General features: G+C 34.5%; 21 protein-coding genes, 2 long non-coding RNA genes and 2 pseudogenes across 39 annotated transcripts; 9 read left to right on the top strand and 16 right to left on the bottom strand.

Moving 5' to 3' along the window:
* Positions 1-1,863: 1,863 nt before the first annotated feature.
* On the bottom strand, positions 1,864-5,347 carry LOC105138782 (bifunctional nitrilase/nitrile hydratase NIT4A-like; annotated as a pseudogene).
* Positions 5,348-5,982: 635 nt separating this feature from the next.
* LOC105110858 (uncharacterized) lies at positions 5,983-6,435 on the bottom strand. Its single transcript, XM_011006039.1, has one exon. The coding sequence runs from the start codon at positions 6,433-6,435 to the stop codon at positions 5,983-5,985; it is 453 nt and encodes a 150-aa protein (XP_011004341.1).
* Positions 6,436-8,123: 1,688 nt separating this feature from the next.
* LOC105110849 (uncharacterized) lies at positions 8,124-8,582 on the bottom strand. The gene has a single exon (XM_011006028.1). It carries the CDS (start codon positions 8,580-8,582, stop codon positions 8,124-8,126), a length of 459 nt encoding a protein of 152 aa, XP_011004330.1.
* A 1,178-nt stretch (positions 8,583-9,760) lies between these two features.
* Positions 9,761-13,337, top strand: LOC105138770 (NAC domain-containing protein 89-like). Of its 3 annotated transcripts, none has more exons than XM_011044984.1 (5): positions 9,761-10,089; positions 10,662-10,915; positions 11,976-12,260; positions 12,363-12,734; positions 12,804-13,337. In XM_011044984.1, exons 1-5 carry the CDS (start codon positions 9,894-9,896, stop codon positions 13,128-13,130), a joined length of 1,434 nt encoding a protein of 477 aa, XP_011043286.1. In that variant the 5' UTR covers positions 9,761-9,893; the 3' UTR covers positions 13,131-13,337. The 3 variants fall into 3 exon arrangements, with proteins under 3 accessions (XP_011043286.1, XP_011043277.1, XP_011043268.1); XM_011044975.1 differs by having other exon boundaries at positions 12,363-12,803; positions 12,867-13,337; XM_011044966.1 differs by having other exon boundaries at positions 9,763-10,089; positions 12,363-13,337.
* An 8,380-nt stretch (positions 13,338-21,717) lies between these two features.
* On the top strand, positions 21,718-22,575 carry LOC105138764 (uncharacterized). Its single transcript, XR_844845.1, has 2 exons — positions 21,718-21,924; positions 22,031-22,575. It is a non-coding gene; the product is annotated as an uncharacterized LOC105138764 (long non-coding RNA).
* Positions 22,576-29,879: 7,304 nt separating this feature from the next.
* On the top strand, positions 29,880-31,195 carry LOC105138757 (probable CCR4-associated factor 1 homolog 11). The gene has a single exon (XM_011044946.1). It carries the CDS (start codon positions 30,244-30,246, stop codon positions 31,075-31,077), a length of 834 nt encoding a protein of 277 aa, XP_011043248.1. The 5' UTR covers positions 29,880-30,243; the 3' UTR covers positions 31,078-31,195.
* Positions 31,196-32,584: 1,389 nt separating this feature from the next.
* On the top strand, positions 32,585-33,250 carry LOC105110838 (transcription repressor OFP13-like). Its single transcript, XM_011006018.1, has one exon. The coding sequence runs from the start codon at positions 32,585-32,587 to the stop codon at positions 33,248-33,250; it is 666 nt and encodes a 221-aa protein (XP_011004320.1).
* A 2,087-nt stretch (positions 33,251-35,337) lies between these two features.
* LOC105138750 (transcription repressor OFP6-like) lies at positions 35,338-36,323 on the bottom strand. The gene has a single exon (XM_011044933.1). It carries the CDS (start codon positions 36,187-36,189, stop codon positions 35,608-35,610), a length of 582 nt encoding a protein of 193 aa, XP_011043235.1. The 5' UTR covers positions 36,190-36,323; the 3' UTR covers positions 35,338-35,607.
* Positions 36,324-39,685: 3,362 nt separating this feature from the next.
* On the top strand, positions 39,686-40,997 carry LOC105138723 (FAM210B-like protein). Its single transcript, XM_011044898.1, has 4 exons — positions 39,686-39,739; positions 39,793-40,064; positions 40,322-40,513; positions 40,608-40,997. The coding sequence occupies exons 2-4, from the start codon at positions 39,801-39,803 to the stop codon at positions 40,764-40,766; spliced, it is 615 nt and encodes a 204-aa protein (XP_011043200.1). The 5' UTR covers positions 39,686-39,739; positions 39,793-39,800; the 3' UTR covers positions 40,767-40,997.
* A 494-nt stretch (positions 40,998-41,491) lies between these two features.
* On the bottom strand, positions 41,492-47,876 carry LOC105138732 (transcription factor E2FB-like). The gene is made up of 14 exons (XM_011044910.1): positions 47,429-47,876; positions 45,265-45,457; positions 44,982-45,038; positions 44,752-44,837; positions 44,585-44,673; positions 44,386-44,443; positions 43,376-43,428; positions 43,237-43,287; positions 43,088-43,136; positions 42,909-42,974; positions 42,745-42,821; positions 42,385-42,610; positions 41,996-42,062; positions 41,492-41,893 (listed from the first exon to the last, which is right to left on the bottom strand). Exons 1-14 carry the CDS (start codon positions 47,645-47,647, stop codon positions 41,763-41,765), a joined length of 1,422 nt encoding a protein of 473 aa, XP_011043212.1. The 5' UTR covers positions 47,648-47,876; the 3' UTR covers positions 41,492-41,762.
* Positions 47,877-49,307: 1,431 nt separating this feature from the next.
* Positions 49,308-55,096, bottom strand: LOC105138739 (pentatricopeptide repeat-containing protein At5g62370-like). Its single transcript, XM_011044922.1, is given in 4 exon segments — positions 49,308-49,762; positions 50,221-50,284; positions 50,655-51,162; positions 51,253-55,096. A coding segment is annotated over 1 exon segment (2,664 nt). The 5' UTR covers positions 54,853-55,096; the 3' UTR covers positions 49,308-49,762; positions 50,221-50,284; positions 50,655-51,162; positions 51,253-52,188.
* Positions 55,097-55,570: 474 nt separating this feature from the next.
* Positions 55,571-60,013, bottom strand: LOC105138718 (uncharacterized). The gene is made up of 2 exons (XR_844840.1): positions 59,809-60,013; positions 55,571-56,072 (listed from the first exon to the last, which is right to left on the bottom strand). It is a non-coding gene; the product is annotated as an uncharacterized LOC105138718 (long non-coding RNA).
* A 1,996-nt stretch (positions 60,014-62,009) lies between these two features.
* On the bottom strand, positions 62,010-63,938 carry LOC105138708 (aspartic proteinase nepenthesin-2-like). The gene has a single exon (XM_011044880.1). The coding sequence runs from the start codon at positions 63,521-63,523 to the stop codon at positions 62,126-62,128; it is 1,398 nt and encodes a 465-aa protein (XP_011043182.1). The 5' UTR covers positions 63,524-63,938; the 3' UTR covers positions 62,010-62,125.
* A 1,678-nt stretch (positions 63,939-65,616) lies between these two features.
* Positions 65,617-69,935, bottom strand: LOC105138689 (nuclear speckle splicing regulatory protein 1-like). 3 transcript variants are annotated; one of them, XM_011044871.1, is made up of 5 exons: positions 69,601-69,935; positions 69,392-69,514; positions 68,990-69,208; positions 66,125-66,597; positions 65,617-66,043 (listed from the first exon to the last, which is right to left on the bottom strand). In XM_011044871.1, the coding sequence occupies exons 1-4, from the start codon at positions 69,751-69,753 to the stop codon at positions 66,145-66,147; spliced, it is 948 nt and encodes a 315-aa protein (XP_011043173.1). In that variant the 5' UTR covers positions 69,754-69,935; the 3' UTR covers positions 65,617-66,043; positions 66,125-66,144. The 3 variants fall into 3 exon arrangements, with proteins under 3 accessions (XP_011043173.1, XP_011043165.1, XP_011043156.1); XM_011044863.1 differs by having other exon boundaries at positions 65,618-66,052; XM_011044854.1 differs by having other exon boundaries at positions 65,637-66,597.
* A 2,410-nt stretch (positions 69,936-72,345) lies between these two features.
* LOC105138683 (N-carbamoylputrescine amidase) lies at positions 72,346-77,575 on the top strand. The gene is given in 9 exon segments (XM_011044840.1): positions 72,346-72,628; positions 72,730-72,778; positions 73,345-73,401; positions 73,403-73,495; positions 73,753-73,829; positions 73,831-73,847; positions 73,943-73,986; positions 73,989-75,760; positions 76,260-77,575. Coding segments are annotated over 8 exon segments (498 nt in total). The 5' UTR covers positions 72,346-72,602; the 3' UTR covers positions 74,124-75,760; positions 76,260-77,575.
* LOC105110829 (FANTASTIC four-like protein (DUF3049)) lies at positions 76,485-77,297 on the bottom strand. The gene has a single exon (XM_011006006.1). It carries the CDS (start codon positions 77,295-77,297, stop codon positions 76,485-76,487), a length of 813 nt encoding a protein of 270 aa, XP_011004308.1.
* Positions 77,576-80,766: 3,191 nt separating the features above from the next.
* Positions 80,767-85,761, bottom strand: LOC105138673 (rho GTPase-activating protein 5-like). The gene is made up of 5 exons (XM_011044828.1): positions 85,117-85,761; positions 83,202-83,322; positions 82,919-83,038; positions 81,889-82,119; positions 80,767-81,577 (listed from the first exon to the last, which is right to left on the bottom strand). Exons 1-5 carry the CDS (start codon positions 85,692-85,694, stop codon positions 80,996-80,998), a joined length of 1,632 nt encoding a protein of 543 aa, XP_011043130.1. The 5' UTR covers positions 85,695-85,761; the 3' UTR covers positions 80,767-80,995.
* A 3,272-nt stretch (positions 85,762-89,033) lies between these two features.
* LOC105138663 (copper ion binding protein) lies at positions 89,034-92,120 on the bottom strand. Its single transcript, XM_011044819.1, has 4 exons — positions 92,010-92,120; positions 91,777-91,909; positions 89,744-89,782; positions 89,034-89,475 (listed from the first exon to the last, which is right to left on the bottom strand). Exons 2-4 carry the CDS (start codon positions 91,885-91,887, stop codon positions 89,251-89,253), a joined length of 375 nt encoding a protein of 124 aa, XP_011043121.1. The 5' UTR covers positions 91,888-91,909; positions 92,010-92,120; the 3' UTR covers positions 89,034-89,250.
* A 1,078-nt stretch (positions 92,121-93,198) lies between these two features.
* LOC105110823 (superoxide dismutase [Cu-Zn], chloroplastic-like) lies at positions 93,199-95,327 on the bottom strand (annotated as a pseudogene).
* A 1,771-nt stretch (positions 95,328-97,098) lies between these two features.
* Positions 97,099-104,120, top strand: LOC105138654 (sec23/sec24 transport family protein). The gene is made up of 14 exons (XM_011044809.1): positions 97,099-97,575; positions 97,656-97,721; positions 98,427-98,480; positions 98,592-98,764; positions 99,040-99,226; positions 99,319-99,464; positions 99,539-99,693; positions 99,966-100,047; positions 100,131-100,246; positions 101,262-101,360; positions 101,538-101,661; positions 102,119-102,396; positions 103,012-103,226; positions 103,328-104,120. The coding sequence occupies exons 1-14, from the start codon at positions 97,248-97,250 to the stop codon at positions 103,537-103,539; spliced, it is 2,235 nt and encodes a 744-aa protein (XP_011043111.1). The 5' UTR covers positions 97,099-97,247; the 3' UTR covers positions 103,540-104,120.
* Positions 104,121-107,822: 3,702 nt separating this feature from the next.
* Positions 107,823-112,872, top strand: LOC105138617 (heterogeneous nuclear ribonucleoprotein Q-like). 7 transcript variants are annotated; one of them, XM_011044799.1, is made up of 11 exons: positions 107,914-108,018; positions 108,714-108,724; positions 108,898-108,913; positions 109,449-109,868; positions 109,951-110,067; positions 110,175-110,315; positions 110,447-110,617; positions 110,754-110,961; positions 111,054-111,229; positions 111,835-111,923; positions 112,558-112,872. In XM_011044799.1, the coding sequence occupies exons 4-11, from the start codon at positions 109,458-109,460 to the stop codon at positions 112,709-112,711; spliced, it is 1,467 nt and encodes a 488-aa protein (XP_011043101.1). In that variant the 5' UTR covers positions 107,914-108,018; positions 108,714-108,724; positions 108,898-108,913; positions 109,449-109,457; the 3' UTR covers positions 112,712-112,872. The 7 variants fall into 7 exon arrangements, with proteins under 7 accessions (XP_011043079.1, XP_011043062.1, XP_011043087.1 ...); XM_011044777.1 differs by lacking the exon at positions 108,714-108,724 and having other exon boundaries at positions 107,823-108,019; XM_011044760.1 differs by lacking the exon at positions 108,714-108,724 and having other exon boundaries at positions 107,823-108,019; positions 109,424-109,868.
* A 117-nt stretch (positions 112,873-112,989) lies between these two features.
* NF-YB11 (nuclear factor Y, subunit B11) lies at positions 112,990-115,261 on the bottom strand. Its single transcript, XM_011044742.1, has 3 exons — positions 115,037-115,261; positions 114,632-114,750; positions 112,990-113,400 (listed from the first exon to the last, which is right to left on the bottom strand). The coding sequence occupies exons 1-3, from the start codon at positions 115,213-115,215 to the stop codon at positions 113,261-113,263; spliced, it is 438 nt and encodes a 145-aa protein (XP_011043044.1). The 5' UTR covers positions 115,216-115,261; the 3' UTR covers positions 112,990-113,260.
* Positions 115,262-116,232: 971 nt separating this feature from the next.
* LOC105138601 (probable calcium-binding protein CML48) lies at positions 116,233-118,715 on the top strand. Its single transcript, XM_011044730.1, has 5 exons — positions 116,233-116,856; positions 117,327-117,373; positions 118,152-118,327; positions 118,419-118,437; positions 118,538-118,715. The coding sequence occupies exons 1-5, from the start codon at positions 116,478-116,480 to the stop codon at positions 118,646-118,648; spliced, it is 732 nt and encodes a 243-aa protein (XP_011043032.1). The 5' UTR covers positions 116,233-116,477; the 3' UTR covers positions 118,649-118,715.
* Positions 118,716-121,593: 2,878 nt separating this feature from the next.
* On the bottom strand, positions 121,594-126,608 carry LOC105138575 (glucan endo-1,3-beta-glucosidase 14). Of its 5 annotated transcripts, none has more exons than XR_844807.1 (4): positions 126,343-126,608; positions 124,623-125,656; positions 124,382-124,525; positions 121,594-121,990 (listed from the first exon to the last, which is right to left on the bottom strand). XR_844807.1 is itself a non-coding variant. In XM_011044710.1 (3 exons), exons 1-3 carry the CDS (start codon positions 126,395-126,397, stop codon positions 124,469-124,471), a joined length of 1,146 nt encoding a protein of 381 aa, XP_011043012.1. In that variant the 5' UTR covers positions 126,398-126,607; the 3' UTR covers positions 124,208-124,468. The 5 variants fall into 5 exon arrangements, 2 of the variants coding, with proteins under 2 accessions (XP_011043012.1, XP_011043024.1); XR_844810.1 differs by lacking the exon at positions 121,594-121,990 and adding an exon at positions 123,076-123,293; XR_844812.1 differs by lacking the exon at positions 121,594-121,990 and adding an exon at positions 123,076-123,286.
* Positions 126,609-135,244: 8,636 nt separating this feature from the next.
* LOC105138558 (ferredoxin, root R-B1) lies at positions 135,245-137,654 on the bottom strand. Of its 3 annotated transcripts, none has more exons than XM_011044687.1 (2): positions 137,451-137,654; positions 135,245-135,894 (listed from the first exon to the last, which is right to left on the bottom strand). In XM_011044687.1, exon 2 carries the CDS (start codon positions 135,887-135,889, stop codon positions 135,437-135,439), a length of 453 nt encoding a protein of 150 aa, XP_011042989.1. In that variant the 5' UTR covers positions 135,890-135,894; positions 137,451-137,654; the 3' UTR covers positions 135,245-135,436. The 3 variants fall into 3 exon arrangements, with proteins under 3 accessions (XP_011042989.1, XP_011042982.1, XP_011042997.1); XM_011044680.1 differs by having other exon boundaries at positions 135,245-135,889; positions 137,451-137,651; XM_011044695.1 differs by lacking the exon at positions 137,451-137,654 and adding an exon at positions 136,821-137,417 and having other exon boundaries at positions 135,245-135,889.
* Positions 137,655-138,616: the final 962 nt, after the last annotated feature.

Below are 138,616 nucleotides of genomic sequence, written 5' to 3'. Positions count from 1 at the left end.
TCAGTCCATGAAAATAGAACAAACAGAAGTCTGCTTTGAACAATTTTTTTTTTTTTTTATCTATGAAGTCTGATGGAGAATTCAAGGGAAGAGAAGTTGACATAGCAGATATATTCAGGAAGAGAAATGCGTTGGTATTTCCTTATCTGCCACTATAATTTTCTATTAAAATGCAGCCATGTGAGATGCTTAGATACCTTAAAAGTCATTTGCCTTTTTGGTTGAATAATGACATCTACCCGAACGTCATACTAACATGATGGAGACAGCCAAACTTTGAGTATAATTATTATTGATCTTCATGATGTTTGAGATGAAGTCAGTTTCAGGGACCATAAATACTTGTAACATGTTTGGTAAATTTTCTGACACCGTCAAGTCACTGTTCTGGCTCCCCTCCATCATAGTTACCACCACATGCAAATTAACTCTTTCAAGCTAGGTCCTTGTATTGATGCAGGAAATATGGTCTCTAGGCAGCATAGAAGATGAGGCTGGAAAAAATTTCCAATCTCTTGCCATATACCATTCACTCGGTTACATGGAGATTAATTTCCAAATCCCCTGTCCACATGCATTTCATGGATTGAACAAAGCTTGACTAAATAAGAAAGAAAAACCAGGAAGGGTATTCCAAGTTTCATGATGCTCCATACATCTTCCATGGATTCTCTCCATCACCCTTCCATGACTTGAATCCTTGAGATGAACCACAAGATGAATGTGTGGGGTTAGAACAACAAAAGGGCATTGCCTAAACCTCATCTCTCAGAATTTCCCCATCCCCACAACCCAGAAAACTATTCCTCCATTTAAGAAAACTCGTACTCCTTATTTATTTTTCTATATATTTCCATCACGACCAAAGTTTCAACTTGATCTTCTTGTCTATGGTTAAATGATGGCTGAACCCGGTGTCAAGAGGACTGACAATTCTGACCAATTTGCTCAAGCTTATACCTTCTTTGCTTGGTGAGATGGTGGCTGCGAGGCGCTACCATCCTCATCGTCAGGAAAGTTCTACTCCCTTACAGGTTCTGTTTGCTGCATTGTTTTGTTAGGATTTACACAAGGACTTGAACCAAGTCCTCGAAGAGGGATCAAGGAGAAGTAGACACTAAAGGGAAGAAAAGTTTATTGAAACTGTAAAATTGTTTCTTTGTTTTTGTACTTGATGTCTGATTTCTCCTACTTATCAATTCACATGTGCATGTATTCAAGTGACAAAGTATTGTCCAATTATCAAACCAATAAATACGGTCATCAATAGGCAACATCATGAAACTTATCAACTCGGCTGTGCCTGATTCATGAAACATTGGATCTTCTTTAGTTTTACGCTCTTGTCAGATCCAGAAAACTAAATAGATCACCGAATCATTTTTAAGATAAAAGGTTCAATATTTTTATTAAACCGCTATTGTTTTATTTTTTAATCATTTAAAAATTCTTGATATAAATTTATATAACTGGATTTGAAATTGGTCTCGTAAAACTCAACTGAATAAACTAGGTGATATGGATCAAGATATAATATGTTGTCTGATATAACTAAGAACTAAATCCAAGTTAGACATCAAGTCTCGGATTTAATTTCTAGAAACAACTATGTCCTTATCTTTTTTTTTTTAATGAATATAATCTTTCCTTTGTTTCCAAGTAAAAAAAAAAAAAAGAAGAGTTAATTTATTTTTCTATCATTTTCTTTCCTTTTATTTCCAATCCATTTAAATATGGGTGTATCACAAATCAATATTTGAAAAGTTATAATTTTAGAAGGATGAACAACGGGTCCCAATGAACAATAAGATGGAATTCATACCGAAGTAGAATTATTGAAGAGAATAACTCTCCTGCAATCAACCAGCCAGATTAGAGTAATTTTAAAGATTCAAGAACTACAAATTAAAAATGCTTAGCTTCTTACCAATGATGTCTTAAAAAATCTAAGTATTATAAAAACAAGGTTTGTCAAAAAAGATCTAATAATCTCTTGGGCTAGGCTAATATCAGACCCAATATGCCTAAACTTAAAGTATTGCTAAGCCTAATCATAACTAAATTTGTCTCGTATATCTCCACTCAACGCATATCTTCACTAGGTTAATTTGGTTTTATTTTTATATTTGTACTTTGCATTTTTTTTTTCATTTGTCAATCCTTTATTTTTAACTTTGTCTTTGATTAGCTTCCAGAGTAGAAGAAGAGACAAACATATTTGGTTGGAGAAGAAGACAGAGACATGAGCAATTTTGAAGCAAATTTCTATAATTTTAAAATAAAAAAAAGGACATGGAACATGTCCCTTTTTATTTCCATTCTCCCCATCTCTTCTGTCTCTGTCTCTAGAGAATATCCAAAAGATCTCTGTCAGAAATTTAGGGGACATAAATCTGATGACTGAGGAAAGAACTAATTAAAATTTCAAGGACCTTTGGAACAACAATAACAATCTGAACACAAGTGCTCGACCATAAGAATTTTAAATTAATTGGAGAGCAGCATTAAAGGGAAGAATTTATAGACATTATATGACTCTAAGCTCCAGCACTCTAACAGCCATAAGTCCATAATATACTTTTACAGTAGAGATTGTCGAATATGGAACAGGACACATAAAACTGACCTTAATGATCCTATTGGTTTATTAGCGAGGCCACTTCATCTTCTTCATTCTGCAAGGTAAGCTTTATAGCTTGCGAGTGAGAACATAGCCACCCATGAGAACCTTCATTTTTTGCAGATACTGATGTAAACAGAACTGCATTTGTTGGATGGTCCCTCACAGTCAAGCTGAGAACTTCAGGTCTTGAGTAATGTCCAACCACAACTAAGTCAAATTTTGCCTGAGCTATTTCTCCAAGATCTGGCCATGAATTTGATAGTTGTCAATATCAGAGTTCTTCTGCCAAAATGAAAGCACAACTACAGCAATCCAGTTTCCCGACATCATATGCTCTGATCATGTGACAGCAATGTAGTTTTAGAAAATAAGAAAATAGGGATAACATTAATCATAACTGGCCAAAGGACATTTATATAGTTTACTACACAACCGGTATGGACACATGTAGAACTGGAGAGAAGTCTCTGACACATCAGATCATACTTTTTACGAGTGGGTTGAGGTTTGAGCATTATGAATCTTACAGTTGAAATTTGCATGATTTTCTTTCGGGATGTATTTTTTCTTGACATTTTTTTTTTAGATTAACGTGGGTGTCCGGGCCAGCTTGCGCGCACCACGACTAATCCCACGGGCCCTGAAGTTAACGACCATGTAAGCCTCCAATGGCCATCATATGAGCAACCAAGGACTCGAATCTGAGACCACAGAGGGAGCAAACCCCTTGATCCCAAGTCGTTACCACTTGGCTACCATCTAGATAGTTTTTTTTTTTTTACTGCATCTTTCATCCCAAACACGCATGCACTTTCATCTTTTAGATTTAAGAAATTGCAAGTTTTAACATCAGTACCAACCTTTCTACAGTACAATAAACAAAATTTGTGATGGAAGATTGTGGGAATACAAGATGATTATTGCTAATGTCTTCCTGGTGTCACCTTTTGGTGATCAGAAACCTATTGTAGTAATTGCTTAGACTTGATTTCTTGAAGTCTTGAATTATATATGATTTGTCAATTCTCCTTGGAAAACAACAGAAACTACTCTCTTTGGCAAGCATGATACAGTATAAAGTTTACACAGCACATAGAAGCATAAAAGCTTAAGAAGAAACTGACAGTGAAAATACCTAGATCTGAAGAGATCAGTGCCTCCCCATCACAATTTGGTCCAGCCAAAACAGTTCCTGATGGTGATATAATGACAATGCCTCAAGCACAGACAACAGAATCAGGTGTGAGGTCTTCTTCCACGCCTGTAAAGACATACTCTGGGGGAGATGGGTAATCTTTCCTCCGGCAAAACTGGTTGGCAGATAGTACCAAACATCCTCCCTCAACAGCAACGTGGGTCATCGTTGCTTGCCAGGTATCCCTGGAATCAGCTGCTGGTGCACAATATATTTCAACACCTAAAGGAAAAGGTATAAGATGAGGTCAAAATAGAGAATCGAAGAAGCAATCCGATTCAATCAAACAATAATTTGAAATATATCACATTGACACTAGTGATACACCAGTCAAGCAATGCAAGTACGTAATGCATCAAACCAGAAATATCTTTCAATGACCTTCAATCATTGCATGGGGATTTCATATCCCTTAATAGTTCATGTCTGAACAGAATGAGGACGTGGAGAGACTCCACTGCAATATCCAAGTTGACATTTATGATTCTAGAGTCTGAGCACAACTCTGAATTAGCTCCTTTAATTGAGCTGATCTAGCAAAGTGCGTGTTGAGAAAAACTCATAGCTCAAATAAAAGTTGGAACAGAACACAACTCAATGACACAGGAACACACGCAAACAAACACCCATTCCCTAATGTCAAGCTAAATTGTCATTCCAAGCAGTATAAGGAACATAAACAAGTGTTGCCGTTATGATGGCTATTTCAAGACTGTTATGGTGATTTCGGAAATACAATTTTGCCAAAATAACTCACCTTCACAAAACATTGCTGTCCTTGGGAGTGGCATTCTATTTTCCCAACAAATAGCAGCACCAATTTTCCCAACCGGAGTCTCAAAAACCGGAATCATTGATCCATCTCCAAATCCCCACACTATACGCTCCACCGCCGTTGGCATAACTTTTCGATGCTTCCTCAAGCCATTCAATCAACAACAACAAAGAGCACAAAAAGAAAAAGTCTTAGGCGCAGTCTTTCTTATCAGGAACACCAATGGCTGAAGCATGATACTTCCTGAAATCCTCTCTGCCTTTAGCTGTACGACTACCAATAGCAGCAACAAAACTTGATCCTCTAGGATAACCACCAATAAATGCTTCAGGAAACACAACCAATTAAGAACCAAAACCGGCTGCCTCAGCCAGCAATCTCTCAGCCTTATCTTTACACACAAGAATCAGAAACTAGAACACGATTACAAACAAAAGAAAGTTTCCTTTTCTTCTGGGGCATAAAGAATTCAAGTACCTAGAGTGGCAGGAGTATAATAGAAGACAGTGGTGGCTTAAACAACAGTGGCACGGCCAGTCGGTGCTGAAGAGTCGGAATCCACGTCTACCTCTGCAAAAAGTGGGCTTTCTGATGGTGGGACAGTAGGGACAAGAGCCATGTTTATGGTCTGAGCGGAGAGTGTTTGGTCTGTTGCCGTACTTGCTGTCTGAGAATTGTCTACTCAAGCCTCACAATGTCTCTGCCTTTCTTTTGGGTTTTTTTCTTGATTCTTCTTTATTATACACGCAGATCGGATAGACTGATACTAGTTGAATAAAAAAGTTACAACTAAAAAAAATAAATCAATGTTTTATTATTTTTTAAAAATAAAAATCAAATTAGTTTTAAATCATGTAATGAAATGACCAATCCTGTCAAAAATTTAATCCAAGGTAAATTGTAGATCAATAAGTAATTAAATTAATTCATCAACCGGGTTTGATTTTTAAACAAATTTATATGTGGTTTATTGGTTCTTTACAAATTTTTATTTGGAAAGTTTTGTAATCACAAAAAGTTTTGTCAAATTTTCTTTGATGCGACGAATTGCAATTTTTTTAAGTTGTATTATGGTGATGTATTTATTAGATTTATTTATTTCGTAATAAAAATCCCTCCTGGCAGTGCTTATTTTTGTTGTTAATGTACTTGATCACGTATTAATAGTAATAATAACAAAAGATAAGACGGCAGTTTATTTCAAATAACTTTGCAGTTCTTAATGGTAAAATTAATGAAATTTAAATAATTTTATTAATTTATCCCATTTAAACCTACCAAAATACTAGTAAAGAACCCCATCTACGAAACAGGGTCTCATAATTATGAAATAAGATTTAAAATACTTTGTTTTGGAAATCAACTCCATAATAATTACGAGTTGCATGGTTACCGTTTTGGCTCCCATCTATGAAACAGAGTTTCAATGACGTAGGGTTCATCCTCCGGCCACCCGGGGGCTTTCATCCATAAATAAATCCCATCATCTCTTACTATCCAAAGGGCTTCCTCGTTCACCGCCCAGGCGGACAGATCAAGGCCACCATGCTTCCCGGCATTCGAGAACGACCAGAACACATCCAAAGAAGCATGGGATTTCTTGTCCTTGGACATATTGCACCAGAATAATGTGGTCCTGAAGAAGTTTACCCTGAAACTAAACTTGAATTCATCCCTGGGCTTGATATATTGGGGGCCAAGATCGTCATCCCCTGACTTGCAGTGCGCAAACAACACCTTCTTGTGGCTCAGTCGATTGGCAATACGTACAGTCCAGGCAGTAGAGGGAGTTATGGCTATTGCCAGGAGAAGGAAAATTGCTTTGACGTGGAGGGAACCCATTATCTTGGCATATCACAACTTTCCCTTTTCTTTCTTTAATTTATCCCCTTCAGCATGGTGAAGAGAGCTAGAGAAACCATTGATCTCTTCTTGAGCAAATTACTACAAACAAATGCATGCATGTATATAATTACAGGCACTGTTATGCGTTAACACTGCCATTTCGGTTTTGCTTCATTAATGGCCAATTAATTCTCTTTCTGTTTTTTTTTTTGGCAATGCTTAATATTGTTTTCTTTTCTTTACTGGCAATAAGTTTCTAGATAATATCAGGTTTTTTTTTTTTATCTCAACATGATTAATGTATTAATTAAATCTTATTTATTCCACAAATTTGTAATTTTTTCTAATTATTATCATGTGGCTTTCTTGAAATATAGCATGATAGTATAACAATATTAAAAAAAATCATAATAATATTTAAAAGTGATATATTATTTATTAAGTTGAAAAATATCGTACAACTTAAAATATTATAAATAGTTATATATTTAAAAGAAGTGTTGGAATCAGTGTTAATTAAAAAAAAAAACATTGCCGTGAAAATATAATTATTTCTATTTTTTTTAGATGTTTTATCATCTATTTTTTTATCATATAATAATAAGTATATTATATTTATATTTTTATTGTTGAAATTGCTTATTACTTGTATAAAAAAAATTATTTGTGATTTTATAATTTTACTATCCAAATTTATATTATATTTTTTATATTAGAAAAAATATTTTTAACAACATCGTCACAGTGATTTTTCATATACTTGAATTGAATGTATGAATTAAGAGGATTTGATTTTGACCACGAATTGATTTAGACTATTTAATTATGTTTGGATTCATGAATATGAATGTGTCGATTCATCTAATCCAGAGGGCCCAATAAGAATTCTACAATTATGATGACTCATTAATTATGTGAGCCAAGTTATTTAGAAACTCCCTCCTGTATATAATTATTTTTCCAATTACTGTTATATAACATATTTTTATATAAAATTCTTAAAAATAATTATTTGTGGTAGTTATTATTTTTCATGGAAGTCTAATTATTTAAATTTAATACTTAAAGATCTAGTAATCAATTTCTATATATAAAAAGATTAAGTATAGTTTGTTTTTAAATTATTTTAATTAAAGTTTTGTGGTGTTTAGAACGTAATCAGTGATATATTATTATTTATTCTATCTTTGATATTGCACGGCCTGAAATCTTTAAAATTAAAGGAAAAATTGGAATTTTATTTTATTTTATAAGGGATATTATTAACTTTATTTATTCTTTACAAAATAAAATTAAAATATTATAATTTTTTTTGTTTGATTGCTTTCTTGTTAACCGTTTTGTTGAGCTGATTTTTTTTTTCATGCATTTTTGTGATGGTTATTTCTCATAGGTTTTTGGAATCCGTTATTCAGAATTGATAAAATTATCATTACAATTAAAAAAATTGAGGTGGAAAATTAATATTGTTAATTAATATGAATAGTTAACCACCTCAACTTTTTTAATTCCATCTTCCCGGTGTTGGGAAACAAATCCAATGCTCGGTTGATATTGGTTTGGCAAATTCAAATTCAATTTTATAGTTTTTCTTTACTAAATCCTTGAGTTATTGGCTAAATTAACACATATTAATTATTCTTGAGTTGAAAAACTTTTATTCTGAAGAACATGTGCATGCATGGTTACCTCTTTGATTGCCATCTAAGATACAGAATTTCATCAATGTAGTCGTTTTTAAATGCATCCCCCCCGGGATCTCTTATCTTTAAATAAATCCCATCATCTCTTATTACCCAGACGGCTTTCTCGTTCACAGTCCAGGTGGACAGATGATCAATGCCGCCATGCTTCTTGGCATCCCCACTCGGCCAGAACACGTCGAAGGAAGCTTGAGATTTTCTGTCCTTCGACATGTAGCACCAGAATAATGTGGTCCTGAACAAGTTTACCCCGAAACTAAACTTGAATTCATCCCTGTGCTTGATATACCGGGGGCCAAGATCGTCGTCCCCAGACCTGCAGTGCGCAAACAACACCTTCTTGTGGCTCAGTCGATTTAGAATACGTACAGTCCAGGCAGTAGAGGGAGTTATGGCTATTGCCAGGAGAAGGAAAATTGCTTTGATGTGGAGGGAACCCATTGCCTTAGCACATTAAACCTTTTTCTTTCCTTTTTCTTTAATTTGGGAACTACAGAAATTAAGTACTGCTGATTCCTCCTTGAACGAATTAATACAAAGAAATGGATGCATGCATGCATATATATATATATGATCACAAGCATTAATGTTATGCGTTAATATTGTCATTTCGGTTGATTAATAGCCAATTAATTCTCTCTGTTTTTTTTTTTTTTTTTTTGGGGGGGGGGATATTTAATGTTTCTTTTCTTTTATTTATTGGCAACAAGTTTCTACGATCTCAACATGAGTGGTTTATTAATTGCATTTTATTCAGTCCAATAAAATTATATTTTATTGAAATCATTATTATGTGGCCAAGGATGGTTCTTTTCTTCAATTTTTTTTTGTCGATGTACATACTTTAATTGAATACATGATTCGATTGCCAAAATTTTGTATTTAATTTAATTCTCAATGATTTAAGAGCATTTGACCACGAATGCATTTAGAATATTAATAAAGTATGTTTGGATTGATGAACACGTACGTACGAAAAGGTGTTCGAATCATGTAATCTGGAGGGAAGAGTCAGGATTCTACAATATATATATATCATGATCACTCGTTAATGTGAGCCAAGTTATTTAAAATCTAATTTTAATTATTATATAAATTTATTTCAATATATTCTTTATTGTAAAAATATATTTTAAATTACTTTTGTTATAACAATACAATTTTTTAGCATCATATATATATCAACAAGTTTATTTTATTTGTTCGAGACGCTAACATGTGAATAATTATAATTAACATAGTAAATGAAGTGATAATTAATATTTTCACACGTACTAATTTATTTTAAAGAAAAATAAATAAATTAACTTTTGAACACTTAAAACCGTATCTCGTTTTTTTTCATAAGAGACATGCAACCGAGTAAAAAACTAAAACTTTTATATGTTGAGTTGCCTCAGCTTCTGCAAACCGAGTCAGAGAAACATAGGCGTGCCACGTGACAAATACGGTCCGTACAAAAGCCTCAACAAGCCTTCCACACTGGTCTGGCCAGAGACGAGATTCCTCTGCTGGACACGCAAAAAGCCCAGAGAAAGCAAAGCAAGGCACCATATTCATGGTTAATACCAATCAACAAGTCAAAAAAGCAAAGCAAAGAATCCCCAGATTCTGCAGCTAAGCTGTTCTATATTTCCCATCTCTCTTTCTCAAACCATAATTAAGACAACATATAGGTACAGGAGTACGTAATACTACTTTGTTATTGTTATTAATTTCTCAGAGAGTTGTGTACGTACGTTGACGAGGAGGATGGCTTCAGGGGAGGTGTCTCGAGAGACGCAGATGTCCATTGAAGCTACGTCTATGTTTCCTGGCTTTAGGTTTTCACCAACAGATGTAGAGTTGATTTCTTATTATCTGAAACTGAAGATTGAGGGAGCTGAGAAATGTGTTGAAGTTATTTCTGAGATTGAAATTTGTAAACACGAGCCTTGGGATTTGCCAGGTTTTTCACTTTACGACTATTCTTAGCTTTAAAAAAAATAAAAATAAAGGCTAGTTCTTTCTGTATTCCTGTATTAGATTAAAAAAAAATCCCAAAATGAAATCCTTTCTTTTAATTTAAATCAAAATGAAGTTTCAATTGAACAGTTTAATCTATTTTACTTTATCCAACCCATAACTTGACCAGATTATGGACGAGTTGTGTTTAATTTATATTTTATAACTCCTTGATCATTATTTTTATTTTAAAAGTATTTGAAAATCAAAATTAAGTTTTGATTGATGCATTAGGAAAATTTATAAATATTTTTATACGTCGTTCCAAGATTTGAAGTCATTTCTTATGGTGTTTTAAGTTGAGTTGCGTTGAATGAAAGGATTTTATTTTACTTTTTTGGTATTTTGCACAAGATACATGAACTGCATCTGTCTGTGTTCGTACTGTGTAATCGTATCCTTCGTCAAACAGCAAGCATGATAAATCATGTAAAGATCGATAAAATAGTAAAGTAACCAATATTATTATTATTATTATCATTTAGGCGCTGGTTAATTCTGATTATTTTAAACCAGCGAAATCTGTCATCCAATCGGAGAATGAGTGGTTCTTCTTTTCGGCTCGTGGAAGAAAATACCCGAATGGGTCACAGAGTAAGAGGGCAACTGAACTTGGTTACTGGAAAGCAACTGGCAAGGAACGTAACGTGAAGTCAGGTTCTGATGTGATTGGTACCAAGAGGACTCTTGTGTTCCACGTAGGTCGTGCGCCGAAAGGGGAAAGAACAGAGTGGATTATGCATGAATATTGTATGCAAGGACAATCCCAGGTGATGATTTGTGCTGACATTTTTCTGAGTTGTTCTGCAAGCTTTTATTGAAATTGAGGTTTAAATTAGAGAAAAATGTTGGCATAGATGACTCTTATAATATGAAATCATGCCTTCAACTGCTAGTTGTGAAATGTTTGATTAGCTTCCCCATTATTAACCAAATGTTGATGCAGTGCCTCTGTGTGCGGATCATGCGAAGCCACACATCTTTCTCTCCATATAGAAGATAACTTTTCTGATAGTAATAGGTATATTTTCTGATTGATCTGAAGTAAGATTTGGTTGCTAGTGGAGAATTTAATTAAGGTGCTGGCATACCTCTCAGGATTTCTTAGGAGTGATTATGTCATAATCATTGTCATTAAACATGTTTCAGATGAAAGGATTAGTGTCATACATGACCATTCCTCAATTATAGAGCCCTCCTGAATTAGGTTTTGCGAACAAATGTTTTCGAGCTGCTAAACATCATCATTAGTCTCACAATTTTAGAAGATCAATAGTTTCCTTGAGGGAATGTTAGCTGGTGCTCCACTGATTTATTGTCAGTAGTTCAGTATGGGTTATGTGTGAGTTTGTCAATTATGGCCCTTTACATCGAAGGGCCTTTTCATATTCTAGTTTGGATGTTCGAACTCACCTGAAAGGCAGCCAGACATGAAATTGATTGTTAGGTGTTTTGCTGGATCATCTATGAGAGCAGAAATTTGAATTTCTTGTTTGAGCTCAGGATGGCATTTGTTTATTATTGTTGTTGTTGTTGTTGTTCTTATTATTATTATTATTATAATACATATGATTACGATGGTATCTAATAAGAGACATAAATATTTCTGTCATTTGCATTTGCTGGGATAAATATTGGGGACTGTAATATTTCTTTGTTCTTGATTGATTTCCAGTTGAAAAATCAGCTGTAGGCTTTCAAACTGTTGTTTGGTTTGAGTGATTACATGCTGCAGATGTAATTTGATGAGAATATTCTTCATTCGGTGGACAAGCATCTGTTTATTGTAAGATGATAAGGTTTATATTTGAATTTACTCGCATATTGCAGGATTCTTTAGTCGTTTGCCGCCTGCGGAAGAATGCCGAGTTCCGTCCCAATGACACTTCAAACAGGGGTGATGTAAATGAAAGGCATTTGTCAACCACGCATAATAGTAGTAATGCCGTTTCTGATGGTGGTATTGATCAGGGGGGGGTACCTGCAAGTGAGAATGCTGCTGAATGCTCGAAGAGCTGTGAATCTTACTCTATTGAGCAGCTTTCTTCAGCGTCCGAATCTGAACTGAAATTATCAAATGATGTTGCCTTGGCAGGGTCTTCCAGCCACCAGAAGGTCTGATTATTTATTTATTCCTTTTCAATCCCGTGGTACGTAATTTGATTTCTCTGCGACAATTAGTAATTTTTTTTTATTCATGCTGTTCTTGAATTCCAGGATTCTGACAACGAAGAGGATTTTTATGCTGACATAATGAAGGATGATATTATTAAACTCGATGAAACTCCATTTTGTGCCCCTTCTGGGCTTCGTTCACTGGTTGCGAGCAAGTCTGAGGCTGAAACAAGACCTAAACAGCCGGTCGAAATGTTTATGTCTGAGGCACTTCCTTTACGCTCAATTCTTTCGCAAGGAACATCAAATCAGCCAGTCCAAATATTTATGTCGGAGGCACTTCCTTTACGCCCAGTTCCTTCGCAAGGAACTGAAAATCAGCCAGTCGAGATGTTTATGTCGGAGGCACTTCCCTTATCCTCAATTTCTTCGCAAGGAACTGAAAATCAGCCGGTTGAGATGTTTATGTCGGAGGCACTTCGCTTATCCTCAATTTCTTCGCAAGGAACTGAAAATCAGCCAGTCGAGATGTTTATGTCGGAGGCAATTCCTTTACACTCAATCCTAGGAACAGAAAATCAGCCAGCCGAGATATTTATGTCGGAGGCACTTCCTTCACCCTCAATTTATTCGCAAGGAACAGCAAACCGAAGAATCAAGCTGAGGAGGCAAATGCCTGGTATGTCTCAAGCAGAGATGCATGTTAATAATGTAGCTGAGGAAAGTAAGTTGCCATGCTCAAAGGAGCCTCCAAACCGTGTGCTTAGTTTACTCTCTGCAAAGACGGGCAAGCTTCGACATATTTCTATAGTTTTTATTATCCTGACTTTCCTGCTTTTGTTGGTGAACTTGTTGGGAGGTTTCAAGTAAGTCAAAAGAATCATACATGCCACCATGTACAGAACCTAGCTCCTGGCATTAAATGTACAAATGTCAGATTGGCAGGATGTTTATATGTAATTAAACATAGCAAATGATTAGGGGAGAACTTAGCCATCAAAACGAGATATGTAATTAATTCTTAGTTACATAATAATAAAGAAGCACGTCTGGATTTGATTATGGCATGGAATAAAATATTCTCTAGCTCCTAGGTTTCGTATAAGTTGAACTCTCATACTTGAAAACCAAAAATTCTGTCTCTTGCTTTTTGTTGATTATTAAACATGTTTATTTTTCTCTGAACTCCCGTTGTAAAAATATTTTTTATATGAAAAGGCATTGAATTAATTTTTTTAATGTATTTTAATGTATTGATATAAAAATATATGATTGCTTATATGTTTAAAATTATAATTTAGTGCGTTCTAAAAATATTTTTGATATGAAAAAGCATTGAATTAATTTTTTTTTCATTGTTTTTCAATGATTTTAATGTGTTGATATAAAAAAAGAGTTTGTTTGTAAATTTAAAACTGTAATTTAATACATTTTAAAAATATTTTTTATATGAAAAAATATTGAGTTAATATTTTTTTAATGTATTTCAATAATTTAAATGTGTTGATATAAAAAGGAAGGGTTTGTTTGTAAGTTTAAACTATAATTGAGTGCATTTTAAAAGTATTTTTAATATGAAAAAGCATTAAATTAATGTTTTTCTATGTATTTTGATGATTTTTATGTGTTGATATATAAAAAAGGGTTTGTTTGTAAGTTTAAAACTGTAATTAAATACATTTTAAAAATATTTTTGATATGAAAAGGTATTCAATTGATGTTTTTTAATGTATTTTGATGATTTAAATGTATTGATATAAAAAGAAGGGGTTTATTTGTAAATTTAAAACTGTAATTTAGTGCGTTTTAAAATATATTTGGCATAAAAAACATTAAATTAATGTTTTTTTAGAGGAGGGGTTTGTTTACAAATTTAAAACTGTAATTTAGTGCATTTTAAAATATTTTTGACATAAAAAACATTAAATTAATTTTTTTATATATATATTTCGATAATTTTTATGTGTTGATATAAAAAGAGGGATTTATTTATAAGTTTAAACCTGTAATTGAGTGCATTTTAAAAGTATTTTTGATATAAAAAGGTATTCAATTAATGATTTTTTAATGTATTTTAATGATTTTAATATATTAATAAAAAAATCAGAAAAAAATATTTTAATATAATTTCAAGTAAAAAATATTTTTAAAAAACATCTTGTACTATAATATCAAAAACACACTATTAATTATAACGCAATTATCATTAATATCTTTTTTTTGAAAAAAAACAATATTGAGTTTGAACATCTGGTTAAAAAAATACATAAACAAAAAAAAAAAAAGATTTTCAGCCTCTGTTAAGTTTCCAACCCGGGATTATAACATGGAAACCGGACTAAATTAACCTTCAAGAATAGTGCTATCCTGTTTAAATTGTTTATTAATTCTTTTTGCTAGCATACAATAGGATAATTGAAGGAATTTTAATGGGGAAATATTTGTACACAAAATGGATTCATAATTCAGTAATTTTAAATTTTAAATCGAAAAATGATGCACAACAACATTGTATATAAACTTTCACTCACGGTTATATAGGCTTATGTAGCTTTAAAATCACAGAAATTTTTTAAAATTATGTTTCGAAGTGGAGTAATTTTTTTTTAGATGTTTTTTAAAAATATATTGATCTTTAAAAATATTAAATTAATATTTTTAATATATTAATCTTTAAAAATATTAAATTAATATTTTTTTCACAATCTTAATATACTGATATTAAAAATAAAAAATCTAAAAATATTATTTTAATATATTTTTAAATAAAAAATTATTTAAAAAATTATCTTAACCCCGCATCGTGAACAGCGTTGATCAGGAGTGAAGCTATTAACCTGAGTTGGTTGATGGCTGTAGCTGGGGATTTGAATTATATGCATAAGCTGGCATTGATTGAAGTAAATGAAGCTAACTCGATCAAACCCAGTTGTTGTCAAGCAAACTTTTATTTCTCTCTCGGCGTCCTTGTATTTGGTGTCGCTCATGAATTCTATCTTCCTTTTCATCGATCAATAAATAGTGTTTTTGAAAAATCAAAGCATCAATGGCTTCCACGGAACCATCTTGTCCTTCCTTTTGACGAGAATTCTTTACTTTTTTGTATGCTTGGTAAAAGGTTGTTATCTCTCAAGCTAAAGCATTAATGCTTATATATTACTCTGTTTGCTTTTCTTATTAAATGAAGTTCTCGTACCATTCTCAAATGGATTTCGGAAAAGTCTCAGCTTCCCTTTAATAAGCTCACCGGAACTTTTTCTCCGGTTGCTACCCCTACGAAGATGAGAAGACATCAACAACGTGATCTTTTTCATTTAAAATAAGTCGTCTTGCTTTTCTATTAAAAAAATATAAAATCAATATAAAAGATCCATTATAAAAATCTTTTGGAAAAAGAAAAGAAAAACTAAAGCTGAATAATAATAATGAAAAAAGAAAATAATTTTCAAAAGTGTAAAATAATAATAAAAGAAAATAATTTTCAAAAGTGTAAAATATAGTGCTCTAGCTCGTTCTGATTTGTAAATGGTTGCCAAGATTATGTACGTCCATGAATCAAACCTCAAAGTAGAAAACAGAGGAATATGGCCGATGGATCGTTGATTATCATGCAGTGAATCCTTACCAGAAGGTAGCTAACTATTTATATATTACATGTGACTCTTTTTAATATATACTTGTATTGCCACGCAACATAAAGGAACTTTAACAAAAAAAAATTAATATTATCACCTGTTAATTAAATAAACGGCTAATTTCCTTAAGCAACATGTACAAGATACAATTAAGATAGCATTGGAACTTCAAATGAGTTGGATTAAGATGCTGAATTTTTTGAAGCTTTTTTTTTTAAAAAAAAAAAAAAATTTCATAATTTAGTTCATATATTTGAAACTCGGTTTGACTAGAAAAGGAGAGGATGCGTTTCTGGTTCTGAGTTTGAATTTTGAAATCCATTAACGAAATAGATAAATATGGAGGTAGAGGGAGGCTCTAGCTTTAGGTGGAACATTATTCAGCAAGTTATTTCTCTTCATTTAATTTATACTTTTTGCATATATATATATATATATATATATATTAAAAGTTAACCACTCGTCTTAAAAAAAGTAGATATGAATTTTATTATCATAATTTCTCTTTAATATTTATCTAAACTATTTCTCATCCACCTTAATATGCATATTTACTTTGTAATTATTAAATTTTTTTTTAATTGATATATCTTTAGCCTGCTCTGAAGTTGTAGCCGGCCCATTCAATTATCTTCCAACCAAAATTGTAACAAATAAAAGTAGATAGATTACTTAATTATCTTTATAAATTAGGCCTTTAAACATCTTCAAAGCAATGACATGGCATCTCCTTTGATTAGTAATTGCACAATTAAGTTCGTTCAACGATAATTCAACCTCAACCAACATTTACCGAGCACTAAAAACTCACTTGGGTAGCCCTAATTATCCCTCCCATCGGCCATCTTTCTTTATTGCTTAATCTCTACTTAATTATTCTACTCGTTCAATGGTTTGGTACTTTACATTTATTTTTTTTTCTTTTAGCTATATTTTCCTATAAGATTCCAAGATTTCTGACCCAAAAAATAATAAATCAACCATTAATAAAAGGGTAAAGGGAAGCCTATAATCATAGTGGGTCGAATGCTTTGTTAGAAAGTACTCGAATGCTATTGATGGTTGTAATTCAAGAGAAGGGATGGCTTCTTCTTCTCTCTTTTTTTATGAGAAATAGGGATCGATCGACGGCTATTTTTTGTTACAAAGAAGATAAAACCATCTTTAATTTGTTCATAATTTATGGCCATAGCTAACTTCATTAAACAGCCCTTTTTCCTTTCAGAATTAGGATCCAACCTCCTTTTTTGGATTGGAACAAATTGAGTTGGCTTGGGGAAGGGAAAAGAAATTCTATCAAATACAGAAATGATTTCATTAATGAAAACCAATTTTGAAGGAGAAAAACAAAGATGCATGCTTGAATGCGATTACATGTCAACTATTGATTACATGCTACTCCTTTTAAATATTGGATACCTACGCAGCAGAAAGTAGCCAGAAGTAACGTCAAAAAAAGAAACTATCACCAATTAAATAAACAAAACAGTTTACTCAAGCTACCTGCACAAGATACAATTAAGATTGCGCATTGAATCTCAAATGAGTAGAATTAAGAAGCCGATTTTCTTAGAAAAATATTATAATACATATCATCTAAAGCGTGAAACTCAATCCAGATGTAACCAGGCCAAATTCAATCAATTACTTCCCAACCAAGATCGTAACAGTAAACAATCTTGATAAATCATCCATCTCCAAAGCATTGGCATGGCATCTCCTCTGGGTAGTAATTGCACGCTCAATCAAGTTTAGCTGAATGGCAATTCATCAACGCCCTCCACCAACATTTTCCAAGCACTAAGAACTCGATCCCTTGGATAGCACTGATTAGTTTCTATCAAATATAGATATGATTTCATCAGTGGAAACCAAATATATATATATATATATATATATAGGAGGACAATGCCTGCGATGACTGGCTAGCTATTCAAGTTTTCTTGCAAATTGAATGCTGATACCACTGTATTTGGACAGGACAATGCTTGCGATAAATTGCCTATTCAAATGGTTGGATATTGAGTGCTATCCAAGTTTTTTTTTTTTTAATAAAAAGATTATCGTGATATGTTCAGTACCTACAAATTAAATGATGTAGTTGGGAGAATTCCTAATTAAGTATTGCTTCATTTATAGTGAGATTAGGACAGTCGTCTTTTCCTGAAAAGCATCCTTCTTTTCCTTTTGTCTCTCTTTTTTCTTTTCAGGATTATCTTAAAACTATACGTATTTTAAGGAATTAGCATTAATATATGAATATAAAAACTGGCCCGCAACGTTTCCTGAGAAAGTGTTGCTCCAATATTCAACCTATCCCGTTTGCCTACCCTAATTTTACAATTAATTTCACGAGAAAGAAAGGGAAGAAGATCAAAAACGTGCAGGCCCAACGACTGTCAAGGATTTCCTAAGCTTATCAGCTACAAAAACCCACAATTAAAACATGGTTGAGTCTTCTAGGCCAATTTCTTAAGTCGTCAACTAAATAAAATTCAATATTCAATACTCGTAATAAATGACAGCCTCCCTAAGTGCTGCTCCTTAATCACTATTTGAGGAGGAGGGAACCCTCCCAATTGAATGAATGGTCAAGAGGAAACATCACCTGCTAGCTAAATATCCTGAGACAATACAAATGTTGACCATATTTTCACCATCCATATTTAATCCTCGAACGAAGAGATCATCGCAGAGAACATTTGAAGCGCACCCAAACTTGTTAAGAAATAAAAAGAGAGAAATCAGGGTAGTTAGCAGAAATCAATAATGGCATGAATGCTGTTGGTACTCCCTCCTGCTAACCATACATGCACATAATAAACCACACATACCGCTTCGATTGATGAGAACGTTAACAACAAGTGGTGGATCCATGGTAAAATTCAATACTCTCCTCTGGAAAATTTAAAATTGAAATCCTACTCCTTTTTTTTTTAATGTATACATACCCTATTAAAAAAATGACAAATACAAACAAAAATATTAACATAAAAATTTTGTTAGTATATGGTGATGACCTTTACTGACAGGATTTTCTATCGATCTATCTATCAATATACATCGACATAAAATTTTCATTGGTGTATACTGAGTGAATGACAAAGGGTATTACAATGAGATTTAAAAAGAAAAGTTGTATATTAAAATAGCATTTTTATCGACAAAATGATCAACGAAGTTATTGATAGAATAATTTTATTGATAATATCATCAATAATATTTAATTATAACCTGACGATTGACTCTCCTCTTCCCCTTCCTCATTTCTTCTTCTTTTTCATGCATCTTTTTGCACAACAAACAACCACCCCCCTCCCCCCAATCTCAACACAACTCAATCTCCTATAATAAATCCAGCCATCGTAATATTTAGTTTATCAGCATTCGTATTTTGATTCAAATTTTATTGAGAATTCTTCACTCTAGGTAAGAAAATCTATCATTTTTTTAATTTGAACTCAATTTTAAAATGTTGATTTTTTTGCATTTTTTTTTGTAGCATATATTTTTTTTGTGTTTATTTGTTTTATAATTTTTTCACATACAAATGTGTTATATGGATATATAATTTGTATATGTTAGGATTTATTTTTGATTTTATAAAATTATATTTGTTTATAAATTGATGGAACTTATATTCATTTTAGGATTTAGGCATTTTATTATTAAATAAATAATAGTTTATATAACAGGTTTGTTTTATATTTTATTAATTTTATTGTCGAGTTGAAATTTTTGATAAATATGTACAAATTTAAATTTATATAAATAATTGATAATTTGAATTTATATTATATAATATTTAATTATTGTCTGAAAATAAAAGCAACTAATATAACATAAACAAAGGGGACATATCTTTTTGTCCTTTCTTTTAAAAAAAACTATCTAGAAATAAATATGTTCTATGTCTCTATTTATGTTCTGTAAACAAAACATGTTTATCTTTCTCTCTTTGTTTTTGTCTCTTTTATCTTAAAACATCAACAAAATATAATTATAAAGTTTAAAAAACCATACATATATATGTGAAAAAAAATAATAAGTCAGATCAATTATAAATAATAATAATAATAATAAGTCGGGCTCTAGCTATATACTAGCTATTTGACTCAGGTTTCACCGTGGGTTGAAAATGTTTTCTTTCTTAAAAAAGTGTATATACAGACTTTTACAACATATTTTTGTACATAAAGAAATCTCAAGCAAAATTCAAAAGGTTCATGCAATAAATTTATCTAATTAATAAATCAAGAACTATTTACACAAGAACTATTAATAAATCAAAAGGTTCATAAAGGCTCTATCTAATTAATAAATCAAGAACTATTTACACAACAAAATAAATTTATCAAGCCCGATCCTCACCTGGTAAAAGTTAATTAGTCAAATTTATGACCCGGGTCATAGAATCATTAGGGCTCAATAATTTATTTTTATAATTTTTGATTTAAAATAAACACCTATAAAATTAACTAACAAAATATTAATGTGATTAGAAAATAAAATAAAACTGAAACAAATCATGTTGCCTAATTAATAATCAATTAAATATTAAATGATAAAATTAAAAAAAATTAAAAAATTAACTAACAAAATATTAATGTGATTAGAAAATAAAATAAAACTGAAACAAATCATGTTGCCTAATTAATAATCAATTAAATATTAAATGATAAAATTAAAAAAAATTAAAAAATTAACTAACAAAATATTAATGTGATTAGAAAATAAAATAAAACTGAAACAAATCATGTTGTTTAATTAATAATCAATTAAATATTAAATGATAAAATTAAAAAAAAAAGACTCGGTCTCTTAGGTTAGGAAGGACTAGGGATCTTGGGCCTTAAGAAAAAAGATCGGGCACATAGGCCTTATTATTTTTAATTTTTTTAATGCTTTGAAAAAAATACTAGTGATGTTTCCCCTACATTACCTAGATTTCAACAACCTTTGATCGTGAGAGAATCATGTTGGTTTATTTCATACCAAGAGAAGCCTATTTCTAACTATATTTCAACCTAAAAAAACAAAAAAAATCCTAAACATCTTCTGAAACATATATCTAACCTTTAACAACTCGAAAAATAAGTCCAGAACCCACAATCAACTGGAAATCAAAATTTTTATGAGGTTCAAATCTTTTATTTCATGAAAGTTAAAGGGAAAAACAACTTGTACAATTGTTCTGTATTAAAAAAAAACTTATTAATACCAAAACTATTCGTTTTCTTGGTTAAAATTAGTTTCAACCAATAATTTCTTTTTTTATAACTAGAATTCAGTAACTTTCTTTATCTCCTCTCAAACCAAAAACCAAAAAATAAAATAATAAAGTTTGAAATCAAAATTAAATTTTGCAAAGTTTTAAGCATTAAAAATTTATAATTTGAAAAGTTAAGGACTATAATGGCCGTTTAGTTTCAATTTTAGAAACAACATCTTTTTTTTACCATGTTTTTCATCTTCGTCACCTATCTTTGAATATTATTAATTCTTAATAAATATGTTTTAATTGGTAATTAATTTGGGCCTAAAAAAACAAGTCACTGTGGTAATTTATTATAATTTGTTCTTTAATAAATAATAGCATGGAAAATAGTATTTTCCCATGTTTTTATATTTTTTTTAGAGTATTTGTTAACGAGAGGCAATATTTAATCCCCCTTATTGGGCCGGGTTATTTCGTCTGCCACAATTAATACAATTTGTGGCAATAATTTACCCTCTTCCACCGGTTTTTTCTTGCATCAAATTCACTTTCTATCACCTTTTGCTTCCTCCCTTTAATTTCTATACTTACCCTCTATCCCCACCCATAATTAATTAGCAACTAAAGAAAGACCCATTTTTCTGTCCCTTCCTCAAAATCACTATATAATGGTGTAAAGGAAAGTTTCAACAAGAAACTCTTGTAATTAGTTGTGGAGGATAGATGCATACTAGCTACCTAATTTAGGTACTATTGTTCATATTGCCAGTTCTTACCACTTCTACGACTTCCAATTCTACTTTGACACAAGGTAGGCTATTTTCTTCAAATCTTAGATAGATTTGATCACACCTCTTGTTCTAAATTTTGTTTAACTATTAATTTTCTGATTTTACTGTTTCATTCATTTTCTAAAGGAAATGAGTAAAGGAGGGAATAGCCCGATGTTGGATTTGAAGCTGAACCTTTCACCACCTAGGCCTAATCAACAGGTTGAATCGCTTTCGAACTCATCTTGGGATATGTCGGCAGACAGCTCTTGTGTTTCATCGGAGCCTGAAGACATGACTGTCAACTACCCCAGCTGCCCAGACACAACTCCTATGGTGCTAGTTGGCTGTCCTCGATGCCTCATGTATATTATGTTATCCGAGGTGGATCCCAAATGCCCGAAATGCAAGAGCACAGTCTTGCTTGATTTTCTCCGCGAGGAAAATACCAAGAAGACAACAAACTGAAAGGAAGATCCTCGGGGGTTCTTCTTGTTGTTCTTCATGCAAAAACACATGTTGCTTGCCTAGCTAAGGTCTTTTTCATAATTTTGATCTATATGTCTATCCAGCTTTACCTCTTTTTTATTTTATGATTCTCTTTCTTCTGTTCAATGTTGGCTCAGTTTTTGGTTTTGCTATCTTTGTTCAATGAAGTACTTGTTTGAGAGCAGTACTTTGGTTGTCTACAAGACGGATCAGATACAATTTAGGTTTTTAATTCATCAATACAGTTGCTTATAAATGTTTCTTGCTACATTCTGATCTTCTGTCTTCTTTACACCCCAAAGGGCTATATGTGCTTTTGCTATTCATCATATAAATTGATCATGAGTACGTGTTTAATTCTCTGATTCATTCCATGTTCTTTCTTATCTCTTTTTTTTTCATGAATACATGCCATGTGCAGTCAGCCTGTGTGAATGTAAATCTCTTTTAAGTTTAGTTCCTTAAGATTTCCAATCTCTACATGAAATCTGTATAGTAATTACTGCATGCAATAGCATGGAAAAAGCACAGGAGTAGTAGTAAATAATTAGTTTCTGCAGGGTACTTTATCATCGCGACAGCGGTTATTATTATTATTATTTTGTTATTGAATATATTAAAATAATATTATTTATTTTGATATTTATTGTTAATATTAACACATTAAAACAACTGAAAATCATTAAAAAAATAATTTAAAAAAATAATAAAATTTCACACAAAATAGACTTGAAGCCAAATGAATTGCCAGTGGTGGCATTTGGTTCCATGGTGAATCAATTAAAGGCCCATTTGCATCAATATCATCAATGCTCTCAACTGTTTCGTCGGGGTAGGTGAAGGTGAAACATCTTCTCTGATTTCTTATGCGAACATCATGAGGCAGACACATGTAGATGTAAAATGAGATCTGTTGGATCTTTAAAATTAATGACAGGAAACATAAATGTAGCTATTTGTTGAGAGATTGCAATACATTGTGTATTATCTAAGCAAAACCAACTACTTTATAGTTAGTTAGGTTCACATGGGAGAGCATCTGATCGATGAAAGATTTGAAAGCTCAATTTAATTTGTAGCATCGAAAGAAATTCTCAAGAGTGAATTCATTAAGGGAGAATGCTTGATAAATATTGTGTTTAAAATAAAAAAATTGAAATGCTTGATATGGTTTATTTTTTATTAAAAAAAATTGAAATGCTTGATATGGTTTATTCTAAAGTTGATTAATTATTTTTCCTGGTAACGAGAAAAATATTATGGTACTAAAATTGTAATTAGCAATACTTACTCAATATATATATATATATATAGACTGTGTAAAAAGAGAGAATCATATTATTACATCAAAAAGTGATAAATATATTTTTAAGTATTTAAAAATTAATTTTTTAATTCTTTCTCCTATTGTCTATCTTTCTTTTACTGAACAAGTATTCGTTGAATTATGCCATGGATTTTCTCCCTTATAACTCTCGAGTGAGTAATTGTATATTCTAAAATTTGAACTCGAAACCTCAATCTTGAAATTGAATTGGAAATACAGTTTGATTATTAATCAGGCCACAGCCAAGAGATTTGCGTATAATAATATTCCTCTAGCGATCATTCATATGTGGATGCAACGCAAGAAATTTTAATTTATAATAAATCTCATTATCATTCTTTATACCTTTTATATTTAAAAAAAAAAAAGAAAAAAAGAGATCGAAATACGTGATCATATTTTTCATCAATTTTATGGTTTAAGAGCATAGGGATGATTTCATCTTAATTTGTTTCTTGCTGTAGTAACATTCAACTCTTATAGTGCTCCGTTTGGAAACGGTTCCTAGCCAGACGAAGCCTTTGATCTTAGTTATGTCTTGGTTTTAGAATGCACTCTTGTTCCTAAAATCAAGCTGCAATGATCAAAGATGACTTCCAGGTCTCTCTGCTTCACACACTTGTTCATGTCAGACCCTCCATGCAAATAAATCCCTTCCTCTTCTCTTTCAACCGCGCGCTGAAGATCATTTACAGCATAAAACTTCTGGCCGTTCAACTAAGAAGAAAGTCGGATGAAGAGGCTAAGATCAAACGAATTGGAATCAACTAAGTAGAGGGACCCTGTGTCATTTTCAGTTGGTTCTTTTGCCCAGTATTCGTACCTCTAGCTTTATAACCATTGTCGCATTACAATTTTACTGACAGGGTACTGGTATTGCACGCTCCTAGTCTGTCGGCGAGTATTTTATCAACAAGTTTATGAATAAAAACAGTCTATTGAAAAAATACTCATTGAAAATTTATGGTATGTCGGCAAAAAAATTTAGATTTAGAAACAGATAAAATATGTTAAAAAATACTTATTTTATTTTGTTGGTATTTCTCTCAGTAAATTTGTTTTATAATCAATAGAATATTATATGTAATTTCATCATATAATTAACAATAGCAATGATATTTGGAGTAATTCTTTTTTAATTTTCTAGAATACACTAATGTCAATAATATTTTAAAAAATATATATTTAATGGAAGTAGAAAAATAATTAAAACCAAATATTAAAAAATAAAATAATATGAAAATTAGATATTTATTATAAATTTAAGCATTTGTATCTTTAAATACAATAAATCTAAAATAGAGATAGTACAAAAGGAGGAGGAGGTTGGTTATTGTTGGGACTATAAAGCTAATAAGAAATAGGACATGGACCACCCATATATGATTTTATTTCCATTACTAGTCGACGAAGTTTTTCATAATCTACAGTAACTAATGCAAATATTTCATAATGGTTTGTCAGAATCTTTTAAAAGATCAAAAAACATGACCGCATTTGCATTAAATTCTTCATCTATAATTGAAAATTGATCAGTATGACCCTAATTCATTCTTATTGCATCCATAATCATGTTTTTATAAAAATTATTATTGTCATCTATAACTCCATGTATGTTGCTAGCAATTGAAGTTGATCCAATCTTCCTCTTTACCATGGTATCGTGAGTAACACATAGTTTTTTATGTGCATATCAATACATGTATTTCTTCATGAACCGTTTTTATAAAAGATGCATCGTTACAATATCTGAATCGATAAGTTTTTTATTCTCACACCTCTTGCATGGACATCTAATATTGCCTCCATTAATATTTCTCGGATTAGATAATATGTAATTAATAAAATCTTGAATCGCATTACAATAATCTATCATTTGCAACCACAACCTCTAAGCTAAATCTAGATACATTTATAAATGATAATTTATTACTTAAATCAAATCTATTTAAATAATTATCGCAACATATATTAATTAACTATATTAACTAAATAAATTTATAAAAATATTGGTTTAGTTCAATCTTATTCAATCTATTTTAATAGGTCTCTTAATTAATTATCAAATATATATCTACATAACTTTAAATTTTTATACATTTACTAAAAATTACAGCTCAATCATAAAATTGAAAAAAATATAAAATTAACTTGTTATATAAATTATTATTTATTTGATCCAAAACATCATAATCAAAAATTTTGACATAAATTTCATTAATTTATAAACAAATACAAGTTTGTAAAACCCAAAACAAATAATAACATGTATAAAACACAAATTCATATAACAAAGTTGAATCTAGCTATTACCATTGTGAATTTATAGAGAAATGGTCCTCCTCCTTGTCACTGCTTGTTAGTACAGACAGCATATCTCGTAGTAGAATTCATGAATGTAAGATCCCCCGTGGAAATTTAGTCACAGATTGAATTGTCACAATAACCCGACTAAGACCTAACTGAGAAAGGGGGCCGGAACTAGCAAAGGGTGGAACCATCCCTAATCATGATAGCCTGACCAAGATGTTCAGGAAGGTGAAGTATATGTTTGTTATCGTATTTAGGGTTTTTTATTTTATTTTTTTATTTTTAATATTAACACATTAAAATTATCATCGAAAAATAAAAAAACCCTTGAAAATAAAATAATTTTTGTTTTTTCATTTTATTTTTTTAATTATTATTGGCATCTGAATTCCTATTGAACGATAGACCAAAACCTGCTTCATGATTTTCGGGCAAGCACATGCTTCACTAGTTCATTTATTTAATACAGTGCAATTTTTATTTTTTTTCGGCCAGCTAGTATCTAAATTATGAAAGGCATTTCCCCATGTTTCTCAAAAAGAATTATCCTTCTGCTTTTTGAAGACATTTTTCAAGATTTCAACCGCAGGCTACTATTGTCTCAAATAAAAATTGATGAAGAAATAGTCCTCCTTTCGCTTGGAAGATACCTTGACTCATGAAGCAACCATATTTGAAAGTCATCCAAGAGCATAAAGTGATAAAGAGCCACCAGAAATTCAGGCCTGAGCTTGACGGAGTGGTTATCCAATTAAAAATTGATGAAATCTACATCTTTGATTAATTAAAGTGTTCTTATCCAATTAAAAAATGATAAGAACACTTTAACACCTTTTGATCATGCTAGCTAATTGATTATATAATCGCTTGTTGGTAACCTGTACAGCACCTCAGGGATGTAGATTATCATGGCCATGGTTGGGCTAGAGAGGCCATGATTCTTGTAATTTTTTTTTTTAAATTAACGTGGGTGTCCGGGCCAGCTTGCGCCCACCACGACTAATCTCACAGGCCCTAAAGTTAACGATCATATAAGCCTCCAGTGGCCATCATATGAGCAACCAAGAACTCGAACCTGAGACCACAGAGTTATTTTTGTAATTTTTTTTTTTAAATTAACGTGGGTGTCCGGGCCAGCTTGCGCCCACCACGACTAATCTCACAGGCCCTAAAGTTAACGATCATATAAGCCTCCAGTGGCCATCATATGAGCAATCAAGGACTCGAACCTGAGACCACAGAGGGAGCAAACCCCTTGATCCCAAGTCCTTACCACTTGATCACCACCTAGATGGTTATTGTAATTTATTCTGTCGTGTCGTGGAAAAACTTAACTATATGTTATTAGGGCTTTTCAAAAACATTTTCATTCCGAACAAAAGGCAGTTGTAGATTTCATTTGTATGGCTTATCTAAAATATAATTAAAAAGAGAGATATTAGTCTCGGCAATAAACTCCACTAACTCGGATTAAATTCTCTCATCACGCAATTCCAATTACTAGTAAGTTTTTGCATGCATAAATAGTTTAAATCTAAGGTTAAAGTCCTAGAAAAAAAATCACAGGAAAATTATGTTTTTTTTTTAATACACAAGTTTAGTAGAATATCATGTTCAAAATGTAATCAGAGTTCTCTCATACAAACTAAATATAAAGATATACTTATTAAATCATGACTTAATCTGATAAGTTTACTCATGAAATTCAAGATTCTAAATTTGATTTATTTCTAACTAAATCGATAAAATTTTATTAATCTAATTAGATTCTTAATGATATAGTTGATCTAAACAAATTAATCCAAACTTGATTATATCAGCAACAAGAAAAACAATAAGATTTATTTATAAATTATTAAAAAATAATATAAATTATATATTAGAATCTTACCTAAAAACTTAAACTTTTAGGTTGAATTGATTCTTTGATATAATATCATAGACTTAATGATCAAACGATCACGAATTCAAATCTCACAATTTCTAATTATTTGATAAAAATCAAACACAATGTAATGGCTGTTTGTGTAAGTTTTAAGTTCAAAATGCTTTTACTTGAGAGAATATGTTAGAGAATAATATAAATTATATGTTGTGATTGTGAGATTCCACATCGGAAGCGAGTGTCCAGAGCCAGGGCCTTATAAGCGGTGCTAGTTGCTAATATATTTACACATTTTAGGACCATATGTGGTTGCCAGGAACAAAACCGTGAGAGGGACCTGAGTTGAAGCCTGGAAATGAGTTTACTGGGAGGCCCAAAGTGAACAATATCCAACATGTTTAGCCAGGCTGTTATATTTGGTATCAGAGCCGAGAATGACTCGTCTTCAGGTGGGGGGATTGTGAGATTCCACATCGGAAACAAGTGTCTAGAGCCAGGGCCTTATAAGCAGTGCTGGTTGCTAATATGTTGAATGCATTTTGGAGTCTTGCATGACTGCCAGGAACAAAACCGTAAGGTGGACCTGGGTCGAAGCTCGGAAATGAATGGGCTAGGAGGCCCAAAGCGAACAATATCCAACATGTTGGGCTGAGCTGTTATATTTGGTATCAAAACTGAGAACGACTCGTCTTCAAGTGGAGGGATTGTGAAATCCCACATCGAAAACAAATGTCTAGAGCCAGAGCTTTATAAGCAGTGTTGGTTGTTAATAAGTTGGACACATTTTGGAGTCATGCATGGCTGCCAGGAACAAAACCGTGAGGGGGACTTGGATCGGAGCCCAAAAATAGATGAATTGAGAGGCCCAAAACAGATAATATCCAACATGTTGATTCGGGCCATTACAATAATCTTATCAAATAATTTAAATTATTGAATAGAAATGATTTTTTAATATGAATTAACCTAGTAACCCAAAAATCCAAATTTTTTTCGAGTTGATTCATGAATAGGGTCTGACAACCTTGAATAAAAACATCACTTGCAAGCAGTGGCGGAGGTAGGGGGCTGGCAGGGGCTGGCCCCTGCAAGAAAAAGTTTTCCAGCTCCTTTCTTATCCCTCATTTAATATATATTTCAATAAAATAAAAATTTTTAAAATGTTTCTTTTAATTTGACCCTCCTCAAATTTTTTTTCTTGCTTCACCCCTGCAAGGAAATTGACATGGTGTTAACCAGGCCACCCCTGCTTGCAAGGAAATTGACATGGTGTTAACCAGGGTGTGACTAACATAGTAAATATGGTGCAAGTTCCATGTCAATGACGAAACAAAAAGGGCGATGGGGACACATTCACGGGGCAATAATACAGCCACCTGCAAGAAAATGTCCTAGAAACCCAAGCAGCATGCACAGAAAAAAGCAAAGAAAGACCGAAACCACCAAGAAAAAGGAGAGAGTGGATGCAGTCAGCTACACTCCGCTCCATGTAATCATTGGAAAAAAAAAAAAAATTAATGGCACCATCTCCTCCCCCCTTTGGTGTCTCTGATCAGCTCCCACTTGATCCCATTACACAACAAGAGTGTCAAACGTAATCTAGACACCCACCCAGGTACATTGAAAATGGTCCGAACTCCAAGTTAACGAACCCCCACTTGCCCTGAAATAAATAACAAATAAATAAATAAACAAAATAGACACTTGACCTCCTTCCAATCACCGTCATAAATAGTTAAATACACGGCATCCTTCCGTGTTTAATTCTTTAAGGTATTAATAAACATGTATGTTTTTTGTTAGATAATATATCCCTTAAATATTGTTTTGTTTTGGAAATGAAACTAGCAATTAGCTCTCAAAATTCTTAAAAATCAAACAATATTAACTGTCCGCTCTATTCTCTTTTAAAAAAGCAGTATTTACATTTCACTTTTCAAAATTATCAACAAAATTGTAAATTATTATCTTTTAAGAAACAAATATTTGTATCTCTTAATTGCAATAACATAACGTTAATTCAAATATGAATAAATAATCAAGAATATCCTAGCATGAATCAAAAGAATAGAGACAAAGGCAAAAGTAGTAAATGCATGATAATAATTAACAATGGAGGAGCCTCATGTGGACCGAGTCCACAGCCGTTACTTCCCTTGGTCAAATTGCTAACGCGCTGAACCTTCGAATCCATGCACCAACACTGAACCAGCCAGCCCTTCTTTTTCCCATTTATATCACTCCCCCTCTCTCACTGTCTCCCCATATCCTCAGCCGTTGAACAAGAGCCAAGATTCTTTCACCTCACTCCTCTTCTTTCTTTAATTCTCTGTTCCTAGCAAAAAAGAAATGGAAGATAGCAACGACATTGTAATTCGTGAAGTTTGGTCGTATAATTTGGAGTCGGAATTCGAGCTGATTCGTAAATTAATCATCGAGTTCCCGTATATATCAATGGACACCGAGTTTCCTGGTGTTGTTTTCCGACCACCAGTGGACCCCACCAATAACAGGAATTATTTCCAACAGGTGAAGCCATTGGATCATTACAAGATCCTTAAATCCAACGTTGATGCTTTAAATCTTATTCAGGTGGGTCTCACGCTTTCCGATGCAGAGGGGAACTTGCCCGATCTGGGAACTGGAAACCGGTTTATCTGGGAGTTCAATTTCAAGGATTTTGATGTGGAGCGTGATGCTCACGCTCCGGCCTCGATTGAGTTGCTGAGGCGACAAGGGATTGATTTTGGGAGGAATAGAGAGGAGGGGGTTGACTCGGCGAGGTTTGCTGGGCTGATGATGTCGTCTGGGCTTGTCTGCAACGAGTCGGTGAGTTGGGTTACTTTCCATAGCGCATATGATTTTGGGTACTTGGTGAAGATTCTCACGGGCCGGGACTTGCCGTCTGGGTTGATGGAATTCTTGAAGGTGTTGAGGGTGTTTTTTGGAAATAAAATTTATGATGTCAAGCACATGATGCGGTTTTGTAAGAGTTTGTATGGTGGGTTGGACCATGTAGCCAGGACACTAGATGTAAACCGGGCGGTTGGGAAATGTCACCAGGCTGGTTCGGATAGTTTGCTGACATGGCATGCTTTTCAAAAGATGAGGGATGTGTTTTTTGTGAAAGATGGACCGGAACAACATGCTGGTGTTTTGTATGGATTAGAGGTGCTTTGCTAAAAAATTAAGTGCATGATTTATGCATTGATTATGTGATTTGTTAAAATAGAAATTTGTAAATTAAGTTGATGAGACTTGGAAAATAATTAAAGAAATTCTCTTAAGGTATCCTGGTATTTGTTGACTATGGTTATATTGATTTGTTGACTCGGCAAGTGAAAAAAATAAAATGATTTTATTTATTATTATTATTATTATTATTATTGGGACTAAACACGGAAGTTTCTGAAGCCTGAGCACCCCCTGTCTGATCTTGCATTTCCCTTGACACCATTTGTCAAATGGTTGAGTCTACAGCTATGGTCTAGCTATTTGATGGACTTTGGGTCTTTTAGACGGGCTCCTTTATTGTTGTTTAGTTAGGTCTGTTTTGTAAGTGTAATGCTGAGCTTCATCAGGCCCGTAATCATCTTAAGGTCTATTCATTTTTAAAGCCCATATTAATTACCTGTTTGATTAATAAGAAGGGGGGAAAATGAATATGATGCCGAAAGAAATTAATCAACTATTACCAATAGAGCACTGCGTGTTTTGACCACAATGGCAGAGTGAAATGATCTCGTGAATGAAGATTTCAACGAGCACTGGTATAAAGAACTACCTTACAAGGTGGCTATTAAAGTGATCAGTGATGCTATATATTTACTCGTAAGTTCTTGAGTTTGAATCTTAGAATCAGAACTTAAAAGAAATGCAGGAGGCTGATATAGGAAGATTTAATCTCCATTGATATGTAAGCTGATACCTGGCAGCGTAAACAATATTGGCTGTGAACCAAGGAGATCCTTAAAGGAACTTCAGAAGGCTTTATGATCATTTCAGATGTACATAACAGTAATGGTTCTCATGTGTTCATATTGTAAGATCCACCTAAAAGTAATTAAATGCTAGCAAAAACGTTGTAAAAGCGGATTATGATGAATTATTGTCATAAGATTATGTGGTCGATCCACTCTCAGTTCGAACATTTTTTGTTGACCTACCAAATGACAGTACGTCTGGTAACTTATGATGACTGGTTATGCCAGCTAGCTCTTCACCGTTGCCACCACATGTTGCTGCATTACTACTTTCTGACTCTTCAGAACTCCTCCACCGTAACACATTCAACACTCACCAATCGCTTTGGCAATTAGCTCCCAAACCTACAGTTTGATTAGCAATATTATGGGAACGGATTGTGACTGATGATTAATATTGTATCTGCTTAATTACTGGAAGAAAAGTTGCTTTGATGTTTTGATTATACATTGCAAGAAAGTACTGGTCCATCAGACCAGTACAGTCATGCTCTGTCTTTGATTGAGAAGAGGGATTTACTGTACAAATCTCTTTTGTGAGGTTGCAGTAATGCTCATCATGGAAAGCTCTAAATGATCTCCTGCTTTCCATCCAATCACAGCAAAAGATGCATCTCTTACAGTTAACACACTTGATCCCTATATATGCAACTTGAGAATAGATATAGAGTGCATGAGTGAGATATAGAGACACAAAGGTCAAGAAAATGAAACTCCCTTCAATCTTTAAGAACCAAAAAACCAATTTTGTTTCATGGAAATGGCTACCGTTTAGTATTGGGACATTTCCATTCCAATCTAAGGTGAATGCTTTAAAAAATTTCTACTTTGCTTTACGTGATGCAGCTAAGTTCATGACAATGCTGAATTCCTCATGGTCACAATCAAAGACTATCTCCTTGACGCCCAAGGAATCTAAAGAGGACTCGCTGGAGATTGCTGTTAATAAGGCAGTGAGATCAGAGAGGTTGTTCTTCGAGCCAGGTAACACGAGTTCCATACTAGATGATCATAACGATGAAGCTAACAAATTCCCATTCCCTGAATTTGTAGCACTAGCTATGGAATCTGAAGATCCTTATGAGGATTTTCGCAGTTCGATGGAGGAAACTGTTGAGACTTGTGGATTAAAGAATTGGGAGGATGTGGAGGAGTTATTGGCATGGTATTTGAGAATGAATAGGAAGCAGCATCACTGCTTTATAGTTGAGGCCTTCGTTGATCTATTTGCTGCTGCCCCGTCGTCTTCTTTTTCTTGCCCTGTTTCTCACAGCGACTCTGCTTCTTCTTCAAAATCAAAAGATTTGTGGATGGTTGAAGCTAAGAGGTCACAGCCAGCTATGGAAAAGGGGAAAAGTCCAAAGAATTGCTAAAGTTAAGGTTCTAGTGCTCATGCCGCTCCAAATTAACCAGAAAACTGAGATAAAATATCGTGCATCTAATTTTCAGTGTAGAACCACTCATTTTGCATGTGTACTTCTGCGAAATAACTGGATTAATTACTTGATATCTTTAAAGAGTTGAGGGAATCAACTCACCTCCTTTACTTCTATTGAACACTCAAGAAGAAAACCTTCTTCTTCTTTTTTATGTTTTTTTTCCTCTTTTTTTTCAATTTTATTATTCAATATTTGTTTGATTTTAAATTTATTTTTGTAAATTATTTTAGTTTGCTTCTTGTAAAATTATAAAAATATAAAATTAACATCATAATATTTGATTTATACTTGATTTTACAAATTTTTATTTTTATTATCATATAGAAAATCTTAAACTTAATAGAAAATCTTAAACTTAATAGAGTTTATAATTTAAATTATGAATGTAGCGTGTTATCTCATGAAGCTCAAGTATATTATCATTTAATATACAAAAATTATAAAGCTAATTTAAAATTAATTAAATAGTTATCAATTAAATTTAAAAAAAAATTAATATAAAAATTTAATATTGAAAAATAAAAAAAATAAAAAATAAAAAAAAGCCACCAACCATGAAGCAGGTGGGCTTCACCCAACTGTTTTAATGTATAGGAGAATTTCTCCAATAGGACATATTCTTTTTTAGATAGCAAGGAGAGCCGTCAGCCACCACTCGAGTTAACGAAGCTCTGGGTCATTGTGGTTAGGCATCCTGGTTCTGCGCTCTGAAAATGCCCAGAAAAGTGATAATTAATTATAATAAATAACAGTTAAAGAATGAGACGTTGAAGACAATGCATTAGCATCAAATCATGCAGAAGAGGACTCGAATTAGATGGCTTGCGTGGAATTAATTATAGATTAATTAAAATTACGTTCAACAGTAATAATTTTCAACTGATATTCTTAAATCCAACGCTATAAGAGATTTAGGAATGAGAGCAAATTTCTCTGTCTAGTTCAAAATTAAATTAGACCTCCCAATAAACATTAAAAAAAGAGATGAAAATCATATTTAAAATTAAGGACACGTTTTGGCATGGGACTGATGAACATATAAAAATGGCCTTTTTATTTCTCACTTTCTGTAAGTTTAGTAGCCAAATTAACCTCCATTTTCTTTCAAGATTCCAGAAACACAAAAACTGACCGAAATCCTTTAGCATCCGTCGCCGGGCGGCATCACAAAGCCGCCTCTTGCGCCATCTAATCATGGCCATCTCTTCACAAGCTCAGCTATAGATAGATGGAGTTATCTGAGATCGAGTTGGTGCTGTGATATTTGTGAAGTAGACGTGGTAGTGGTTATGGTGGTTCATGCGACAACTGGTAATGGATCAATGAAGTCGAAACGATGTTCAAACACTCAAATAGGTTTTGGAAATCTTGTCTTGATTTGAAGAAATATAATAATAAAATAAAGAGCAGATAGACTCTAGGTGCCCAGGGAGGTGCAGGTTTGGTGGTTATGTGGAGAGAAAAGAACCTGTGACATTTTCTTTTCCATGGGCTAATTACATCTTTGGTTCAGAAGATCAAGAAAATCTGAAACAAAATGGATCTTGTAAAATTGATGTCTTTGAGAAAATAATGCTTTTGAGGAACAAAACACACGTCAGGATTGATTCGGATATAAAAACCTAGATTTCTCTCTTGAGTTACGAGTCAACTGTTTTAATCTTTCTATTAAGAAAGATGATCGTGTTTTTTCTTTTCTTTTTTCCCAAGATTTTTGACTAATCGAATCACCAAAAATAGAATAAATTTGATCAAATCCATATCTTATATCTTATCTAATTCAATTAAAACGAAATTTGTATCACTTTTAAATTTCCCGAATCCAGGATTTGACGTCTATATATGATCATTTCAATAAAAAGAACTTTAGAAATTAGGCTGTGCCAATATATATATATAAATACACAGCAACAAAGAGATTGCCAACCACTGCCATTAAAACAGCACAGCTAGCTATAAATGCTATATATATCTATATATATATATATATATGGTTATTATTATTTACATAATCTGTATTCAGTTGCAAGAAAAATAAAACCTCACCAGCTGCCAAAGCATTAAACAATATAAAATCGAAACAACCTTGAAGGTTCATCTGGCATCTCTGAGGTGGGCTTCTTTCTTTATTAAATATTATAATCTAAGAGTCTCATATCCTCTTTTCTCCACTACAAATCCCTGTTGCGCCCCCTTATCTTGACCAAACCCTACCGACTACCAATCAAAGTTTCCCACATGTGAATTCAATGCCTTCACGTGGATTTCACGCGAGCAATTTCCATGCACAGCTAGGATTCTTTCATTTTTTGACTCGCATCTAACTGAGCACAGGGTTTCTTGACGATCCTCTTCGAGATGATCTCATTGCAGATCTCAGCGAAAGCTTGAACGATGACGCTATGGTGGCAGGGAGAATTCAGCCCCAAGAAGCAGTTGAGGAGTTCTTCAAGATCATTTCTTGAGTAGATATTTTTCTCCACGACCATTTGCACCATGGAATGCTTGAAGTCTTGAAAGGGGTCGTTAGAATATTTCACAACAGCAATGCTGTCAATAATCTTGGATGCTTTTGGATCGGCTTCAGATTCGGAGTTTTGTGATGATGAAGTGTTGTCTTTGTTCAGAGTGATGGTGGTTGAAGTGCAATCTTCTTCTTCATTGTCCATTAATGAGAAGCCTACACTTTCGTAGCAGGAGCTTGAAGATGAACAATTAGGGTTTGGATCTTTTTGGGAAATTGAGGTTCTGGGTCTAGGTTTAGGTTTTGGTATCGGCTCGTATACATCTGAGAGTTTCGGCCTGCCACAGCCACAGCCTGTATTGGATGGGAGTATGGTTTGAAGGGTACTCTTTTTCTTCTTTGAAAACATTGAAGAGGAAAAAAAACAGAAAAAAATAGAGTTTTGCAAGGTTTAGTATAGTGTAGCAGGCTGGAGCTTGGAGGTGATCTTGATAGAAGTCCTTTTCAGAATCAACTCTAAGGCCTTTGGGGACTGGAGGGGGGGGGGGGGTGGGGGGGGGGGGGGGGGGGGGGTGTTGGGGAGTTGTTTTCAGATAGGAGACATTTTCTTTGGTGTTGTTGAGAGAAGGCTTTTATTCCTATTAGTTCATTTAACCTAACTTATTAGGGGCGGGAGGGAGAGAGAGAGAGAGGGGGGTAATGAGCCTTCGTGAAGGGACTTTGGCATTTTCTAAATGCCTTTCTAGAAGCATTTTTTTTTTAAATGGTTTCTATTTTCTCATGGACTTTATAGCTAATTAAACTATAATTGAATCAAATTACATGCTATCATATACATATATATATATATATATATATATATATCTATATATAATCAAATTATTAAATTAGATGTATGATTTTTATTTTTATTTTTAAATCAAACTAGGTTTTAACTTTATAGATTAACTCATCAAATCAATCATTAATTTTAACTAGATTAATTTTTATTTAATTAAATTTAAAGTCAAACATGATTAAATCTTAAATCCGCAAGACACCAAATTATCATACTTATCATTATCGGAACATGTTTGGAAAAGTCAAAATTACCATAGTTAGAGCTTCCTTTGGCATTTTTAGATGGGTTAACCAAATCAAATCTATGTACAAAGCCTATAGTAAAATCATATTATGTGATAAACCATTGATGAATGGTCCCAGGATTCCCCCACATGAAATTTCCATTCCATGTGACATGAATAGAAAACTATTAAGGGCTTTGAATTGGGATTAGCAACTAGCAATCAAGCCATAAGAATTGCTCACCGGCGTTCTCAATTCATAATGACGATGACTTCCATATAAAATTATGATATCAACACATGTAATTAATTTGGAATGATTACAGGTAATTTGATGCTGCAACTTGGAGAAATTCCTTTTTTAATTGCTTCCTGGGTGTTTTTAGCTAACAAGAACATCGACATTATTGTATTGATCTCCTTCATGTTGATATATAGATAAAACCTACCCCTTTGAGACAAATATCACGGAAATGGGGATATAACCTCGATCCACGCTCAAGATATAGCTAATTGGATGTGAAAGGTCATTGATCAGGAGCTGTTCTAACAGGATTCTTGTGACTCGACTTTAATTATAGCTAGCTAGCTGGGTCCAGTATGAACAACGCCTGCTAGATCAACGAACTTGGAATCAATTTAAACCATACCATTAATTTTGGGACTAATTGATGACATGAAGGAACTCCGTAGCTAGGTGCAATGTTTTGTATTCAAGTTTATCTTAAACACTATTTAAAATTTAAAAAAAAAAAAGAAAAAGAAAAGAAACTGCCAGGCACAATAATGGCAGCAGAAAGATTGTTCAACATCAATTACTAAAGAAACCGCAAAATTCAGCACATGAACTTAGTAAAATTATTGCCACAAGGAATTCTGATTCGCTGGAAACGTCAACGAAGACTAATCCATGAGAATTCAAAGAATTAAAACATGACGAACTAGACAGCATCAAGAGAGCATGTGTGTAATCTTCCCAACTATGTTGCTGGCTGTCGATGAACTTCAGACAAGTATTCATAGGAGATTAACTTGTTCCAAACGTGACCCCGAAGGTATTTTCTTGAAGCAGTGGGGGCGGTGCTTAATTATGGTTTTAGGCGTAGGTTGTAAAGAAGCCCGTGCAGCCTTCTGGACTGGAAGATTGCTTATTGCTATCTCCTCAGCTGATTGAATAGCACTAAAACCACCTTCTGATAGAGGACTGGATGATCCCATGGCTTTTGACACAGAAAATCAAGTCCTTTACTGCAGTAGACGTAAAGGGGAGCGAAGGAGAGCTTAGAGTATACGATGGTTCTTCACGAAGGGCTCTTGGAAAGCTACAAGTAGTATACGTACGGATTACTACTTGTTTCCTTTTTTTAATATAAACCTATCAAACCCAAAACGAAAATTAAAAATAAATAAATAGATGTTCTCAGTCCAAAACCTATGCAAAGGTATATGGTTTCAAGATTTACGTAAAAAATTAATACTTTAGTAACAATAAACGAACCCAAATCTCTCACGTTGGTTAATTATTTTGCAATTTAAATCCCTGAATTGTCTATAGTTTTCTTTATGAGTTACAAGATTTGTTTTTTATTAATTAATTAATTACTAGCTTGCAAAAATATCATATCTTCCTATTTATATCAATTACTAGGTTACAAAAATATCATATCTTCCTATTTATATCCTTGATTTTTACTTTTCTACTTGATAGATATAAAAAAGATAAAAATATTTTTTTGGTTAGAAAACAAAAACACATAATAAACGGTCTTCTTAAAAATTCTAGAATATTTTTTGTATGTTCAAAATTAAAAAAAAAAAAGATAAAAATTTTATCATCTATATTTCTTTTATTTCAAAATATGTAGTAAGTATAAATATCAGAACTCTTTTTATCCTTTAATTCTTCTTTCAGTATTAATAAAAGAATGAAGGTTTTTTAAAAAGAAAGAAAAGAAATGAATTTAAAATTGGGTAGCATAATTTTTCTTGGATGGGAATGATAAAAATGGAGAAGGATCTGATTAATTTCATTTAAGGTAAAACATGTAATTTTTTAGAATCTCTTCTTTGGGAAATATTGGTGTGCTCGTGCAGCTGCTACTTGGCCCTTCCCATGGCCTTACATGTTTCATAAAGCTAGAAGCCATAATGACCGAATTGTCCTCGATTTTAACGAATCAATTTTGGTGGGCCCATGACAAATACTCACCAGCACGTTTTTAGGTTAATTAACCTAAATCAATTCATTTTTATTTTTTATTTTTTGAAAGTAGATACAAAAAATAATATCATTTTTAAAAAAACAAATCTGGGTTTTTGTAGTAACTTGCCTCTGTCTATATCCTGGGTCTGTAGGTTAGTAAATCAATTCATAAGTCGAGCTGGATTTCATATTGCATAACAAACAATTTACCAAAAAAAATAAATTAGTAGTTGAAGAATGTGTTTATTTTTTTATTTTAAAAGTGTCTTTTGGAAAAAATTAAAAAATATATATATTTTAAATTAATTTTTTATGTTTTTAAATCCTTTTAATATACTGATATCAAAAATATTTTTTTAAAAAAATATATTTCAATTTTTTTAAACAAAAATACTTTTAAAAACAATTATTTTTTTTAAAACAAAAATACTTTTAAAAACAATTATTTTACACCATTTTCTTGTATAAAATCATTGAATTTGTCCAAAATCTTATGTTTTCCAAGCCCGTCTCAATCCAGTCCACTACAAAGTGGCAAAGAAAACTGTGAGGGGTAGTAATGTGATAAAGATTTTCAACTTTTCTTTTTTCTTTTTTGCAGTAAATGGCCTTTCTTGATTGGCTTAGGTCCCCGATAACATCTCTCTTTTTTGGCTGTTAAGTTCCAAGAATTTTTGTCACTGGTTAGAACTTTAGAGCGATGGCAATGACAACAACAACTCTGCAAGTGCAGCTCCCTCCTTTCTAAGAGCAATGGCAATGGCAACGGCAACATCAACTCTGCAAGTGCAGCTCCCTCCTTTCTCTTCTGCTTCTTTCCTGAACAACAAAAGCTTCAAGAACTACTGCTGTTCGACTTATATTCAACCTTCCAATTCAAGTTTTAAACGCCTTCAAACTAGAGCTATCAAAGAGAAAACTGAAGAAAGGGAAGCCCCATCATCATCATCGTCGTCATCTTCTTCTTCTGTTGAGGAAGTTACCAAGAAGTATGGTCTTGAAGCTGGTCTTTGGAAGGTAGGTTCTCCCTTCTCTAAACTCTTTTCTTTGCTCTATTTTGTTTCAATTCTTGCCTTTCTTGATTTGAATTTTAAGTGCCCATGATGTGGTTTCTTGGTTTTCTTTACTTTCTTTGCATGAATTGCGGTTAAAGAAAGTATAATAAGAAACCTCGTTCTAGCAAAGCTCTATTTTTTTCCTTTCAATTTAGTGTCTTTGCCTATTTGTAGATAAGAAACTAACTGGCCAAACCTCCTTTTCTTCAAAAAATGAAGATATTCAGCTCAAAAGAGGGAGAGAAGGAAGAAGGTGAGAAAACTAAATCCAAGGGAGATCAAGCCAAGGAGCTGCTAGCAAAATATGGAGGAGCATACCTGGCCACCTCAATTACTCTGTCCTTGATTTCCTTCTCCCTCTGTTATGCACTTATTAGTGCTGGCATTGATGTTCAAGCGTTGTTGCTGAAGGTATAAAGCATCATCCATGAAAACATAAACTGGACTTAGGGTAATTTTTATGTACTGGAGTAATGGATTTGGAACTGGTTATTGTATTTTGCAGGTGGGAATTTCTACTGATGCAAATGGGGAGAAAGTTGGGACATTTGCTTTGGCATATGCTGCACACAAGGCTGCATCTCCGATTAGGTTCCCCCCAACTGTAGCTCTTACTCCCATTGTTGCTGGTTGGATTGGAAAGAAAGCTGACAAGGAGAAGTAAATCATCTGGCCATCCTTCAGATTTAGCATACAGCATTTTTTTCCTGGTCTAGATTGCAATTTTTCTTTGATGTCAGTGATAATTTTCGTGCAATTCTCCTTGAGAATGAGACAAACTTTTATAGTGGGTTTTTCTTTTATTCAAACTTGGACCTTGCATGTAAATCATATTCAATATGCAGGCCTGTAGCTTGGACCAATTGGAAACAAAATCTTTGACTTCAGATCTTCATCAATCCCCCCAAACGAATTATTTCATAGTTTTTCAGTCCCTTGAGTTTGTAACCAGCAAAATGACCAGAGTTCCCCTACTTGTGTCATAAGCACTGCCAAACATTGGAATTTAGGAATCGTTGCATCACAGGGAAACAATCAATCCATTGATGGAGACGGGGATGATTCAAAGAGGTAGCCAATGCCCTGCAGTTATCAGGATATGCTTCAACCCTGCCAATTGCTGCCGTGTTGTAGCACAGCAGTAGAGATGCAAACACATCAGAAAACAAATCTATTCGGCTTCAGTTTCAGTTTCTAAACAAGAGTAATATTGTCATCGCATTATATATATATATATATATATATATATATATATATATATATATATATATATATATATATATATATATATATATATATATATATATATATATATATATATATATATATATATATATATATTGCTGCCTAAACAGATGTCAAGTCAGTAAACACAACAAAGCCATGACGTGGAGAAATATACAAGGACCGATCAGGAGTCAGTTGCCTTCTTTATTTGCCACTAGATCATACGTATCATGTACATTACTTAAGCTGTACAATGAACTAGCTAACTCCCTACCGTTCTTTAGTTTCTTTTGAGGTACCTCAATAGGGTAGCTTGCAGGAACCTTCAATCAAACCTCAGAAGCACGGCAACATTAACGGTAGATGGTGGATGTCATAGGTTCTTGACTAAACAAGACATTTGCCTTTCAGTTGATTCGTCGACATTTCCCTTTCACCCGGCAGTAGTGTTAGCAGCAGGAGGCACTTCTGTTGGATTAGATGGAGTTTGAGGTTGTGGTGTGCTGAAATCTGGAATGACATAGTCATTATGAAGCGTATCCAAGTCATTCCATTCCACCACAGCTATTTTTGCAGTCAAGGAACTAAATTTTTTTGCTGGTCAATACTTTATGAAGCATTAGAACACATAAGGTTAAATACAATGTAATATCTTAGCAAGGATACGTTCGTTGTGCCACATGTCTGTGATGCTAACATCAGCATCTGATAAAAGCCAGTAATCTGCATCACTCTGTAGATAAACAATGAAATTAGAACCTGGCAAAACTTATAACTTTGCAAAAGAAAGTATCGTTCTTTAATAACAGATAATAAGGAACATGCTAAAGAACTCTAATCTTTGTTGAAAAAAAGAACAGCATGTTAAACCAATCAATTATTCCCAGGTCAAATCCTACTATTTCCAGACAATTATCTGAACATAAGGTGCTGTCCCTATCCATCATGCTCAATTGTATGTGCTTGCAAGTGTTGTTGACATTCCCAGCAAACAAGAGCAGTTGACATCTTGCATCTTTCTGAAAACAATGACAGCAAAAAGAAAGAGAATTTACATTAACATCTGAGGGGACAATCTTCATGATCCCACTCACAAAGTCATGTGAGGTGTTAAGTTCCGAGCACATTCTATGACCATCTTGTTCTTGCATTTCAAACTCCTTTGCTCTGCTCTCCTCTGTGACCATTGTAGTAGCAGGATTTTCATTAAAAACTAAGGTTGATGAGTCGCTTGGAGGTGGTTCAGCACCCTGAATATCTTCAAATTTCTCTTCAAATTGACTGTGGATGTGGCCGCAAGAGAGAGAGAGAGATCAGGAAGTCAGTTGCATAAATTCTTGAGTGACCAATTAGTCAGCACTCTGCTAGAACGAAGATTTGGCCTCACCATTTTCATAAAATAAAGGAAAAGTTACCTGACAAGATAAACATCTATTGGACCCATTGTACTCCTGAAGACTATCCTGTATCTCCTCTGGGGATAATCAACTGCCTGCTGAGGAAAGGAAAACCTATAACAAGGAACATATGTGCACAAACACTGTAACTTTTTTCCTGAAATGACTACTTTTGGGATTACCTCATCAGGATCTGGAACTTCTAGAGTAGTACCATGTGGAGCTTTGATTGCTATCAAGGTTTCATTCTGTTAACAGAAATAAAATTACATACTAATTGCGATAGCAACAACCAAATTTTGTTTCAGGAAATGCAGTGACATTCCAAGCACCAAGCCTATTGCTTGGAAAGAAAACCAACCTGGAAGCCAGGTAAAATCTTGATGTCTTCCTTGGTGACAAAAAGCCACCTAATATGGTAAAACAGCAAAATGAGCAGTTATTTAATTAAAATAGGTAACTGCTGTGCGAGTTACTGATAATTCATGCAAACTTGAGGAGAATGTTTACTTTTGATTTTTTTCATCTACACTGAGGTCCCTCAATCTTTCTTGCATTTCTCTGCAGTAAATCAAGCCTCAGCACAAGATAGAAGTTTCAGAAAAGCAACGTGGGAATATTGCATAAGCAGAAGAAAAAACAGAATGACCTTGTCTGTTCATCTAATCTGCGTTCCTCAATGGTCAGGTTTTCAACTTCTGCCTGCAAGAAAAAAATAATCATTGACGAAGCAAAACCCTGTACTTCCTAACAGGAGTTGTGTTTTGAAAAAATGCATGATCCATTGTTTTGTGACTGAAGATGAAGTCTCAACCTAACTAACAAATTCATAGCAAATAGCATCTGATGCAGCCCTAGGGATTCAAATTTAAGCATTATATTGACCCTACAGCCTATGTTGCAGGTGGCGTCCCAAAATGAAGCTCAGAAGGGACAAATTTGCAAGGATAGCCTATCTAGTTGGCATATGAGGCACTGTTACATTTATTTTCTGTTCCATTAAATCATCAACATTTCCTAACCATGGATGGAGGATTTACATCCAAACAGTCCCAGCCAGCCAGCAGTTCTAGAACTGCAGTTCAGAAAAAATGAATTGGATTAACTATTATTTTATTGGTTATTTATCAATTTAGAAGTTTTCATTTGTTTTTTAAAAAAACAAAAATCTTAAAGCAGGTTATCCAGCATTGGTTGGATATATGAGATTTTAGATTATATGCACACACTAGGGTTTTGGTGTGCCAATATAAGCACAGTGTTTGATGTATTAAAGAGACCTTTTGATGAATGAAACTAGAATTACAATTCTTCGTTCTTGTGGATTAAAGAGGTGGTTTCTTGTGGGTCCAAGCCTCATGGAGTCATGCGGTTGGCCAGACTGATTCTAGGTTTCCTAAGCTTATCAATTATTTCTCTCTTTGTTCTAAATAAGCTGGCAAAGTTGATTCTAAAACTTTCCATGAAGGAAAAACAAAGTTCAAAACAGCTATAACAAAATACAGAAGCACACTTTAAAAAGAGCTTTGCAAAGGCTAATAATCCATGCAAAAAATGTGCAAGCCAAGAAACAAGTTGTCGGTTGTCAAGATTACAAGAGAGAGGAGGGGGGAGAGGAAAGAGGAGAAGAAAAGTTGTTGGTTGTCAATAACTGTATACCTGCAAAGTAGCAACATTATTACCATCTCCCTCCCTTGGCCTTGATACATCATGTCCCCTGATAGCATTCACACAAAAGTTAATCATACATGAATTTTTTTGTTTAATAATAATGATGATGGGTAATCATGCAACAATTGTAGAGTTCAAAACAAGTGACATCAAATTTGTTAAAAACAAAAGGGATTTAAGTCCATACTTCCACTGGATTCTGTTCTTGAGCTTCTTTTCTATGAGACCAATTCCTTCTAGAACATTTGTTATATCATATATCCGCCTCTTTTGAACCTGAAATGAAATAAAACCTTCAAATAACAGAATTTTACAACATGATATAAAAATGGATGGAAACTGAACTAAAGTAACCTCCAACGTATCAGCAGCTTTATTAAGATCAAGGATACCGTCTTCAGCACGTTTGATCAAATTGATGAATTTCTTAGTCAAGAGACCTGCATAAGAATCACAGAATATATTACCACTCTTAGTGTGGTTTTTCTTTGATCCACAAACTATTTGAAACAGAGTTCATACTAATTACAGACTACTCTTTGTTTCAAAAGCAAATACAGAAATGCATGAACAGGAAATATTACCCAGAGAGCTGTCATAGCGAATTGGACCAGTTGGAGTAACATTATTTCCTGGGGAACCTGCCAATTCAGAAAATGTTTGTCACTACATGTACTTACTTCAACTTCCTTCTTTTCACCAATAATAACAATAAAAGTACAGTCAGAAGAGTGCTTGCAAAGTAAAAGAAATTCACGAACATAACTACTTAGTTGTTGGTTTATACTAAACTGACCAGTGACTAACAAAACTCTAAAATAAAAAATACGAGATACCAGTGCAGAAGTTTAAAACAAAAATCCTCACCAAGAGCTCCAGCAGCACTCTGAGATGCAGATTTACCGCTCCTTGAGAGTCTCGATGTTTTGGGTGTCTTTCCCCCTTTTCCTGATACAGGTGTCTGGAGGGGGCTGGTCACTACTTCCATATATCCATGACCAGCATTCCACTCACTGGACTCACCTTGATGATCTGCTGCATCACTCTTCCGCTTTAATGTCTGAAATACAACATTTAGTTTTTTTTTTTTTTTCACAGTTAGTAACATATGACAAAGTTCAAAAACCTAATTACATATTAATGTCTAAAAAATCATAATAAACAAAAAATTGAGGCTCCATTCAATATTAAATAACCATATCAAGTGTACATGTGTTTGACTTCGAATGTGTGTCTATGCACATGCACCCATGTACATTAATATGCAAAAAGCATGATGTGAAAATGTCAGGACAGAAAATTGGAGGCGTGGAGACAGTTGCCAAAATTCTGAAGTTCTCTTGGCAGAAATAAGCGACCACCAGATCCTTTTTTCATTTCCTTTTCCACTCCTCTTTTCATGAAAGATTTAATGAGCAAAGAGAGAATTCAACCCCGGACACCACTTCTAAAAAAACAGTAAAACCTAAATATGGCATTGATACAACTATCCTTAATAATTATTAGCAACCCCTGTATAAAATTCAGATATCAAAGACTAGTTCATTATCATACAGCACCACATTGACAATCATAGAACAAATGAGCCCATGAGAGGGTTTTTTTAAGGGAATACACAGAATGTCTCTTGTATAACCTCTGAGCTGGCCTTACCAGCCAAACTTAGCTCAATAAACAAGGAAAACCTATAAGGAATATGCATGAATCATAAAATGTGTATCCTCAATTGTTCGGTAAAAATGAGTGAACAGGAAAGCACAGGAGATACAGACAGGGCAAGTGAAAGCATCAAGACTTTATAATTATTTGGCAAGAAGTAATGTGTAAGAATGGCTAATGCAAGCACAGGAAAATCACTGGCTCAAAGACCATGACAGACCAGCTAGAACCAACTTTATCCAAGCCACCTTCATCACTTCACTTGAAACAAGCTCATTGTGTAAGCATCACATTCCTTCCAAAATTGCATCATGATGGTCTTGCCAACAGGCAGCCATCTAGAAACTTCATAGGCATCAAAAGATCCTCGATTAGAGGGATATATTGGTTGGGAAAACTATCAAAACTTGGCGGGAAAAATATTAATCGATCATGTTGTGATTGCAGGCCATTTTTACCAGACATGTATATCACGATAAGATGTCGTAATATCTTTTTGCAGGCTTTTTATTTAGGCAAAGTACTCATCTCTTTTTGCAGTTGATGAAAGAGGAAGCATAAATCAACTTAACTAGAGAGCAAGGTCTACTGTTCTCATCAAAACCTTGGCAACATTTATCATACAGTTAGGTGTGTTATGTCTTGACATTAGGACCAGACCTGGAAACAACACAAAGCGATAAGGAAATTTCTTAAAAGTTAAAGGATTCTACAACTTAAAAGTTCCTCTACTAAACTTATGCATCATTGCCGTATCCCATTTAAATCTTAGATTCCACACAGTGTGCTCTCATAAGCCAAAAACCACGCACCAAGTTAAAACACTCGTACCATTGACCACGAGCTTTTACCATCATTTTCTACTCCCTTCGCCTCATTTGCATAGATAATGAATAAAGCTGATGAATAACAGATTCTAGTACATAAAGCTTGTGACAGCGATACACCATGGGTAACAAACAAGCAAATGCAAGCTAATAAGGACAAGAAATATACTTTATATCGTGTAATAAACACTTAAAACTCTGCAGGAAAACCGAAAATTGACAAACAGAATAAGCTGCCAGAACTAATGTTTTTAAGCAGAGAGTCAAGATTCTTTACACGAAAAAAAAAAATCCCTTAAAGTGACATGAAATGCACAAATTCAGCACCAAATAACCTCACTAACACAACAATTTAACCAAACCCTCTTCAATACCATAAAAATAACCCCAAAAATTAAACTCACTAAAATCAAATAAAAAAAATCCCAACAGGAAAAAAAAAACCCTAAAAAAACAGTCAAACAAGCAGATATTCAAAAAATAAAGTCAAAATCTCCCCCCCCCCAAAAAAAAAAAAACATTTTAAAAAAATACAAAATACCTACAGGAGGTTTAACAACAATGCCCTCAACATCATGATCAGAAACGGGACGTCGATGGTCGACACCGAACCGGTGGTAGTCACCAGGAGGCAGAAAATGTGGCTTCATAGAAGAAAACGAAAGCTGCTGATGCTGCTGGCATTGATTCGGTGCGTGACTCTGCATACTATTCTGCTGCGGCTGCTTCATTGACTGGTTGTTTGGTGCTTGTGAGTTCGACATCGCAATGATTTTGAAGAAAAAAATGAAAAAAAAAAAAACAAAATCGAGGGTTTGGGGATTTGAAGAAGAGAAAAGAATTTGAAAGTAGAAGAAAATGGAATTGGAGAGGGATAGGGAGAGGGAGAGGAGAGAGATCTGGAGAAGTTTGGATGGAGAGGAGAGAAAAATTATAAAAATAAAAAATAAAAAAAAAGCGGGAGAGAGAAAGAGTGGAAAACGAGGGAAGGGAAGAGGGAATTTGGTTCGGATATACATGTGGAGGGAAACCGATGCTTTTATTATTTATTTGTTTGATTAATTATAATTTATAATTTAATTCTTGTCTGAAATTAAACCTTCTTGGGTTAAGGTTAAACTTTATTGTTAAACTCTACTTGGTCGTGTAGGTTGGCTGGAGAATTCATTGACAGAGTTATGCTTACATTAAGTATAGAGTTGAATAAAAAAATAAATTAATTCAGTTGACTTGTTTGTGTCTTTTATAATCTAGTTAATTTAATCAAAATCCAATTTAAACTCAGATGAATATAAGGAAAAAAAATTGAAGAAAAATAGCAAATCAATGTTGTTAATAAGAATAATTAATCTAAATTTATCCAATAATTAACTCAATGATTCAAGCTTTTTTCCCACCTAACTCTAACTCAAGCTAATAAAAATAATTAATCTGGATTTATCCAATAATTAACTCAATGATTAAAGCTTTTTCTCCCACCTAACTCTAACTCAAGCTAGCCATTAATCACTTTGTTAATTCTTGCTTAATGAAATAACTTTGTTAATTCTTGCTATCCATGAAAAGTAAGGAACGTTAATTAGTTTAATTAGTTTTTTTTTTATAAAAAGAAAAAAAAATTGAAGTGGTTAGGTTCGAATCGGCGATTGGCACCTCTACTCAGAGAGAGAGAGTGACGATTTTTTCGCGCGCACTAAAAACCCAAACCTAACCTCTCTCCCCCACCAAGGCACTTTCCCACCTCTTTCTTATGGCACTGTTCACACGGCTCTTTTTTCTTGACCTGGCTTCTGGGCCTCTTTTTTCTTTGGACACCTCATGACGGCCCATTCACTGCAAATCCTTTCAAATTAATGATTATAAAATCATAAACCAGGAAGGAAGAGGATGAAGAGAGAATTTGGAATATTTTTGTCAGGACTTGGGATTATTTTGTTTTGAAATATATAAAAATATTTTTTTAAGTTATTTATGTTTGGACATATCAAAAATATTTATAAATATTAAAAAATATTAATTTAATATTTTTTTCAAGTGAGAAAAAAAGGTAGAAAATACCAAATTCTCATGCACTACCTCAATCTCTCTTTTCTTTTTTTGAATTCACAATATATTATTTTTTTATATCCTCTGAAATTTCGAAATGAATTGAATGCTATGAACAAAGTCATTTGCCAACCAAAGTTAAAAATAGTTTATATATTTTCATGTTTCCATTTACGTTTTAGCTAATACAATATTTGAAACACAAGTACAACCATGTTTCTTAAAAAAGTTAATTTTTTTCTTAAAATTAATTATTTTTATATCATTTTAATATATTAATATCAAAAATAATTATTTAAAAAAATTTTATTTTAATATATTTTCAAATAAAAAAAACTTTAAACCACAATTCCCACCCAAAAAAAAAAAAACCCGCACACCCCAAAGTCATCTATTCACCGTGCCCTTTAAAAATAAATGAACGTGGGGGGTGAATGCATATAGCTAGCTTCGGCCATCCCGTTGACAAACCAGAAGTACAAATAGTGTTGCGGACTCTATGATGAGACACAGAAAATGGCTTGACTTTGCAGTGACTTGGTTGGCCTAATTCGTTGCCATTGGACTTAGATGCCCCAGCTTTTGACTTTTGGCTCCACCAAGATAGAGAGGGCCATGACGAAGAAATGATGGCAAAGTGTGCTCTGCACTCACAGCTCTGACTAACTTGAATAAATCCAAAAGGCTGCAATCAATTTACTCACCACTACTGATCTAGTGTTATTAAACTTGGCCCTGTGAATGATCCATAGCAAGTAAACGCATTTGGTAGTAGCAGTAGCATTCATAAGAGGGTGCCAGGAAACTTCTGATTGACTGCTATAGCAGATAACCTGCGATCAGTCATGAACGAAAAGTAAATTTCTCCAGCTGTGAATCACTAAAACATGATCCTAGTTTCTGATACAGTATATGACATAAAGCATTGGTTTCATGAAGAAAAAATTGCGACTTCATATCACCAATAAGCAAAACCCTCCATACAAGATTCGATCGCATTTTAGCAATCTCAATAAATTAAGCAAAAGAATAGCATGAAAAAGAAAATGTCCGTACCTAAAATAAAATCATTGGAACTGTAATCAATTTCATTGGGAGCACAACAACTACTCATACATCAACAGGAAAACAGAGAGGAAAATACGAGACTCGTACATCAAAACATCAGCAATCGCAAATCTTGAACATTCATGCAATCCCAGTTATGCAAATCCCACCTAGTGGCTAAAAGACATTTCAAGTATAACAGAAAATTACAGGAAAAAAAAAAAGAACAAACATATATACCTACATAAACAAATCCTGCATTGAAAATAATGGGCCACCTCCAGTTCACGAACAGCAAAACCACCCTGCTATCCCATTAGAACACTAATCACAAGTAGCTTAGAAACACCTTTTAAGAAACAAAACCCATAAACAGAAAAGAACTTGCATCACCATTTCTAAATAAAATCACAAGAAAATGAAAAGAATCAACTTTAGAATAGCATCATGTTAACACAACCAGAATCACCAAAATGAAAATTAGAGAGGAAAAAAAAAAGAAGCAAAACAAGAACTCAAAGATTAAAATAAAAAATTAGTTATAAGTGCTAATAAAATGTGAGATCAATCTATCCAGCCACAACTAAAGCAGATGTTTAGTGAAAAACAAACAAAAAGAAAGAAAAATTTGAAACATGGTTTTGCACACACCTCGCACCAATGGCTGAATAACATACCGATCAACTTAAATGGTTTCACACAATACTGTAAGGTACAAGACTTCTGTATATTCATCTGGCCCCTTCCCATTAGATAGAACTCTCTCAAGCATTCCAAGGTTGTTTCCAGATTTGAGGTGATCCTATATGCCTGGAACTCATTAAACCATGCTAACATTAAGGCTCAATCCAGTAAACCATCATGGTTGAGAAGAAAATTTAAACCCTAGAACAGATAGTAATTATGTGGTTTTGATTATACCAGTTGCCAAACCAGAGGATAATATCCCCATCAGGGCATATGGCAGTGCAAAAGAAAATAACAATTTCCTAATTATTTATAAAATAGGGAAAGCCACCAGATGCTCTTGGAGATTATTAGACAGAAAATAGAAGCTCACGATTCGACCCTTTCGATTCGACCCTTTTACTTGAATCTTGCATGTAAAATTCCATTTCGATGGAAGTAGACAATCTGCCAATGATTACCATCTTGTCATGGGACACATCACTTTCGGATCCCAGATCTGTCAGAGGTCACAACAACCATATACATGAATTGAGAGAAAGAATGGGAGATAAGACAAAAATGAAACAGGTATATTGCAGGAACCAACCAAGTCATCAGGAGCTCTTTATCCAGTTCTTTAATACATGAATATCAACACTTTTAGCAGTAATATCATCAATGAGAGAACCAGGAATCTTTCAGTTGACCGCAATAACCTGCAGTTAGTAGGTCAAGATAAGTAAATTTCTCAAACTCTAAACCATGTATTTAAAAAGGTGCCAAATCAAGTTCAATAACAGTATCACCTAAATATCCTATACACAACATTAAACATGTATTGCTTATAAAACTCAATAAGAAACAATACTCATAAACAGAAAAGGACTCGTCCACATTTCTGGTAGATAAAAGCAAAAGGTAACTTTATAAATACTCTACCTCTCAGAGCACGACCCAGAGAAAAGGAGGAGAAGGAATCTATAGGAAGAAGGACAGATGAAAGAAAACCTGTCGGTGAACACCCAGAGAACAGGCACTGCTGTAAGAGACTATGACTTCAAAGAAGACCATAGGATCTCCTCCAAACAGAAACTTGAAAACTGACCAATGTGGATCAAAGCAAGCAGAGCCATAAGGAAACTTTATGCAGACTTGTGAGACATTGGTGAAAGTCGAGGTCTACTGAGAAAAGGGGGGCAGTTCATATTTGTTCAGAATTTCTTGGTTCACGAGAAGCAATGGATGTTCATCAGATGTTTCCACTAGCAGCCTCATTACTGACTCATCAGGCAGAAATACTCTCTCAAACATCACATCACATGCCCTATAAGCTTCGTGAAGTTTCTTTTCCTCGCATAAGATATAAAGCAGCCAGTTCCATCTATACAGGCAAGGCACAAGATGGCAAGCAACCATTTCTTCAGATATTCTGAAGGCAGGAATGCTTATGTAAGTAGCACAAAAATAATGGAGTAACTTTTCAAAAGCAAGCCAGCTCAAAAGAAGCCCCTCTTGCACATCGTATGTAAAAGAGATAAAGCATCTATTCTCTACCAGACTCAGAAAAAGATTTCAGTAAAGTGCTGTATGCACATCTATCAGGAGTACACCTATCTGCACTCATCCTATTAAACAACCCTATTGCACGATCAATTTCACCAGCCCTGCCATGTGCACCAATGAGAATTGTGAAAGTCACATATGGATGTATACCCTCCTTTTGCATCAGCTTAAATTGACGGTGTACATCCTGCATCATATTTGCCCACCAAATCCAAATATAATGATATTGTAGAGGTAAAGGAGGGCATAAACCCTGTTCCTTTAATTCTGCATGAGCTTCGATGCTAAGTCTTAATTCCCTAGGAGAATGTGCAGAAATAGTAAAAACATCTTCTCCAGGCAAGGAAGCTTTCTGATGAAGCAAATTAAACAGCAATTCTCTAACCCTCTTAGATATTCTGTTTGTCATGTACCATCTTTTCTTGGTGCCAGTGATATTTCTGCAAACACCACTAATCCAAGCAATGTGCAAGATGAGGTCAGCTTTAATCTTGCTTCTAACCATCAAATCAACCAGTATGAAAGCATATTTAAACTCTCCCGTCCTCAGAAAATGATTGATGACAAAGGTATACAGTACAATATTTGGAACAAAACCCTCTCCCAACATTTTTTAAAGATAAACGCATCCCTCAATACTCATTTTTCTCTTCACTAATCCTCTTATCAGTGCAGTGTAAGAATAAGAACTTGGCTCGATAGCATTCTCTATCATCTTCTCAAACAAATTGAGGGCTTTAGCACCTCTTCCATCCCTAGCATATGCATTGATCATTGTCATATAGGCAACTTCATCAGGATCCAAACCATCCCTACGCATCATGTGGAAAAGAGTTTCGGCTTCAGAGATTCTCCTCTGTTGGCTTAGACAAGCAATGATGCAGTCATAGATAGCGACACTAGGTTTTGGTCCCATTTCCTTCATCTGGTCCAAAATACCAAAAGCCGATGCTAGATCCTCTTGTTTACAGTATTCATTTACCATAATCAGATAAGTCTCCAAGTTTGGAACTATGCCCTCATTTTGCATAATGTCAATCAGAGACTTGACATCCTCAAACAGCCCATCCTGGAATAGACGTTTGATCAAAGAGTTGAAAGTGAAAAGCAAAGGAATGCATCCAGCACTGGCCACATTTTTAAAGCAGGCCAACGCAGCTTCTGTCTTTCCTCCCTCACACAAGGCACTAACATAGATGCTGCCAGCCACATTACATAGATTCAAGTCAATTCTTGCGATTTCTCTCAGAATTAGCTCAATTTCTTGCTCCAAACCTGCACTGGAATTTATCTTATCAGAAATTGAGAGTGAAGAACGGTCCAACCCACATCCATTCTTGGCAATTGCCTGCAACATCAACAAACAGAGTTGAAGCTCAAGCCCCTTGGGTTCATTCCTCATGAGTACAAAAAAGAAAACATGGTCCGGAATGATTCCACTTTCCAGCATTCTTTCACACAATTCATAAACTTCCAAACACCTATTCTGCTTATAAAGAGCAGCAATTATAGGTGTATAACAATGCACACAGGGAGCCAAATTGCAGTGAAGCATGCTATTCAAAAGCATCTTAGCACAATCTAACTTCCCTTGCTTGCAATAATAACAAATCATTAAATTATAAGTGACCTCATTAGGCTGAATCCCCGAGTCACTCATCAGGCTCCACAATGCCCATGCTTTATCAAACAAGCCCATGTTTAAAAACCCATGAATTAAAGTGTTATAAGTACAAATATCTGGGTCACAGCCCTTCTTTAGCATCCTGAAATAAACCCTCATTGCCATCTTCATCTTCTTATTCTTACTGTGAGCATTCATTAGCGAGGTATACATCACCTTGTCCACAAAGAAACCTTGCACCTCCATCTCCTCAAAAATCAACTCCGCCTCCACCAACCACCCTGCCTCGCAAAGCCCAAAAAACAATGTCTTAAACATATGCAGAGTAGGCGGCAACCCGGTTCTTTTGCACATTGTATCAAACACTTGTATCGCTTGACCCACATACCGTTGATGACACAAACCATTAATCAAAACATTATAAAACCACATGCCCAATTTCACATTAGCATCACTGATCCTAACTAAATAATCAAATGCTTCCAAAAACCTATCTTGCTCGTAAAACCCTTCAAGAATCATGGTACAGGCAGCATTACTAAGCACACAATCATCACTACCAATAAGTCTATCAAAAAGCCTTACAGCATCATCTAATTTCCCTAACTTAGCCAAACAAATAATCATAGAATTGACAATATTCGAGTCCGGTTCAATACCTCTAGCAATCACATGATCACGATAAAACTCATGCGCTGATAGAGGCTCACCCAAGTCAACCAGTTTCTTAAGGAGCTCGCAAGAAATTCCAAGGCCAAGGTCCACGCCACTCGCAGAGGCAAATTCAATGGCGGAAAGTGCATCAGGGACCGTAGGAGAGCTGGCAATGAATCTCTGAATAACTTGCTGGGCAGAGGATAAAAGACCGCGGCGAAGAAGGTCATGGACTAAGGATTGGCAAAGGGAAGTGTGGTCGTTTGAGATTGGTTGTGGGTCTAAAGGGACAGCACAAGTTGAAGTAATTGGTCTTTTTTTGGGTTTGAAGTAGAGAGAACGATAGAAAGGCCTCCTTTTTATCATGTTTTCAACAATTGGATTGCCAAATTTTCATGTCAAGATTGGAAACTAATGGAAAAGAAATTGTGGGTTGAGTAAAACTATGTGAGCAGGTGATGAAATGGAAGGAGGAATTGGCGGTTTAGCCAGTTCAGAGGATTGAGATGTGCCTGCCTGGGTTTAGGCCTTGGGGTTTTAGGAGCTGATGATCAACCGTTGCATTTGTTTGGAGAGGACTTGGCCCACTACTTATGAGTGGATTAAGATTTAATCCCTATACTGCTAATATTTTATATTTTAGCCCTTACACTTTTGAAAATCATAAGTTAATCTCTTTAAGAGTTTATCTGAGTTGACTGTTAATTCCTTTTCAAGTATTAGCATTGCCCTCTTTAAATGCGCTTTGGTTTCGCTTATGGTAGGTAATATTGGTAAATTTGAGAAGAAATGGAGAATATTTTAGGAAGAAATGGAGGAACAATTCAATTATCCCCATGGAATGACTTATATTATAAACAAATAAAAATACAGTGGTTCACAATTTTCTTGTTTTTTCAAAATTAATTAACCATCATCAAAAGTACTCTAAACCTACTAAATGCATAATTATAACCTAGCATCTTTTATTACGCTCAAATCATGGGATAGTAGCAAGGTAATCACCTAAATTTAGCCAGGTCTCGTTAATACCAGACATTTCATAAGCAGTAAGCACACATCTACTGCTACTTCTCATCGAAAATGCTCTACCAGGACGGCATATCTGATTGTCTGAAAAATTTCTTGTCCCATTGGGGATTTCTGATATTACAAATTATCCGAAGTTCTTACAATGCATTTACAGCAAAACGTATAATAATTTGATAATTTCTCAGCAAATTCCATTCCCCTAAATACACTTTGTGAGAGGATCACCCCCTGCCTTGATTACATGACTATTTACCTGGAAACAAATGACCCAGATCAGGATCATCCAAGTTCACATCCAGCCACCCTTGCAATCGCATATATTCAATATAATGATCTGGTGGCGTCACTGCCCGGCAATTTCCTGGAGTAAAGCCATGAACCCTCTCAAGATCACGAGCAAGCCACCGGAGATAAGCATGGTCCAATGGAGGCACAACTTTCAAGAGAATCTCTTGCCTGTCCTGGGCCAACGGAAACACGTCTTCTCTTTCTTGCTTCGTGGGTTTGTTTCCCATGCTTGACCAGCTTCAGAAAGAGAACAAGCTAGCACGCACCTGTAGTAAATTATAGGAAGACACAGAATTGGGTGAATAGATATACTAGTTATTAATTTTATCTCATGTTTAAGATGTCTGCTTTTATTGCATCCACACAAAGCCTCACGTAATTTTGACAATGCAGCAACTTGTGGTTGATCAGGATTTAGCAACTTCCTCAAAAATAATCTTTATGAGGCAGTTCTTAGACAAATTGTACCTGAGATAGTTGGAGGCAGGATAGATAATGTGCATAAAGAATTCATCCCAATGAAAGCATTGCCAGTGCTGTAGGCCATGCTCAAATCAAAAGAGAAATGGTCCTAAATCAAATATAGAGACACTCAACATCCTGATGGCTGAGAGGAAGCTACAAACTATGATAATGTCAATCGCTATGGGAATTTTTTGAAACCAATAGTCTCCAAATCAAAATTTCATCAAATAAAAGAGTTGAGGGTTGAATCAAGCTTAAAATCTAGTCTGCAGACAGGAGCTAGTAAACCAGAAGGGATTGGTGATATGCCGCTAGTGAAACATAACTAACATCCTCGGTGGTACTAAAAGCAACAAAAATGACACTATCATTGCTAGGAATGGCAACCAGATTCAGCAACAAGCTTGAAGCATGAGAAAGAGTTCATCTTATTTGATATGGTTTGTGCCAAAATAGTGTCCCTCAACATTATCACAAGGCTATGCAGCGTGTTTAAGAACCAAATTCATGCTAAGCTGCGCCTTCAAGATTCTGGGATGTCTTTTAACAAGACATGATATCTGCCAAGTCCTTGTTTACAAATAAGTAACCATCCACTGAAAAAAGGCAAATGAGTACCAAAAGTTTCAGCATCAAGTTTCAAACCATAGGGAAATGGTACATGGCTCCAATTCTTTTGCCTAAAATATGCAAGGAAGCAAGAATCTTATACTAGATCAAATGGTTGCAATATATTTGAAGCCCTAGATAAAGTTCGTTGCATGATTAATGATCTGTGAAAATGAGAACTGGGAGTGGCACAACAAAATTCCTCAGCAGAAATTAAGACAGGAAAATTATTAAGGCTGGCCATGTAAACCTGCTGGGAGGTTCATATGATACATGACAGCTTTCTACTGGTTCGGGACTAATTTTCAATTTGGAACCATAGGAAAAGCCAGAATTATCATAAGAAGGGGCATCTTATCGATACACCATGTTCTAGTCTAGAACACAATGTGAAGGCATTAGAGATAGACGGCCAAGGGACATGTCTCCTTGTCCTTTTTGTTTTAAAAAGACAAAAGCTCTCTTCATAAACGTCTCGAAGACTAATTTATTTTATGTTTTTGTCTTCATCCTTCCAACGTTTCAGTCTCTTCTTTTATCTGTCTTTAAATCTCTTCTTTTATCTGTCTTTTCTATCTTGAAATATTAACCAAACGCAACCTTAATTCTTTTGTAATTGATTCTCTTTCTCCCTCTAATTACACCTTACAAGTTCAATTCTATTGATGTTAAAAATGTTGAAGATAAAATTTATTCACACTAAGTCTAAAACACCATGCATATACAAACAAATGATCCAAAAACAAAAATTAGATTAAATTAGATTATGTTATTAGTTTCTTTCCTTGTATATTTGAAGACAACTAATAAATGTTTAGAGAATCAATAAGATTTAAATCTCACAAATTAGGTAAGCAGCTATTTGTTTTTCCATATAAGCAATAAAAAAAAAAAACTTTGGTCATGTTATTTTCTTTTTATGGTCCAAAATAAACAAGCCAAGCCCCGATCCAAAAACATAGATTTTATTTTATTTTATTTTATTCCATTTCTTTTTATTAAATTTTATTCCATTAATTCTAAAAACAAATATGTTTTTTCACCAGCAAAATCTTCTCATTACTTTTCAAGAGTTAAAAATTTTAATTAAATACATAAAATAAGTGTTAGTTTATGTGATAATATTTTTAAGTTTTTACAGTAAATTCTAAAAAAAAAAACATAGAGATTGATTATAAATATGAAATTACTCTTAACAATTGTCCTAAAAAACACTTCTTAATGAGAAGTCAATAATTTATTGTCTTAAAAATGGAATTTGAATTGATGAAAGTTAATTTTGAACAAGCACAACAGATTAGACATTGGCCATTGTCTTCTAGAACCAACACAACGGTCTCTGACATTTTATAATGCGGTGAAACTTTAGTTCCTGTGTACTCCATTCTCGTTTTCCCTCTAACTATGCCTTACAAATCCAATTCTGTTGATTTTAAAAGTGTTTAAGCTAAAATTTATTCACACTAAGTCTAAAACATTATGCATATACAAATAAATTATTCAAAACTAAAGATTAGATGAGGCTATTAATTTATTTCCTTGTATATTTGAAGGCAACTAATAAATGTTTAGAGCATCAATAAGATTTAAATTTTCCCAAATTAGGTAAGTAGCTATTTTGTTTCCATGTATATAATCACAGAATCTCTTAAAATAATTCGATTGCTAAATTTGTCGCAGGTGAAGACACCTATAAATTTGTGTTGCATACATGAACTTGAAATACAAACGCTCTAGCATCTTCAACAAGTGAGAGTTCAGATAAAAGAATCGAAGATAATGAAGTCAATTGTCTTTCTCTTGATTTCTTGGGTCGCACTATTAAGCCTCTTCACTCCCACTCAAGGTTAGGAGTGATCAAAGTACTGATGAATAGTACTTGACGATTTGATAGATGAATTTTTGTTTGAAAAATTATTGAATATGTGCCTTTCTTTCTTTCTTTGAAAATGCAGGTCAAATCCACTGGTGCCCAAAGACGGCCAGATTTCCAGGGGGGTGTGGAAACAACGGCAGTCAGCAATGCTTAGTTGATTTTTTATCAAACTATGGTGCAAGCAGCATGCCAAAGAATTGTGTATGCAAAAATGCAGGATCTCAACGATTGTGCTCATGTCAGGTTGTTTGTCAGTAAGATTTCTGTCAAAAAAATAAACAAAATCCTGGTGCTTAGCCATGTTTTGTTTCTGAATCTGATGGATGCATAACTAAGTATGGTCAAATAAGGTAAGAAGTTGAGAAACGAAACTTACAAAACCATATAATAAGTTCTTTCTGAGTTGATAAACAATTTGTTTTGAGCCCTTTTTAATTCAGCATATAATCTCTTAATGCATCTAGATCAAGCTGCTCTTAAGCTGTCGAACTGCATGCTATATCATAAACAGCCAATGATGTATTGCTAAGCCAACTATCAAATACTCCTAGTTACAACGATTATCATTTTGACACAGAATTATAGTATACCTTCGATAAATTGACAAGTTAATAACCTCGATGAAACAATATTTTTGTTTGATCCGACTTAAATTTGAAGTTCAAATAATATCTCAATTAATTAATAAATTTGAAGGATCCAAAGGTATTTATTTATAGAGTTTTAACTGTATTGACCAGTAATTTTTACACAAAGCACCAACTGTTCTCATTGTATTCTTCAGAAAAATTATCAAAAACTGCGACATGGAGCATTCTATGAACTAGATTAAACTAAATGGTCACACCCACATCAGTATTTTACCTCATCGAGACTATCAAATGATATTTGCTAAATATTTGTTTTCATTAAACAAGACCCATGATAGTCTTCTCCTAAAATATGCAGAGAGAGAGAGTGAGGGAGGGAGGGAGAGGGAGGGAGCAAACACGACACAATACGAATCAAAGTGAGCTTATCTTTAAAACATAAGAGGCAAGAACTTGGCTTACCTTCGATTCTTGTAGTGTATGTTCGGCCTTGTGAACTGTGGATGACGACGACTGGTGTTGGATAACAGAGAAATGAAGCAAGGAAGAGGGAGTTTCGACGTTCTGACTTTCGATTTTGTTAGGACACACCTTTCTTTGGAACACGAGCCGACATGGTATAGGACAACACAGAGTATCATGTGAATCGTTTTTGTCATGTACGGTGTCTAAAGATAAGGTCACACTCTTTATTGGGACAGAACTTATTAAAATATATTTCTTATATTAGTTAGATTCATTTTCCTTAAATTTGAAATTATTCTTTGTTTTTTTTTGGATTTTGAACTTTTTTTCTTATGGCAAACAAGCAATACTCTTTCATTTAACCATGTTTTTTTGAAAAAAATTTAAAAAATATATTAAATATACAAGTTATTTCAATATATTTTTTAAATTAAAAAGCTTAAAGTATAAATTAAAAAATCAATACAAGCAAAATTAATATATTTTATAGTATAAAATGAGATATCCATCTTATTATGAAAATTATTTATTTAAATAAATAAAAGATAAATTGACACTATAAAAAATTCATAACTTAAAAAATAAACACTAATAAAATTGATTGAATAAACTCACTCTATAAAAGATATTATGTAAGGCCGAACAAATCGGCAAGATAATTATAAAATGAATATTTTTTATTTTTAAAAATAAACTTAATTTCAAAAAAAAATTATAAGTAAATTAGAATAATAACTTGAAATACTAAATAGAAACAAATCGACTAAAAAAGACTTATATTAAAAAAAAAATAGATGATTTTTTTGGACTACATGGTAAGTAATTTTACTATAGTTCAAAACACATTTTAATATAAATTGAGCTACAATAAAATATCCAAGCCATTTAATTTTTTAGGTAATTTCTTCGTTAATAAATCTCCCTCTTGAAATATAGAAACCGTTAAAATAGATTTTAATAAGGTCATTATTTTATTTTAGTATATTTTTTTAAAACCTGAGAGGGTTCCTAATAAGATAGGTTTGGATATGCTAGAACCAAAATAATTAGGTTTGGCAATTAAAAACTAACAAAACATGGGTTTGATAAAATGAGATAATGATTTCTTTACCTATAAGCAAAAAATCTTTTAAAAGATATACTATATTTACTATTTTATTAATGATATATAATGAATATTTTTTTCTTGTTGATAATATCAAAAGCAAAGTACTTTTTAACTATTCTTTTATTTAAAAATAACAAGATTTATAAAATATAAATACTTCTTGAACCATGTAAGTAAAGGTTTATAATATTTTTATTTCTTAAGAGTTTATATTTATTTCATGTTATCAATCATTCTAAAATACAAGAATAAATATAGATTACTCTTGAAATTTAAAGTTTTTTTAAGTTAATTTTTTTTTATCTTTCCTATAAAGTTACTAATTTTATAAGGTTTTTAAATTCCTTTGACTGAAACTGTTTTTGCTGTTACTTATATCTTTTATCACTAATTTGGTTTTTCTTGAGCTAAGGATAAGAAAACTATTTACTTGAATATCTTAATTAACAATACCCACAAGCTACATAACCTATTACATAAATATTTTAGGCTCTGGAACATCATCAGACACTACATGTTAATGAATCAAGCAACAACTAGATAAGTATTGTTTGTAAATTGCAAGTCAGTAGATGGAAATCTTGGCCTCAACAACCTCAAACAACCTCAAGGCTAGGGCTGAGTTCAAGCTTATTTTCATGGACATCTCTTGGAGGACAGCACTATTTTGGTGCGACATGTCCAAGGACAACAAATGTCACGCTCCTTCCTATATGTTGTGGCCCTTGCTACCACTAGGGATCACAATGGCATTGATCTCAACTATAAAATCAATAATAAAAATTCTGTATTTTTTGGGGGCAACAATCTTACATAAACATAAACTTTGTTGATGATCAACCTAAATAAATAAGAAATTATTTTATGTAGTTAGATTTGATTAAAACTCAAAAACATAAAAAAATCAAGTTTTGAGGCAAGTATAGATACAGGTTTGTCTAAATCAAATTCAAAACTCAACACTAAATAAATAAATAATCTTAATTTTTTTTAAAAAAACCACGTTAGGTTCCCTTAATAAAAATCTTTATCTGAGAATTTATTTTTATATTTATTTTGAAGATAGTATATGTTAAAGATCATCAAGAGATCCCAGAAATAAATACATAAATATAAAATTTACCACATTTTTTCCTTTATCCCCTCCATCTGTAGTACACATGGAATGTTCATGGTAAAACAATTACAAATCTTTAACAATAAGAATCAGTTGCATTTCTCTTGCTTGAACCCTAATCTCTCATTCCTCAAATCATACTCCACGTAAAAATTCTGCATCTGAAAATTCCCCAAAATCATCCCAGGCCCACCCACCCTCTCCGGCCCCGCCACCCCATCCGCCACCACAGTCAAGCACGCCACCTCACCACCGACAAATGCGAAATAATTCTCCACTGGCAGTGCCACGTCAGCACCACCCTTAAAATACAGCCTCAGTTCAGGAAACGACACCGTTTTGGCATCAGAAACATTGAAGCAAGGCCTTAGCCCTATCACATCCTCAATTTCCTTAACCCTCCTGTAATCCTTAATTTGTCTAACAAACTCATCACTCAGTGGCTCAAAAGCCTCACGTGCCATGAACGTGAACGTGGTCCCTGAGTCGATGATGACCCCACCATTGCCGTCCTCTCCCGGTGACAAGTACTTGTAAGGCACCTTCACATGGTGGCCGCCGACGGTGATTCGCCGGAGACCCAAATAGTAATAAACTGAGAAACTACTTTTGTTGTCAACTATAGGGTTTTTCACAAATGGAGTGTACACCAAGGCATTGGTTTTTTTATCAGAATCTAACTGTTCTATGTCGAGAACTAAAGAGCTGCTCTTCTTGGTGTCATCATCGAATCTATGAGAGAGTAAACAGTAAGAGAACTTACCTAGACCAAGTTGACTCGGTAAAGATGAAAGTCCACGACCAAATCCAGCAATTCCCGCGGGTTGGTGGGAAGAGATTACGGAGCACCCCACAAGGAAGTTGGGTTTTGATAGGCTATGGAGATGGAGAGTTTCTGATAATGCAACGCCTCCAGTTGTGCCTGATCCGTAGAAGATCAGATAAGGTGGACAAGTTTGGTTGAGGCAGGATTTAATACTGCAGTCTTGATCGCAGTTTATGTTTGAGCGGTGGATCCAAGAGCATTTAGGGTTTTTGCATCCAAGAAGCTTGGAAGATGAGGATTCTTTAGGGATAAAAGGTTGGATTCTTGATGATGGTGAGGAGGAGGAGGAGACAGAACAGTGCTTACATAGGTAGTGAGAGGTGCAAGGGAACCAGACAATGTCACTTCCAGTATCCATGATGAAAGAGAGGGTTTGGGGTGGAGTGCCAAAGCTGAGAGAAACTGAGTAGCCTCCATAGCTATGAGAGAAGAGAGGGGCTGTGGTGGTGGTGGTGGTTGCAGGGGTAGTTTGGGGATGTTTGAGGTGGCGGGCTCTTGCTAGGGAGGTGGTGACAAGGTGGTTCAGCTTTTGGTATTGATCTTGAAACGGGATTTGGTTTGTTTGGGGATGTTGTAATGGGATTGTTATGGAAGAAGAAATGATGGGAAACAAGGAAAGGAGAGATAGACAGTAAAGCAAAGAAGAAGAAACAGAAACCATGGCTGTTTAACAACTTGTTCTTGCTTAGTGCCTTGGGAAGAGAGTGTGGCCAAACAATTATCTTTTGTTTAAATTTGGTGTAATATTGTTGATAAGGAGACGGTATGGCCTTTTGGGACAGTGCCAGGTAGGTTTGGGTGACAAAATTTCGGACCCTTCTTGCTTTAAATGAATGATTCAAAACATCACAACTGTCAATGTGCATGCCTTCAAGGAGATGAAAAAAAGGGCATCTAGATGCTGAATGGCAAGCCAAGGATAAGATCACTGGATTAGAAGCCATTAATCATTAACGTTCTTCGAAGATGGGAGTGAGAGAGAGAGATTGTTGATAGATCGGACCCTTTCATAGAAGCCATTAATGTCCTTAAATCAGTGGATGGTTATTTAGGTCTCCACAGTAGCATTTGGATTGGGACCATTTGCAAATGAAAGAACAGCTCCTTTCTCGTGTGAGCTAATGTGGGGGGGGGGGGGGGGGGGACCATAAAGGACTCTTGGCGGTTTGTAAATCCGAGACAATGGGCACATGCACCATCTTAGAACGTGAAAGTGACTTCCTTTCCGCCTACTTGCCTTGGCTCCGAGCAGAAAACCAGACAACTGTGTACTTCCTTGGCTGTTCTCATCGGAGTTGACCTTCTGAGCAACTTTTAATAAATTTCTGTGACCGCCGTACACTTTTGAAAGGGTTTTCGGCCCCCCAATGCTAACTTTTCATCTGCGGTGCTGCTGGACAATGGGTCCTTAGGCCCTTGAGCCCTTGTAGTTTTTGTGGTGATTTGAGTTTTTATGCGACCAATTATTTTATTTGAAGGCTGCCTTCAAGACCCTGCCAGCCATCGTTACAAAAACCAAAGATATCTCGTCACCGAAGGAAAAATTTACATGACAAGGTGGAAATACAGGTAATATAGCCCTGCCGGTTCCTTGTTCAAGACAATGATATTTTAGCCATAAAATCTGCCTTGGGTAGGGTAGATGAGGACAATTTAGATAAGAAGACTGCTATTTTGCAGCCCCTGGATCACGTCCTTTCTGCGTTACAGCGCTAGAGGGTGTCTAAATCTAAAGCACATGCATGTATTAAATTCATAACTATAAGCATAACTATTAAATTAAAATAAGCTGAAATTTTATAAAAAAAATATTAGATACATGAAATTATATTTTAATAAAATTTTAAGTCAAATAAAATTTCTAGACAAATCTTCAAACTAGATTTTCGTACATGATTTGGGATATATATAAAACCATAGATGAAATTTTTCTATATTCAAGTTGTTTTGGAAATTAAACATCTTAACATTTCAAAACATATAGAGAGAACATAATTAAAGCTAGGATTAAAAATCACCCACGTATATATCAAAATCATATATTCAAGCTTCATGAAAAAAATTTAGCATAAAATTTTTATTTTTATTATTTTATTTTACCTATTTTTAATATTAAATAATTATTTTCAATTTAAATTTTTCCGGGCCATTAAACATTATTTATAAGTTTATTTCATTATTAGACTTATATTAGTTAATTATTAGTTTAGATTTAATAGCTTGCAGCCTAAAAACAAGAAGTTTTGGCATAAAAATTTTATTTTTATTATCCTATTTTATCTATTCATTTAATATTAAATAATTATTTTTAATTTAAGTTTGTCCTAATCCATTGAACATTATTTATAAGTTTATTTTATTATTAAACTTATATCAATTAATTACTAATTTAGATCTAATAGTTCGTAACCCAAAAACAATCTATTAAGGTAATTAGAGAAGCTTATATTATATTTTTTTTAGATACAAACTTCAACAAGAAGTTGTTTATGACAAAACCTTTCTTTATAAAAACAGATCATACATTAACTTATTAAAAATTAACTAAGTTCATAATATCATTTCATATTTTTTAGATACAAGATTATTTCTCTTCAAGTTTTTTTTTCCAATATCTTTAATTTTTAAATACAAAATTATTTTTAAATAAAAATTCTATCAAGCTTGATTTTTAACTTATCAAGCTTGATTTTTAACTTTCCAAATAGTTATGTACTTCATTAAAAGTTATTTGATGGCATGATCAAGAATTTTGCATCAATTGATCTAATGGCAACTCACAACTGGCAAAGTTCATATCTAATCTTTCATCACGTTAACATGAAATTCCAAATAAAGCACGTTTAACTGTAGGCAAAGTGAAATCATGCGACTCAGCAAGAACGTCAATACATTCCCATCTTATGACGATACTCGCATTTCTCTAGAATTTTCTAATAGCGTACCTTCATCGTCGGCAGAAAAAGGATGCGCTTGATAAACTAATAATGGACATTGGTCTACTGATGTGACGGATCACAAGACAACAACCACCATAAAAGTTTTCCTTGCAGTGGCCATCGGTCAAATTGATTTATTTGAACGCTTCCATCGTTTAGGCCATCAATGGTAAAGAAAGAGTTCGAAGATCTAAATGGACATACAGTAGCATCCAGCAGTAACCCTTGGGAAAACATGCAATCTACATAAACTGACGACTTTAATTAGGACAGGGAAAAAAATAAAAATAAAATTCCTCTTGCATCTCAATCACATTACATACCCAAGAAAGAAACAGAGACTTCACTGCTGCTTTGCCTTCTTACGTGCCAAAAACCGTTCTTTAGCTGCAGCCAGTGCATCTTGATTTCTTTTATGATGATCAGGATTTAGTTGATTGGCTGATGATTGTTCAGCTGGATTTTTTACTTCTGTTGAAGTGCCTGAAATTGCTTTATCAGAAACTGGCTCCGGATCTAATGGTTCAGAACTTCTTCTTGGAGGGGAAGTTCCCTTTTGATGTGCCTCTTTCACACTGGAAGAATCCAATGCAAACTTTGAGTCTGTCAGTGCACGATTTCTGTCAGAAGTTTCACCAGCTACTTTATCATAAGGCTTCTCTGGCTTCTCTGGCTTCCTAAATTCAGTTTGCTTATCTTGTTTCTCTTGCTTCTTGGACAGTAAATCTTTCGCGCCAAGTGCAACATTTTTACCGAGGTTGAAATAGAAATCACTCAAGTCACTCTTCTTAGTAACCTTTAAAACAAGAAAACATACACATCTCAGTTGGCAACTCACCAAACAGCACAGGATGTTTCTTATCAGCACAAACATATAAGCTTTATCAAGTGATATGATCAGTTCAAAACTATATTAACATTTATACCTTACATTTGATATTCATTTGACTGCACTTGAAACAAAGCACAGCATACCAAGTCTTGAAACACACACCACACGCTAAAGCTAAGCCTTAAATAATCAAAGCTGGGCATGAAGCAATGAAAACTAAGGGGATGTTTGGTACCATTACCCAATTTTGGTTTTCCATTTTAAGGAAACCAAAAACTGTTTATAACCTTCAGTTTTTTGTTTCCGAAAGACCATTTAAAAACCAATCTCAGTCTTAGTTAAGTATTTGAGAGTGTAGTAGCTTTTGCTTTTAGATCCGCTTCAAAAGTGTATTTCACTTGAAAAAACATCAATTTGATGTTTTTTCTAGTGCTTTTCGATGATTTTGATGTGATGATATCAAAAATAAAAAAACATATTTTGATACGTTTTCAAGTGAAAAACACTTTTGAAAAGTATCATGCACCACAATACCAAACACACACAAACTATTATCAAAATCACGATCGTTGTAGCAACCCAGGAACCCAGCTCCAGAAAACATTACTGAAACTTACACTAGTTTGATTTATCTCATAGGCAATGGAAAATTAGTCAAACATCTCACCGGTCCATTTCATAACCCATAAATCACAGAGAGATTTCTTTTGTTCAAAGACATCAAGTAAAAGCCCATGCACAATTCAAAGTTCTTCATTTCTCATATAAAAGTTACTGTGAGCTAGATTTCTCAAAGAAGATTGGCAAACAAAATCAAAGCATCTTTGAATACTACAACCTTCATTGCATTTCATACATGGTATTGAACAAAACCTCAATGCTTTCTAATTGGCTGATTGCATCCAAATTGAATTGAACACAACCTAACTAGGCTGCAAATACAGAGATTTCATCTCTAGCAAAACTGCCTAATTGCTAATGCCATCATATTCCCTAGCTTCAACAATCTTTGTCTATACTAGGAATGTAGACAGGTCAATTTGCCACCCACAAACTACAAGTTTCTAGTACAAACTTAAAACCACCTTAACCTTGCTTGATTTAGCATTGAATTTGATAGAAGCATATGTAACCTCACCAGGCATTAAGCCACTTTGTGGTCCATCTTTTAAATCTACAATGCCTGAATGATGAGGGGTAATAAAAATCACCTTCCCTTGACCAAGGGTAGAGACAGGCAGTTTGCGTTTGTGTCAACAAAGCAGCCTTGTTCTATGCTAATCAAAATGCAATGCTTTCAGTTTTATGATATTTTTAACCAAATTCCTGTCTATACCTACAAAGTGAGGTGTGGTTAGTTCGATCAACTTTGGATTCATAAATTTCTAGTTGTACATGTATCAAACACAATGAAGGAAATACCAAGTCATTAATGTTCTTTCATAAACAGGACTGCAGTCCTAAGATCAATTCCCCAATAAGTTGAGGAAATATATTCTAAATCTCTCCCCTCATTTGTAGGGCAAACAATATTCAGATGTGGACAAATAGACATCACTAATTCAGTTGCTCTTTCCTATTATGTTTTTTTATGTTTCCTCTTATCTCATTTGTAACGCAGACATTTCATTTTCCTATAGACAGTCATTCACCTTTTCAGGGGTCATCTTCTAAATGACTACCTTTTGATTAAAACAATCGATTATTATAAAAAAAATCCTCTCCCCTCAAGGCATCGAAGCTTGAGCCAATCAACTGATATGCAGCATTACTGCTAATCTCCTAGAGATATTTTAACAGCTATAACAAGGCTTCTATATTCTACATCATAAAATCTGTTGGAATCCAGCACTAGACTAAACATAAGTTGAACTAATTTAGAATAAAACCTGTTTTATGTTCTTTTACGCAGACAAATACAGACCCTTGATGTGTTACTTCCTTGGTGCTATCACAGATCTAGAGGGAACCCTGAGCTTAAAACTAGTCCAGAATAATCGCACGACCAACATTATCTCAAATGCAAAAACTCCAACTCACACTAATCCATCAGCAACTCACATGACAGTTTAAGAACTCTATCTATATTACGAAGTTGCATTATTCATGATTCATTGCCAACTAGCTACAGAAACATCTCAGTGTATAGAAATAGTAGCATAAACAAAAACATTCAAATGACAGCAAACAGATGCAATACTACTAGCATTTGCGAATCAGCAGATCTAGTCATTGAGAGCATGGAAAGCATTAACAAAACAGTGATGGCTTAATTAAGAGATGAGATTATATCCAATGAGGACCAAGCAGTGGCAATGTGCAGCAAAATCTTAGGAGCAGAAAAAGTTATACATACATCCTCTTTCTCCTCTCTAAGTTCGCGCAAACGATCTTCCTCCATCCATTTCTCCTGCTCTGCAAGTTTCCTCTTATAAGCAGCTGTAACAAACTTATCCTTGTCTGCAAATAAGTGATCTTCTTTACTTCTTTCTTTCGCAAGATTTTTCTCAAATATTACATCATGTTGTCGTTTTCGTTCTTCTGCCTTCCCCATCAAAGTCTTGATATATTTAGACTGAAAAAGAAACAAACATAATCATCACTCAATTTACCCCTTCTAAACTTTTAAATACCTACTCCCAGTGCATTGCTTCTTCACTCACATAAAATGAGACCCACCATGGTAATTACCGTGATTACCGTGGAGGGGCAATGCACCGCGAATACCTAATGAAATGTGCTGATACAGTCAAAATACCTCTCTCTTTTGGCGATCTAGGGCTTTCGGCTGAGCAATTTTCTGTTTCATCTCGTCATAAACTCCATCATAATCAAACACTGATGGGTCTTCTTCTAATGCTTTCTTATGCTGCTCCTCAATCTTAACAATTAAAAGAAAAAAATATACAGTAAATAAAAGAAAGTAACAAAAAAAAAAGAAGACAGTGATTGAAAAAGCTTACTTACATCTTTGAGAGATTTGTTCTTAGCAGCCTGCCGAGAAATCTCCTTCTCCACGTCGTCTTCGTCTTCGTCGCCGAATCCTAGCGCCGTAGGAGGTGGAGGCCGTGGTGGTTTTTTCTGCTGTGGTTGTCTTAGCAGCAATCCATACTTTTTCATTTTTTCTACCTAGAGCTAGGCACCCAACCGGGCTGTTAGTTTTGATCGGAAGTTTCTTTTCTCCGACGAAGGCACCGGGAAACACTGTCGGAGAATTCGAACTCCGGTTGTCTGATTGCTCCGGAGGAAAAAAAATGCAACCTTTCTTTCTGGGTGGGTTTGGTTTCGGGGTTTTTTCCTCGCTAAAGAAACATCCGGCAGTTAACTTAAACTTACGATCCTACCCTTATTTGTAATATTACTATTAGGGTGCCCAAAACAACCAAATTATCCTGAATATCCATAAAAATTGACCAGAAATTAATTGGAAAAACCGACCCCGGAAATAAAAAAAAAATCAGTTAAATTGTTTTTATAAAAATTAATTTGAATTCCTTTTTTATTTTAGATTTTAAAAATAAAAAAATGTAAAAACTAAATTAAAAAATCAAACCCAAAAACTAAAATTATACACAATCAAACTTAACCATACAACTAATTTTTCATTTAAAAAAATAAAGATTTGATGAAAATAGATCAATTCTTTTTTTATCTTTAAATTTATTTCCTTTTAACAAAAATAAAACGAAACCCTTTTTTTAAGAATCCAACCGGTGGAACCATGTGACCCCTAGCGACTGTTGTTAGTTTCGATTTAATTAAAGGGTATAATTGTAATATTACAGTCCCACGTAGGTACGCGTGTTTGCAAAGAGTGGGACCGGGGGGAGACCCCACCACTGTCCAAGCAAAAAAAAATTTACACTATTTATTTAGTAACTGTATTCTAATGTATTTGTATGTTAGTGCTACTAAGTCTGAAAATTATAAATTGGTCCTAGTGTAAGCAATTCATGTAAGGAGAGAAGAGTGATTGTATTAAATAGTGATTTACTTTAAAATAAATATTTTATCTTGCATAATTACTAGATTTCATTTTTAATTCTATATCATCTAAAATATTTGATTATTTTGACATTGCATGTTAAGATTTAACTAAAATCTTTTTAATATATAAAACATGATTATTAAATTTGACTTGTAATGTGATTTAAAACTCAGATTATGATTAATTGATTTGAGATAAATTATTTAAAATAATATCATTTTAAAAATTAAAATAGCTTTGAAATTATAAATTAATCAAATCAAGTTTCAAGATAAAAAAATAAAATAAAAGAGTGGTTATAATAAGAATTGTCGTGGATTTTATTCTATTTATATCCAAATTAATGGTTTATCTCCTATTAGTGTAAGAGCTATAATTCTTTTATTATTTTATTTTATTTAAAATCTTGGATTATTTGAACCATAAATGAGCTAAATCTCTCTAAGTAAATGAAGACTAGTGTCATCTTCAAAATGGTACTGCAGTTAGAATTTTAGAAAGATAAGTCAACGTAGATACTTAAATACTTAGCGCATTTCTAATAAAAAATATTATATTAAAGAGTCAAATAAAAAAATAGTTTTTAAAATAATATAAATATAATTTTTTAATTATATACATTTCAATGCTAAAAATTATTTAGAAAAGCCAATTATATTTTAATATATTTTATATTAAATTAATTTTAATATAATTATATAACTATTTTAGATATATTATATGTTTTAAAACTTTAGATATAGGTAAAAATTTTATAAGTGTTCAGACAATAACAGTAAAAAATTAGACAATAACAATTTTAAGTCAGACAGTAATAGTTTGAAGTCAAATAATAACAATTCAGAGTCAAACAGTAATAATTTAGAATCAAACAGTAATAATTGAAAATTAGACAGTAATAGTTCAAAGTTAAACAATAACAGTAGACTTTCATATGAATATTATAAATAAAAATATAAAAAAATCGAGTTATACAAACACTTGTATATTGAGATGCTGCTTATCTCATGTGTTGAAATGAGAAGATAAACTATTGGTCAACGACTATAAATATAACCGTTGGTCAACAATTATTTATTTTTGTCATTTCTATAAGAAAATGTATAAATGATTTTTCACATAATAAATAGCTAAAATAATTATCTATTTTCCTCATTTATTGAAGTAAAAAAACAAAAAAAACAAAAATTAAAAGTACAATTTTTAATATTTGACTCTTCATTTAGCTTTCTTCTTAAAGATGCTCTTAGAGAATTGGTTTTTTTTGGCATCAAAGAAGTGATATTCGTTACAAACACAGTGTTCAATTTAAACATGTTGGAATAATAGAGGGGTTGCCAGTGATCTTTATCCAACTGAGTCAACTAATCGCCTGCCTGCTTGCTACCGCCCTTACAGTTCTAGCATCATCTTCTCCTTTTCTCTTTATATTTTTAAGTGAAAATTAGGTTTTAACAGTTTTTTTAAGTGTTTTTAAGAAAATTAATTATATTTTTATGTTGAATTAATTTTTTAATATTTTTATTTATTATATTAACAATAAATTTTATAAAATAAAAAATATTATTTTAATATATTTTTAAATAAAAACAATTCAAAAAATACCAAACAAATAATAATATTTTTAATTAAAAAAAATATATATTTTTATATTTTTTAAATTTATTTATAATATTACTATATCAAAATAATATAAAAATATTAACAAACAATAATTTAAAAATTTAAAACATGATGAGAACATGATGCCATCGATGAAAGAAGAAGAAGCTGCTTTTAAGCAAAAACAGAGAATTAAATGAAGGAAGTAAGAGAAGTGGTGGTCTCTGTCTCCAATTCGATTGTACCGATGACATCTCCACCATGCCACCGCTGAAAGGCCCCTTCTTTTCTTTTCTTTTCTTTTTTTCCGTTTGTTCTATGTATGATTTTAAAGGAGGCCAAGTTCTAATCTTTTTGGGAACTGACAAGGAATTTTTTCATGCATCAAATGGGTTTTGTCAATTGGTATCTAGAAAAACTTTTATGTTTTGTTTTTTTTTCCGAAATTAATAACCCATTTTGCTTTCTGTTGAATTTTATATTCTAATGGATTCTCTTTTGTTCAGGTTGGTTAGAGCTGTTCACAAGAAGGGAGCGAACATTATTCTCATTCAGGTAGGGCGGTTATGCTGATATCTCTTTGCTAAATATGAAGACAACTTAGAAGATCAAATGAAATGAAATATTGGTTGGCATCACTGCTTAAATGAAATATGAGTTCTTTTTCTAGCAGTTTTGAGTGATTGGCAAGATACTAGTCTCTTGTTGCAGCATGCTATAGGAAATGAAAGTGAAATTGTTGCCTAGCTGTGAAATTTGAATATAAGATTTCAGGGTTGGTTGTTGGATATTCTCTATCGGAATTTTGTACTTTCTGGAACCCAGCAAATTTGAAGTCATTTTGCATTAACTAGATTACTTATTTCCCAGTTGAACTGGTTTTCCAAGCTAAATTTGCAAAGATTGGATAAGGTCGAAACATTCACCTTTTTGGGCCTTTTCTTCTGGACACGCGCGCGCACTGATTTCTTTTTTATTTGCTTTGGTATCCAGAAACGGAAACGAGTAGGAGCACTATTTCTATTTTTTCATTTTTCCTATAAAGTAATTACATGATGGAAAGTTTGAAGCAGCTGGTGATTTTTTTTATTTTTTAAACGTTAGCAATATTCTGGGATCAGTGGTTTCCAGAGGAAGTACGGGCTATGGCACTGCAGGATGCAGAGATATTATTGTACCCCCGCCGCCATTGGTTCTGAACCTCAAGGTCAAGGACTTGATTCTCGTGATCACTGGAAACGAGAAATGCAGGGTCATGCTGGGGCTAATTTGGTGAGTTGCTGTACTGGTACACTGGCATTGTATTATATGTTTGGTTTGTCATGCTGATTCTAACATGGTTTTTTCTATTTTGATCCTTATTTATGCACGCTTTCTCTAAGGATTTTACCTTTGATGTTGTATGTTCCGCTTTATTTAGATACCATCATCACCTAGAGATTCCCACAACATCTCCACAGTGTGATGTTTGTTATGGAATGCTGCCACAAAAAAGGTCTTTGATGTATGTCCTGACAAATTCAATTCAGGTACTAGTAGTAGCTTCAAACCGCACTGGAAAGGAAATAATCCAGACAGAGCATGGAAACAGCGGGATCACATTTATGAAACTCCTTTATAGCAGGTGTTCAATTATTTGATTTGCGGGGCAAACTCGTTATATGAATGAACATGTAACCATGGTGGAAGAAAACTTAATATAAATGATCTGACTGACAGGACAAGCAAGGGAAATTGTTGCAGCAGCTGATGACAAAGAGGAAAGGAAGCTGTTCTTGTTGCAAAGTTTGATCTGGAGCAGATCAAGTCAAAGAGACATAGTTGGGGTGTATTTCGTGATTGGCGTCCGGGTTTATACAAGGTTCTTTTGACATCAGATGGAAGTGATCCGGTATTGTGATTTAATATATTAATTCATTATATCTCTAGAATGAACAAGAGAAAGGGGTGGGTAACGGTAGATAAAATCTGAGCTTGAACAAAATATCAAAAGGCAAGTGCTTGGGCACATTGACTTGAGCTCCTTACCTACTGTGGCTCATAAAACATCACTCCATTACCTCCTGTTACTTTTCCTTTTTTTTTACTTCGTTGTAGAGTTTTTCTTTTGTAACATGTATCTGTCGCAATCCACTGGAATCCATTCCTGGAAAATTGCTACGTCAATACACGCCATAATTTTTATACAATAATGCAAAATGATAGAGTTGTCCCAAGTGTTCATCACCTTCACATTTGGTCATCTTGATATCCATGTCTGGTAGCCTGAAATCATTGCCCATGAGGAAGAAATCACGCACATGATTTTACATAGTGTTTAGATAGATTTTTGTCATGTATTCCTCCTAAGTTCTAATGAGCTAAACCACGCCAACTTCTTGGCAATCATACTCGAGTGATTGGTAGAGCTTTTCTAAAGTATCAAATCCACAAATTTAGACTCGCAGCTACTTGGAGTTTCAATTTGCTCCACATAGTTTTTTTGCAAGATATAAACATATTCAGTTCCTTTGGATTTGGGGTGTTACTCTTGCCATGTGTCAGGCTTTTTTGAAGGAATCTTCTGTTCCCATCCCTGGAATATTCCCAATCCAACATGTTTCTAGAATTCTTTCTCTCTCAGCATCTTTCATGTAGGAAAAAGCTTGCACCAAGAATCTATTATGGATCGCATCAAATGTGTCTGGCGCCAGAACTTGTATTATTTTGGATTCAGGTCGGTTCTTTATCACGTGCTTTCTCCTTTTCTTTTGTCTAGATGTGCACTGAGCAATCAATGTCAATTGACACAGATCATTTTACACTTTAGCAGTGTATTATTTACTGTTTTCTGAGTTAAGAATAGCTAAGATACAGGACTGTCTTTCAAGTAGTTACATGCAGAAGGAAAGTTAGAAACTAAATAGGTATTGTTGTCCACAGGTCTTCCAGTATAGGAAAGTTAGAAACTAAGGAAAGTTTTGGTCATGCATGCCATCACAGTCTTGAAACTTCTTCATTTCTACTTGCCCCATCCCCCCCACCCAAATGAAAAGAGATGAGACTTGTATACATCAGTCACAATCTACACTTTCCATCTTCCAGCTACTGAAGAAGGTGACTGAAGTTATTGAGGTGAAAGTCAATTTTAATTCTTTGTTTGTTCTGGCACTGCCATATTCTTATTTGACTATTTGAGTAAAGCTGAACCAGTGTAATTCATGATTTAGAGTGCTAGCTATCTTTAAGTAATACAAGCATATAACAGCTACTTTGAAGTTCCAAATTCACTCTTTATCTGCTTTGAACTTCTTTTTTTTCCTTGTTCTCATTTCCATACGTAATCTGCTTTTAACATTTTTGTCTTGTTTAGATTAGCACTTGATTTTGCTGTCTTGACAGTCAGCTCTGGAATCCAGGATGGCCCAATCAATTAGCCAGGTGTTAGCATGTTACTGGATTTTGGAGCCATCATATATAAACATGTTTCTGTTAGAAGACAGACTGGATACCCATGAATATGGCTACAAGTGGGGTTTGGTTTATTTCTAGCGTTTGGTAATGCATGCTTTACACAAGTGCACGTTTGGGCTCTTTAGGTGTCTTTAGGTGTTTTTCGATGATTTTGAGATCTTTATATTAGAACCATCCAAGAACATCAATTAGGCTACTACCATGCATAGTATTTTTGCCTTCAAAACATTTATATTTGATGTGACCTTTTACTCAAACTCTCTTTCTAGTTGAATGATAGGCATTTCATTATGTGTTTTTTTGGTTGCCACTCATTTGAAGTGATAGTGATAGAACTAGAACCCAAATGACATGTTTTATAGAGCATTTCATTATTTGTTTAAGCCAGTAGTGACTACTTGTAATAGGAGACAAATTGAATGAGAAACTGACAGTTTCGAATCAGAGATTGCTGATATTAATTCTTATTCATCCAACTAAATTTGCTTTGCATTATCGTGAAGATGGTTGATGATCCGTGAACAAAATACACTGAAATTGTAGAGGGAGATTTCCATTCTTGAAATGATCTGAAAATTGTCAGTTGCAAGAAGGAAATGGATATAGAAGGGGAACAGAAGAAATATAGAGGTTCAAAGGAGCAGAAAAGGGGATTGAATATAGATTGTTAAGCTATCTGCCTTCTCTTACTTATTTGTAACTGGACCACAAAAGCAGAAGCTGTGTTTTTTTTTAAACTGGAAAGCAAAAGTGTTCCTACCAAAGAAACTGTCATTGACTTTCATGACCGCTTCTTTCAGCCTTCTTTTCATCCATCATCATCATCGTTGCCTTTTTCCTCATCAGATTCTTCCTGCGAATCAACTTCATAGTCTTCTTCAACTTCTTCCTCGTCTCCTTCATCAATGGTTTCATCATTCGGATGAACAAACTGCAGCGTCAACCTCCCATCCTCTCTACATGCATGCAGAAACTCCAAGGTAGGCTTCCTCACTTCTTTAAGGACAAACCTACCATCATGCCTATAAGACTTAAAGATAACCTGAGGCTTTCCAGTCCTTCCGATACATGAAATTGGTGGGGGGAATGCCCTTCCACCTGATCTTGGCCTGCTGAGATCCTCTGCTACAGAACGCCTTGTGATTCTTTCTTTCTTCTGGTGTCGCCAGTCATCATTTATATCATTCTTCAAGTCTTCAACATCATCAGAACTTTCAAAACCAAGCCCTTCGGTACATAGTTGCAAGCTCTCATAATTCATTCGAGAAAAGTTATCACCATTCTTATGACAACCTGTGTACTGATGATTCTTCAGAGCGGTGCTCGAGACAGAGTCCAATATTGATGGGCTCTTCTTGACCTCCATGCAATCATTCTTGTCGAGTCTTCTTGTTCTGGCATCCGAGTTCAAATCTAGGAACGATGAAGTTGCCAATAAAGGAGGAGGAGGTGATTGAGGATCCTCCTTGAAATGAAGTTCACCGAATATCTCAGTTAAGGAGGATGGCTCCAATGGTTTTACAGGCTTGATTTGGTTCCATGATGAGAGGGATTCAAGCAGTGTAGGGTTTTCTGGCAATGGTTTTTCAAATATATGCTGGAGCCCTCCACAGGCAGCCATAGCTAGGTTTTGGCTCAGTCAATCCAGTCTAGTAGTATAAAGAAGATGAGCCTTCTTTTTTCTTGGTGGGAGGTAGAGAGAAAGAGGGAGATAAAGAAACACGAGAATGGCGTGGGGGTTGAAAAATATCAAGAGAAGATGCTTCTTGTTCGTTTGGTTAGGGCATAGAGCATCTCTTCCATTGGAGAGGAATAAGGATGGGTGGTTTTGAAGCTAGCTCGAAATTTGGTGGTCATAAATAAATGTATGCATGCAAGCTTAATTCAATTCTTGAAAAATCCCAGTGTTTAATAAATAGATATTAAATTATGTTTTACCTTACCTCTCCAAAAAATCTCATAAAAATCTCAAAATAAAAATTGATGAGGAGATGAACTTCAATCGATCAAGGAAAGCTACAAAGAACATGAATTGTGGTGGAAAGGATATGAAGCAATTTAAGTAAAAAGAGACTAATTGGAATTCAGATAGCTCTTGGAAGAAAACATAACATGTTTGGTGAAAGGGGATGGAGATAAAAATATATAAAATAAATTGATGGGATAATTTTGATCGATGCCTAAAATAATCTAATTTTTATTCTTTTCAATTAAGAGATACGAGAGGATATATATATATTATTATTATTATTTTTCTGTTCTTCTTATATCTAGGGGTGAGCAAATTCGGTTCGGTTCGGTTTTTATCTAAAAAACTAACCAAAATTAAATTTTAAAAAACTTGAAAATTCAAACTGAAACCGAACTGGAACCGGTTCAAACCGACCGGTTTCGGTTCGGTTCGGTTCGGTTTTTTTAACAAAAAAACCGAAAAACCTGTATTATTTTTTTATTGCTACTCATGACCTTAATAAAACACGAATTCATTAACATATTGTTTTTCTCAGCAAAGAAAACACACATTGCCTCTATCATAAATTTCTTCTTAAGAAGTTTGTTAAAAAATAAACAAAATCACAGAGCATATGTTAAAAAAAAAACAAAGATTGACAGAAAAAAAAAAAACCATACTTGGTGTGACACGATTCAAGGTCGGGTGTGAGAGAGGGATGTGACTGCCTGACTGGATCTGGAGTTGGACTCAGGAGGTTCGGTGAGCCGGCGTGGTGTGTGTCCTACAATTCAAGATCGGGTGTGACTACGTGAAAGAGGGACGTGGTCGCCTGGGGTTTGAAGATGAAGATGCTGGGAGAGGATGTGGCTGGCTGTGGTCTAGTAGATGAAGATGGTGGGAGAGGGATGTGGTTGAGTGCTTGAAGATGAAGATGCTGGGAGAGGGATGTGGCTGCCTGTGGTTCAGTAGATGAAGATGGATTGATTTCATTACAGATGTGAAATTTTGAATTGTGAATTGTGAGTTGAGGGAGTGGCACAGGAGCAAGGAGAAGGACGGCTGGAGCAGGAGAATGGATGTTAGGGTTAAGAAAAATAACAAATTTTTTTTTGTATTTATAGTACCCCTTAAACCGAACCGGTTCGGTTCGGTTGGGGTTTTTCCGGTTTCAGGTTTTTCCGGTTCGGTTCGGTTCGGAAATTTTTGTAAAAAAATTAATCGGTTTAATCGGGTTTTTTTTTCGGTTTGGTTTTTTTAATTATTTTTTTCTCGGTTTTCTCGGTTTATTCAGTTTCTTGGTTTTTTTGCTCACCCCTACTTATATCTTATATTTAATTTTTCTGTTTTAAAACAGTAACCAACCAATAACTACCTTAAAAAATCTCCTTCTCACCCTTTTTTTGTCCCAAATTCGAGCAAGCATGGTTTTTTACTAGAGTCACCATCATGGAGAGAATTACTATTTTCTGAAAATTTATATATGACATTTAACAATCCAATCAGAACCCTCTATTGCTAGGGTTTCAATTTTAGGAAAAGCTCTTTTCTTTCTCTTCATTTGATTTACTGGGAGATTCAATGGACATGGCAGAATATAATGAGAAAATGCCCTCTCTTATTTTTGTATTTTAAAATTATTTATAAAAAAATCAATTCTTGTATTTTAAATTAAATTTTTTGATGTCTTCAAATTATTTGGATATGCTAATATAAAAAATAATTTTTAAAAAATAAAAAAATTATTTGATATATTTTTTTATAAAAAATTACTCTCATGCTTAAAAATAACATCAGATAACAACATAGAGTTAATTGCAGCCTGTGCTCCTAAATCGGGAGGATTATAATAACTTCTACTATTTTTTTTAGATTAACGTGGATGTCCGGGTCAGCTTGCGCGCACCACGACTAATCCCACGGGCCCTGAAGTTAATGACCATGTAAGCCTCCAGTGGCCATCACATGAGCAACCAAGAACTTGAACCTGAGATCACAGAGGGAACAAACCCCTTGATCCCATAATAACTTCCACTATTACTACTCCATGACATGGGGAAAGAGGGACCAGCGCCTTTTCTTGGGTTCGTTGAACAAGGCGATTTTTATCCAAATTTCAATCACAGCATGGTGTCTGATAGTGCCATTTAGCTGTACAGACCATGCTGATGTTGATCGGGCTGGTCAATTTAATATCTTCATTCACCGCACATCCTCACCAGTCCATTATCACTGCGTCTAATATATATTTCCTGTTTCTTCTCACCACCTTGAGCATCTATCTTGTGAGTGTGATTTTCGTCATAAAGGGCACAAAAGTATGATAAGAATCATTGGTTTTGATCATGCACTGCCGTGATGAGCAGTGATACATCAATTCATTGACATAATCCCTTCTATCTTGGTCTGTTTTTATTATAGAGTTAGGTCAGATTGTTAGCCACACGTAAGATGGGCTGTCGACACGATATTCAGGGAAGTCCTGTGAACTGATATTCACTAGTCCATTGCCTTCGTTAACATCATCACCACTCACTAATCTCTATGATTAAGCTCCAATCAGCTGACCCTGTTACACAAAATCTATGTGCTTGTGAGCTACGGACTAATCATTTATCAACCTGAACTAAACACAGGAAACCGTAACGAAGACCCTATGTTACTGTAATTTTTGTAGCCAGCAGCTCTTGGAATATTCCCACTGGATCTTTGCACATGTCCAATCCTGTTCCAGGAAATGATTGGCTGTTATCCTTCAATATTAAAAAGCCTATCTTCAGCTTGATACAGTACATCCTGACATATAATGACAGGGCATTATAGTGCCAATCACCAGGCAAGTAGCTCCTGTTCTAACCGTAGAGTGCCATAGTCGTGTGCGTTTTTTTGCCGCAACATTTTACTGGTTCAGTGGCTTTTCAGAAGCAGCGCCACATCTAAAATCTGGATATTCTGATTCTAGTACAAGTAGCTGCTAAATCTACAGCCATAAGGACTACATCCAAATATAAATGGGGACAAAAACAAAAACTTTTCAACAACTAAAAGATGGCATAAAAGACAATGTTCGATTCTGAAATGGAAAAAACAAATAAAAAAAAGGAGGGAAGGGGAAAAGATCCAAGGTGATAATAGTAGAAGACTAGCAAAGCTAACATCAATGTTACTCAAGTGTTAAAGAAATGCGGCTGCAATTTTAAGTAGAAGATGTTAGTTCCACACCAATTTCATCCATCAAATTGGGAAACCACCAGGCACACAGAAACCTTATGTGAACAATAACAAACGTACTTATTGTTTCCAAATCAAAGATACATATCCTCCTTTTTTGAAGAATCAGTTGGGACAAAACTACTTATGGACAACCTTCATCGCCAAGCTTCAATACGCTCCGACCTTGACTCTATAAAGCTACTAATTCCTCGAGTCTTGTTAGAAGGCGGTGTTAAATGAAGTACAGATGACTGCCTGCTAAATTTTCCAGGGCTCTTTCTGAGACTGGAACTACTTGATTGGCCAGCACTTTTCTTTCTGGTACCTGCTTGAACACCGGCCTTAACTCTACGACTGTATGTGTCATTGACTAAGTCAACCTCGGTAGCAGTCCCACAGCAATGATCTCCATTGGCAATTAGCTTTTCAACAGAGGTTGCATAACTGAGGTCTTCTTCAACAGCTATGAAATTGTTTTGACTGGAGTTGTAGGAACTTTCTACAACAGGTTCTTCAGCCATGAAGGCTTGCTCAATTGTTTCATTTTCATTTTCTCTACCTTTGGCACAGGACATCGAAGGGCTGTCATGACCGTTCTCATCAAATGGCTCAAGACGTGAAGAAGGTGACGACTCCACCACAGAATCTTCTCTCTCTCGCAGTGTCCTTAGGATAAGGGTCTTGAGGAAATTCATCACTTGGACAGCATACATTAAGGCAGTCAGAGGATCTGCCAGCTGCAACAAAATTAAGACAAGGGGCCAATGAAATAACCGTTAGTGACTAAGTCTCTGGCTGATCCCTTTGCTGTGCTCTTACATGGCAGAGTACTAGCATGTCGCATCTACGGACATAATTGAAGAAGAGATTGAAAAGGAAAGTGAGAGTTTCACTACTATTAGCTTCCCTGAAATCAAAATAGGCTCTATTCTAAAGAAAAGCAAGACAAATCATTTGAATGCAACAAACAGCATGTAAAAACCAGATCTTAGATAAACACGAAAAATCATTGAAGTTCAGGAACGTCCAAACAACAATAGACATGTACTTGAGTCATGTTCGGTGCAAAAACTGTGGCTACGTTGTGTGCATTCATCTTGTTCAGGTGTTCTTGCTGGACAACATCAGCCATCAGATTGATCGCCCAATCTAATAGAGCAGCTTCTGTTGGAGGTAGATTTCTTGCAAGATTAGCACAATCCTCTTCAGTTCGACATTCTATTACTTGTTCAGGCGATAATGAATCCAGAACCCCTGTTGGAAGCTCTCTAAACCAAGCCTAGACAAACAGATGCCTTCAAGTCAGTATAGCCATGTGTTGAAAGCAAAAAAAAAGAAGTCAATGCGGAGACAAAAAAGGAACACTTTCTACAGATGGAACCCCAGTCTAAGCACAGAAGACAGATGATATGTTCAAAGAAACTGGATTGCAGATGAGATGATGGCAGTGAAATGGGGCGGCCACAGTGCAGCATTTGGTTACAGAGAATGTGGAACTGAAGCTAGAGATCAGGCTGGTAGTGGTGGCACGAAAGAATTGCAGGACCCATGGTTGTAAGCAATCTTCACCGAAAAGCTTAATGATGAAGTACCATAGATCCAGCTTTAATGAAATGACATTCAGAAAATAATTTTGTAAGCATATACAACATAAACAAGTAACTCATACTACTAAGATAGCACCCATCAATTGACACAGGATCGATATGATAACTAGATCATCACAAATTTACAGGCCCATAAACTTTTAGAATAAAGGTTAATTTAATTTTGTTCAGCCTTATACAATTTTCCTCGACTTTTGCTCCCACCAAGAAAAGGAATTGATTGTTGCTTACAATTTTCTCCTGTCAGCTTAATTATAACAAACACAGCTTACAAGGATGTTATATGTGTGATCTACACATGGCAGCATTTCTTCCATTTTTTTCCTTGTTTCACTATCTTCAGTGTAGCATTAACCAGTTCAATTCGCCTCACAATGAATAGGTAATTTTATTCACTATTAAATGTGTGATAATTCATAACTCAAGCAGGTGCATAATGGGGAAATGATCCGAGAATTTATGTTGCTATACCTTGATAAGTCCTGCCAGACAATGTACATCAACCCCTTCTGGTACCACCCCACCATTCAGTTGCTCCCTAACAAACTCCTCCTGACTGTTTTCTGCGGCAATTCTGAAAATCCCTTCAGCCTGAATGCAACAATTAATAATTTGATGGTGACCATAAACAAAATAAAATGAAATCCAACAAATTAAAATTAAAACAAGCCCCAAGATGCCTAAATCAGACAATTTCCCCATCTCTGGAGTCATCATAATGATGCTAACAGAGAAAAATGACAAGGTGATATACCTGCAAGCCTCCATGAGCATACAATCGTCTTTGCATTAGCAAGAGAATTGTTGGCACGCTGTTCCCTCTTGAGTCATATGACAACTGCATAGATTCTGTGGAAACTCCAAAAACAGTTGCGCTGCATAATTAAAAAAAAATCAAATTATTAGGCAAAGAACGAGGCAGCAATTGTACAAGTTAAAATAGTTAACTGCTTTTAATTGGCATGATGTAGAGCTCAGTAGACAGGAATAACTTAAAAACACAGCTTCGGTGCCAAAGGTGGTTTGTTTAAACTAGCAGCGAAACAGAACATTCAACATGTTAAATCCTGGCGTGCGCCTGTCTCGCAAACTGATCAAGCGGGGAGTTTGTGATTACACACATACGACTACAACCATAACCAAGGCACCAGTGCAAGTGATCAAGAAAGGGGAGGGGGCTTCAGTTCATCTGTAATAGTAAAGTTGTGAATAACAATTATTTTCTTATTTATATCACTAACACGGAACGAACAGAATTCAATTCGATAATCAAGAGGGAAACAAGACTTCCATCAGCAGCAGTTAGAACAAATGAATGCCGTAGTGGAATCAAAAGTTTAAGTAGAGTTTGAGAATATTAAATTGGTTAGCTTATAATGTTTGGGGAATTGAGATAAAATAATTTCATCGCAAGGGCTCGCGCAAACAAATTGGGCATTCTGACTTTCGATGAAGGCTGGAGTATGGAACATATACTCCCTTAAACAAATGAAACTTGGTTCCAGAAATTAAGCATTTGTACAAAGGTCCGTGAAGCGATTTCTATGCGTCAATCCATGTAGAACTAAGTTGAAAAGGTTGTGGTATTTACATGGAAAAGTCCAACTTATGTGGATTCAAATAGCTGGCCAGCAGCTACTCCTCATTCCAAGAATATAATGCATCAAAATAAGACGGGAAAGAGGAGTGGTCTGCCACTTCTCCCCAAACTTGGGGAGTTGACAAAAATGGAAGCAAAAAGCTCCAATATTTTACAATAAAATATCAGATAACGCTTTCCATTTTTTTTAGATTAATATAGGTGTTTGGATCAGTTTGCGCGCACCATGATTAATCTCACGGATCCTGAAGTTAACGACCATGTAAGCCTCCAATGGCTATCATATAAGCAACCAAGGACTCGAACTTGAGACAACATAAAAAGCAAACCTCTTAATCCCAAATCTTTACCACTTGACCACCACCTAGATGATTTCTTTCCATATTTGATATAGCTGACGGTTGCTTATGTGCTCAGATCCATGATTCCAACTAACACCGATATAAAACATGGGATAAGAGCAAAATTTATAGGTCAATTTCTCCTATTTGTTTATTGCTACTAAGCTTTTCAGTTGAATATCTTTAGTATTTATTGATTCCAGAAATTGTTTCTGATGCGAAACTTTACAGTTGAATTCTTCTCTCTCTCTCTCTCTTCCCAGAAAATGGAACTTCACAGAAACATCAAACTTCAATGGAGGGGAAAAAAGGACCAAAGAACTTTAAATTAGTTCTAAGAAAATTCACAATTTCAAGACTGGATAAGGCAATAGAACCACAAGATTGAATCCATCACTTGGGTACAACAAGCTGGAAAACATTCCAACATGCAAAAGGGAGAGAGAGAAACCCCGACTTTGACGCAAAACAAGCATCCATAAAAATTAAAACCCAACCCCAGAAAATTAAAATCATAAAGACCAATGAAAAACAGGAGCTTTCACCAATTAACTGCTAAAAAGTCCACGTTTATGAGAACTGCATTTTCAGAAACCAAAGAAACAATCACTTGCCAAAAAAAGAAACTTAACAGTGCCAAGGATTGAAATAACCATAAAAAACACAGGAAGGATAAAAATAAAGAAAACCCGCAATTTCATTTCGATCAAAAAACACAATGTACCTACCTAGCACTGGGAGGCCTCCTGGGGACTTCAGGTTCGAACTCAACAGGCAAACCCAAGAACCCATTAAACCTATCAAAGGTAACATGAGCCACATGGCGCACATTGGTTGGCCAACCAATCTCCATACTAGCACAAAGTTCCCTTCTATCACTCTTGCAAGCCACTAGAGACTTCCTGAAAAGTGCCACAAGAAGAGCCAGTAAAGAAAGCTGATCCCTCTGATTCTTTTCTCTTTGCTTCACCAACTCCACATCATCTTCATCAATGCCATCTTGTGTTAAAGGAGATTGTGGGGGTATACAAGTCACAGAAGAGGAGGAGGAGGAAGTTGGAGGAGGAGAAGAAGGGAAATGTGAAGGGGAGTGAAGGACTTCAGTCATGGCTGGCAAAGAAAAGGTCCAATCTTTTCTTCCTTGAAATATTAATAAAAAACAAGAAAAGGAAGTATTTTTCTTGATTTTCCAAGTCTTTTCTTTAACAAAAGAAGATTTGTTGTTGAAAGAAGTCTTCACAGAAAGAGATTTGTGGAGTTGTATTGAAGGAATAGACTTTCTTTCTTTGTGGGACGTGAGAATCATTAACTCTCGCAAAGAAAAAAAGTTTATGTATTCTTTCTTTCTCTCTCTTGAGAATTGAAGAAGCAAAGTAGATGCTAGAGAGAGAGAGAGGAGGGGGGGATTTGGTGGGAAATAAATTGATTGTATAGAAAAAAGGGAAAGGTAATTAAAAGGGTGCTTAATTAGTAGCTTGAAGTAGAAGGGTTTGATTATGGTGGGTTAATAAATTCTTTGCAGGGATAGCTGTGGCTGTGGCTGTGGCCTCTTTTGTCTTTGACAGCCAACAAAAATCACATTTTTTACAGGGATAGCTGAGCTTTCTCCGTGGGAATTGAAGCGGCCCTGTAGGCTTTATGAGGGGAGTGGGGGCAGGGGGGCCTGGCTCAATCTTGCTGTGAAAAAAACTCTACCATTGGTACGTACGTTAATGCGTGTGAATCGGCGCCTGTATCAAGTAACAGCAGTAAAATATGGCCATGGTAAAGATGAAGATTTTTGCTCTCCCTCCCTGTTACTTCCATTTTCAGACTTGACTGAACTCTACCTAGAAATTACCATGAAATTAAAAATCACTTTTCTTGATGATGAAGAAGCAATATTGTTCAACAGTTGATATTGTCTTTGCTTGTTGAACCAGAAAAAACCTAGATATGTGTCTCTCCAACAATGCAAGACTCGCTTGTTTTGGCATTGGTGAAATCAAACCTTGCCTTAGTTGGCATCCTCTTCTTGAAGTAGATGTGAATAAATGCCATAGATATGCGGGTAGGAGTCGTGTGAGTATGACATTTTGCAAGTTCTCGAATGTGTCGCTAGATTTCATAGCCATTATGCCCCGTTTGTGCTCATCGAGTTAAAAGGTTTGTACATGGTTATTAAACACCCAAGAACGACTCGGATATTATATCGTCGGGTCAACCTGAATCTATGTTTTTTTAATATAAATACCATATAGTATAAGCTCTAATAGCTTGTTATCTTTTCATCACTCGCTAAAAATTGTTAAGCATACAGTCTAGATTAACGTGAGGGAACAAAGAAGTATATGAGTGATAAAAAACATGTGGATCAATTCTTATGAGAATATTATGGGCGTGCTTAGCACCCACGTAATTGATTCAAGAGATAGGGGGGGGGGGAGAGAGAGAGAGAGATGGATGGATCCTTGCTAATATCATCAATGGTGACGACATGATCTTAATTTGTGGATAATCGTGCTACTTTTTTATATTGCTTTACTTTAATGCCAGAACTTATCCTTTGATATTTGTGTAGGATATTTCCAAAACTAGACCCGATTTAAGATCTACATCATCAGCAAGTTCATTTGAATTAATTCAGTTTAAAATAAAATAAAATAATATCATTTAAATAAATAAATAAAAACAATTCTTTTCATTTATCTCGTCTAAACAGACCCCAAATTAATAAATTATCAAGTTGATCAATTAGACCTTGCTGAATCTTACAACCATGTTCATGACTGCTGGTTGAAAAACAAATGCTATGTTCAATGTTCAACATCAATTTTTCGGCATAAAAAAATCGGGTCTTAGATGATAGTCAAGTTTACCTGATAAATTACTTATTAAAAAGGTTTAGTTCATGAATCACATATTGTTGTCAAATTCTATTATACAAATAGAAATTATAATGTTCTGATATTCTATCCAGACAAAAAGCTAAAGTGTTCCACTCTAATGATATGCTTTATTGGAAATTCATGTATGTGGTTAGTTTTCATGACTCTTGGAAAACAACTGAAAGAAAAAAAAGAAGAGATTTATTATAAAAAAGAACTGACGACTAATTACTTGAGAGCAAACTCAATTCTCTGTAGAGAAGAAGCTAGGCAAAAGAAGGACAAAATCTTCAAAATAAAAAATAATGGAAGGCGTGTTCCAATCCTGCTGTTTTCGTGACAAATTGTTGGCCGGCCCACAACTTTTCTTGCACTTGTCTTTGCTTTTGCGTGATTCATGTAAGCTGCTGGCAAGCTGGTGGTTGTTGCTAATTAATACTTGCAAGCAAATTCAACCACCAAATGTCTTGTTCCTTTAGCTACAATAACCAGAATCTGTAGAAGTGGTGAAGACATGGAATTACAAGTGTTTTTGTTTTTTATTTTCGAAAAAAAAAATCACAATCCTTTAAGTTTTCTAGTTATGATAAGATTCTTTTTTATTCAACGTTAAAGATATTTTTAAATTAATTTATGTATTAATAATTAAGAAACTGGGCTCAATCCAACAAATTAATCTAGTGACTTGTTGACCTGGATTTAATACAAGTTAAGTTTTATATTAAATTAAATGACAGTTGAACTGGTTAAACTCAATTATTCAAGCAAACTCCTACTGTTATCTTGTGATAAGAAGTCCTCCGTTTGTTCGTCATCAGAAATTTAAGATCGAACTGATCCAGAGGACAGGAACCAGGACAGAAGTTAAGTGTGTTTTTCTTCTTGCAGAATAGGTTATGGAGAGCAAAAGGGATGGTAGAGAATTCAGCAAGATGAAGGGAATAACAAGGACAACAACCTATTTTGTTATTGATGATTCTGAAATCCCAGATGGGGCTTTGATGGAAATTCTTTTTTAAGACTTCCTCTGAAATCTATATTCAAGTTCAAGTGTGTATCCAAGCGATGGCTTTCAGTGATTTCCGATCCTTATCTTGTCACCTTCTTTTTGGCTCAGCTAAAGAAGGAGAGTTTATCACCAGTATGGGACCTTCTCTTCTGCTACACGTATAATGGAGGTGGTGAGATCTCTGCCTAAGATATGGCTCCTCGTCTAACGTTCAAAAACCATCCGGACTTTAAACCTCGAAATAATCGTCTAACATACACTGTCTAACAATACGAGGGCATGACATTAGCATCAGGTCATTGCTTGCGGCTAACACTTTGATGGATTGATTTTGTGGGTGTGCTTCACTTGTCAGAAATTCCAAGGGAAAAACCTTATGCACCGCTACCTTTATCATGATATCGCTCATGCAAAAATATGGCATGTATATGTCATACTGCCGAGCCATTGTGTATAATGAGATTGTGCATCGGGTTGCTTTTACCTCTGTAATCATAGCTTATGATCCAAATACGACTTCTCATCAACTTGCCTAAAGATGGGCAGAGTCCCGTTGGAGGAGTGATTGGTATGTTTTGTGCGAGCCTCTGTTATCTCCATGTGGATGCAGGTTATTCACGAACCTGATAATCAGGGGCGGAGCAAGAAAAAAAAATTGAGGGGGGCCAAATTAAAAAAATCATTTTAAAAAAATTTGTTTTATTGAAATATATATTAAATGAGGGTCAAAAGAGGAGCTGGGAAAAAAATTGTTGTGTTTTCAAGGAAAGGGCCAAGCAAATTTGTATCTTTAAAGCCATTGTCAAACGCGGAACTACATAAGAATGCCATCCATGGTTTGCTCTATGAAAAAAAAGAAATATCCAAGCACATCGTGTGCAAAAATCTTGCTTATTGGTAGCTACTACCATGGCTCCAAGGGTGATAGAAGCAACTAAAAGTGATGCCTCCTTCATTCTTTTCATTCTTCACAAAAAACAATGGCATCAGTCCCGTACTTCCTCTTGCTTCTTCCCACCAGATTTGAGATACCATCCCAGAGCACCAAGAGCTGTAATAGTACCAGCTACAACTGCATAATTCCGGTATTTGTCAGTTGATACTTTTTCAGTGGATGATCCTGGTGGTGTTGAGGAAGCAGCGGTGCTTGCTTTGACATCAGCTGGTGCCCCACCTGTGCCTGAGGCAGTTGTCTCCTCGGGTTTAGGACCCTGAATAAAATAAACAAGTTTGAGCTTCAAGGAATTGATACAGTTCCATCCAAGAAAACCTAATTAAACACAGTGCAGCCGGTATAGTATCTTTTTTGAGAAAGCTGAAAGGGGTGGATTTTTACCCCAGTAAAAGTACCCCAAACCCAAAGGTAATATTAAATGCTTGAAAAAAATAATCAAGAAGTCCGAAAGTTGCATTCTATTCTGATAATAGCACATACGATGGCAATAACAAAGTTCAAAAGAAAATGTGCTATAACCATACCTTGCGTGCAAGTTTCTCCAGTTTTTCTTGCTCAACTTTCTGCAAAAGCCAAAACAATGTACTGCATCATAAGCTATATGAAAAGAAGTAGAAGTCCTAAGAAATCAGCTATCCTTTCATTAAAATTCTGTAAAACTACTAGATAATAAATTAGATAAAAATATTTAATCAGTTTTGCCAGGGCACCAATCAGACATAATGACATTTATTATGATGTCAGTACAGGCAAGATACTCAATTTTTTTGGCGCAAAAAACAACAATAACATACACACAGGGTTCTTCTTTAACTCTTTTGGTGTCATACACATCTTAATAAAATGCCTCCCAAGTCCCATCTCTTTCTCTCATCTGGTTAAATAATAGGGAAGCACAGTTCTTGACAGAAATAATAGGTAAAAATAACAATTTGAACTTTCAACAGCGAGATTGCTGCTGCCTACAAGAATGAGTTAAAATAATGTGCTATTCCAATGAAAACTGTACCACCAAAAGTCATCACTCATTTTGAAATTAACCATTTTTTATCCGTAACTGGTGGATAAATTTGGATGCTTTAAATCAATGCATCATCCCATCAATTAAAACATAGAAGATGGTAAGCCTCGAAGAGACATTTTCCCTCAACAGACCATTCACTTACTCAATCCTTTCCAGAAAAAATGGTTCAAATGCCGCATAGAACTCGTATGAAAGCTTCTTTTTTTATATATATATTTTTTGTTCCCATATGATTTGTCTCTCTCAAAAAGGAAAGCAAAGTGATGTCAATGCCAAGAAAGCGGTTCATAATTGCACCAAATGAGTTAGCAGTTAAGAGCCACCAAGCCAACAATGGTAAATCAGGCACTAAAATCTAATAGGATTGATAACTAACAGTTCAACACTGCATATATGTCAGTTCACCAAGTTGCAAGTTTAAAGGTAGGCGCTCTTTTTTTTTCAATCAAACTGTAAAGATAGGGATGATGGCCTTTTCAATTTCTTATAATTACAAAAAGAAAATATCAATTTTTGGCATTTAAACATAGCACCTTCAACTTTATTCATATTTTACAAATATAAAAAAAAAAAAAAGTCAAGCATCACTAGTGTGTTTTGCCCACAGCTGTGTGCTGGAGCTGAATGAACATCTTAATTGTACAAACAAACTTTTCAGAAAGGTTTCGTTTTCAACAGAATTTCAACCATATTTCCTCACTTCCTATTTGCTTACTGTCACAGGTTGAATACGCCACTAACGATTTCCCACAGGACAAACTTCCCCTCAAATTGCATTTGCCCTTTTTACTAGAAAACGTAGAATAATAAGGTTTTAGATTGTTTTTTCCACAACTTTTCTGGTAAATCAAATAGTTGCCCGAAAACTATTTTCCTCTTGTTTCACTCTCTTTTACCTCAATCTTCCTAGCAATGACATTCCTATACAAATTTCTGACAAGCACCAGGGGGTGCAAAATATTCCCAACAAGCATCTAATCCTCATGCACTACCAAAACTGAAAACATTTTAATTCCAATACATGCAATTTAAAAAATCCCACCCACTAATAACTACAACCCGCAAACCGAAAATGCAAAACAAACATTAACTTAAGCATTCCACCAACTTACAGAACACAACCAATATCAGTTTCAATCTTTCACAATACCCCACAACGAAAAAAGTTTACAATAAGGTGGTCTAGTAATAATTATTAAGCTAGCATTCAACCCAACAGGCATTGTTTACACCCCATTTCCAACGAACTAACATTTTTTTTTTCTGTTACAAGAGGCTGGTTCTCTATGCTTCTTAGATCACAACATAATCAAAATCCCAAATCCACCAATTCCGCAACTATCACTACAAGCAAGCCTTATTTAGGACTAAATTGCACAAAAAAATGACAGATTTTCTTCGTTATAGCAAAAGAAAAAAAAGGGACTTTTCAGGACAATATCAAAAATAAAATTGATAGGTTTGCAAAACAAAAACCAAGGCAAAAACTGTAAAAAATAAATGCTGGGTTTTTCTTTTATTTATTTATATTACCTTAATGTAAACATTTTCTGCAGCCTTTTCCTCTTCGCCAAGCACTTTACCACCACTCGAAAACCTTCTAAGGACTACACGTCTTGCTGCAGAACCAATTGCCGTCGCCATCGTGAGCACTCCTAATTACCACCTGAAATAATCAACTGATTAACAATTTAAATCGAAGAGATGGCAGTGTTGATAATCTTGGATATTAAATTAGGGATTAAGAGAAATATTTATCAGCTTACTGAGCAAAATATGCAGCACCGATGCAGTGTGGGGGAGGGAGAGCGAGGGAGAGATGGTGTGGGTTTGCTGCTTTGGTTGGCTTATAAGGGGGCTGGCTGGCTTTGCTTGGACATGTTAACGTGGGATAGGAATCAAGTGGAGTTGTCGAGGAAAGAAGATTCTGACCGTTGATTTAGAGTTTTTATGTGGCAATGATGATGATTTTTTAGTGGGACCGGGTGTAGGAGTCATTCAAGGTTCTCCCGTATAAAAGGATTAAAATCCAGATCAATCAAGTTTATTTAATTTAAAAAAAAACATTAAAATAATATTATTAAAAAAAAGTTAAAGAAATAATAAGTTTTAATTAATTGACTGAGCCACGTAATAATCTAGGTTTCTGAACTTATCATACAATTATACTAATTAATTTTTTTATATTTATTTTTATAAAACGAAACCTGACTCTGGTGAGAGGTTAACCTGTCGGCTGTCATACTAAAATGAGTTCAATAATAATGTAAGGAACTTTCTAGTTTCTATTAGGCCATCTTTAGTTTGCGATTGTATCTGATGATTCTGATCTAGACAAGAAGAGAGCGGAAAACGAAAGCTGCAAGAAAAGGTCCCTATATTTTCTGATATTCTCAATTTAGTATCTCCTTCCATATTCATTTATAGATTCATCCAAATTGTGCTTTAGTTTTTGTAATAATGACGTTGTTTGTAGGAAACATTTGTGGAGAGTTTGGCTAAAACACTTAATTGAGAATTTTTTAATACTCGAAGGACTCGATAGAGACAAAAAAAATAATTCTACAGGGACTTGAAAAAGACGAGGTTTCTTCGTTCATTTTTCTTTGCCTTGCAGGTATTTTGCAAAGGGAAAACCTGTTGTTAGTGACCACATCAGATGGTCAGATTTCATTATTGACACAAGCAAATATTGAGCAGATGAATTTGAGCTGAAAAACTCAGCAGGCATTTTAGAAACCAGTGACATTAATTAGCAAACCAGCTGTATCCAGTGGAAGTTGAAGCAAAAAAAACAAAGAGAATTGACATTGATTTTGTTCAAGAAGATTTCCTCTGGGAGAGGTTACAAAGATAGAATGGGTATAATTAAAGGGCATGATAATACATGATACACAGGATTTGTTCTCTCCAGTACATCAACAAATTATCCCATTTCTAGATACATTTCTCCCTTCAAAATGTAACTTGTAGAATCCGTTGGCTAGCTTTTATGGATCTGCAACGTTTCTTCATCTACTCGTTTTTCAACTTGTTGCTCAAAAAACTTTTTGATTTGCCAGTGTAAATAGATTTTGCTAGCGATAAAGCTTTTAATGCTGCAGAAGATGCCTTTCTTTTCCAAATGTTTTTACGAATTCGCTTCTTTGTTCTAGAAGTACGTTTTTTTGGAACAGCAGCAACTGCAGTACAAAAACAAAGAGGTTACATGTTATGCACGTGTGCAAACACACATGCAGGCACAGGTATGAACGTTGCATGCACAAAGCTGAGAATGCTACACACAAATTTTTAAGGTTTTCGTATATAGAAATAGTTGCCCATGATACTGTAAAATGATAGCAAAGGGCAAATTCACAAGCATTTAAAAGTTAGTTTCATCTACTGTGTCCTGCACGCGTCCCTCCTCACACAACAGACAGATTGTTTGTCATGCTTGCAACGAACATGAAGATGTAAAAACCCGCTTCTAGACAAACACAGGTAATATAATAGGAAGCTAAGTTTGACAGGTAACAATACTGATGTTGCAAAAGTTGTATGCCTCAATGATGCATTTGGTGTCAACCACAGAGATATCAAGATGGAAAGTGAAACTGGGATAAGAACTTACGCCTTCCAAGGTCATCCTCGAGCTCATCAATCTCAAAACCGCTTCCAATAAGAGTGTCAAAACAAATCGATGGTATCTGTGTTTTTTTTTTTTTTTTGTTAGAACTCCAAAACTGAGTTGAAGTATAAGATAAAGGAGAGAGGTCTGAAATAAGAACATAAACCATGCTTCCAATCAAGGAAAGGAAAGGGGCATCCTTTTAACAGGACAAAAGAAAAAAACATTATGCTTAAATATTCAAACATTACCTGATCATCCACTATTTCTGCCTCTACCACTCCTGCGTTGCCAAAAATTATGCAAGGATAAGTTAACTAGTTCACAGGAGCCCATAAAAACCAAATGAAAATACAGAAAGGCAACACAAATCAGTGCTAGCAACAATGTTTCCTAGATCATCCGCATGACAGATTTTATCCTTGGGGGCACCATGTGTTAGATAGTTAGGATTAGTATGTAATCCTGTTATCTGAATTTCAAAAAGGCAATCAAGCATCATGATTGTTATGCATTAATCGAAACAATTTAAGAACCACAACAGAAACACTTAGCTGCAAATGCAGTGCTTTCAAGTCCTACCTGTTGAAGTGCATCCATTTGTTGTATCACCGTAGAAATCCTAGTAAAAAGTCGCCATTTTTCAAAAAACAATATCAGAATATGGAAAGCAACCTGTATTCAAGTCCAAGCATGATGGAAGTTAAAGGCCAAGAACACTCACCCCTGTAATAAGACCAGTAGCATGAACATTCACAGCTGTAGAACCTATTTAGAGCAAAATGCAAACTTCAATAATAGTAAAATTTGCCATGGTTATCTAACTTGGGAAGTTAAAAATTCAAACTTCTCAGAAATGATGCAACAAAAACACAATAAATTAGTTCACTGAAGTCTCAGAAGTGCATTCATCACCTAAATTCAAGCTTGAAACTAAATAATTTCAACAGGAAATTGAAAACAACAACATTTTCAGTTAATTTTCGAAGATTAAACATCAAAGAGCAAAAAATAACAAATATATTAAACATACATGAACTCAGCAAGGCCAAAATCATAATGCAGTTAAGACGGAACCCATCAAAAAACAAATTCAATAGAGAGAACCCATTAACCAGAAACAAAAACCAAGCACGCGCATTTACTCTTTTTCTCTAATTTAAAAGGGAGAGAGAGGCAGACCACTGGAGGTGCCATTAAGGACAGCACCAGCAGCTTTCTTCTTGGTAGCAGTCTTGGCAGAGAGAGAGAAAGAAAAGGATTGAAGTGGGAGACTAACGGAGACGCCATGGAATGAGGAATGATTAGAGGGAAGTGGAGAGAGGAGAGAGTGAACCGTTGGTTGAGATGCTGTGAGTGTTGCGGGGGCTGCCATGGCTACTGCTGTTGCATTTCTTACGATTTGGGATAGGATAATAATAAAGAGAAATTCTGTAGATAATGTTTAGTGAGCTGGGCTTTCCCGGTGGAGTCTACTCTGGAAATAAAAGGCCAGTCTTTGCCATTATAGCCCGGTAAAGCTTTGGACTTTTTTATATAAGAAAACAAAAGCCCAATACGAGGTAGGATTTGATAGAAAAACGTAATAATGATAATAATTTTGTGTTAGTTATTTGCAAATAATTTACTTGGTTTTATTTATTTTTCATTTCAATAATAGAGGATATTTTAAATTAAATTGATAAGACTAATTTTTACTTGATTTGGATATATTTAATAATTAATGTCGATTTCAGTATTTTAATTTATCTTTAAATATAGGAGTGGATTTTTTTTGTTGACTGTATAAAAGCTTTCTTTGAATAACATGTAATTAGCTAACTCTAATATAGTAATAAAACATGACAAATCCTCGCAAAAAATAATCACACGAGGCTTATAATTTAAACCACTAAACTATTACTTGTCAGTTTTCATAACCCACTTTTCAGATTAAAACCTTAAAATCTCAAAATATATATAGATTGGAAGAAAAAAAAGTTCATTTAGGAGTCAACTATTACTTGCACTATGTTACAGGTAAAATTAATTAATTTAGATATAAAAAATTATTTAGGTGTTATAAATATGTTTTATAATAAAATAAAAATTTTAAATCATGTGAGGTTAACCCGACTAATTTGATAAGTTTAAGTATATTTTAGATAATAATTAAAAATTTAATTTAATTTAAAAAACAAAAACAATTTTCTTTTTATGTTAAGATAAGGAATATATTTGACCAATTAAGATTAATTTGAATTAATTTATTAATTTTACAATTCAAATCATGAATCAATCAAAATTCGTGAAGAGTAAATAAAAATAAAAAATTTAATTTAATTTTTATTGAACTTCATATTAAAGTATATTTAAAAAAAAAAATTGAATTAATTCGGGTCAATCTACCAAAATATCTTGATTTATGTATCACTACTTAATTTATATTATTAAAATAACTTCATAATAAAAAAATAAAATAAATAATGAAGTTTAATTTTCAATCAATTACTTATTATTATGATATAATGAAATTGAAAAAAAAATCCAACTATACAAGAGAAGAGAGATGAACCGAATTAACCTACATTAATCTATTAAATTTTAATTATACTGAGATAATTTTACAGAAAATAATTAAAAAAATATAAAATTTAATTTCAATTCAACCAAAAATTAAAGGAGAAGGTTGAAAAAAATAAACTAAAAAAATTAAAAAATAAAGTTAATTTTTTAAATTTACAACTTGAATTATAATATCATAATAAATAAACCTAAAAAAGAATATTTTCACATAAAAACTTAAAATAACGTAAAAAAAAAAAAGGAAATGGAAAAAAAAAGTGTGAACAAGGAGAGAAATAATCCTCAATCAGTTTCTGTTAATTAATCATTTAAATCTTGTAACAATTTTTGAAATTAATACATCATTGAAAAACCCTATGCTTTCAACATTAAGTTAATGGATTGGAATTTGGAACATGAATAAATTTAAAGAAGAACACGCTTGTTGGAGCACAGTTATCAAACAGTGGCAGATCAATTCGTTAAATTTAATTTAATGTTGATCTGTTCAGAAAATCGAATGATTTTTTATTTATTTATCTAAAACGAGGATGTTTTAGATAAAACAGTAAAAAAACACGACATACATGGGTTAATAACCCACTGATCCAGAGTTAACCGTGTCCCATGCATAGCCATGACTCCCGAGTAATTAAATTGACATTTCCTAAAAAAGGCCTGCAAGACCACCTCTGCCACGTAAAGATGAATTCCACGTGGCCCAACCCCACCGGTGGATTCCACGTAAATTCCCTCCTCTCTCCCCACTGACTCTAGCTTACACAGACCCCCCGTTTGTTTCTCGAGAAAATAAAATAGTAATAATAATAATAATATCTACACCTCCACGATGGCGGTTCGAGCCACCGTGTCTCGATTCCCGAAGAACGAAGACGAGCAGGAATCATCAGGGCTACCATGGGGAGTAACAGTAACGCCGTTTGCGTCCAAAGACGAGAACGGACTGTCTCCTGTGTACGGATCGGACGGCGATCTGTTACCTCGCTGCGAGAACTGCTACGCTTACTTCAACACCTACTGTGAGCTTGATCAGTGGGCATGGAATTGTAGTCTATGTGGCACTCTCAACGGACTCACCTCTCAAGCAATCGCGCGTTACTCGCATCCCCGGTCTTGTGCTGAGACGATGTCTTCTTTTATCGATCTCGAGTTGTCCAGTGAGTAATTTGAAGGATTTTGTGTTTAGCTCAGGGTTTTTAATTTGTTTTAGTGAGTGACTGGTGTTTGGTTTGTGCAGTGGAGGGATCAGAGGAAGAAATGATGCAAGCGTGTCCGGTCTATGTTGCGGCGGTTGACTTGTCGTGTGAGATTTTATTAATTTATCGTTAATTTTGTTTTGTGTTAATATAATTTGAATTAACCAGAATGCATTAGTGGTAAACTCGTAATTAATTAAGTCTTCATAAAGTTTATGATGACTAGAAGCTGAATCTGAATGACCATTAGAAGAGTATACGTGCATTTGCCTGCACTCATTCTAGTTAGAAACTTCTCTAACTACTTTCTGCTCCCATTGTGATGGCGAGGCAAGTCTTTGCCTTTCTGCAATATGGGTTCCTGTTTTATAATCATGAAAGGTGGAAATAGGATCAAACTCTTAAATCATTTACTATGCATCATGGTAAACATTTTAAGTTAGAGTGTGGCGCATAGACCTTTGAATTTAAGAGATGGAAATGACAAAGTGGCAATGAAGTCTCTGATTTGTTCTCATTTAGCTGCAATGGAGTGGCAATGTCTCTATGGTGGTGCCTTTGTAACTACGTCCATATCTGCTTTACTTGTCAATTTGGTTTTTGTTTTTTTTTTAATTTTGATTCGAGGAGAGTAGATTGGTGTGCATATCCAGAAGGAATATTTTTTTATTACTTTTTTTTTTAAATATAAGCAGTTTTTAACTTTTTTTTAATTATTATTTGGTGTCACTTTGCAGGCTAAGATCTTTCTAATATATGTTTGATTTTGCTAAGAGGTAACAACTTTTGTATTCTGCTGAATTTGTCTGCAGCTTCAGAAGAATTTTTGGAGCTCACTAAAAGTGCATTGCAAGCAGCCTTGGAAGGTTTACCTATTTCTTTTATTATACGATATTTTCAGATCTAAATGATAGATTAGTTCTTAACCACATGGGTTACGTCCTTTGAGGGTGATTTATGTTTCTGTTTTGCTGCAGCTCTTGCTCCGGGTTCTTTATTTGGACTTGCGACCTTTAGCCACAAAATGGGGTTGTATGATGTTCAAGGGCCTATTCCAGTTGTAAAGAATGTTTTTATCTCTCCTGATACAGAAGGAACCCTGCCAATCGAGCTCGAAGATGTCATGCCTTTGTTACAATTCCTGGCTCCTGTATGTTAGGCACACTTTTTTATGTTTTTGGGATTTTTTATTTCATTTATTTATTTGTTGCTCTTGATAAAGCTAAACGGGAAAGAAGGATTAACTCATGCAATCAAACCGATGCTTCATAGAATGCTTAGTTGAGCTAGTTTTGGATTTTTCACTTTTTATTGTCATTGAGTGGTTATAGTGTTCTCTAGGGTGGTTTGTGGTTTGGTAGTTTAATTGACAAGTTTTGTCTAACTTAATGCTGTTACCATCCTAAGTTCAGTTTTGTGCTACAGGTGGAAACTTGTAAAGACCGTATTACAGCTGCACTTGACACACTCAGGCCAACAACCTCGTGGGAGAGAACCACAGGTGCAGGGCAAGGACTAGAAGGTGTTCTAATGGGCGGGCGAGGTTTTGGTGTGGCAATGGAAGCCCTGGTTAAGTACATCGGATCAGAATATGGAAATACATTTGCTTTAGGTACATGATACATAGAGTCCACATTATGATAGGCATCCTTTGTCTCATGTAACATGTGCTAAGTGCTTTTTACCTTTTGACACTTGTTGCAGCAAGAGTTTTTGCCTTTATGTCTGGTCCTCCTGATTATGGAGCTGGGCAATTAGATACAAGAAGGTATGGTGAACAATATGCTAGTAAAGGAGAGGATGCAGACAGGGCTTTGCTTCCAGAGCAGACTCCATTTTATAAAGATCTGGTAATCTCGTTGCCTTTGTTCACATCCTGCATTGCAAGTTTTGGGAAATGTGAGCATTGACCTATATTTTACAGGCTGTTGTTGCTGTTCAAGCAGGTGTTTGTGTAGACATATTTGCTGTCACAAATGAGTACACGGATCTGGCATCCCTCAAGTTTCTTAGTATTGAAAGTGGAGGCTCATTGTTTCTCTATTCAAACACTGATGACTCAACACTTCCTCAGGATATGTGAGTACAATAGACAATAGTAATTAGAACCAAGATATTCCTAGCTCTTTTTTTGTTGTGGGATCAATGAAACTAGTACTATAATTTTAATTGCAAAATGAGTGCAGTGAATGTCTGGTGTTTGTCATCTCTAAGATGTATGGTTGTGCATGTTTAACTAGTAAGGCAAATAAATTATTTATGTGCTATAGATACCTGTCTGTTGTTTTATTATAATCCATCTGTAGTGGTTCTATGATCCACGTGTGATTTTATGTGCTATCTTTTTTAAGGTATCGGATGCTTAGTCGACCGTATGCTTTCGGTTGCATATTGCGATTGAGGACATCTTCTGAATTCAAACCTGGTCATTCTGTAAGTGACAGCCATGTTCTTATGAGTTCGTTGAGCAGGGTCTACCATGTTTTTTACTTGCAAGCTCAAAATATGTCCTGCAGTATGGTCATTTCTTCCCAGATCCACAGTACGAGAATGTTCAACACATTATTTGCTGTGATTCTTTTGCAACATATGCTTATGACTTTGATTTTACGAGCACAACTGGGTTTTCCAGGTATCCATGTATTTCTGAGAGCTAATATAAACTGTGATCTTTTGTTGGCTAAATACCATTGGAACTTGACAACAGTATCAATTTGTATAAAAAATTGAGGAAAGTTAATTTAGAGCGTATGAAATAATTTTCTCACAGTCCTTTATGTGATTACTAGTGCATTGAGTATATTAACTTCAAGCAAATTTTACTGTAATCTGAATGGTTTCTGCCCTAACTGAATCTCAGACATGAGTTAAACAACAAATCCTTAAAAAAAAAGAAGCTAAAATGACTATTGTCAGAACACATTTTGGAGTTGAATTATAAATCAACAGTGATGTGGTGATAATAGATTTCCATTTAGCCATTTATACTCAAAACTTATGAGTGCATTTTGTTATATCTGTTGCAATATTATTTAATCTTATGCTGATAAAATCACAAATTAATTGTCGAATGACAGCTGCTCCTTCTAATGCATTATTTGTATTGGCCTTTTTGCCATTTCCGTGGTCAACCACAAGTCTATCAAGGAACAGTACAGTCGCTTGTTAGTTAGTTAAGAGTAGAGAATTGCCCACTGTAGTTCATTGGTTTATTCAGTGTCTTAGATCTTGCAATTTCACTTGATGTTTTCTCTCACAAAACTGCATTTTCTCATGTGCTAACAAAGATTTGGATTTGTGAACAGGGATGGAGGATCAGTATGTTCCTTCTCTACTGTAACTTGAAATGGAAAGTGCCACTAGTTTTAATTAATGAGCACGGACAAGTATAAATCTTATTGATGACATTATTGCTCTGAAGATGGCACAGTTTCAATAGATCCATCATTTGCCTTCTCAACTATTAGTCTGACTGACAATTCCTTGTTTGGCTTGACTTGGTTTTTAGGCTTCATGTTTTTTATATAATCTACCTCGCTCCTGCCCTCTCTTTATAACTCATCAAATGTATCTAGTTTGTTTGAGCTTCTTTTCAGTAATTAAATTATAATTGCACTTTAAATTCAATAGCTTCATTATTTTTGCAGATATGCATCTGAACAACCTGTACTACAGATTGCATTTCAGTACACAGTTGTGGTGCCTCCTGAGGAGCTCTCAGCTTCAAGCTTGGTTTCTGCTAGTAGGTATGGCAAAGCTGGTGTGGTTACTGAATATCTTGTTTTGGTATGAATGCCGATGAATGAAATAAAAATTAGGCTTACTGGACCAGTATTTCATAATATATTGTTGATGCACCATAAGGTTCTTGCTAGCATTCCATCTCTCTCTGGGTTAATGTAATTTGTTGTATGTTTATGCAGAGGCAAGCATTTACTTAAACGCCGATTAAGAATCAGAACTTTGCAATTTGGTACCGCTAGAAATATGAATGAACTTTATGACAGTGTTGATCCTGAAGCTGTTCTATCAATACTTGTTCACAAGGTATCCCCCCATTTCTCTTATAGTAACAATCTGTTAAAAGAAAAGAAAAGAAAAAACAATAGTATTTGATTCCGTTGGTGAACCTTGGGGTAGGGCAGTACCATGGTCATAATCATAGCAGGCAATCAAATAAAGTAGATAGTGATCAACGTGTACCAAAATAATCAAACAATAAACAGGGAGTTTGCAAGAGAGAAATGCTAATTACTTCCCTGATTCACCTTATTCTAAGGTCTGTTTGTAGCTTTTCTGTATAAGGCTTGCTTGCTGAAAGAATTCTTTGCCATTTCTTTACGCAACATGGGCAATCCTCCTCCCTTATTCTCTCCTCTCCCATTCCTGGCATGAGCATGATTTGTCCTGTTGTCTTTCTATTAATTTAAGGGTATTTGCTCCTTAGGCTAATTGATTGTATATCCATTCAGCATCTGTTCATTATGCATTTTGTTGACTCTAGGTTATATTAGCCTCATTGGAGCAAGGAGTCCAGGAGGGCAGGATGTTGCTTCATGATTGGCTTGTAATCCTCACTGCCCAGTATAATGATGCCTCTGAAATTGTTCAGTTTGAGAATGGTGGTTCAATAGCTTCCCAGATAGATGTTGCATTCTCACAATGCCCGCAACTGCAGCCCTTGCCTCGCCTAGTTTTTGCTTTACTTCGAAATCCTCTTCTTCGCTTCCATGAAGAAGGTGTCCATCCTGATTACCGGATATACCTCCAATGCCTTTGCAGGTACACCATGTTTACATTTGAGTTGCAATATATAACTTGGCTGTAGATCATGTTAGAGCATTTTAAAAGACCTTTTTTTTTTCTTTTTCTTTTTTGAGGAGGGGGGGTCTATTCAGCTGTTGAATTATTATTTTTTACTATTGATGAGTTTAGAAGCACATGGATACAGTGTGTTCACTGGATAAACATAATGTCATAAGACTCGTCAGTGGTCTGCTTCATCAAGCCCCCTCCCCACTCCCCCCTTCCACTGTCTTGGGGTTGGGAAGAATGTTGCATATTTGTCTTTAACTTAATTTGTAATTTCTACTTTATTATCCTTGGTGTTTATAATAGTTGTTTTCATTTTCATGCATAAGGTGAAACTTTGGGCTTCTATAATTTTTATCACAATTTACTTTTATTGTGGATATCACCACATAACTTTTTTCTTTGTTGACCATTCGATGGCTTTGAGGGAGTGGGTGAGCTTAGGGACTCCTCTTAAGAGAAGAGGTTTGCCGTCCATTAGGCTATACCCTGGAAACTTTAAACGTGATACTTGAAAATTAACCCCACTTTTCTTTTGTATGAAAAATTAGAAGTCTCACTTCTCTGAATTTTTTCTCACTGCAGTGCATTGGAACCAGGTTCCCTTCATCGAGTTATATATCCAGTATTGATGTCATATTCTACACCAGATAAACAAGCTTTTCCACGCCACTCTTTGAGTCATGCTGCGCTGATTACCAGCGGGAGTCCAATATTTTTCCTTGATGCATTTACAACTCTAATTGTGTTCTATTCTTCTACTGCAGACCCCACCCTTCCTTTTCCTCCACCTCAAGATTGTAAGTTGTTTTTACGTTGGAATCTGCTTTTATGCAGAAGAAATTATTTCTTCCAAGAATATCCTCGATCCTCGTTCTGAGACAAAAGGTCCTCTTATCAGGTTTATTGAGGAGTACAATTAACAAACTGAAGCAGGAAAGGAGTATCACTCCAAAATTATTTTTTATCCGGGGAGGGCAGGATGACGCCTCTGCCTTTGAGAACTACCTCATTGAAGAGCAGGATGTTGATGGTAGTGGCTTCACTAGTGTCATGGGTTTTGTGTCTTTCCTTGAAGACGTTACCCAAAGAGTGATGGAATACATGAAATAGAAGACCAGACAGGAACCTGCGCATAATTCACCAAGCACAGGAAAAGGCACGTCAACACATTCATTGATGAAATGTGCATGTTCATACAATCTGCTTGCAGTTTCAGAACTCTGTTTTGCCAATCAAGATTTGAAAGTTCTGTATCGCCATGGAATCAAAGCATCAGATTGTTATCAATTTGCCTGCATTAACCAGTTGGAAGTTCCATTGTCAAACTTTGGAACACACTCATCATCTCTGTAATTCAAAGTTGCAATCATGGGAGATCTGCCCTCCATCTTGATTAGAATACGGATAGAGGTTAATCAAATTGTACTGCGAGTTGCTTTCTTTGAGGTTTTATTTTTATTTTTGTTAGTATTATTTTTTCCCCTGTTGTATGGGGAACAAATAATTCAATTACATTGAGAGGCAATAGATGCATCATAATACTTCTTTGGGAGTAATACTCTCCAGTCTTTGATTCAGTGGCTCAAGATCAGCTGGAGAGGAAAGCACTGTTCTGTTCTGAGTTGATTTAGTAGTTGCTTCATTTGAAATCTCCAAGCAGAGATTGGTTTATGTTTTCGTCTCGTCGATTATATCTCCATAACTTTTATATATAGACCAAGAGCCCTTCTACGAACTATTTCGTTGAGATCGTGGACAGCACAAGATGTGCGTTTTTTTTTAGAAGAAATCCTTTTGAGAACAATGTTACAGCATCTTGATCAGTGGGCATTGTAAGAGTGAAATATCAGGAGTCAGTGTCTCTTACAGCGGCCATTGCTCAATATGTTATGACTATGGAAGTCATTGAGGATGCGATGGAAGATGAGCAGATTTGATCTTGAGATGTAAACTTAAATTTTGAATTCTTTTACACATGCTATATATTTATATATATGCGATCGCGCGCGTGTGCTGTAAAGTTGCAGTGATGATAGCAAAGACTTCTTTTACAGTTAAAGAGTTCTGAAGCTTCATACCGCCCAGTCATCTCGTCTACAGAGGTCTGTCTCTCTCGTAGCAATCTGCTCCATCTTGAGTGTCTCGTTTTTAAAGAGGAAAGAGATGTCCTCCCCATGGGCATGAGTTCATGGCGAAGCAAAACCCTAAAATGCCCAGAAAGGCTCCCTCAAGTTCCCCAGCGTCTCGGATCAAACATGCTTTTGCTTTGCAAATCAGTACCGGAACTGTATGTTACTTCACGGAGGCCCCGGAATCTGAAACTGGGCAATTTACTGAAGAACAAACTGCACATATTTGCCTCTCATCAAAAGCAATTAACATAATCGCTTTATTGTGCATGTTTGATCCTAAGTTGCCCTCTGTCTATTATGTGTTGATCTTTTAACACTGACAGAGTGAATTTTCTTTTGGAAAGTTGATTGATCCGTTTGTTTGTTTGCAGAAAAGTTATTTCCTTTTAAAAAGTGAATTATAAGGAAAGTGAATTCCGAGAAAGTGAATTCCAGGAAAGTGAAGTATTTTTCGATGTTTGGCAGTGTTATGAAAAATAAACTGGAAAACACTTTCCAGTGTTTGGTTATGTTATGGAAAATGAACTGGAAAATAATTTATTAATATTTTATTTTTCTCAAGTTTATTAAAATAAAAAGGAATAAATCTTACAAATTAAAAAGTTGAATAATAATAAAATTAAAAAAAAATAATTTCATAAATTATCTCAAATAAAATAAATAATAATCAAAACAATAAAGATCAAATCTTAAAAAAAAAAATGAAGATATTAAAATAATAATAATTAACATTTCATAAAGTATTTCAAATAAAATAAATAACAATCAAAAGAATGAGGACCAAATTTGATAAAAAAAAATTCAATAAAAAAATAATGGGAGAAAAACAAATAACAATTATAAAAATAAGGACCAAAGTAAATATAAAAATTAAATTTTAAGAAATGAAATTGAAAAATAAATATTTAAAACAAAATATATATAGCAATCAAAAGTTTGAAGATCAAATTTGATATAATCAGCAAATAATGACATTTCTAAACTTTTCACAACTTCTGAAAAGTGTTTTCCTCCCAAATTTTTCAGGAAAACACTTTCTTGAAAATCAAGCCAAATTTTCCTTTGACTGGAAAGTGTTTTCCGTTTACCAACTTTCATAACAGTAAACAAACACAAAAAAGTTTGGAAAGTGTTTTCCAAGAAATCACTTTCCGGAAAACAAACACAGCTAAAAGGAAAATACTTTCCTGAAAATCAAACTAAATTTTTTTTTACTAAAAAATATTTTCGTTGACCAGAAAGTATTTTTTGTTGACCGGAAAGTGTTTTCCGTTGACTGGAAAATGTTTTTTGTTGACCGGAAAGTGTTTTCCGTTAATCAACTTTTCTAATAACAAACAAACACATGAAAGTTTGGAAAGTAATTTCCTGGAAACTGTTTTTCAGGAAATAAACATGACCTTAAAATGTATTCTTCCATGCTTCAAATCATCAATCTAGATATAAAAAAAAATTAATAAAAAATAAAATAAAAAAGCTCCTTGATATGAGTCCCAGCACGCGGATACACAACATTTAAACTTCAGAGTCACGTTTCAGGTGACCTTAGAAGTGTTCCATCCAGGCAGTGGACGATGTTTTCCAACCTCGTGACAAAACAGCACCATTTGCTCCTGCGTTGTGAGATGAGCATGTGATACTATATAATATGCACGTGCTACGCAGGTGGCCCATCCTTTCTCCTTTTTTTTTTTAAGATAAAAAAATATCAAGGTAATGCAAGTGTTTATTAAAAAAAAAAAAACTTAAATGATTCACTTCATTAAAATAAATAAATAAAATACATAATAGTAAATAATAAATGATAAATGATAACAAAAAATGTTAAAAAAACTCTACTCATATTTATTTAAGTTAACGTATAAATTTTATGATTTGATTCTAATACTATAATAATTCTATTTAAAGTAACTTTAATAAATTTTTTAAGCTTAATCATAAAACAAACCAATATTAAAAAGTAAGATAACTCGAATTATTTTTAGAATCAATAAAAAATCCTATAAAAATTAAATAAAAAAATAACAGAGCTCGGTTTCTAGTTTAATAAATATCAAAAGATAAAACTAAAAAATTATGAACTAAAAAAAAAAAAAAAATAAGCAAACACGGATGAATATCTTAAACCTGGATTAATCTTCTAAATTCATAACATGTGAAATCCTAGATTTTAGCTCAACCAATAAACTCAATTTTAACCAATTTAATATTGAATAATAAAATTAAAAGAAAAAATTAATTTTTTTTTGTCAGAGTAGAGAAATAATAATTAAAAAAATATAATCAAATTTGATAGGAAAAAAATCGGATAAATATGAAATCATAAAAAAATATTTTTTAAAATCATCTAAAATAAAACAAATAGTAATGAAAAAAAAAGGAATAATCAAAATTGACAAATAAAAAAAATCAAAGAAGCTCAAAATTGAACAAATAATTTTAAATAAGATAAATAATAATTAAAATAACAAAAATAAATTATATGACAAATAAAAAAAATCAAAGAAGCTCAAAATTGAACAAATAATTTTAAATAAGATAAATAATAATTAAAATAACAAAAATCAATTATAAAAATAAAAATAAATTTGAGAGTTGCTTTGAGAATGTAAAGTACCATACATTGAAATTGAAAATGAAAAAAAAATAAAAATTATTTTTTATTTAGAATAAAAATTCCATAACTAGATGGACATGCACATGCATTAAAATTGAGTGGTAGTTAAAGACAATTTGATCAATATACTAAAAGTCATCATCGTATCATTTTTATATTTTTAATATTATTTATATTTATTAAATTATTAAAACTTCACTGAATTAACTTGATAAAAATAAAAAAAACCTAATATATACCATATAATTTATTTATTTTTCACGTAAAAAATAATAAAGGACTAATTTGTCTCGAAAGTAACTCACCAATAACCGATTGATCATATTGAAAGAACATTACCAACCCAAATAGCAAGGTCCTTAGGTTTTGTTTTGAGGTGTAAAAATATTATTATGATGTTTTAATTCAGAATAACTTGTATCTTGGTTTATCACCAAAGAAAGAAGGAGCTGTTTTAGATTTTTGTTAATTATCACGATTTTTGTTTCTATAAGAACGACATCATGCTGTGCCAAATTAATAATTTTGGGTTACCCTAAGAGATGTTTAATTGTTAGGTCAAGCTTCCTTATCCGCATTAAAACAATAATAACACAATCTGTTGGTGCAGTTGTTTATATATATATATAAAGATTTTTTTTAAGAAAACAGAATACCACTAATCAATATTTTCAAGCTTCCGCTATGAAGTGCTTAGGGTTTGCTTACCCTTTGAAACAGGTTTTTTATTTTTGAAAAAGTCTTTCTGTCAAATCAATTCAAGCACTTTCTCTCTCCCAGCTTGAAGTTGTAGAGCAGCAATTATCGCAGGCAGAAAGTTTCTCCTCTCCTCTCCTCTCCAGTACGTTCTCAACGTTTATTACATTTCTCTTCTTCTTGTCTTCTGGGTTTTCTCTCCCCTCTTTTTCGTCCGTTGATTTCTTTTTTTAGTGTCTGCGAAAGTGTTTTTTTCTTAACAAGATCCCATATCTGGCATGTGTTGTTACTTCGAACCGAATCCTTGAAAAAAAATGATGTAATAAATTTTTTAGCTAAAAGCATTATTATTATTATTATAGACTTGTGATTAAAAATCTGAAGAAAGGAAATCCAAAAAGATTAAGAGCCAGGTTTTGACTAAGATTTAGCCAACCTGGAGAACACTGGCATTTTGAGAACTTACCCCATCAAGCCTGGTTAGGGTCTGATCCGTACCGGGGACTTGATTAACTGGATTTCTTTTGGGGCTTCATTTTTCAGCTGTTCCTGGTAGTTTTAGATTTCTAGCTAGGTCATGTATAGAAAAGTTTGATGCTTGCCATGTGTTTGACTGCTTTTGTCCTACAATCTGTGGTTTATGAAATTCTTTAGGTTGGGACTCGATAAATGTCAAACCTGCAAGTTCTAGATTCACAGTTTATATGCAGGGAAACTAGAATGGTAGAACAAGGTAATATTTGCTTAAGAATCTTGTTTGTTTGCAATGTTTGTTGAGAAATATGAATTTTTGATAGGTATGTTTTAAAGCAATGTGACAGCAAACTAAATGTATAGAATCTCCTCTGCATCAAATGCGTGTATGACTCGTAGGGATCTTTGTAGGGATCTTTCATCTTTCCAAGGTTTAGTACGAATGATTCTTTTGTGTCTGGAAACTCTGCACTTGTTATTGAAAACTTATGTATAAAGTCCATCCTGTTCGGTATGTTTAGTTTGATGTGTCACCTTGAATTGTTGCAGGAAGGTGCACAGACTGGTATGTTAGTCTGGAACTCGTATTTTTTTGTGAGATTCGATCATGTTGTGGTTTGATCACCTTTTGTTTCACCCAGCCCTTCTCACTTTTATCTGAATGACTTGAAAAAGAATCATGGAGACCTCTTATGTGTAACTTTGACGTGTCACCGTGATTTAGCTCAAATCAGTGTGATTCTCTCCTTAAATTATTCAATTATCTACAAACTAAAATTTTTATTTCTGTTATGAGGTTCTTAAATGTGACCTTTGTAATGAAGCCTCTTCATGCTTAAACTTGCACTTCTATTCCAGGACAGTGGTCGCATGACCTTCCTAAGCTACATTGCTGTCATTCAGAAATCTCTTTTACCTTTCTCTGTTACTACTGCTAATTTTATCATAAATCCTTTAGTGGAAGTCTTTCACATTGCAACCACTTTGAACTCCTTTTGGCCTTTCATTTTATTTCCTCCTTTCAATATGTGTATACATCCCATGAATTCTTGTGGCCTCTGTACCCTATTCACAGTTGCCTTGCAAGCTTGTGTACTTAGATATATAAGATGCCAAGTACAAAGGGAAATGGATCAGCAGCTGCTGAGCAAGCAGAGTCTGAAAAGCCAGTTGAGTATGATGAGAAGGTTGATCTTGATGAAGACTATGATCCTGAGGAAATGATGGATGAAGAGGTTGAGTATGAAGAAGTAGAGGAAATAGTGGAAGAAGAAGTGGAAGAAGAGGAAATAATAGAAGAGGAGGAAGAAGTAGAGGTGGAGGAAGAGGATGACAATGATACTAGAAATGCTAATGCAGGTGACGAGACAAAGGTTGAAGATGAGGATGAGAAGAAAAAATACGACGAGCTCCTTGCCCGCCCTCCTCATGGTTCTGAAGTATATATTGGTGGCATTCCAAATGATGCTTCCGAGGAGGACTTGAGGGATTTTTGCGAGACTGTTGGAGAAGTTACAGAGGTAAGCTCGACTTCTACTCATGAAGCATCTGTGTATATGATCTTTGTGAAGATGAAGACTCTGGCAAATTTTATGACCACAGGTTCGAATTATGAGAGAAAAAGATTCAAGTGAGAACAGGGGCTTTGCATTTGTGACCTTTAGAAGTGTTGATTTGGCTTCTATGGCAATTGGTGAGCTGAATAATACTGAATTCAAGGTGAATGTCCTTACTTTAATTTGTTTGTGGTAGTTGTGCTCATGCTTGTTTCGAGATTTTTTAAGCATGCTTCTTCAGTTACATGTGTTGATATTTCTCTCACTCAGGGTAAAAAAATCAAATGCTCAACATCTCAGGCGAAGCACCGGTTGTTCCTTAGCAACATTCCTAGAAGTTGGGGAGAGGATGGTCTGAGGAAGATTGTGGCTGAGGTGGGGCCTGGAGTTACCAACGTGCAGTTGGTGAAGGTTAGTGAAATTAGTGTTCTACTTGACTTTTCAATACTTTCAACAGTGTTTTTATTTCTCATCTTTTTTATAAAGAAAAAATTGGGCAGCACGTGCAATTTACTCATTGGTTATTGAACAATTGGTCACAGGAGAAGAGCTCAAGCAATAACAGGGGCTATGCTTTTATTGAGTACTACAATAATGCTTGTGCTGAGTATTCAAGGCAGAAGATGATGGATCCAAAATTTAAGCTGGGTGATAATGCCCCAGCTGTGAGCTGGGCTGACCCTAAAAATGCTGACTCTTCTGCTTCTTCACAGGTTTGTAAAACATTTGAATTGATTAACCATCTTCATGATCTAGTTTTTTGCATCTGGTTTTCTTTGATTATGCTATGATATGCCTTGTGCTTTGGAATTTAACTTGGTAAATCTCACCTCAGCTTCTCTCTTACAGGTTAAGGCACTATATGTGAAAAATTTACCAAAGACGGTAACCCAAGATCAGTTGAAAAAGCTATTTGAACGACATGGAAAAATCACCAAAGTGGTTTTGCCGCCAGCAAAATCTGGACAGGAGAAAAATAGAATTGGTTTTGTGCATTTTGCTGAGAGGTCTAGTGCCATGAAAGCATTGAAGGATACTGAAAAATATGAACTAGATGGTGATCATTGATTTATCCATCTTATATGTATTTGTTATCTCATTGCAAGTGAACAAGTTATTTATGTTGGTTTGGTTTGTTGTGATTTTTAGGCCAGCTTGTGGAGTGTGCTCTTGCAAAACCTCAGTCAGAGCAGAAGGCTGCTGGAGGCTCAAACTTGCAGAATACAGGTTTGTTACCAGGTTACCCACCTAGTGTTGGTTATGGTATGATGGGGAATGCCTATGGTGCTCTTGGAGCAGGATATGTTACAGCAGGCTTTGCACAGGTCAGAAGATGACTCATTGTACACTTAGTAATCTTATTTTGAACTACCTGGTCTGGACGGCTATCTTCTATATATATTTTGCTCGTTAACCATTTTGGATATGGCCTTAATGTGAAAGAGGATTGCCTGCCATCTTTTCTAGTGAATTTTGAGCTTTGGCTATGGCTTTATGATACATATGCATGAAGATTAACTGATCTCTTTTTCATTCTGGTGAAATCCAGTTTCTGTGCTGTTATAATGGGCTGGTTTTTATTATAAGCCTTACAATTGTAGATCATTATGTTCCATCTATCCAACATTAGGAGAGAAGCTCTGACTGAAGCCGATTATTATTCAGGCACTTGCTATTTTCGCCCCCCATCTCCTCATTTTCCTCCCGCTCTAGTTTGTTGTTATTCTTTTTGAGCTTCAAACTTTTGGTCAATGAGCTATACAAAAGATGTAATAAAATGTATGCTATTGACACCTCATTAGAAGCTGCAGAATGCTGGGATGATGGATTCTAATAGTACAATTCATTTATTTGTTTCTTCTTTATTAAAACTTAAATTCTGCAGTTTCTTGCTTTCGGCCAATATTAAAGTCTTCCCTTTTTTTTTTAGCAGCCATTGATCTACGGTAGTGGACCATCCCCTGCTGGCATGGCAATGATGCCAATGCTTCTACCTGATGGGCAGTTCGGATATGTGCTGTAAGCTGAGCTGGAGATCCTTTACCTTTTTATTTCTTACATTTTTATCTCCGAATGGAGGGTGTGGGATCTTATCAAACTCATCCTTTATTTAGTGTTCAAGGAAGGGAAAACAGAAACAAAAAGTTCAGTTTTCTACCTCACACCCCCTTCCCCATCCAACACCCATTCATTAAACGAGAAAAAAAAAGGGAGAAAAAGATAGAGCTGCAATTAGCATAATCAGGAATGAATCTGTTCAAACAAAAGGGAGAAAAAGAGAGCTGCAATTAGCATAATCAGCAATGAATCTGTTCAAACAATGTGATAGTCATCCCTGCCCTGCGCACTGTATTAACCTCTTGTTGCCTATCTATTTGAATCTGTTCTATCCAATCATTTCACTGTTGAAACCCCCATCCCAGAACCTTTTTGTTACAGACTCCACAGGCTTGAGCACTTTACATTGCACAAATTAATGTTTACAGGTTGCAATCACGAGTTTAACCTGTCCCTTGAGTTTGCCTCCCACTTAAATCTCAGTAACACCTGCAATAGTAAAATATTGGCTTGCAAATAAATTAGTTTTGTAGAACTCAACGTGGCATGGTTGGTTGTGCATTCCTGAGGACTGAGCCTCTCTGTTTCTTTGCAGGCAACAGCCAGGAGTACAGCTGCACCCACCAACTTCATATCAAAGAAATGATAGCAGGAGTGGAAGTGGGCGAGGCAACAAAATGGGTGGCAGTTCAAACAGGGGTAGACATAGCAATGACTCCGGCCATGGCCAGAGATTTCGTCCATACTAAGTGCTTTTGCTGCGTGCTTGCAGTCATAGATGAAGAAAGTGCTTCTCGTCATTGTCCGTTTTTTTTTCTTTGTTTTATTATCGTAGTGTAATGGAGCTGATTTTTGGAAACTTTTACGCTTGTATCTATATTGATTATTTCATTACATTTGTTCTTTGTGATGGTGGAAGTTTCACTGGTCCGTTTTCTCCCATGAAAAATAAATACAAGGCCATGCTTTCTCCAAAGGTATTTCCAGGTGGAGGTTTTACTTATGAGGCACTTTTCCGCAGCTAGCATGGCAGTAACATGATATTCCATTTTCTTTTTCAAAAAGATAAAAAGGAAGTGGCAGATCCAGTTCTCTAGCTAATACAAAAAAGACACGAAAAAGGCTACAAACAGGGTAACTGGAACAAGTGACATGGTTGCTTTCAGGTTATGGCCTATAACAGGAAGCAGATGCTGTGCGTGCCCGTTTCGTCTGAATGGTAAGATTAGAATTGCGAACATTGGATAAGAAATGTCGCTCATGCTTAACAGCCTATACAGCGTGAAGGCATGTGAGCATCATTTTTCGCTGGTGTCCCCTTTCTTTGGTGTGCTTTTACCTCCGCTTTTCTTTGATGGCCTTCCTGTTTTCCTCTTCTTTTCCACCTCTTTGTTCTGTGATGATCCTACCTTCTTTCCACCATTCTTCCGCTTAAATTCTGCAAGACCACAAAAATACCTATGAATTCTTCACAAGAAAGAAATTCCGCATAAGATAAAAGTACAAAATGCAAAGCCAATTTATTGAGAATTTGGCAGAAAGTAAAAAAAGATTGTATGCAGCTCAGTTAGCTGGTATTTAAGAACACTTCAGTTGATGTCAACACGACATGACATTCATAATACGGATGCAATAAGCTAGCACAGACATTTCAACAAAAGATTCAGTTCATAACGTGGGCTTTTATATCAAAAGAAAACATTTGGTGACGGTCAAAAGCAATACATAATGAGAGCACAGAACCTGCCACACAAGTGCACAGACAAGTGTATTCATACTTTAAAATTAGAAGAACAAGGATCAGTGCTCCCATGAGCTGATTGACAACTAGCAACAACATGAGGCATGCGGTTTGACAGCCATCTAGATGTAATAGTAATAGATATTTCTGTCATCCTTTTAAAACCCTCTCATCATTAATTTATGAAAACATGCCTTTTATAGTTATCTTTCTGCGGCATAATAGATCATTTGACATCATCTAATGATCCTACAACGGATTTTGATTAGATATCATGAGGTAGCTGTTTCCATCCTCCTTTGTTCTACATGTCTTTGCTTCCACATTGATCAGTGTAAGTGCAGCTAGATGAGTTGGGACAGAAGTGGTTATGCTCCTAGTATGTACTATTTCCAAAAGAGAACTAACTGTATTAAACTTCCAGGTGGTGTATATCATTGGCGCAATTATCTTACATTATCTTCTAAACATGCACACTGATAAGAAACTCTTGTCAGATAATAGTCCACCCCAAAATGCTGGTCTAGATTCAATATACGTGATCGAAAACCTTCAGAGCTAAATCTAAAGCCTAGAACTTCTTACAGGCAGAATTGATGCCCTAATATCTAAACCATGAGGGGCAACTGAAGATACAAAAATCCCATATTCAAGTCTTTCTTGTAAATATTTAGAAGTCCGTTGGCCCTCATCTCAATTTTTGTATCATTCAGACACGCAGCTAGGTCATCATCTAACCGATCAAACCAGGTCTATAACTGCCATAAAGTTGCAAAGCTAAGCATGGTTTCACACTGCCCACCCAACTATCATTCCCAACACATCCACACACAGGAAGTTAACAACCTAGAACACAAACTCACCTCTACATTAAGCAACAAGAAACTAAGCATGCTTGGAAGATCTTGCCTGGTCATCAGATACTTACCACTCAGGGAGACTTTGAGAGGCCCAACAAACTCAGGAAACTCAATATCTTCAAGCGCTTTAAACACATCATCGGCATTCATTGTTTGCCTCTTTGATTCCTTGCATATGTCATTAGCCCTAATCACGGTAATTATTAAAACCCATAATCACAAATAAAAAATCTCCTTCAAAAAAATGTACAGTATTTAATTTAAAATAAACAGCAGAAATAAATCAAAAAATTTCAATAAACCGAAAACCCCATAATCATTTCTTAAACTGAAACCTAACTAGGCAGGGTAATTGAGATAATTAGACCAGGAACCCTGAAGTTTCGATTTTTAGTTAAAAAAGAAAAACCCTAAACTGAATACGTGAAATGGTAGATTATTAAATTAAATTTGTGGGATTGTTGAAAGCTTACGTGGCAGAGAGATAATGGATGAAAATGCGAGCGCTTTCGGAGAAAGCGAGGAGGGCGTCTTTGTGGACGTTAATGTCAGAATCTTCAGGGGAGCAGCGGGAAAGAGGATCCTTCACCACCCGGCGCACAATAGCCTTCGGAAGCCCCTCAGCTTCTGCTACTACTTTCTCCGTTTCCATCTCTCTCTCTCTAAGATGCACAACAGTATTTCCCTTCCCTCTCTTTCTCTCCTTATAAATCTCTAGGGGTAGGGTAGGGGCCTTCTCGTTCCCGCCATCAGCAATGAATGAAGATGTCTCGGGCGATCAATTCAGCCCGCCCACCTTGGATCTTGGACTATGTTTTTATGGGCTTTATATTTGCTGGAAAGCCCATGAAACCGTCCAATGTTGTTAAGCACAAACCCGAGTAACACGGCAAGCGAAGAGATAATTAATCCAGCATTTCACTAAAATTCCGTATAAATATCTCGAATATAAATTTAATTATGTTTCATCTTTCCTCAAAGAAAGACGACCATGTATTGATGATTAATATCTTATTAATTACACGAAATTAATTCACATATCAAAAATATCTCCTCCTCACCCGGATAAGAACATGAACATATGGTCGTTGGACTCTTTCTTCACAATAATAAAAAAATATTTTCAATTCCAGCTAATACCAATAACATATAATATAATCTTATTATAAGAAAAAAAATATCTAATACACCATAGTTATCAAGTCCTTTTTCATCTTCCAATGTCTAAAATTCAAAGCTTTATTTGTATTTTAATTTTTAATCAAATGGAACTACATTAATTCAAAAATAAAGTTTTAGTGACACGATTATAATAATAATAAAATATTATTATTTTAATAAAAATAATTAATATAGTGACATATAAGTTAATCCAAGTAGTAAAAAGCATCTAATATAATAAATCGTGTATATTTTAACTAATATTATAAATCTTAAAATTAATAATTACATAAATTTTTAATAATATTAAAATTTATAAAATTTAAATTAATAATATTTAAAAAATAAATCTAAAATAAAAGAGTTAAATTATAACTTTTAAAATTAGCACTGAATGTTTATTTTCACGAGTGATTATTGTTTCACATGTTAAGTTTTAAGATGTCCCTCTCGTTGCCGACGCAAGTCATTCTTTCACTCCTGTTTCATGTTTTTTTTTTAAATTAAACACGTGTACGGCGATCACTTATCAACAACCAAAATTATGTCCAGCTCTGGGGCGAGACAACCAGTTGACCATTTTCAAACCCCGAAGCTAACTCAAGCAAGCAGCCGTAACCAAAGCCAAGAAGCAAAAGCTAAGGAAGGCCAACAAGCATTGGTAGCATAAAAATTCTCTCTTCAGTAATCTCCCAAATACAAAAGCACCTAGCTTTCTCGTTTGTTTCTCAAGCATTTCTTGAATCAAGAACCATGTTTTTTTTCTCTAAAAAACCACGATCATCATCATCATCTCATGCACCCTCTGCTCCATCTCTACCTGATTCATATGATCAACGAGGTCAGGCATACAGTACTTCTCATCAAAGTAACCACAGCCACCAGCAGCAGCAGCAGTCTTATTATGGACAGGGAAATGGTGGTAGCTCTTCATATGGGCACTCAGGTTTTCCACCAGGGACATCTCCAGATGTTATTAGGAGCTTTGAGATGGTTGATAGAGATAGGAGTGGATTTATTGACGAGAACGAGTTGCAACAAGCTATTTCTTCTGGTTACCAAAGGTTTAGTATTAGGACTATTAGGCTGCTCATGTTTCTCTTCAAGAATCCTCATGATCCTCTACGATGTGGTTGGTCTTTATTTCCTTTTCTCTTGTTGGGGTTTGGGTTTAATTGATGTTCTTGAGTTTTCTTGATTTTGTAAGACAATTTGAGAGGTTATCAGTATATGGGTCCATTGGATGTTAATTTCTTGTCATAGATTTCAACTTTCATTTTTTGAATTGGATTTATTGGTTTAATTCATGACCCGTGACTGGATATTTTGACATGTTTTACCATGCTGTGTACTAGAAAAACTGGATCTTGGATTGTTGTTTGCTTCACTATCGAAGAACTATTTAAGCTTAATTTTTGTATGCCAATGTTTTTGGCTTCTAAATAAAATTGGATTTTGGTTCTCTCTTTGATTAATTTCTTGGCCAGTTCAAATTGGGCAGCGGGAGAATGCCTTGATTCGTTTCATCTGCAATGATGTCTTTTACTTTAACTTTTTTGGTATCATTGCATGTATTGATTTGGCTGAACTTTCCTAATACAGGACCCAAAGAATTTGCTGCTTTATGGGGTTGTCTTGGTCAATGGAGGGTGAGCAGTCTCTTCTTGTTTCTCTTGGGTCATATTTCCTTCTTATATATTGCCTTTGAGGATGCGAGGCATTTAAACCATTCCATGCTCTTCATTCTTTATAACACCGAGGAAAGGTTAAAACATGGAGTAGGATAGCTGATTTAGATTTTGCAGGAAAATCTATTGTGAAACTTAGTTGATTTAGCTGGATGAATTATTTGACAGTGGCCTATCTTCGCATAGCTGTTCTGATTCTCATTCATCTCAAAAGCATATGTTTTTCTTAACTATTATTAATTCCTGCAGAAGCAAAGCAATTGACAAATAACAGTGTTCGGAACTCCTTCACAACATCTATTACTAAAGCATTTTGCTTCTGATATGGCAAATCAATTATAAAGTTAGCTTTCCATAGAATTGATGATGGGAGAAAGGGGAAAACTAGGAGAAAAAAAATTCTTTTTCTTTTTTTCAAGAAGAAAAGTTTACACCAGAATTCTCAATAAATAAATTTGGAATAACTTGGTGAGTGCTCTTTCTCGTATAGCTGATGAACATTTGGAACAAAATTTTAAGGTTTTCACTGATAAGGGAGGAGCATATTTTATATTGCAGAAGGACCAGATTAGTTTGTCAATGCAACCCAATTCTAGGTTCACCATACATCATTTGAGTAGTTGGTTGGCAAACCACATACTTGTCATTAAGTGGCTTTGCTTTTTCAGCACTATTTTCTTATGCTATTACATGACATGCTTTTTCGCAATTGAAAGAGAACTTTGTTTTTCTCTTGCAGGGCATATTTGAGAGATATGATAAAGACAGGAGTGGGAAAATTGATTTGTTTGAACTGAGGGATGCTCTTTATAGCCTTGGGCTTGCTATTCCATCATCGGTTCTTCAGGTTCTGATTTCTAAGTATGATGATGGAAGTGGCCAAAGGATTGAACTCAATTTCGACAGTTTTGTCGAGTAAGTTTTCCCATGCTGATGCTCTTGTATGCATTTGTAGTACCTTTACTTCTGATCTGACTAAACTTGTTTTATTGTGTTTGATGTGCAGGTGCGGCATGATTTTGAAGGTAAGATCATAGTCCTACAAATTTAAACTCTTGTTACTTTCATCCTTTGATTCCATGTTTGTGTTCCTAAAGTGACCTTGTAAATCCATTGTGATTTCAGGGATTGACTGAAAAATTTAAGGAGAAGGATAAGCGGCATACCGGCACAACAACATTTAATTATGATGAATTGATGTCCATGGTCATTCCATTTCTTGTATCGTATGACTGACCACCGAACTTTTCATTTTACAATACTAGATTGAGATAGTTCTTGTATGCATTTTTTTTTTTTTTTTGTGTGTTGGTATGAGTTCTTGTATTTAAATTTTTTATTTTAGGGAAGAAATTTTCAAATTTGAACAATGATGTGAAGCCTCAGAACGATGATTCGATCTTACTTTTCGAAGGTTTCTTAGAATGGCAAAGTTGAAGTCACTGGGATTTCAAACTCTTCCCAAGACAAATTTGAAGTGAGCTTGTCAAAGTAACCAGATAAGTTAAACTTTTACTTAGTCGAGAAAGTGTTGGAATTTATTTGCAGAGACAAAATGTAAAGCGCTCGTCTTCACCTTTGCTGCCAGAGCAAACACTGTTATCCTGTCATCTTATCTCCTTTTGGCCTTGAAGTATACAGCACACTGTTATTTGATTCAGGATTGTAGACAGCAAACAAGGCAAAGCTAGAAGTGACCAAAAAGTGCACTCTCTCTCACACCACCTGGGATCCTTGATAGTTTGAGCACATATGGTTTGCTTACAAGCAATGCATTAAGTGGCAACTTGCCATTTTCTCTGTCAACTAGGCTAGAATTCCAACTTGGTTATGCTGCGATGCCTTCAGAATTCAATTTTACGGACAGGAAACCACAAAACTCATGCTCAAAGCAAAAAAAATGGGGCCACTATTTCAAAACGGGTTCGCTTTGGTAAATTCTCAGGGGCCAAAAGTAATTGAAAAATTGCAATCTCGTTGTCGCGCGTGTAGATCGTCGCACTTGATCTAATTCTATCTGACATGCAACTGTAAGATTTGAAAAAGGGTAAAACTTTTCTGAGCGAAGGGCGTTTGTAGGAACTTGGGAGTGTGAAAAAGGCGAGACCTTTGAGAAGCCCAAACACAATACCACATCGACAAATCACGAAACTAGTATACCTTCTTGGGTATAAAACAGCAACAATTGATTTACCTCGCGTCTTTCTAAATGATTAATTCAAGAGGACAGTTCTAAGGAACATGATCATAAGCCTGTTGGACCAATGGTGGCCGTATGATTCGAAGTCGAGTACGGCTGATGACTCCATTTACATATATAAGCGGCCTTTTATTTATTTATATATTTTATTACATGCAAAGAGTGTATGGCCTGGTAATTATTTCATGAGGTCGCTGGCCTGGATGCAATATATTTTAGTTGGGCGGTGGCCCGACACCTAGTAGCCAAGGGCCAGAGATGCACGTGTGTGTGTGTGTGTAATCTTTATGGAAGTGGCCTCGCGGCGAATAGCTCGGAATGGGTACTGTGTTCATGTTTAAACTCTTGCTAGGTACAAATACTTCCATGGAATCATCGGATTTAGATAAAGTTCATGAATTGACCGTAATGTACCTGCAAGAAATTCTTTGCCAAGAACTTGTGCGTTTCCATGATTAGTGGTCTTCGTGCATACTTGGTATCATACTTGAAATTAAAAAAATAATAATTTAATATATTTAGTTTAATATATTTAATTGAAAATATTTTTAAAATTAAAGTTATAAAATAATTTAAAAAATATATATTTATATTAATAAAATATATACTTTATATAAAATAATTTTTATTATTCTATTAAACAATTTATAATTATATTATGTATAAAACTCATCTGATAACAACTATAATTTTTATTATTTTTTGAGCGTATAATAAAATTAGATAAAATATTATCAAATATAAAATTAATATTATCATGTGAGTAAATTTAATTTATTCTATTCTAGTTTTTCAAAAAAAAATTAATCACATTATGATGCGAAAAAATTTAATTCACTTTAATTTAGTTTTTTTAAAAATCTATTAAAAAATTAATATATTAAAAAACTATAATTGCACTGTTCACTTCACAATGCAATTAGCAATTTCAAAAAGTATGAATTCCTTGCTTTCTAAAAATTAGTTTCAGCCACAAATAAATAATGGGATCTACATTTTTTATTTTTTAACAATTCATAACCAAATGACTAATTGATGTATTTTAAAAAAAAACACGAATTCTAACGCATAGATAAATGAACCCTCCATCAAGGTGCATGGTGCTAATTCAAAAAAAAATGTACAGAGCACATATTTGTGTTAGGATTAAGAAATAAGAGTCTTAAAATATATATGGCTTAATGACACTAAATAATATATAGTATAAATTCAAATTAAATCAATTCAATATATATATATATCAATCAATGTTAACACACAGCGCTTGCTTCTTTAGAGAAGAATGAATTTAAAGCACGTTGAGATTGTTGCTTTGCCATGTGAACATTTGAAAGTAGAAGTAAGAACCTTCATAATTTTTTTTTTCATATATAACATAAATATCATAAAAAAATTAATATTTTTTGTATTTTAGTCTAAGGCAGGGCATGATTTGTCTAAAAGGCTCGTGACAAGTGTTTCTTTATACCTCACAAAATCCCACTTCGACAGATATGGGATATAGCTACTCTAGGTCTACAGGAAGCTACTACCATTATAAAAAAAAAAAAAAAAATTCAATCTACTTAATTAATTTATAAAAATTTTTATTGGCTCTTGAAAAATCAAGGCTTCCATGAATTTTTTTTTTTTTTTGAAATATACGTATACACAAACATGACTTTAACCCTGTTGATTTTAGTAGAGTTCAAGCTTGTCGCCTTTCTTTCACTGTGTTTCTTAGAAAGTTTTCTTAGCCCTCCTCATCTAAAGCTGAAATTCCATTAGAGAATGTATATATAACCGAATCTTGTGTTAAGAATTTGAAAGGCAGATTCAATCTTTTTAAACCAATACAACATATGGTTTTGATTTTTTTAAAATACAATTATTATTTTTAATTAAAAACAACATTGATTTAGAAAAAAACAATTTGATATATCATACAGATTAATTAATAGGCGGACTCATCAAATTATATTGAATTTTATAACTACGATGATTACAAGGATATTATTCATAATTAACTTGTGGCACCCAAAATGCAGAAACAAGACTGGCTGAAGCTTTGTAAATCTTCAACGTGTTCTTCCTTGTTAGGCATTTGAACAAGAATTGAGTTTAACAATTCTACCTAGCTTCTCACTTTCTATTTTCTTTTGAGAAGGAAGAACTCTGCCCAGCATAAATTCACCTTACTGCCCCCGATATTTCTATAATTTAAATCTATAGAAGAACTACCGATCCAGGATGCAGCATCCTGACATGTTAGTGATTAATGTCATTTTTTCAATAACAGTACACAATGAAACTGGTATAGATGCTTTGCTAGACACTGAAACAGCTTTAGCCATGTGTTTGTGTGATCGGAACAAGACCCTTGCTGCCATTCTCTCTCCCTGCATAAAGATATTGTGGCAGTGTATTAGTCATGTGGTTGAGCAATACATCACAAAACACCAGAAGTTAGATTATAGTTAAAAGCTGTGAACATCATAATTAATTGGTGGCAGCTTATAGTTACATGCTGTGAACATCATAATTAATCGGTAGCAGCTCCCCAACACACAAAAAGGCCGGCGAGGTGACATGTTGTGGATGTCACAGCTTGTGCAAGCCAACTGCTAGCACAACTTGGTCTCTGTTTTTTCCTTAAACATTTCAACATTACATGGTGGCCTCTAAGAGCCAAACAAGAATATCTAACAAAGCAATTGGTACTATAGCAAGGGCGGGGTCAGCAGTTTTTTTATCCTGGACTATTAGATATATATAAATTATTTTTTAAAATTAATCATTCATTTATATATATAAATTTTTCAAGTTAATATTAAAGTTTTAATCCGAGTTTAAAGTACATAAAATTAAAAAAAATACACTATCAAAATTAAACCCTTTCATATTTTATGGAATAGAATTTTTCTATAATTGAATCTAAATTAATATCTTCAATAAGTTTTCGTCCAATGTAAATCATCATAAAATATGTTAAAAACTTATTTTTTATTTTATTGTGAAATACAATTTTAACATATTTTATTGTTAAAAGTGTTTACTTTGTAATGGTAATAAAAATGAACAAAGTCAAAATATAACGAATTAACACGTCAATCAAAGATAGGATTATAATTTATTTATTTTAATTAATCCTCGATATAATTCAAAAATAATAAATATATTCTAAAAACTCTTATAATAAATAGTATTAATCTTCTAATAATATTTTGTCTGATATCTCAAATAATATATTTTTTATTTATTGAAATCTTCATAAAAAAGATATGGGAATTCTAATGTCAAAGCGAGGGTTTTTTAATGGGAATATATTTAGCCAATCTAAGAATCACTGAAAAAACTTTTTTCATAACTTATTCAAACTATTAATTGCTGCATTTGGAGGTTAGGATTTATTTTTTTACCTAGTCTACAGCCCCCCTTCAGCCTTGTATACCCCTCCGCCCGGGGACCATAGAGAGATTGATGCAGCAACTTTTTTAGGTCTTGTAAAGGTAGCTCATTATATATTTGATTATGTAGCGACCGAGAATCAAATATCATGGTAGGAGCTAGCTAGTCACTCTATCGAAGGGCCAAGTGGAATCGCCTGTATGTAAATCTTATCCTTGTTTGGGCCATTTCTGATGCAACAAGAAGTATCTGTGTGAAAGCAGGTTGTCCGTGATGTTGATAGCCACCTGCCGACTTTATGCTCAAGTATCAATTGATGTTACACGTGTTGAATATGAATCATAATTTTCATTCAACAAAAGGGTTAAAGTTAATCTTTCACTGGAAGCCACAAGGCTGGCTGAGGAATAAAAACTGCTATAAAAAACCTGAAGAGTCGTTTGTTCTTAGCTTTTACAAAATAAAAGTATTGAGCGGAGAAAGTAACTTGGACTTGAATACTTAATGCCTAGACGTGTTGGAAACTACTACAGCTATGATGCTAGAAAAACTTTGGACCGGACCATCCTTTGGTATTCATGAAATATCAAAGAGCTCACCAGACAGCAATGTTAAGCCTACTGATGTTCACTTGAAATAGACATGGGAGAACGATACAACTATGGCTGATGCGATAAATTCTCCTTTACGATAGAGATAATAAAGGTGTAGACAAAGAGGTAGCCGTCTTTAGAGATGGAGCTCAAAGTCAATACAAAAGTGGTGAGGTATCCATTTTGGAGAATCCAGAAAAAAATAACAATAAAGAAGATATTGAAAGACTGCTGCCGAAAGCCGCCCGGCCCTAGCAGGTTCTTTTCCTGATAGAAGCAAGTTTGGACTTTTGTCTAGTTGAAGGCGGCAAGAATTTTGCTCAAGGAAAGATTCACATGCATTATTAGAGAGGAGGAGGATTGATGGCTCATTGGGTGTGTGTGTGTGTATTTGTAGTGTGTATTTGTATTTTTTTTTTTTCAACATCAAAATTAGATTTCAAAACAGCAGACACTGTATGTCAAAGCATCCCCACTTGGTGCATGCACAAAGTAGGCAACATCAGATGGGTTCTACCTTACAGATCCGGAGGGGAAAAAAAGTTGATAAGATGATTCAGAAATCTCAACCATGTGATTTGCAGACTATTCTAAGCAAAACCATATATATATATATATATATATATATACACATGAACATCAAACAGTATCGATAGTCAACCAATTTGATCTGAACCTAACCAGGTTAGGTAATGAGCAGGCCAACTTTAGTTGAATTCAATTTCTGCATTGAAGAATTCAGAACTTGAGATGGTCACTGTTTCAATTAAAATGAACTCAGTATCTCACCTATAAAAAATCTTGCTGCGGCTATGCGATTTGTGGTGTTAGACTTTGGTTGTTTATCTATCCCTCGTTCACCGGAATTCAGGTAACCTAAGCATGGATCAAGTATGCTAAAACAGATATCACCAAGGTGAAGGTGGACAATGCCTGCAGGATCATTCGAAATGCAATACACGAGATTAGATTCGTTGTTAATTATGTTTAAAACCAAAACATGGTGATGATGAGAGAAAATATGAGTTACTTTTATATTGGATGCCGAGGAATAAATTATTCCAGGAAGATTGCCCTGCAATCTGATGTTAAAAACTGGAGTGCCGTCGGGATAAAAGAGCCCGTAGTTCCTTTCAGATGTCGGACCAGGCTTTAAATTCTCGTTAAATAGTGCAAAAACATATATGTCAACCGGCACGGATGGTTTTGCTGGTGTGCCTTGCTTCTGCTGAATTCTCTTCAACAGATTACTATGATATAGCTCTGCGTTTTGTAGTGTTGATCCGACCTCGGTAGGATCCCCCTTGGATGGCCAACCTGTCTCTGAGATCTTAACTTCAATATCTGTATGTCCGATTGCTTTAATTGCTGAATACACAGCATCTACTTGAGCGTACAACATATTATCATAATGCAGATTTGTGTTTGGATCTGTCATCCCTTCGTTAGGCTGGAAGAGGACATAATCTAGAGGTATTTGGTCTGGGTTATCCTTGTATGCGAAAAAGGGATATGCGTTGATAAGGAATGGTGACTTGGTTTGAGAATGAAAATCCAAGATCGCATGCATGTATTCGATAATATCTTGCCGGAAAGTCCCGGATGAAGGAGGGTATGAATTTCCTATGATGGTAAAGGGATGTGCAGTAGTGACAATCACTTGTTTATCTAATCCAAGATTAACAAGAGTGTTATGCACCATCTTCATTGCCGGAAGGAGATTTGACCATAACTGAGTATCATTGCTCATGAACACCTCGTTCCCGACAGAGATGCAAGTGATTTTGGTTTGAGCGAGGTAGGGTTGAAGATGCTGTTGAACCCAGTTTTGAGCTTTGACAGGGTCAGCCATGTCTTGGAGGTACTCGTTCCCAATCCCAACAATGAATTCAACACTTGAATTAGAAAAGGCCTGCAGGACTTTGGGATCGGCATCATAGAGTTTTAACCTGCTGACGTCGAGGGATTGAAGCATCACGGAAACACGGGAGGGAGATGGGAGGTTGTCGGCAATCTGTCCATAGTTAATTCCAAGCCCAGCACCAAGGACTCGGACACCTGAATCCGAAAAACAGAGTTTTCAGTTGGACAAACTTAACCATGATAGGAAAACCAAAGAATAAAGGAACAAGAACCAGAACCATCCAGCATCACAACACACAATTCAAAAATGCAGAAGATCCGGGGATTAGCTTCTAGTCAGGATCCGAAATTAAAATATGCGTGCAAACATGTATTGAAGAAAATATGATCATGATGCCCACATGAAAAAAAATATCAAAATATTTTTTTAAAAAAAAACCTCGGAAGGGACATAAAAAAACTTTCTCAGTCTAAAACTCGAACAAGAATAAAATTTACTAGCTTCGCATGCCACAATGAATGTTCAACAAGTAACAGGATCCTTTCCAGTTCATAATTATTCCCATCAAGCTCTAGTTAGATTAAAGTCCCAGTTCCAAACTCATAAAAGGGAACCCGCCTAGAGAAGAAACACAAAAACAGGTAAATCCCGCTGAATTCACCACAGACATAGGAAAATAAATGCAAAAGGGATCAGTTATTTTAATATTGGTGGTAATTTCGCAGACCTTGGTTTCCAAGCTCGAATATACAGTATACAACAATAAAAAAGGCAACCAAGTTAAGCCAGCAACTTAAGCATATATTTTTCTTTCCTCGCACTTTCCTGGAAAACAAACAAGCAGAACAATGCATGCAAAAGGCAGTCGAAACAAGAAAGAACTAACCTGAAAGAGTGAGAAGCATGGAAAGAAGATGGAGATGGACAGAGTAAGTGGCCATAACTGATCTGATATTAGTTTAAACGAGGCCACACAACAGACAGTTAGACTTTTCTGTTTGCCCGCTAACAAAGCAGTATTGCAAGATAAAAAGCTATGGTATTTATAGAGTGTTTGCCCTGCGTCAGAGATAGCGATGGCTGCTTTTAGCAAGTTTTCACATCAGTATGGGAATGCGAATTCAGTTTTTCTGAGCTCTCCTATATACATTTTTTGTTTTGTAATCCTTTTTATGTATTTTAAAGTCCACTTTTTTCCTTAGACGTAAGGGTTTTTTTTCTGTAATTACAAAGCTGTCTCCATCTTGGTCCTGTCACATTTTACATGGCTATTAGCAAATTTATGAAATGATTTTGTTCTTGGATGCACGCACCTGCTATCAAGAGAATATATATTATATTTTGTGGATTTAAGATGCGGTTCATAGGGTTTCGAACAAGTTTTAACGGTTAAGGCATTCTCGAGTTACTGCCATACGTTAGAGATATCATGCGTATCATACACGTGTACCGGTCAAATGTACGAGTGGGAGTTGATCACGAGCAATGTACATACTGGGATATGGGGCGAGGCGGCCATGGAAACAGGATAAGGGAAGCCTTTTCTCAGGCGCAGTAAAGGATCATTAATTAATGGCGTGAGGATCAGTGGCTAGTTATAGCCAGCAACATGACAATTCTCAGCGTGGAGGACGCCAAAGAAAGCGAAAAAGAAATTGCTCTGACCAGATATGTTAAAAAAACAATTATTGAGGAGAAAATGAAGATGGAATTGAATTGAATATACAGTCGGAGATAAGTTCAGCATACCATGTACGAATTTGTGGCCGAAAATTCTATATTTTCAACTCATAAAACTACTGAACTTTTTATTTTAAAAAAAAAACCCATGAGAAGGAAGGGAACATGTGCACGTAAACTTATAGCGCACGCCCTTCGTTGATTAAATAATAGATTGCACACCTAAGCATCTTATTGTTCATCTTGTTTTTATTTATTTAATGGTAAACAATAAAAATATTTTATTGTGCATCAGGATTAGTATTTTATTGCATTTATTTTACCTTTATTTATGGGGATGTATTTTCATGCTCTTGTAATTAGTTTTTTTTTTTAATAAAAAACGTTAATTTAAACTAAAACAACATCAAATTAGATGCTATTTGTTATAAAATATTTTACAGGATACAATAACACAGTGAGGAAATGATGAACATGCATCTACATGGTAATTAGTAGCAGTCATCAAGAGTTTTACCTCGTGAGTTATTAACTGTGCTATATTCCTCGAGCCTAATCACGAGAGCATATAATCTTTATCCCTCGATCTGAAATTCTTCTAGTGTTATTACAACAGTTTAATATTTTTGTGTTTTCAAGATTTTTTTAAGAATTTTAAGATTATTTTATTATTTTCTTTAAATTTTTCATTTTCATATGATAATGTTGAAAATAATTTTTAAAGAATTAAAAAATATTATTTTAATATATCTTTAAATAAAAAAAGATTTTAAAAAATAACAATTTGTAAACACCGGCCAACATGATCTCGACACGATGCGCCACCAGCAAGTGTCGATCAGAGAATCTTGTTTATAATTGATTGATTTGTAGAAAGAAAGAAAGAAGGCGGTGAAAAGAGGAAGAGGAAGCAAAAGGGTGGTCTTTTTCCATGGGGGCCAAACCAACAAGCGACAGCCCACAGCGTAGAGAGAGAGAGAGAGAGAGAGAGAGAGGGAGGGAGGAAATAACAAAACTACTAAACAGTTAATTAATATTAATAAATAAACGGGTAAAGCTCAGTTTTTGTCCTTACAGTTTGTTAAACAGCCTTTGCCGCTTGAGCTCTGATGCTTCATGAGTTTTCTAGAGATGACGCTTGCAAAGGAAGATGAGAACAGTGATGATAAACAGGACATGTTGCTTATTATTGATATTTTAAAAGGGTTAAAATATACAAAGATATATTTATTTCATGTCTCTGTTATATATATATATATATATATCAAGTTTAAATTAGTCCGAGATTATATTATTTTATATTTAATGTTTATTAAATAAATAAAAATAATAAAATTTAAATTTGAGATCATTTGATAATGAAAACTATCTTTATTTAATAATTTAAATTATTAAATAAAAGTTTAAAATATAAATTACATTATAATCTGAAAATATAAATGTATTCATGCATCCTACGGAAACTCTATCTATAGATTTGAGAAAGGAGGGAAGAGTAAGAAAAACTAAAATGCAAGTTTGAAAGATATCAGTCTCTTTAATTGTTAGTTATTTAGCATTTAAAATTAAAACAATTTTAAATTACGATCACGGAGGTGGAGTCCACAAGGGTAAGATTAGGAATTACACAGATTACCATTTAATTATTAAACAGTCCAAGCGCTGACGCGAATCCTATGTGGAGTGCACGTGTTAGCCACCGTCCATCACGCGGCTTCCTCGCTATCGAACGTCGGCTCCCACTCTGCATTTCCACGTGTCATGTTTGTTTTTCTCCAATTAATAAAATCACATCTTATACTTAATGACTTGAAATCGGATTTAAAAAAAAAATTGAGAATAAAAAGAAGAGGGAAAGGGTATCCCTCCCTGCAGCCGACCTCTCATGAATCCAATGGATCTCTACAATTAATAAATTAAACAATATATATATATAGCTGTGCATGGTTATTATAATTCTAATTAGAACAAAAGTCCAACAAAACAGTCAAAAGTCCAAATCCAGGTTCAGAGTCAGCACAGACTGCTTGAAGAATTAAAGCTTATCGGATTCTAGGCATGTCTCCGACAGATCAAATCTTACACGTGGGGTTACATGTTTACATATCTAACCATTTCCATTGACCAGATAGAATTAAACTTTAGGTTAAAACAAAATACAGAATGGAGCTCTCTCTCCCACAGCATAGTCTTAAATTGGAAAAAGGTTGGGCAGGGTCGAAGTATTTTAACCTGGCCTGGTCATGAACGATGGTGAGGAGCGGGCAAGCCGTACAAGAAGCACACGGCAATGGAGGCCATTAATCTTGTTCAGGAAACCTAAACGGTGATAACTAGCTAGCTGGTGTCTTGAAATTCACAATACTCTAGCAGCTATCACACGTTAACATAACTGCATTCCTTTGCCTTTACACTCATTTATCATATAACAACCTCGAATTTCAAGAGAACTTACTATCCTTCCATTTCTCTATCAATTTCGATCCAATATTAGTGGATCTAGCAGGCAAGATAATTAGATTTAGTGTCCTAACCAAACATTATAGTTTTGAATTTGACGGTAAAGCAACCATTAATATCCTTAAATAAAATTGCTTAACTGCTAGATTATAGATTATTGGGTTTAGTTAGGCCATCAAACTCAAATGTTATTATTTAACTATTTAACCGGATTCAAGAAGTTTTGGGCTCGGCAAGAATGCCAAACCCAATAATATAGAGTAGGGCTACCCATTAAAATATAAAAATATTGAGTTCAGCTAGATAAACAAACTTAATATTATTGATTTTCATTGTGAAATCTGACCTAATATTTCTAAATTTAGTTGTAAAACAAGACCTAATATTTTTAGATTTGGTGAATAAGTCAATTGAGTCTGGTGGTAGCCAAGTCCCATTGTTATTAGGTCTTGATCCAAAAGGTCAACAATACTTTTTAACTAAAAAACAGTAAAGTAAAGAAAACGCTCTTTGGTGCTTTAATGTTGTCCACATTATAAATATTGTGTGTCTATAATGTGGCTCACAGTATAATATTATAATGTATTTTTTTATGTATGCAAAAGCGTCTATAATGTGGCTCACAGTATAATACTATGCATGTAGTATTTTTATAATGTATTTTTTTATGTATGCAAAACCAGATCCAGTAGTAGTGGATCTAATAGCAAAGCTAAATTTAGTAACATTTTTTAACTAAAGAATAAAAAAGATAATGCTCGATAGTGTTATAATATTGTTCACAGTATAAACACTTAATATCTACATTATAATTTACCATATAACAAATTTATATCCATAATATCTCTATGGTGTTTTTCTTATACATTTTAAAATATAATATATAGATTAAATTAATTTAACTTTTGTCGACTGATATAAATCGAAAAATAAATTGATACGCTCGACTTGAGTTTAGTCCCGTATTAACAAGCCTTTGAATTGATTCACGGGACAGTGCTAGGTTTCATAACATTGTCATAAATGACACTCACATTGTATTGCAATGTGATGACGTGAGACTTTAACTTCACTGGTATGAAGAACCACGAGATGGTTTGGACATGGAAAGAGTTGTCCTGACGGTTTAAACATCTGTTTCTTCAAAATCACATCTCAGGTGCGAAAGTGGAAATATTTTATTGATTTTCAAGTCTTGCATGGATATTTTAACTCTAGATAAAATTCTGTTGACAGAGATCTAATCCATACACATTCCACGATGGAATCATGTGCTTTTCATCGAATTTCGATAAAAAAAATAAATCCTCACTGAATTGGATGCGATGGCTTCAAAATGAAAAAAGAAGTTTTAATAATGATTCTTTACCTTAAAAACAGAGTAACCACACTTGTCAGAGTACCAACTACCTGAAACCAGATCTCAAGACATCGTTTGATGGCTGATGTTGTCCTCTAGGAACATAGTGCTTCTTAAAAAAAAGAAAAAAAAAGAAAAAAAAAAAGGAGGAAAATACTGAACTCTCCATTAGTTTTAAAGCTGGATTGGAAAGAGGCTTTTTGCTATTCCCCATTAGAATTACACTGAAAAGATATCTGTGGCCATTTTCTATGGCCCAGGAGATTATACTAAATTCTTCACTTTCGTGAGATGTTCATGAAAGGCTTAATCTTGAAGGGCTACAAATAATGACCAGACTTTTTCCAGAAATAAAAAAGGAAAGATTGAAGATACTCATTACCTACGAGCATGATTTTTATTAATACATAATATTTTGTCACTATCATGATGTACAACAGACTATGATAGAGAGTGAATGTTGATTTGTCCATTTGAAGGAGCGACTGCCACATGCAAAAGTTAATGGAAAAGAAAGGAATATAAAAGAAGACGAGTCGCTTTCCCCTTTTTTCTTTTTTCTTCATGATTTTCAACTAATGTTGGATTGAAGGCACTGAGATGTCAAGCATTCATATGATAATTGAAGGGCCAAACCTTGTTTGCGATGCAAGTTTCTTGAAAAAAGGTGCCGGATCATTTTTGCTTCACTATCAAGTGTTAAATCGAGGCCTAATCATAGTTCACCAACACAGGATTTCAACAAAAAATAATTACAGCAGTCGAATATTTCCAAGATGTTTCAACTTTGAGTTCCCATTAGAAGATTTTTTATAAAATTATGTTTATAAGAAACCATTAAATTAATCATTTCTGGATTGTTTTAAAAAATACATGAAACTCTAATTCGAATATATTTTGAAAATCACTGTTCAAACGTAGCCCAGACATGTCACTCAAGCGTTATCCAGGCACGAGGAATCCAATCAACCAAATAGATAAAAGGACTTTGGCAGTAAAAATGGGATTTTTCTTTTAAAGAAATAGTATGGCTCGTTAGAATTTTGGATGGACAAATGGGTGTTCTGTGTTGTCTTTCGATTCGAGCTTGATGTATTTATCCATGGATATTTCAATCCTGAGTTCCCATCAGATGAATTTTTTAAACAATCCAAGAAGGATAGATTCATTTACAAAATTCTTTCAAGGAAAATTCGTTTAGATTTAGATTACAATGAGATTCTCAGAGATCACGAGAAACAAAAAAGGAAATGGTGCCTCACCGGTTCTGTCTCCTGCTCAGCCTCTGAAGATGTCAGGGGAACGCAAAGAGATTTCGGTGATCAAGATGCGAAGGCTAAATGTCAAAACTGGTCTTTCGAATATGTGCTTGTAGTCTTTTTGAAATCATAAAGTTAAACTTTCCTCCAGAAAAACAACGCACTAGCTCTGAGGCAGCCTCGTCCACTCGTTGAAGATTCTAGTCCATCTTGGTCTCATCATCCTCCACAAAATCTTCAAGCTAACTCAACTTACGATCCATTACAAACACTTCCTGTTAGGATAACACACACACACACACACACACATTTTTTTACCTAGCAAAAAAATCACCCTTGACACCTTTTTCAGGGTTTGGGGGCAGAGCACGGTTTGAAAAACCCAATGAATGCCAAGACCAATCCATCCTCTATGGCATTCCATATTCTCCCATATCACTACACGTTTCCTCAGGATTTCTTAAAATTTCAGTTGTAATCTAAAATCCGTATCATCTCATTAGTAAGAAAATTGCAAACCTGTCGTTGTGATTTTCCTGGAAAGAATTTTGTAAACGAATCTGATCATGTTTGTGTGAAACATTCATCTAATGGAAGCTCGAACAACACCGAACAAACCCTTTATCCATCCTTTGAAACATTCATCTAATGGAAGCTCGAATTTAAACTTAGACTGAAAGACAACACCGAACAAACCCTTTATCCATCCTAAATTTTTAATGAGCCATACTTTTTTTTTTCCCCACCCAATTTATAATTCTCTAGCGGGGGATTTGAACCTGAAACCTTCACTTGTGGGGCAATATCTACTCCATCCACCCTTGTATCTTAAAATCCTTGTATTTTAAGGTTTTTTGGGTTTATCCCGTGTCTCTAGGCCCGTCTCCTGTCTTTTATTCCTTTCCTTTCTCAATCATACTCAGCAGTGTTTTTGCCTTTTCCTCTCCTTGAATGGTGACGTTTTTTTGCTTCCATAGGTGCCGGGTTTGGTTAATGTAGATTTTGCTGATGTTCGAGCTATTATGAAAAGATGCAGGCTCTACTCTTTTGGGAACCTGCAAGTAAAAGATCTAAACGACAGAACTTGCTGTTTTCAGATTTTTCTAGTTCTAGCTATTTATGGGCTATACTGGACGAGGTCCAGATGCAATGTCCAATGGAGGTGACTGTCAAACGGTTTTAGAGGCCAAGCCGCAATAAGTGATTTAGTAGACAATGTGGTGGGTTATCGTTTTGTGAGCTCTGAGCAAGTTTCTGTTTCTCCTGTACGTTAGGGGTTTCCCATAACTGACCCAAGTTGATATGAAGGTCTAATAACCTAAATCACAATTGATAATATATAATCATGAGATTGTACATGCAGGCTTCTGGCTTCAGCAAAATACTCGAAAACAATGACAGAATCCGTAGAGCATATTGCCCCCCCATGCAACGGGCCCATCGTCTCCGTGGGCTACAAATACAATAAACCCACGAGAGATACCTAACAAGAAATGATGGAAGCCAAAACTCTGAAAAGTGTCTCAAAACTCGAATACCTCACATAACCTGTGTCCTGCTTTAGTGCTGATAACTTGAAACGTTTTTAACTAAATTTGGAGAGGCGCGCCAGGCCAATGCAATAGTGCAACGCATAGGCGACGCTTGAGAACCCCAGTAGCAAGATTTTTTTTGCTTCCATAGGTTATGTGAGGTAGTCTAGTGGTGAAAGCCCAAAACTCTGAAAAGCCCAACTCTATTATTCTCAAAACTGGACTACCTCACATAACCTGTCCTGCTTGAGTGCTGATAACATGGCTGCTTGGGTGCTGATGACACGGAACGTTTTTAACTACAATTGGAGGGGCGCGCCAGGCCCATGCAATAGTGCAACGCAAAGGCGACGCTTGAGAACCCCAGTAGCAAGCTACTATAACAGGCCCTCCCCCTTAAAAAATTAATTTAATATCGTGTGGGCCATTGGCCCACGTATCAGATATTAAACTGATAAGAACAGATACTACACTTGATCTTAGCCAAAAGGCCGAGAAAGGTATGCCTCATAACATTTCATGCTTCTTTTTTTATACTGTGCGTCTGCACTCTTTTGTGCAAAACGTTTCGATGTGGGACAGAGAAACCACAAACACAACAGAGGTGCTAGGTAGCAGCCTCCCTCCATGAGGATATGAAGGCACTGGTTTCTCAAATCAAAACCAAGGAGGTGTGTGCTTTCCCTTTGGCGACAAGGGGTTAAACCATCAAACACCCCCTGAATCCCTAGCTCTACTTCCAAGGCCCTGATTCCATCAATTCCTAGATTTGTTTTTAATGATTCAGGAGCAAAACCTCATATGTTTTTTTTTTCAGGGTGGTTGCTATCTTTTGATTGCAAGGGTTGCTCTGCATGATTCGTATCTAGAGTCCAATTGATCTGGCCACAAGCACTTGTCTCGATATGCCCTCTATTCTAGTTTTTGACAAGATTTACAAATGGAGAAAGAACTGTTACAAAACCATAGCAAAAGTACTCAAAGACAAAGCAACTATAATTTTCTTTCTGACCAAAGGAGGAAAAGGGTTTCATGCCTCAATTTTTTTCGCCTCTTTTAATCGATATTTACAATCTTTTCTATACAAAATGTGCTCTTGTTTGTTGATGAAAAGTGGCAGGAGAATAATTTGTTTGCAGCTTAAAATCTAATATGACTCTTTAAAATATATTCAGTTTCGTTTTATCTCTTGAATGTCCTGGGCTAGGCTTATGATAACATGAGTACAAGTCGACCATGGAAACAACCTTTTTATCCATCCCAAGGGCATAAAGACAGCTCAGCCCAAACATTGTATGTTTTGGAAGTGGCCATGCCCCATTCTTTATTTCACTGAAACCCCAATATTACTTTTGCTTATGCATGAATACTGGTTTCTGTTGGTTTTCTTGCCTTGCATCTACCTTGTAGCTGTCCCCTTCTCAACTTTGCAGCCATGCTTGCAAGTTTCAACTTTGAGAGTTAAGAGTGAATTAGATTTAGATTACCCCTGAAAACTTCAGAAATCAATTGCAACATCTATTTATTTACTACAGTACCGTGTAGAAGAAACCATGTTGGAATTACACAACAAAGACGAAATCCCTACAGAAATAAAGGTCTATGACAGCCTTCACCATCATTTCAATGATCCATAACAATCACAGAACTACATTCCAAGTCAATTCCGATTTCTGACTGCAAAAGCCCTCAGTAAAGATCACCTTCCTTGTGAGTGTGAATCACACAGTCAGAAGTTGGATAGGAAATGCATGTCAGAAGATAGCCCTCCCCCATTTGATTCTCATCGAGGAACGAACCATCAGACTGGTCGACAGAACCTGATGCCACCTTCCCAGCACAGGTAGAGCAAGCCCCAGCCCTGCAAGAATAAGGCAGGTCAATTCCTGCATTCTCAGCAGCATCTAGGATGTACACGTCATCTGGAGCTTCAAATTCATGCTCTGTGCCTTCTGGTGTAATCAACTTAACCTTGTACACTGCCATTGATGCTTTGTAATTGGGGGAGCATTTAAAGCCAAATGACTTAGCGACACTCCTTACTGATCCCAGTGAGGATGGGCTCTTGACAATGGCGCTGGTAAACCGATTTTGGAGTGCAGTTTTGACCACGCTTTGGAAGGGAGCGTTCACTGTTGTCATCTTAACTCCAGAACACAAAATAGAAATTGTCAGCTGGTTAATAAGATGTTTTGATACTTGTAAGAATCGAATGGTTCCATTCTTTTTGCATGGAATTTGAAAGCCCTAATTTTTGTCACCCTACAGCAAGAAATAAATTGCAGGACAAGGTACCAAATTCCATTTTATAAAAGCCACTGTTGAATCATTCATTGGCAGTGTCACTCAACAGCCATCTCATTGGAGGTTTTCATATTTGTATAGCACCACAACAAAACGAATCAGACATGCTAAGGAAGCTGCATCATTATTGACAGGAAAAGCAGCATTGATCAAAATTCAAAAGTATTGAGCAAGGAAATCCTAAGAACAAGTTAAAAAAATAAAAATAAAAGGCTCCCTGCTCCTAGCCCATGGATTCTTAAATACCTTCAAGCATACAATCACATCATATTTAAATACAACAGGGTAGCAGTGTATGCCTCACCTATATTCACAACAAAATGGAACCAAATAATCCATTCCTACAATGAGAAGGCATTTGATTTTTGGAGCACTATGAGAAGAGCAAGCTAATGGCTCTCCGCTCTTCACTCGAGGCTCCATCTTATAAAAGATAACATAAAGGAAGTAAAAGCCAAGATTAGCTACTCATTCTTGGAAAGAAAGAAAAATAACAATCCCCTACTCTTTTGTAAATCGAAGTTCATAAAATTAGTTAGAATGCTAATTGCTAAAGAAGTTTAGCAGTAATAAAGGAACTAGAAAAACTTGATATCATAGGCAACCCAGATTCAAAACATTCTCAGCTTAGCATGTACACACAAACATAATTTGCAGCAAGCTCCGGAAAACACAGGAACAATACACAAGAATTAGCTCCACGACAAACAATGCAAGATCAGCTAGCAAGATGGTTCCTTTTCGTTGCAAAGCGAGTAAAAAAAATAAACTTTTAGACTAGAGCTTTCACAGCCCAAATAAGCCCTGATCACAAGGCTGAGGCGCAATAAAAATATAAAAACTCTCATTTTCACCAATTGATTGACTCCTAACACTACTGGTGTTAAACTTCCAAACCCAGCTTCTCAATTTTCCCTTTCTTTCCAAAATGTCACCCATTTGAAGACTAAACCGAATATCCTAGACCTAACTAGTTAAAAAATCATAAAAGAACTTTAATGAAACATGTAAGAATTAAGAATCAAGCGAGTGGCTTGAAAAAAACGTCAAACAAATCAAAGGGCTATTAATAAGATGTTGTTTTCAGTAATTTTCCTTTCCATTAAACCTCAATATTTAGAAAACAAAACGAAAAACAGGAACCACAAATTGATTAAAGACTCAAACTTGTTTTGTTCTTGTCGACCAAAACAAGATACAGGAGGGAGGGAGGGGGAGAGAGAGAGAGAGAGGTTCCCACTGTCAGAAAGACACAGACATTTTACATACCCCACAGATTCCATAGAATCAAGAACTACATCACATTAAAAAAAAATAGAACCAAGCAAAACAACATAAACTTCAAAGAGAATCAAACCACTGAAAAATAACCTAACACTAGGGAGAAAAAGGAGCTTACTTTGGTGGGGTGGCCAGGTTTCTTCAGATGAGGCGGAGAGTACGATGTTGTAGAGAAGAGGTGGTGTTGATATTACTTGAAGAGATGCTGCTGGTGGCTTTTGGGATCTTTGAAAGGGAAGAGGCGGCTCTTTTTAAAGCGAAAGACTGATTGCCCCAAGTGCTACCACCACTGTCCATGAACACTAGGAATAACCTAGTTGGATTGGAGCCAGCCACTAATTAGTATTTTATTAGCCGTCACTAATCTACCTAATTAACAAGTTTTTAATTGATTATTTTTTCTAGTTTACTTGAACGCCCATGTTCATCTCTTTTTTTTTCCTTTCCATTTAAATTCTATATGTCATGGAATCAATTTTTTTTTTAATGAATGGCATTGAATCAAATTCAACAATCTATAAATAAATCAAGTGCCCTTTTTAGCATTGGTATAATGCTTATGTCTGAGATCACTGAATTTGAGTACGATAGAATATTGTGTCTTTCTTAATTTCATGATATGTTTTTTTGTGTTTGTAAAATAGTGAAATGATAAGCAATTATAATATTCCGAGGAATTTTTTTTAATTAACATTTGTTAGATTGTTATAGATCTATCATTTTATTCTACAATATTCATCCTAACAGAGTGATAGAGTCTAATCTTTTTTTTTGAAAAAAAAAGGAGACAAAGAACAAGGGAGATAGACTTGACTTTAAGATCTTAAAATCAAGAGCCTTGTTTGTAGTTGTATTAACTGAACAATTTTTTTATGTAATTATCTGTATTTTTAAAAGTAATTACAACTCTTTAAACAGGTTTGAAATTAACATTTCCAAGAAAAACGTTCAGAATCCTAAACAAGAATAAGAAATACAAGAAAAGAAAAGAGAATATTAAATTAAGGATGTAGATTTAAAATTAAATACAAAAATAATAAAATTGAAAAAAAATAAATTTCATTTTAAAATTTTTCAAACCTCAAATGGTTATAACGAGTCGACCTGTCATAAGTTCAAGTGTGTAAAATCTATTGAAATAAATTAAATTTATGGATTAAATAAAAAAATTTAATTAATATAAGTTGGTGATTATGTATCTTTGGGCCGGTAATCACTGCAAGATTATCAATATATATAATATTTTACCTGTTTATAAAATATCTAATTGGTCTGCTTTGATTT

This window comes from Populus euphratica, unplaced genomic scaffold (genome assembly GCF_000495115.2).
Source record: "Populus euphratica unplaced genomic scaffold, PopEup_1.0 scaffold3.1, whole genome shotgun sequence".
In the NCBI taxonomy this organism is placed as follows: Eukaryota; Viridiplantae; Streptophyta; class Magnoliopsida; order Malpighiales; family Salicaceae; genus Populus; species Populus euphratica.
Note: the sequence above shows the minus strand (reverse complement) of the source record. Positions and strands in the feature narration are given on the sequence as shown.

Coding starts and splice junctions, on each gene's coding strand:
- LOC105110858 (XM_011006039.1), bottom strand. CDS start 6,435: ATGGGTTCCCTCCACGTCAAAGCAATTTTCCTTCTCCTGGCAATAGCC.
- LOC105110849 (XM_011006028.1), bottom strand. CDS start 8,582: ATGGGTTCCCTCCACATCAAAGCAATTTTCCTTCTCCTGGCAATAGCC.
- LOC105138770 (XM_011044966.1), top strand. CDS start 9,894: ATGGCTTCAGGGGAGGTGTCTCGAGAGACGCAGATGTCCATTGAAGCT. Junction 10,916..11,975: donor GTATGCAAGGACAATCCCAG/GTGATGATTTGT, acceptor CGCATATTGCAG/GATTCTTTAGTCGTTTGCCG. Junction 12,261..12,362: donor GGTCTTCCAGCCACCAGAAG/GTCTGATTATTT, acceptor CTTGAATTCCAG/GATTCTGACAACGAAGAGGA.
- LOC105138757 (XM_011044946.1), top strand. CDS start 30,244: ATGGAAGATAGCAACGACATTGTAATTCGTGAAGTTTGGTCGTATAAT.
- LOC105110838 (XM_011006018.1), top strand. CDS start 32,585: ATGAAACTCCCTTCAATCTTTAAGAACCAAAAAACCAATTTTGTTTCA.
- LOC105138750 (XM_011044933.1), bottom strand. CDS start 36,189: ATGTTTTCAAAGAAGAAAAAGAGTACCCTTCAAACCATACTCCCATCC.
- LOC105138723 (XM_011044898.1), top strand. CDS start 39,801: ATGGCAATGGCAACGGCAACATCAACTCTGCAAGTGCAGCTCCCTCCT. Junction 40,065..40,321: donor TTGAAGCTGGTCTTTGGAAG/GTAGGTTCTCCC, acceptor CAAAAAATGAAG/ATATTCAGCTCAAAAGAGGG. Junction 40,514..40,607: donor TTCAAGCGTTGTTGCTGAAG/GTATAAAGCATC, acceptor TGTATTTTGCAG/GTGGGAATTTCTACTGATGC.
- LOC105138732 (XM_011044910.1), bottom strand. CDS start 47,647: ATGTCGAACTCACAAGCACCAAACAACCAGTCAATGAAGCAGCCGCAG. Junction 42,611..42,744: donor ATAGATGTTTATCTTGTCAG/GTAACTTTTCCT, acceptor CCACATCCACAG/TCAATTTGAAGAGAAATTTG. Junction 42,063..42,384: donor TTGTCCCCTCAGATGTTAAT/GTAAATTCTCTT, acceptor GTTTATCTACAG/AGTGATGCAGATTACTGGCT.
- LOC105138708 (XM_011044880.1), bottom strand. CDS start 63,523: ATGGTTTCTGTTTCTTCTTCTTTGCTTTACTGTCTATCTCTCCTTTCC.
- LOC105138689 (XM_011044871.1), bottom strand. CDS start 69,753: ATGAAAAAGTATGGATTGCTGCTAAGACAACCACAGCAGAAAAAACCA. Junction 69,209..69,391: donor TAGATCGCCAAAAGAGAGAG/GTATTTTGACTG, acceptor TTTCTTTTTCAG/TCTAAATATATCAAGACTTT. Junction 66,598..68,989: donor TTAGAGAGGAGAAAGAGGAT/GTATGTATAACT, acceptor CTTGTTTTAAAG/GTTACTAAGAAGAGTGACTT.
- LOC105110829 (XM_011006006.1), bottom strand. CDS start 77,297: ATGGCTGCCTGTGGAGGGCTCCAGCATATATTTGAAAAACCATTGCCA.
- LOC105138673 (XM_011044828.1), bottom strand. CDS start 85,694: ATGATTCTCACGTCCCACAAAGAAAGAAAGTCTATTCCTTCAATACAA. Junction 83,039..83,201: donor ATGCTCATGGAGGCTTGCAG/GTATATCACCTT, acceptor TGTTGCATTCAG/GCTGAAGGGATTTTCAGAAT. Junction 82,120..82,918: donor GTCTGGCAGGACTTATCAAG/GTATAGCAACAT, acceptor CTGTTTGTCTAG/GCTTGGTTTAGAGAGCTTCC.
- LOC105138663 (XM_011044819.1), bottom strand. CDS start 91,887: ATGGCGACGGCAATTGGTTCTGCAGCAAGACGTGTAGTCCTTAGAAGG. Junction 89,783..91,776: donor CAGAAAATGTTTACATTAAG/GTAATATAAATA, acceptor TGGCTTTTGCAG/AAAGTTGAGCAAGAAAAACT. Junction 89,476..89,743: donor TGGAGAAACTTGCACGCAAG/GTATGGTTATAG, acceptor TATTTTATTCAG/GGTCCTAAACCCGAGGAGAC.
- LOC105138654 (XM_011044809.1), top strand. CDS start 97,248: ATGGCGGTTCGAGCCACCGTGTCTCGATTCCCGAAGAACGAAGACGAG. Junction 97,722..98,426: donor TGCGGCGGTTGACTTGTCGT/GTGAGATTTTAT, acceptor ATTTGTCTGCAG/CTTCAGAAGAATTTTTGGAG. Junction 101,662..102,118: donor TATCAATACTTGTTCACAAG/GTATCCCCCCAT, acceptor TGTTGACTCTAG/GTTATATTAGCCTCATTGGA.
- LOC105138617 (XM_011044785.1), top strand. CDS start 109,458: ATGCCAAGTACAAAGGGAAATGGATCAGCAGCTGCTGAGCAAGCAGAG. Junction 109,869..109,950: donor CTGTTGGAGAAGTTACAGAG/GTAAGCTCGACT, acceptor TTATGACCACAG/GTTCGAATTATGAGAGAAAA. Junction 110,618..110,753: donor ACTCTTCTGCTTCTTCACAG/GTTTGTAAAACA, acceptor TCTCTCTTACAG/GTTAAGGCACTATATGTGAA.
- NF-YB11 (XM_011044742.1), bottom strand. CDS start 115,215: ATGGAAACGGAGAAAGTAGTAGCAGAAGCTGAGGGGCTTCCGAAGGCT. Junction 114,751..115,036: donor ATCCATTATCTCTCTGCCAC/GTAAGCTTTCAA, acceptor TACCGTGATTAG/GGCTAATGACATATGCAAGG. Junction 113,401..114,631: donor TCTCAAAGTCTCCCTGAGTG/GTAAGTATCTGA, acceptor GTGGTCTTGCAG/AATTTAAGCGGAAGAATGGT.
- LOC105138601 (XM_011044730.1), top strand. CDS start 116,478: ATGTTTTTTTTCTCTAAAAAACCACGATCATCATCATCATCTCATGCA. Junction 116,857..117,326: donor TCATGATCCTCTACGATGTG/GTTGGTCTTTAT, acceptor TTCCTAATACAG/GACCCAAAGAATTTGCTGCT. Junction 117,374..118,151: donor GTTGTCTTGGTCAATGGAGG/GTGAGCAGTCTC, acceptor TTTCTCTTGCAG/GGCATATTTGAGAGATATGA.
- LOC105138575 (XM_011044710.1), bottom strand. CDS start 126,397: ATGGCCACTTACTCTGTCCATCTCCATCTTCTTTCCATGCTTCTCACT. Junction 125,657..126,342: donor CATGCTTCTCACTCTTTCAG/GTTAGTTCTTTC, acceptor TCTGTTTTTCGG/ATTCAGGTGTCCGAGTCCTT. Junction 124,526..124,622: donor CCTCGGCATCCAATATAAAA/GTAACTCATATT, acceptor ATGATCCTGCAG/GCATTGTCCACCTTCACCTT.
- LOC105138558 (XM_011044687.1), bottom strand. CDS start 135,889: ATGACAACAGTGAACGCTCCCTTCCAAAGCGTGGTCAAAACTGCACTC.